Consider the following 144,179-nt stretch of genomic DNA (forward strand, 5'->3'; position numbering starts at 1 on the left):
TTCAAGGAGCTGAAAATGTATGGTCTATAAAATGATTTGTGTAATATTCCTCGAAATGTGAATTTTCAAATTCTCCTCCATGATCACACTTAATTTAACAAAGGTTGGAAAAGCATCACCCTCATGGGCTAGGAAATCTACCCATATCAACCTTGAATAGTCGTCTACCACCACTAGGGTGAAGCGCTTCCCATTTAGGCGTAAGGTTCCGATTGGTCCAACTAAGTCATGTGGATTAGTTGGAGAGGACGAGATGTTAAAACTACATTCATAGCCTTGAAAAAAGTGTGGTGCTTTCCAATTTGGAAAGCATCACAAGGTCATTGTCTTACAAATTGTTGATCCGATATTCCTTTGACTATGTTCTTTTTCACTAATTTGTTCAACGAATCTATTACTACATGTCCTAGTCTGTTATGTCATAACCAAGATTCATCAATTTTTGCACTCAAACAAATGACACTAGTTGAGGATATATTGACTATGTTAGCTATATGGAGATTCCTATTTCTATGTCCCTCTACAACTAGTTCATCATATTCATTCTATATTAAGCATTTGTCCTTTTCAAATGAAATTTTATTCCTTTTATAAAAAAAATGACTAATGCTTCAACCCTTCTACGTAATACACATTGGATACGAAAGAGCTTGAGGTACTAATTTTACCAATTCCTTTTATGGTACCTTTGCAATTGTCTCCAAAAGTTACATGACCTCCATCCTTGGGATGGAGTTCAACGAACTTCTTCTTGTCACCGGTCATGTGCCTTGAGCAACAGCTATCCAAAATCCAAACATATTTGGTGTCTTTGCTTGGAGACATACCTACACCATGAAAGATTTAACCCTTAAAGACCAATTTAAGGTTGCTTCTCTTTGGGATGGCATTTGAGGTGGTAGGTGATTTGGGCTTTCAAATTTGTTTGCCCGTTCTTTTGGGTTACCACAACCTTTTTGGTTGATTTGGGTATCCAAGTTTGTTTGATGTCATTTTCATTATTAACTTTTCCAATGTAGGCATAGTGACCCAATTCATTGCAATAGTGTCATCTAATGTGAGGAATGGAAGAGAACTTCTTGTTTTTCTTTGATTTCTTCCCAACATTCCTCTAGGATATGGATTTGAGAGATAGAATTTTGACTTGATGTTCTACATCTAAGCTCTTCTTCTCAAAATCAAGTCTATCATATGATAACTTGTTTATCAATCCGCTTTGTCTCGAGGCTTTTGTTATGTGACTTTCATTTGCCTCTTTCAAGATAGTTAGCTCTTCCTTGAGCTTCGAAATATCTTGTAGTTGAGCATTACATTTTTCTTAATACTCATTTTAACTATGAATGAAGTTTTCCAAGAGTATTTCAAGTTCATGTTCATAGTCTGAGTCACATACCTCTTTCGAAGTTGTAGACTCATTACCAATGTCTTCAACAGCCATGAGTCCAACGTCACTTTCTTCTTCTTCCGAGTAGGTAGACTCTTCCTCCATTGTATCCCAAGCTGAGATCAAGACTTTCTTCTTCTTGTTTTTGGGATCTTTGTTTGTGGATGGGGTTCATTCGTCTAATTTATGATATTTATTCCTTCTATGTCCTGTTTTGCCACACTCAAAACAAATATCAGTTTTCTTTTGAAATTTGTCATTTTGAGTTCTAAATTGGACTTTTTTTAAGAGCTTTTCTTATTTTGTAATATTTACATTTATATACATAGGTTGAACTAAGACTTTAATTTTGGATAGAAGAGCTAGCCTAATCACATGGGAGATTGTTGTGATCGTGTATTGTATACATGACTTAAAAAAGAGCCGAAATCATTTTTGTGTAAATTCCAGATAATAGAGCTAATTAGTAGAATTTCCCAAACAAGGTTTCTAGGGCGGTGAATACCACTAGGGGAACATCGATAACAAAAAAAAAATTCATTGATTGTAGTGCTTTTACATATTTTTTTTGTAGTTGCTTTAAAGTTCAAATTAGCACACTTTCCTTGAAAAAACTCAACATGCAAAAAAACCAAATAAATTTGGGACAAACGTGAAGTGACCCATGAAAGAACTACTAGAATCAATGACTCTAGAATCCATTTGTTGACAACCCAATATGATGAATTTAAGATGAAAATGGATGAATCAATTTCTAAGATGAACACTAGGTTCACTCGTATTATAAATGAATTGAACATCCTAGGAGAAGTTAGTAGGGTGTGAGAATGCAAATTTTAGAGCAATGAGCTTGGAAGAGCTACTTGGGATCTTCCTAGCATATGAAATGGAACCCGAAGAAAAAGAGGAAGAGCAACCCAAAAGGAAAACTTTTGCTCTTAAGGCAAAATCTAGTATTAATGATAAGACCAGTGTAGAAAGCTTAGGTGAGCTGGGCATTATCATTCGATGTCTTTAAAAGATGTATAGGAAAATGAAAAACTTTAGAAGAGGCCATTTAAAAACAAAAAATGACAAATCTTTAAAAAGGATTGATTTTTTTTATGAGCATGAAAACCCGGGCTTAGAAGAAACAAATGCCCAAATCGAAAAGGTAGAACCCAATCTGCAAGCAAAGATCCAAAGAATAAGAAGAAGAAGGTCTTGATATCGACTTGAGAAGCAAAGAATAAGAGTCCAACCACTCCGAGGAAGAAGAGAGTGACGTGGTTTTCATGGTTATTGAGGATGATGACTCCACTACTTCGAAAGAGGTAAGCAACTCGAACTATAAAAATCAGCTTGAACTTCTTTTAGAAAAATCAAATCATAATCTAAACAAGTATAAGAAAAAATGCAATGGTCAAAAACATGAGATTACAAATCTCAAGAGACAGTTTGTTGCCTTGAAGGAAGAAAATGAAAACCAGGTGGTCAATGCTTCAAGACGTAGTGTGATTGATATACCCTCTTGTGATAGGCTAGCTTTTGAGAAGAAGAGTATTGAGTTAGAACATTATGCTATTGCTGAAATGAATTGAGACATTATGCCCACATTTACCATATTAAAAACTCAAAAGGTATCGAGCAAAATTGGTACCCAAAGCAACCAATAGACTTGCTGTAACCCACAAATCCATGGGCAAACAAGTTTGGATGCCCAAATCACCTAACGGATCAGATGTTTTCCCAAAGGGACCCAACCTGGATGGGATATCGATGCATGATTTACTTAGTATTAGTCAATTTTGTGACAAAGGAAACAAAGTCACTTTTGTGAAGCACAAATTCTTAGTGGAGAATGAAAATGATGAACTAGTTCTAGAGGCTCATAGAAATAGAAATATCTACATATTGTGAACATAGTTGACTCACTCTCAACTAGTGCCATTTGTTTGGGTGCAAATATCAATGAATCTTGGTTATGGCAAAAAATGCTAAGATGCAAGGACATTTAGGAATAGATTCCTTAGACAAGTTAGAGAAGAAAAACCTAGTGAGAGGACTACCAAATCAAAAATTTGTAAGAGAGAAACCTCGTGATGCTTACAAACTTGGAAAGAAACATAAAAACTCTTTCAAAGCTAAGCATGTAGTTTACACCTCCCAACCTCCGCAACCAATCCACATGGATTTAGTTGGACCTTCTCAAACCCTAAGCATAAATAGAAAGCGTCTCATATTAGTGGTTGTAGATGACTGTTCAAAGTTCACATGGGTAGATTTCCTAGCACATAAGAATGATGCGTTCCTAACCTCTACAAAACTATGTGAGAAAGTTAAAAAATAACAAGGTTGTAGCGGTATCAAAATTAGGACTGAATGTAGAGGAGAATTTGAAATTCACATTTTGAGGAAAATTGCCTACGACATGCTATAGACCATATATTTTTAACTCGAACTCCTCCAAAAAATGGTGTCATTGAGAGAAGAAATAGAAACCTAATTGATATGGCAAGAGTTATGCTACATGCATACAACTTGACACATAGATTTAGGGTCAAAGCCACAAACATAGCTTGCTATATCCTAAACTGAGTTAGCATAAGGCCCCTTCTCAACAAAACTCCTTATAAATTATACGCGTACACCTTTACCAACATAACATATTTTTTAACATTAGGATGCAAATTATTTATATTAAAAGAACCAAAGGATATATTAGGAAAGTTTGACTCAACGACTGATAAAGGAATATTTCTAAGCTATTCATTTCATAGAAAGCATATAGCATATACAACAAGACATCTTTGAGAGTCTTGGAGTTGGTGCATGTTAAATTTGACGAATTTGATTCTTCAAATCCAACTCCAACTCCATTTTTTTTATTATGAAAAGGGAAACCCCTTTTGCTCATCCATGGGATCTCAGTCCCAAGACCAAAATCTTGATGAGAACCCAAATGACACAAATAACCAAGAAAAACCTCCTATAGAGCCAAAAAACTGGTGATCCTCAAGGCAAAATTGCAACTAGAAGGACAACTTATGAAGCTATGGGGAATAATGCTTTTGTTTCTCAAGAGAACCCAAGTGCTTTGTGGAAGCTAAAAAAGATGATTTTTGAATCATGGCAATACAAGAAGAATTCAATCAATTTGAAAGAAACAAAGTTTGGACCTCTAGTGTCTAGACCCCAAAACCAACAAGTAATAGGAACTAAATGGGTTTTAGGAACAAATCCAATGAAGAAAATCTAATTCTAAGAAACAAATTGTTGAATAGCAGATATGGAAGAGTATCATGTGACTCTCACAATAAAAAGTCTTACAGAGCCAAAATTATTATGGACTAAAGTCTCACAGAAGAGTTTCAGTTAAAAGGTGTTTTAGTTATGTTAGTCTTCAATTTATGTTCAATGTTTTAATTATGCTTGGACTTATCTTTCAATGTTAGACTTTGGGTGTAATTGGGCCAACGATAATTGAATTGTAATTGGACTCTACTACTCTCCTCTATTATAAATAGGGGTTCAGTACTCAAATTACACCAAGTTAGTGAAGCTTTATCTTTTCCAAAAATTCAACACAAATCTAGGTTAGTTACCAAAGGTTACAACCAATAGGAAGGTATTGACTCTAAGGAAACGTATGCACCTAAGGCAATAATATAGGGAATTAGAATCTTATTAGCATATGCATGTCACATGAAATTTAAATTGTACCAAACGGATATATAGAATCACTCTTAAATTGGTACATTCAAGAAGAAGTGTATATAGAGCAACCCAAAGGCTTTGAAGACATGAGTAAGCTTGAACCTGTATATAAATTGCACAATACTTTATATGGGTTCAAGCAAACCCCTAGAACATGGTATGAAAGACTTAACGAATTCTTACGGAAAATTGGATATAAGAGAGGTAATGTGGATAAGGTTTTATTTACTAAGAACCATGATTAAAACCTAATCATTGTCAAAATTATCTGGATGATATCATTTTTGGTTCTACAAACCCCACACTATGTCAAGAATTTTCTAGTGTAATGAAGAATGAATTCGAATTGAGTTTAAAAAGTGAACTCAAATTCTTCCTAGGACTTCAAGTTATTCAAACAAACAATGAAACTTTCATAATTCAGTCCAAGTACACCAAAAAATTGCTTAAGAGATTACACATTGAAAATCTTAAATCAATTATCACACCCATGAGTTCATCCTTAAAACTTGACTCAGACAACTCAAGTAGGGACATTGATAAAAAAAAATATAATAGTATATTGGGTCCCTACTCTATTTATCAGCTAGTAGACTGAATATCATGTTTTAGGTATGCCTAGGCACTAAATTTGAATCCGATCCTATAGAATCTCACTTAATGGTTGTGAAAAGAATTTTCCAATACCTACGTGGAACTCCAAACTTAGGACTTTGATGCTCTAACTCCTTTACCATAGATCTAGTAGGTTACTTCGATGCCGATTTTTTCGGATGGAAAATTTGGCAGAAAGAGTACAAATGGTAGTTGTCCTCCAAACCTAGGACATTGATGCTCTAACTCCTCTACCATAGATCTAGTAGGTTACTTCGATGCAAATTTTGTCGGATGCGAAATTTGGCAAAAAGAGTACAACTGGTAGTTGTCAAGTACTTGGATAGATGCTTGTTTCTTGGTTTTCCAAAAAAACAACATTCATTTGTCCTATCTACCATTGAGATTGAGTATATAGCTATTGGAAGTAGTTGTGAACAACTTCTATGAATGAGATAACAACTAGAAGACAGTGGTTTAGAGCAAAATGAAGTTTTAGACATTGTGATAACACGAGCGTCATAAGTTTAAGTAAGAACCCAATTCACCACTTGCGATCCAAACACATTGAAATAAGATATCACTAAGAATTGGTCCAAACCAAGGCAATTAGAATTACATTCGTTCCAACCAAAAACCAATTGGCTGATATTTTCTTAAAGGCATAATGACTTAATTGGTTCTCTAAGATTCGAGGAGAACTAAGCATGTGCAACCCACCATTGTCTAAATAGGCTAATAAAATCATGCTAAATGTGGCATCCCATATAATTCATGCTATGACAATGAAATGGAAGCCAAAAGATCATTACCTAGCAAAAATTGATCAACTTAAATAGCATGATCAATCAACTCACTAGTGTCATCTATCAACTTAAAATGAATAATCGATCAATCAACTTAGATTGATCAATCTATCACAATAGAACTGAGAATATGAAGGGTTTTAAGTGACATTTCAAACATTTTTCTTGTTCAGAGGGAACTTATTTCCAAACTTAAATTTCCTAAACTTTTCATGCTCCAATGCCATAGGATTTATATTTTTCAGTTTTTCCATATTCGATTTTGTCATCATAAAAAAATAGTGATTATTAAACGAGAGTTTACTCTTCTCCATATTTTGGTGATAACAAAAACTTAATTAAACAAATTATTATAAAGTTAGCATTTCATAGGATTTTCTTTCAAGCGACACAAAAATCAAGGTCTGGGCAAAAGAACCGGAATAGGAATCTCAAGACCTCGTGCTCCATCAATATGTCAGATCATCTTGAAGAAATACCCAGAAGTGAAGAAATAAAGAATGAAAGTTTAGAGTCCAATTTGTCTAAAAAATCTCAAAAACTCTATCCATGTAAGATAGCAGCCCCAAATCTTCAAAATTGAGGGGAATATAAAAAATTTAGAGTTATAGGACATTTTATATTCATAACAAGTTTTATTGATGCATACGCAACTTTCAAAAATGTTAGAATCACTTAGGACAAACTTTTATCATGCGTTGAAGCCTGGATTAGAAACTTGGCCTTGTTGAAGCCTGGATTAGAAACTTGGCCTTGGCATGATGAATCATTATCTGCCAATGATTGATCATCCACTATCTGCATTGGATGAAAATATAAAGCATGATCAATCAATCAAGGTGATTTATCAATTAGATAGAACTTGGCCGGAATGTGCAATAAAGCATGATTGATCAATCCCCTTAAACTAATTGATCAATCTTGCATGCATTGATAAATCATAAAGCATGATCAATCATACCAATTGTATTGATCAATCATACAAAAGTATGCCTATGAGGGACACAATACATGATCGATCAAACACAAGTCATTGATCGATCATACACGATTTTTCACTGCCAATGGGATCAATGCATGATTGATCACTCTAGGAGGACTAGTTGATAAACTTAAAATATCTAATCTACCAGACATGCATTGATCAATAATTGGATCAATCAATCACCCTACAGTTTGACAAAAATATATTTGTTACTCATGATTGATCAATTATTATTTTTCATTGATCAATCATGAAGTTGTCAACTTTTTACAAATGGTTAAATAATGGGTGGTTTGACTTGAGGAAGCTATAAATACCTCACCAAATGTGTCTTAGAGAAGTTACTGAGCATTTATTGGCAAACCTACCTTATTCAAAGCATTCAACACTTGAATTTTATTTCAAAGTTATTTTGAGAGAAAAAGAGCCAATCCAGCTCCTTGTTCTTCATTCAATCAAGCTCCAAATTCATTTCTATTCATACCTCAAAGTTAGAGACTTGGAGATTATAAAGGATGGAGATTACAAAGGAGAAGGTTGTCTCTCCACCTAATACAAAGGGTGTAAGCGTTTCTTCTTTTTTAATTTTACATTTATGTTCATTGGTTGATCTAGGACCTTAAATCTACAAAAGTGTTAGATAGAGCTAGAATGTAGCTAAATCTCAGGGGAGATTGTTATAATCATGTATTTGAGCATACATGTGATTGAAAAGAGAGACGGAATCTCTTTTATTTAAATTTCAGCTAGTATAGCTAATTAGTGGAATTTCCCAAGTAATAGTTCTTGGGCAGTGAAAACTTGGGGAACACCAATAACAAAACATCTTTGTGATAATTGTGGTGTGTGCATATTTTATATAATAATTTCTTTAAATTTAAAATTAGCACATTTTCTTAATAATTTTAAAAAGTCAATTCACCCTCTTGAGAAGCTGCCTAGGCCAACACAAGAGTAACTTGCTATGCTCTCTAGATATTCCAAAAGACAAGATACATAATCCTTTCTCAATACTGAATTATTGTTTAAAGCTATGAGACGGTAGAGATTTTATCAAGATGTGAGCAAGGACAGGTAACTCATTTTAAAGAGTTTTTCTTCTATGTCTTACGAAATAGGCCTTATCCCTTTAAGGCTAGTAGTTCTAGTTGGAGATGGGTGGATACATATGAACCATTAGTAGTGATTAAGATGGACATGGATTTCAAAATATGATTTTTAAATATTCATATTGACATGAATCAATCACTTAATTCAAAGAGAAGTATGGATCAAGGCTAATCACATTGCAACTAATATGCACAACCTTACTTGAGAAAAACTAATGTTATTTTCAACATATGTTAAATTCATTCAGATTGGGTTGGAAACTACAAAATATTTTCTTGACATGCCATTGGCTAATGATAATCTAATGTTCATTAAGCCAATAGTTTTTAATACGCTAGATTAAATAGGAGCAAGGATTGCTATATGAGGTTAAATGATGAAACTATTATTGAGTCAATCCTAAAAACCAATTTCTATATGAGAAATCTTTGCAATGACATGAACATCAAATTTAGAGTTCGATTTGCACAATTCATGTCGTACAAGCTACTAAGATGAACTTCATTCAGCTTTGATCTTCTAGTTGAACACTCAAATGCATAATAGCTTATAGTTCCACTTTTATAATATGAATCATTACTCTTGGATGGTTTTTGTGACCTTTGTCATATTTGTCCTATGAGAACTACTAGATTATTTTTTCTATTCTAGTCTAATGGACCTTTGGCCTAAGCTCTGCTTTTTCTCACATTATAAATATCATATTCTAATTTATCTAGAGTGACTTTTCTTAAAGTTTGTTTCTCTAAAGCATAGGATACGTCAAGTGATCTTCTTTCACCTACATATTTGTGGCATTTTAGCAATTTATTATCTTCTTGAAGTTATAAAATCCACGAGAAAAATTATCATTTTTATTTCTCAACTCATGAATGATAGAAAATTGAATTTCAAGATTCTCACATTTTGAGATGAGCCTATTATTTTTACTTTTCTAAGTTCCTCTAGTTTGGAGCAATCATCTCTCAACTAATCGATATCCTTTTATGATTTTGGAAGTTGTATTCTCAATGTTTTCTTTTTCTTTTTTCCTAAGTGAGGACATGGACTCTTTTAATGGTCTCATAATTCTTCTTTGTCTAATTCCTCATTGTCATCACTCTTTGAAGTCTTATCTCGATCTATGATGATGTTTCCTACTAAACAAGAACCCATACAATCTTCAATAGCTATGTTGTCACTATGTTTAGTGCACTCGAAGTGTGCAGAGTCACATTCCATCCAAGGAAATCACCTTCTAGTTTTTTCCATAAATCCTTGTGTGATTTACAAGATGAAAAGAAATTTAGCAGTTCATTGTTTAAGGAACTAATAAATAGTTTCATAGCCTTAGCATTGTGTTCAACTTTCAAAATGTCTTAGTTATCCCAATCACATACTTGTTTGGGAATAATCCTTCCTTTTACATTTTGGGATAGGATGAAGGGTCAACTCATGATTGCTTCCTATAATCTAAATCCCATGGATTGTAACAAAAATTCAATTCTAATTTTCCACCTGGTATTGTGAACTATCAAGCATAAGTGTGGACTAGGGATCATGACCCTCTTGGAACATAATGTAAGCTAATCTCTTAATTCTCTACGGGTTTTGGGGCCTATTTATAAGTTTCCTAGTGAAAAAAACATTTTTTTACCATTAGAAAAAAGTTTATAGACACATTGATCGATCAATAAAAAGTTATGATTGATCAATCGTGTGTAACATCTATATTTATATGACTCCTTAGGCTTGTTGTGGATCATAGTATCAATAATTTTTTATGCTTTTAAAAAAAACAAGATTGATCGATCAATCCCACTAGATTGATTGATCATCCTTTTCACCTTGGCTCTATAGAAGTCAATATTATCGATCAATCATGCTCTTTGTACCTTTGTGGCATACTTCTATTCAATAGGTCAAGCAAGTTGGTACGATGGATCGAGCTTTATAGTTCAATATGCATGGACATAGTATGATCGATTAATCTAGTTTAGATGATTGATCATGCTTTACAACTCATTCTAAAAGATATTGTATGATCAATGGAGCTAGTCAATTTGATCGATCATGTTTTATATTTCTTGCCAAAATGCATGGATGACCCATCATGACCAGTAGTATGATCGATCACACCAATTGCAAGTATTTTAAATTGGCATTGTCCTAAGGTGTTCCAGCAAGTATTAAGCATTAGTATGCATCGGCTAAACATGATTTTGAAAGCATTTATGTCATCAAGCTCCATAACATAAATGTGCTTAAAAATTGAAGTTTGGTTGGTTACCTACTTACATGCTAGAGCTCATGAGATCTTCTATATGACTTTAACTCTAGTCTTCAAATCTCGTCTTCTTCTTTTTGTAAGTTCTTTTTTCTCAACAACAACCTTCAATGTGTTTTTTATTTGAGTCTTGACTTGGCAACTTGATTGATCGTTCTTTTGTCTTGAGTTTTTCCTATAGACCTCATAATACATGTGTTGGATGGCATGTGTCTAAAATACACAGATAAAACCAATAGTAACACAATTTCAAGTTACTCATTTCGTTATCATCAAAATAATGGAGATCAACATTATTGTACCATTTGGTTTAACAATCTCCCTAGCTACTATTTTTTTATGATGACAAAATCCGTAGCTTGAACATTATATACATTAAAAGCACTTGTTGATAATTTAGAAATGGCATGATATTTCCAAAGAATCATTTTTGTATGTATATTACAAAATTCATCAACCAGTTAAGTTGATCAATCATGCTTTATATTACTTGCCAAACTACATTTTGGATGATCTATCATGACTAATAATATGATTGATCATGACTAGTAGTACGATAGATCGTGACTAATAGTATGATTGATCAAGCCAGTTGCTAGAATTTTGCATTGGTCTCTAAGCATGATAAAAATTGTCCTAAGGTGTTCTAGCAAGTTTCAAGCATTAGTATCATCAACTAAACATGATTTTCAAAACATTTATATCTTAAAGTTTCTTAACATATATATTCTAAAATTTTAAAGTTTGGTTGGCTATCTGCTTACTATTGGCCATATGGCTTCTCAAGACGGAGGTCAATTGAGATACAAAATAAAAACTTAAGCACTCTCAATCATGCAATCAAATTAACTGGATAGACATATTTATAACATGCACACACAATTGAAAGTACAAGATTTTTGCTCTTGATGTTCCCTTAGAGGTAGTCATTGCCCAATAATCCTTATTTACGAAAATTTTACTAATATAAGCTATTAGCTGAAAATACAACTGTGGAGAGATTTTGGGTTCTTTAAGCAACGCGTAATCCAATTGCATGATTTCAATCTCGGCCCTAAAGATTCAATACAAAGACTATATTTTGGCTCTAGTTGGCACTACATTTCAAGATGACGGGTTCTTAAAAACCAAAAGCTCTAGCTTTAAGGTACAAGATAACCTACAAGAAAGAAAATTTAAAAATACAAAAGAAAATATCAAAAGTACAATCTTTCTTTAGAGAGATAACCCTTCTCCAAGTGAGATCCAAGCTTCCAAATCTTTAAGCACATGATTTAAAATGAATAGAACTGGATGTGGGAAGGATTTTTGTAAAAAGCAGCTTTTCCTCTTTGTAATAGGGAAAAATAACGATTTCAAGTTGAGAACTCTCTTTGAATTCTTTTAAATACCAATATATGCTCAACAACCTATTCCCAACGAATTCGGGGCCCTATTTATAAGTTTTCAAGTTAAACTAACCATTTTTTGCCCATTACAAAAAAGTTGACAAACACATTGATCGATCAATGAAAGGTATATGACTGATTAATCATGTGTAACGGCTATATTTTATGAATCCTAAGACTTATTGATTGATCACATGATCGATCAGTGAATTTTTAGGCTCTCAAAATATTAAGTTGATTGATTAATTATGATGGATTGATCGATCATGCATTCAAGCTATGGTTGTGCAAAAATTCAGTATGATCGATCAATACATTGGGTATAATCGATCATGATTTATGTCCTTATCGGCATAATCCTATTTGATCGATCAATACTTTACGTATGATCGATCATGCCTTATTCCGGCATAGACTGGAAAGCATGTGTCTAAAATACACTTATAACACTGTTAACACATTTTTTAAGTTACCCACTTTGTTATCATCAAAACATGGAGATAAACTTAATTCTACCATTTGGTCTAACAACAAAGTTATTGGTAGCAAGAGCAAATTCACTAATGTTCAGAACACCTTTCTCTTTGAAAGCAGCAGCAGTCCATGGACCAGTGATTCTCTCCGCAATGCCCTTGAAAGCTTCATGGATCTTCTAAGATAGAACCATTTCTCGATCTAGTAAAACTTAGTCTCCTCAAAAAGAAAAGTAATTAGATTGCTTTCCACTCCTCTAGTGACCTGTAGAATGAAGAAAGGCAAATAGGATAATGCCTTGAATCTATAAAGTTAAAGCATATGCCCTTGTATGCACTAGAATTTTCACCATTGGCACTTTTTCAGCACGACTACAACACTGGTCTAGAGCAAGATGGAACTTGTATTGCTTCACAAATACCTTTTGCCACTCTTTATAACATTGGGGCAGATGGACGTATTGCAATACCTTTGGAATAATGGAGGAAGAAACATATAAGAGAGACAATTTTTATCCTTTCAGACAAAGGATATAATATTTTAATTGGTTCCTATAAGCAAACTAGGTTCATGAATCAAGATGCTGAAAATCGATAGGTCAGTGTAGAAGTCAGAGAAGAGGCTTTAGCATTCTGCAATCCGTAGACATGGCAGGTATCTTTGCTGTTCAAACAATAGGAAATACTAAGCATGTACCTAAGAAAATCAATTTTTGGTGACATGTGTGAGGCAATGCATTACCATTTCTTTTCTTTTGTTTTCTTTTCTTTTGAAAAGCATTTTCAAAGCGTCTTGTGCTTTGGGTCATTTATTGAGGAGATTGGGATTTAGAAACTCATAACAAATTTATAACTTCAAATAATATTTAAAATTATCTTCATATCCTTGCACCCTGGAAGCTTTATGAATTTATTTTTCACAGAAAAATACTTTCCTCGAACTAAGAATTTTTACCAGACCTTTTTAATTATACAAACGACAGTTAAAAAACAACCAAAAGAACACTTACAAAGGAATGAATAAAAGTTTGTTTAGATTTACGCTCTAATCAATAGTTCGTACACGTTACTATTGTTGTCTCCACTGACCCGTTTCAGCAATTCAAAGCTTCTCCTACTTCCCAAGAAATCTATCCTTTTAAACGGCACAAACCCTTGCTCTAATGACTCTTTCTTGACAAAGATGGAACGAAGCTTATCAGCATGCCTAGAATCAGTATGGATAGCCATGCTTATCTCGTTTGCTGACATGTTCTCCTGCATGACAGACAAATTGAATTAGTACATAAAAGTTAACAAACCTTTTGGTTTAAATATAAATTAGAACGCTTTTAATCACTGAGAAATCACAATTTCATGGCTTACCTGGTAGAATTCATAAATATGGTCCAAGAGCTGTATACATGAAAAACCCCTATCACTGAAGAATGTTCTAGAAGAAGGACCAAGTTCACCAAATCTATCGATGGGAAACAAAATGGTCAAAAAGTGGTTTCTGAAAATCAACTCCTGTTTCTCACTGCCAATCAACCAACAAAACAATGTAAAAACCAACTCCTGTTCCTCTCTGCCCATCAACCACAAAATAATGTAACTTGCAAATATTTTTGTGGAGAGCTAAAATATAAATTGTAGCTTCTGCTAAAGGCTCAATATAAAATGAATCCACCAGTACCTTTCTCTGAGAGGACGAGTAAAATTGTCAAATGATGCTTGTGAATCTTTCCCATCTCCTTGTGCACCAAAAAAAACTCGAGACTGTTGTTCATTCAAATCACTAATTGGAGAAGACTCAGTATAAATACAAGCAGTCGAACTGGGATCAGCAATTGACCAGCAAACTGAGTCCAAGAGTGTGTTCGGTGTAATTGGACGTAGAGGTATTTGACATGACTGCAACCTCAATAGAAAATACATGGAAGCAACGTACAAACCTTACATTAATAAAAGGGTGATGATGGGTGTTCGGAATGTCATAGCTAGTAGTTATTTCAGATTCGCAAAGTGAATACGAAATATAAACTTATTCTATTACCTACATTACCAATAGGAAAGTCAATTCCATATGGTTGACATCGGTCCTTACGAAAATGGAAATAGAATATTTGGAAACATGTGAAGTTGACATACATTACTTTCATAACCCACCACCAAGCAAACTGAATCAATCTTATATTGTACTAAATAGAGATTGACCAATCACGAATATCAGCACTCATATGTGTAGGCACGATCAATTTTAAAAATTTGCTACGAATTGCGAGACTCTCAAGTAGTTCGCGGACCATTAAAGAAAAGATGCACACAATGTCCCTAGAATATTGAGGCATACAGCTATTACACTTTACAGATTCATATCCCAAAAAATGCCCTTTAAAGTTAATTACTAATTGGTCCTTTATCCACTGATAATACAGACAGCACCAATATGTTTTATAATATTACATGCATACCTAAAAGTAATGCTTAAAAAGTGTATGACATGTGAAAGAACAGACAGTGAACATGTGAGAGAGCAGACAATGGCCAACACAAACATTTGTCAACAGATACGAATATCAATATCACTTACTTGCATATGGCGAGCACGACGGATTCGCACCCCCATTTTGGCTGAATCTATCAACTGTTGCCTTTCTTCTAGAATTCCTTTGGTTTTTTTAGACCCTAGAGACTCTCCATAAGTAGGAGCATCTATTAAGAGTCCGTCAAGTACTGGAATGTCATGTTGGGAATTCTCAAGGATTGTGCTAACCTGCCTAGCAAGGTCTGCTGACAAGTGGACAAGCCTTTGCACATTTTGCTCCTTCGCTGTTTTAAGAACCCATAGTGGCTGAAACAGTACATAGATCTTTTTTTATTAAGGAAACAGATTCCATAGAGAAACTAGGAGTACATATACCCACACATAATCATTAATATATATAGACATGCACATATGTATACATATATAAATACATACATTTTTATGTATATCCAACAAGAAATACCTTATGATAAAGATGCAGTCCCAAAGGTAATTAAGGAGCAAGAGACACTACATTAAATGTCAAGAGGAAGAGAGGTTGAACATGAACAGTTTGAAGAACTAGTATTAATGTAATGGTAATGCGTAAGAAGATAATAAAAACAAGGAATTCTTTTGATTTTTTATTTTTATTTTGAGGTTTTATTCCACAAAAGCATAAATTCTCTCTTTTCTGCTGTTGAAAGAAGGTTGCTGATTAATAATCAGGAATAGGGGTAGGAAAAAATAGCTTAGATCCGTAGAAAAGAATGAAAAGCCATTATTTGAAACTTCTGATTCTAGAACTAGGCTTATGTCATCAAAGAAATCTCCATTCTTCTTACTGCGACTTTGATTCCAATAAACTAAAGTTAGAAGAAGAATCTGAAAAGATGAGGTTACAAAAAGTAAAGCTAGAAGCTCTTGTAGTAAGGCTGAGGAAGCAGCTTCTCACGCATAGAATATTTAGATCTTTTATCTTTATATTAAGCCTGTTAAGTTAGGTCCAAGGCTCATCCCAAAATGACTAGCCTACTAAGGAAACCTCTTTCCCAACTAATAAACTCAAGATCTTTGTACTCACCAATCCATATGGAACTATTCCTTAACAATCCCCCTCACGTGTAAGCCCTTTTTTGTGGCTATACAAGTGCATAATTAATGTGTAGGCCCTCTTTTGTGGCTCGACAAGTAGATAATTTTAGGTGTATGCCGTCTTTTGTGGCTTTACAAGTGGATTATTTTAGGTGTAGGCCCTCTTTTGTGGTTCTACAAGTGGATAATTTAGGTGTAAGCTCTCTTTTATGGCTCTACAAGTGAAAATTTAGGTGCAGGCTCACATATGAGTACCCACTTTGATACCATGCAAAGGTGGGTCCAAGGCCCATCCCAAAATGACTTGCCAACTTAAGAACCCTCTTTCCTAACTAATAAACTCAAGATCTTTGTACTCACTAATCCATATGGGACTATTCCATAACACTCCCCCTCCTGTGTAGGCCCTCTTTTGAGGCTCTACAAGTGGATAATTTAGGTGTAGGCCCTCTTTTGCTCTAGAAGTGGATAATTTAGGTGCAGGCCATCTATGGCTCTACAAGTGGATAATTTAGGTGTAAGCCCACATATGAGTACTTGCTCTGATACCATGTTAAGTTGGGTCCAAGGCCGATCTCAAAATGACTAGCCTACTTAGGAAGCCTCTTTCCTAACTAATAAACTCAAGATCTTTGTACTCGCTAATCCATGTGGGACTAACACTCCCCCTCACATGTAGGCCTTCTTTTGTGGCTCTACAAGTGGATAATTTAGGTGTAGGCCCTCCTTTGTAGATCTACAAGTGGATAATTTAGGTGTAGGCCCACATATGAATACCTGCTTTGATACCATGTTAAGTTGGGTCCAAGGCCTGTCTCAAAATAACTAGCCTACTTAGGAAGCCTCTTTCCTAACTAATAAACTCAAGATCTTTGTACTCACTAATCCATCTGGCACTATTCCTTACACTCCCCCTCACATGTAGGCCCTCTTTTGTGGCTCTACAAGTGGATAATTTAGGTAAAGACCCACATATGAGTACTTGCTCTGATACCATGTGAACTTGGGTCCAAGGTCCATCCCAATAAGTGCAATGAGTAAATTTTCTCCAAAAAAGGGTATTTTGTTTATTTCTCTTTAGTTGTAGGGTTATTTATGAATTTATTTCTATTTTAAGGGCTTAGTTGATAGGTGCATTAGTTATCAAGTTAAATGGGGCATCTTCATAATTTAGGAGGGGATACTTAAGTGATGGGCAAAATTGACATTTTGTAAGGAAACAGGAGGTTGTAGGTTTTAATACCCTAATCTAAAACCTCTCTCACAAAGAAAGTTACAAATGGTGAATGATAGTTGCTACTTTTCCTCTCCAAATCTCAATTGTCTTTGAATTAAGTTGGATAAACAAACCCTAGAATAGAATTTGTTATGTTCCACTTACATGCAAAGCTTCACAAGGATAAAGAATTATCTTGGGTACCTCATAGATTAGCTGCATGAAGGATTAGGAAGAGCTTTTGCGTGAAACTTTATCAAAGAAGCCTAGACTATGCAGACTGCAGAATTAGGGTTTTTGAGTTCGCACACTTATAACTTGCTTGGGGATTCAGATTGAAAAACAGAGGCTATGGTCAGATAGATGGAAAAGTAAGGAAGATAATGATATAGGTTTGAGGAATCTGCGGAATGGCAGATACAGAACTTCACTTTGTGGTCAGTGCTCAGGAAGGACCACAATAGACTCTTTTAAGGGTTTTGGGGTTTTCCTGATTCAAAGACATGTGAAGGACTTATATAGACTCTTGCGACTCAAGGGACGTTTGAGGAAGTATCTAAAGGAACTGAAAATGCTCTAGGCACATTTTGGAAGTGTCTTGATAGGAAACAAGCTCTTCTTCAATTTTTTTGAGTGAAGTGAGGATTTTATTACACAAAGAAATGAAAATACAAGGCCAGCTAAAGGAGCACTCCCTTTATAACAAGAGATTGAAGGGAGGCTTCATGCTTGACAAAAGAGTCAGCAAAAGAATTGACTGACCTCGAAACTTGAGTCCAAAAACAATGAAAAAGAGATACGATTTCTGAAATCTGATGAAAAATGGCCCAATGCCTCCAAGGCGAGTCAATAAAAGAAGAACACCAGTTGAACACCAATTGAGAGTCACCCTAAACAATGAGAAGACCACTAAGATGGTCACAAAAGATGATGAGACCTTGGAAGAGGGCATAGAACTCCACCAAAGTAGAGTCAGCAATACCTATTGGACCAGCGTAAGTAATGAGAGGGGTACCATCAGCATCGTGGAATAAACCATCCAACCTGGCAATGCCCAGGTTGTTGTGAATGCTGCCATCAAAATTGAGCTTGAGGGTGCTTAGGCAATGTCGTTTCCAAGCAAGAATGGGAGTGGAGATGCTAGCCAACACAACCCAGCTAATAGAAAGAAGGGTGCCAATCAGGCTAGCGAATTCATTTCTGGTGTGAAGCCAAGACGAGACCTGGCTAACAATGATGCTAGACACATCCTTCAGCGTTACTGACTTTGTAATTAAATCTTCTGTTATTTCTCTCCTTCCAGAGGGTTCAAGGAATGTGGGCCAGCAGGCCGATAGTAGAATCTTCCCCATTTTTGGGATAGAGGTGCCCAAAATGAGTCTACTAGTGAGAAGATTGCTAGGAAGGCAGAAGGTGCAGTGGAGGAGGTGGGATACCGTCTCATCTTCAGCATTGCAAAAGGGGCAGAGGATGCAAGGAGTGGTATTGCCACGTTTTCTCAGGTTGTCCGTTGTTAGGATCTTATTTAGGATGGCACACCAGAAGAAAAAAAATTCAAAGGAGCCGAAAGACTCCAGGCTATAGCAGCTTCATGGGGGACTGGGGCGTTGAGCCAGCCATTAACAAGATTCACCGAGAAATGGCTGCTATCCTCAACCTCCAGATAAATTTATCATGAGCGTTTTGACGAATTGTGATTGGTTGAAGCTCCAGAATGACTCTTGCCATGAGTTGAGCTTCGTCATCAACCAAACTACACCGGAAAGTAAGATTCCAACAAGCATCTGAAGCCCATAATTCAGCAACAAAGGCGTTGCATCTTGTACAAATTTGAAGTAATGGATCATAGAAATTACAGAGAGTATCAATGTCACTTCTGCTACATATTTGGGTCCCCCCCTCTTTGATTCTCGTCCCACGGCTAGGCTTTGGGCCCCCCTTATTGAGAAATTTGAGAAGTGTCTTGCAACTTGGCGAGGCAATCTCCTATCCACAACGAGTAGACTCACTCTGCTAAAGTCTTGTTTGGTTGGCCTGCCAAATTATCTCCTATCTTTTATTAAGAATCCAGCCGTTGTGTGCTCTAAGATAGATGTTATTCATCGTCGCTTCCTTTGGAGAGGATCTAAAGACACATTTAGATATCATTTAGTCAGTTGGAAGGAAATGTGTATGCCTCAAGATAGACGTGGGTTGGGCATTCGACCCATAAAGGATATGAATAATACCCTCCTTAAGTGGATTTGGATCTTCAATGCCAACCATAGAAATTTGTGGAGAAATATGGTGTGCCGCTATCTTTAGATTCCAGGGCACTGGTGGAGAGAGGGAGGTGCTCCTCACTATCTATCCCCGATTTGGAAATTCGTTTATAAGTTGCTTCCAGCCTTCAAGGTCGCGACGTCCTTCTACCCAGGAAACGGGAGGATTCTTTTATTTTGGACTAATGAGTGGTGAAGTCCCCGGCCCCTCTCTAAGGTATACCTGGGACTGTACAAGATTGCCATGGACGTTTCATGCTCGATAGCCGAATCTTGGAGTAATCTTTCTTGGAGTCTTCTCTTCTGCTGAAGCTTGAATGATGAGGAAGTTGTTGCCTTCTGCTCGCTTCTTTCCAGTCTCAATGGTACCATCCTCCGGGAGAGTGTCAGATAAATTGATTAAGAAGCCTAGTATCAGTGGAACATTCACAGTGGCTTTAGCCTATTCCCACATCAGGGAAGTTGTCCTCAGTTAGTAAGAGCACATAGCAAACCTCGCCTAGAGACTTTCAGCGCCTAACAAAGTTAAATTCTTTATTTGGACAACCATCAGAGTGCAAATCGTCACGGCGGACAATCTCCACAAGAGAAGCTTCACCACCCCGGATGCTACCTGCCCCCTATGTGGCATTTGTGAAGAGTCAATACAACATATTCTTCTGCATTGTGGCTTCTCGTGCAGAGTTTGGATGGCAGTGTTCCAGAAAATCGGCATTCAGGTGGGCCTCCATCAAGATCTATTTGGCACTTCATAGATGAGGACTCGCCTCCCTAAAATTGGCAAGATTTTGCTCTCTGCTTGCCTTGCTCACATCCCTGGTATCTCAGGCTTGAGAGAAATAATCGAAGATTCAACTCCAACTTCAGCAAACTGGATAGTACGGTCTCTTGCACTGTGGGTATGGTTTCCAGCTGGCTCCACATCAGGAAGAAATTTGCTCCTCGGACTGGTATAACCCTTTGATGGAATTGGTGTTTTCTGGCCCACATGGCGGGCCCCAAAGGACTCCAATCACGGCTGAGAGGGAGCCTCCCCCCAAAGATTGCATTAAGTTGAATTTCGACGGTAGTGCTTTGGAATGCCCAGGTCCGGCTGGTGCAAGGGAGGTTTTCAGAAATCATAGTGGAGAAACTATCCTCTCCTATGTTGGGCATGTGGGCATTGCAAATTCTACCATTGTGGAAGAGAATGCTATTCATCTTGGGTTGAAGATTTTCAAAGACAGACTTCAGGGGAAGCTACTGATTGAGGGAGACTCTAAAGTAGACATGAGCTGGTACTCTAATTCAGCCACTCCTCCTTGGCGGCATTGGCCAATTAGTTCTTCTATTACAGATATTGTATCTTCCATTTCTTGTACTTGGAATCACATTCCTAGGTCAACCAATTTTGTGGCTAATAGGCTAGCTAAATTTGGAACCTCCCAGCAATCTCTCATTGTTTGGGACGGCTCCCCCTCCTTGTAATTTTGCCCATTTAAGCTTTTAATATAACTCAGTACTATTTCAAAAAAAAAAAATCTTATTTTGCATGTACAATATAGCAGCCATGCATGCCAAAGTTTTTTTTTCCCCTCTCCAGCCATTATTTTAAGTTTATATGTCAGAAATTCACTCCTCTAAAATTTACTTTAATAATTTTTTTTGCTAGACAAAATTAACTTGTCTCCCACATGAAACCTTAAATTATTGTTTTAGGATAGTTCATAAGCGAGACAAGGGAGAAGAAGGATCTATTTCTCATGTTTTTTTTACTAGAGTTTGTTATTTCTGTTGAAGAGCAAGTATAAGAGAGTCTTACATGACTCTCACAAAAAGAAGTCTCATAGAGCAGTAATTAATATGATAGAATCTTACAGGAATCTCATGGGAGGATGTCTTACAAAAGTGTTTCTATTAAAAGGTGTTTTAATTATTTCAGTCTTTTATTTATGATCAATTATTTAACTATGTTAGGCTTATTTTTAAGTGTTAGATTTTGGGTATAACTAGGAAAAGGGTAGTTTAGTAGTAATTGGATTCTACTTGTTTCCTCTATTATAAATAAAGACTCATTATACTTAAAACAACAAGTCAATGAAGTATTTCTCTCTCCAGAAATTCAACATGGTATCAGAACGGGTTTTGTGAATTAACTTGGTCAACCCATAGGGATGATGTGGTCCTTTTCTGATTTATCATCTCTAATAGTTTAGGTTCGTATTTTTCCTTTTCTTTTTTTCATGTCCCAATACCCGTTGTATCCTTGGTGTCCGCACCTTCAAACTAAACTTTTCATATTGCACCTTCGTACTGAACTTTTTTTCTACCTTCCTTCACAGTCTGAATATTTTCAAAGAGTGACTATCCGATCATCTTCTCATTGAAGGAGGCTCTAGTGTCGTTATTAGCTAGGGATCGAGATCGACCATTCCCCCTTGGAGCCACTGGCATACCATATACTCCATTTTTTATGTTGTAACAGTTATTTCATGTTCATGGAACCATGTAATCCATTCGGCTAATTTTTTGGACAATAGTGAGTGAGATGACAGTTTGTTGGACATTTTTTTACATAACTTTGGGCAAAGTTGAAATTCAGTAGTATCTACCAACCACAAACAGATGGGCAGACTGAGTAGCGAATCAAGAAGTGGGTAAAGTCTTAATGTAGAAATAATTAAAATCAACAGATAATTGGGACACTTTGCTGCCACTTGCAGAACTTTATTACAATAAAAGCACAAACTACCGCTACAGTAAAGCCTTTCTTAGGTTGTCAACGGTTATAACCCAACCAGTCCTCATGCACCAACCAAGCTTCCAATTTCAGGTTCATGAAGTGGATGATATGGTCAGTAGAATGAAGGTCGTTTTGTGAATAGGCCAAATTTAGGCTGAAATCTGCCAATGAGGTTTTCAACAGAAAACCTTGAAACCCTGATTAGCACAGAAAGTAAGTGTTGTTTAAAGTTGGAGACCTTTGGGCAGTGATTGGTTTCCTGCTGAAGGTCTTAGAAAGCCATTGAATAGGAATTTTGGACTATGTGTAATTCTCGAGAAATTAATGATAACGCATAATGTGTGTTTCCTTCTTAATGTTAAGGCATTAGATATCGTTAATGTCAAGCTCTTATATCCCTATCATGGGAAAAGAGCTGTTATTGATGTAACGAACTCAAGGATGAATTCTCCTCAGCCAAGGGAATCTAATGCAGTCCCAAATGCAATTAAAGGATCAAAAGATAAGGCACAAAATGTCAAAAGAAAAAGAGGTGGAATATGATTAGTTTGAAGAACTTAAAGGAGAATCTAAGAAGATGAGTTTTCAAAAAGTAAAGCTTAGAGGATCACGTCACATTACGGAGAAGGCAGCTTCTCTGGCATAGAACTTCGGATTTTTTATCTTTATATTTGGCCAATAACTGTGAGTTAATTTTCTTCAAAAAGGTTATTTGTCTTTAGTTGGTAGGATTATTTATATTTCTGTCTTTCTGTTCCAAGTTCTTAGCTTATAGGTGCATTAGTTATTAAATTAAAAGGGGCATCTTTATAATTTTAGAGGAGGTACTTAGTCATGGCCAAAGTGGCATTTTATAAGGGAATAGAAGGTATATTAGATATAATACTCTACCTCTCCCACACGAGAGTTATGAATTTTGTATGAAAGTTGCTATCCTTTTCCTCTCCAACCTCAATTTGTTTAGAGTTTGGGTTGGATTGACAAAACCTGCAACAGAATTAGAGCAATTCTTTCTCGGTAAGAGTGTAGTTTAAGTGCAAACTTACAGGAGTTCTGTTTTCACTACACATCCAAAATGCAAACTTGGTCTTTAGGGCATACTTTCATTCCATGTCAACATCAGATACGATGCTACAAGAAGACTTTGCCAAGGCCTATCTTAATGTAAACTCTATAAATACCAAAAACCTGAGTCTTTGTTACAGATCTTATACCTAAAATGCTGATGAGTTTTAATCAACATTCAAAAATCATTACATTGGTCAAGTTTAGACTGTTTTGGTTTTCTATTTATTCCATGAATACCTCTTCCCTTGAGCAAAAAATGGACCCAAAATAAAACACATTTGACAGATTTACAAATTTTATATCTTAAAGCGTTTTATATTGAATCAACTACATATATAAAACCGCATATAAAAAAGGAAATGAGGATGAGGAAGTAGCACTCACAGTAACAAGATTGCTTGTCTGTCCAATATATTTTTGAATAGAAACCCCTTCACAAACTACATAAGTTGCATTGCAACCAACAAACCAGTGATCCAAAAGAGTAGCACCTTCTCCAATAGCTGCATCAGCAATCTAATACAAAATAGTTGTAAAACTAGAATGAGTTTTATAGGGTACAAATAATTCAACTGAATCCCTCAACAAACCCCTCAAGCAGCAAATAGTTGAAGAAATTAAATGCTACAAGAGATGACATTGAGTACTTCAACATCTAATAAATGCCCCAAACTTACCAAATTCCATTCCATAACTATAATTTTTTACCTTCCTCTGCAAGTCAAGTGAAATACTTGAGTCAATATACAAGCTTTCACCCGAAAGGTTGGGCCCTTTATGCTTACTACGTTGTATTTCAGGGAGTTCCAAAAGTGATTGCCGAGTTGATAGTTTCTCTCCTTGCATCACAGTAGGAAGGCAGAAGTTCTCACTGTCTGAGAACCCGACAAGGTGATTCAAATTTGCTGATGGCAGAATATTTTCTCCCAAGCCTTTTACACTATAAAAAGATTCACTCAATCTAACTGCAACAAAGATACATCAAAAGAATTGTCTTAGAAGAAGTGTCTACAGAATTACCAAAAGATATTTCTTTAATTTTCTGCTGAATTACTTCCTGGAAACACAATAGCCAGTAGATATCGAAGATTATTTCATAATTAGTAAATTCCATCGTGTATCAGTATAAGAACATGCATGACATTTAAAGAGCAAAACATTAAAAATCACCCACCATTCCGCCTGACACTATCCACAAACCATCCCAAGGTAACAACAGATAGGCCATTTCTTGATCCGTGCTTCAAAGCATGTTTAAATTTACGTCCACAGACGCTGTAGTCAGTGTTAAGAATACATGCCAACCCCAGTAAAATGAAAAATTAACAGACACAAATGTGAAGTAACTACATTTCAGTGATTGCTAATTTGAGAGGATATCTGTACTACTAGATGAGTGCACTGAGGATGCAAATTTGTACTGTATTCACCACCTAGCCTTTCTGTTGCAGCCATTACTTGTTTCCTTGCCTCTGTCACATCATAACACAAAAAATAATGGCTGTTGGACTTTTTTTAAATTCATATGAAACTAAACTGCCAAGAAAGAATAGTGATGTATATACCAAGCTGAACCATAAGTAAAATAAAATCTCAGATCCAGCATATCGACCTCAAAAGTTTGTAGCTATACCGCAATGATCTCAAACCTACAATGCTTTACTCTCTCAACCACACTAAAAAAGTACATGCTTTCAGTTTTTTCAACTTTGAGACCTCCTTGGTCACAACACATAATAATGACTACTACTAATCTATCTGCCACAATCAGAGTCTTACACCATTCTTCAAGTCTTTCACACTTCCATTCAATGTAAATTTTGGTCTTCCTATATTTCTTGTTATTCCATTGACTGGCATCACCAGAACCCTTCTCATTACTGCACTATTAAACATCCATTAAACCTGTGGAGTCCATTCACATATTTGCATTTCCTAGTTTCATCTTTTTTTTCAAATGTTGATTATACATGCACACGACACTCATTTTTGTTGAATTTCTGGAGACGAAAATAGATCATTGACTTATTGATTAACTGAGTACAACGAGCCTCTATTTATAATAGATAAAATATGTAGAATCACATACAATTAAACTACTCATGTCCCTGTTACATCTAAAGTCTAACTCCTAAAGATAAATCCAAGAATCATTAAACAACTAAACACAAATAGAAGACCAAAATAACTAAAACTCCTTTTAATTAACTCCTTTGAGACTCCCTCCCATGAGACTCATGAAAAATTCTAGCATATTTGCTGAAAAGAAGATATAGAAGGTTCTTACATGACTCTCATAGTAAGAAGTCTCACAAAACCGGAATTAATATGTCGGAGTTTTATAGGAGTCTCACAGAATGAGGTCTCATAGAAGAGTCTCAGTTTAAAAGTGTTTTAGTTATGTTAATCTTTTATTTATGTTGAGTTGTTTAATTATGCTAGGACTTATCTTTAGGTGTTAGACTTTGGGTGTAATTGGGACAAGGATACTTTAATTGTAATTGGATTTCATTACTTTGCTTTATTATAAATAGGGGTTCATGTACTCAGATTACAACAAATTAGTGAAGTTTTTTCTCTTTACCAGAAATTCAACAATATTAATTATTGTTCTATGAAACTTCTTCTTGTGAGAATCATGTAAGACTCTTCACGCCTGCTCTTCAACAGTCCCCCTCAAATTGGAGTTTATAACTTTAGCTTGCAAGGAAAAAGAATTTTGATCTTCAATCTTCTTTAACTGAAAAATTCTTCATATTCCACAACACGTGGAATTCTTCATTGTAGATTATACTTCTTCTTCTCAAATGATTACAACACCCATACTTTAAATCAGAAAACAGCGCACAATGCAACACTAAACTTCCAAAACTGGATTCTTATACATAAAAAAAAATAAGAAGAAGACGTGCATCAAATAAATAGAGTAATGAGAGTGACAAGGTTTGATTCAGCTCATAGAATCCTTCATGATAGGTTTTGTTACCTACCTCATCCTTCATACTTCTCCTTCTATTCTCCCTTTCAAGTTGGAAGGTAATGGTAGTAATCCCAGATTGAAAGAAAAAAATGATTGTAGTAATTATCTCCTCCATTAAGGTGACTCAAGGATAAGGACTCAACCGCACACAGACTCTCAAAAATAAAAAATATGGGTGATAAAATAAAAATAGTTGAAATCAACACAAAATAGTGATAATAGTCACTCAACAAGGTAACGTATGTCACTCAAAAGACGGCGATAAAAAATACCCACTTAAGGGCACTAGTAAAAAAGTCTCGATGGACTTAAAAAAAACCATATATAGTAAAAACGAAATCAACCCAAGAAGTTTAACAAAGGATTGACCTGAAAAGGTAAACGAGATTCCAAAAATGAGATGGTAGCAAAACATAGACAAAGCAAAAAGGTCATAGGGGTATGAAAGATAGCTAAAATAAACACCACAGGTAATAAAATTAAAAGGAGACTGTAACACTAGATCTGTAAAAATAACAAACAAGTTGGACCAAGAATGACCTCAAAGAATATTTTTTGGGGGGATGAGCATTAATTTTTGGAGATAACTGCATGGAAAATATGCAACCAATGAAGACAAGTAAGCCAACACTAGAGAGGAGACCTCAGGTCAAATAGCCTTGTGCAATCTCCCCTCAAAACAAAAAAACAATTTTATTAAGACGAGCTTCGCACGACAACACATGGACCGAATCTGTTATGTAGTCTAAACAAATAAGTTTGTTGCGGATCCAACCAGACCAGAATTGCTAAAAATAAAAGGACAAATATTACTTCCAAATCCAAAAGAAAAATATTTTTCAGTCTCTGAAGTAAATTGTGAAACATGAACCTCAGTTACCTTTGAGAGGGTTTCCAAGGGTATTACCAGAATTGAGAATTTATAATGCAAATTTCCTTTTCAATCTCTTTCTTTTTTTTATGAATGGTGATTTTATTAAAAGAACCCAAAAAAGGAAGAGCTAACTCCTAACAACAAGAGATTGCAAGGAAGCTCCCTACTTGGCTAAAACATCAGCCACAGAATTTGCTAATCTCGGGATGTGAGACCAAAAACAATCAAATAAGTTTACTATTTCCATAATTTCAAAAAAGGTGTCCCAATGGCACCACGGAGGTGCTGAGTAATTCTCACACCAACCGATCACCACCTTGGAGTCTCCTCTATGAGAATGGGCCTGAAGCAGTGATCGCAAAAACGCAGAGCCCATTAAGCAGGTTGTGGAGCTCGGATCTGGTCCCCAAGAGAGTTACGAATCACTCCGCCAAAACCAGCTATGATAGGGTTGCCGAAAGAGGATCCGTCAAAGTTTAATTTAAGGACACCAGCAGGTGACAAGGTCCACCCAGAATTAACTGGGGGCTTCAAAGAAGTGTGAAGCTAGGCAAGACATCTCCAATTGTCTCTGATGGAAGACCCTGAGAAGGGGGAGAAGCCTTTTCTAGAGTATAGCCATGTAGTAATATTTCCTAAGATAGTTTCATCGACTCTATCTTGAGAGTTGAACTTGGTGAATTTCCTTTGGTTGCGCTCTAACCATAGACCCCAAGGGATGAAAGCTAAGCAAGCCAATATCATAATTTTTCCAAGACCGAGGATGGAGGTCCCAGCAAGCATTCGGCAGGCTACGAGGAGATCTACAGGGAAGCAAAGTTGGAGTCCAATTCTGCTGATAATCAACGTCCAAATCACCCAAGAGAAAGGGCAGAGGAAAAAAATCTTCGGCGACAAGGAAAAAAGCCAAATGGGGTCCACCACTAGGTGGCCACGATTTCTGAGATTATCAGCAGAGAGAATTTTGTTGAGGCAAGCGCTCCACATGAAGAATTTTACTTTAGGGAACGAGGGGGGGGTTGGGAGACAAAGAAAGAGCCACTCTTATCCGGCCACCAAATTAACTTGTCTGATTTGCTAGCCTGAATTTTGGTCGACTATAAGGTTTCCAAAAGGCGACATGTTTCATCCCCCATTATTGGTGACTTCAGCAATTGTAATTCTCTTGAATCTTGAAATTCTGAAGAGGCATATCACCCGACCACCAGTCTTCCCAGAATCTAATATTTTGGCCATATTCCACATAGAATCGGACAACCGAGGAGAAAATTGGGATAAGGAGAAAGAGAGATCTCCAGATAGGAGATAAGAGCCTTTTGTTTCCCCCCTCGGTCCATCAATTCAAAGTAATGCCGAGCTTTGATAGCACCATATCTTTCCAAAGGTTTGGTAGGAGCAAGGCATGATTCATGTCTCTGGTAAGCCGGATTCCGAGGCCTCCAAGGGTTTTTGGGAGGCAAACCTCCTCCCAACTGACCAAATGGCATTGGAATTTTGAGCTGATTCCTCTCCAAAGAAAAAGCTTCTTCATCTTATCCAACTATCGGCTAACAGAAGCAGGACAAGGCAAGAAGGATAAATAATGATTTTGGATGCCAGCAATGCTTGATTTTAGAAGGGTTAGCCTGCCTACCTTGCTAAGTAATCGACCCTTCCAAGTGGCAAGACACGTCTCCATCTTTTCAATAACTGGAGTCTAGATATCTTTGCAAATGCGATTCAAAAACAGGGGAAGACCGAGGTAGGTGCAAGGGGTGGATGAAATCGAGAAGCCAAGGGCTTCGGCCATTTCCGAGTGGGAGTTTGGGTTGATATTGAACCCAATCAAGGAGGTTTTCCCCCAATTTACCTTCTGACATGAGGAAATTTTGAAAAATCCCAGAACCGCCTTAATTCTTCTGATGTTATCCATAGTTCCTACTCCAAATATCAAAGTGTCATCTGCATATTGGAGGATAGGGATATTAAAAGCCGAGGAGTTGCTGATTGGGTTTAGCCATCCACATTCTTTGGCTGAGAAGAACATAGCAGAGAGAAATTCCATCACAATATTGAAAAGGAGAGGGGAGAGGTGGTCTCCCCGTGTCAATCCCCTCGAGCCTTTAAAACATCCGCAAGTTGTTCCATTTAGGACAAGAGAATAAGTTGCGAAGGACAGGTAGCTCTTGATCCAGTATCTCCATCGATCTCTAGAGCCCATGCGTGACATGAGGTCGTCCAAATGGGTCCGGTTTACCCAGTCGAAAAGTTTTTCTAAATCCAACTTTAGTGCAAACATTGATTTCTTCGAGCGGGTAAAATGATCAATCAGCTCATGAGCTGACATAGTGGAGTCCAAAATGTTTCTACCTTTTAAGAATGCACTTTGACCATGGTTGATAACTAGAGGGAGCACTGTCTTGAGCCGGTTTGCGAGGAGTCTGGTAATAATCTTGTATGTGCTCGAGATCAAGCTGATAGGTCGAAAGTCACCAGAGGTTTCAACATTCCTCCTCTTGGGGATCAAAAAAATGAAAGAGGCACCCATGCTACAGAAGGAGATACCATTCTTAAAGAAACCCTCAACCATCAAAGAAATATCTCCTTGAATGAGTGGCCAAGCTCGGTGGTAGAATTCGCCGTTGAATCCATCAGGACCCGATGCCCGAAACTGCCTTTTTGATTTCCATCTGGGAGAAGGGAACTTCAAGAAGAGATGAAGCAGAGCGTGGGAGACGGCCAAAGTGAAGTTGCTGGATTTCGGGCCAATTAAGATAATCATGTGTATAAATCTATGAAAATTTTGAGCAGCTCATTAGTAATTTGGATCCTATCCGACATTACCTCGTTATTGATGCATAAAGAGGTAATTCGGTTAGATCTCTTCCTCGTTGAGGCGTGGAAGTGGAAAAATTTTGTATTGGCATCTCCATCAATTAGCCATTTAAAACAAGCTCTTTGCTTCCAACTGATTCTTTCCTGGGCTAGGATAAATTGCAGCTCCTTTTGGAGCCAAAGGTGAGTCGAAAATTCAGATTGGGTTGGATACCTTTGTTCTTCTGATGAGTCCAGATCGGCAATGCGATTTTGGCGAGGCTGAGGGGGGATATTGATAGAAGTAATTGTCAGCGTTGCAACCGGCACTGTAGCAGAAGTCTGAGGGTGGAAGTGTGTATTTCGAGGGGGGTGAGTGGGTGTTTTGAGGCCTGATTTATGGGTGTCGTGTGGGAAAAGAGAAAGAAAGGGGAGGTGTATGTGGTGGTTTGTATGGATAGTGGCATTGAGGGGAGTAATTTGGGTTTCCAATGTGTCAGAAAAGGTTAGGATGTTACTGGTTGGAAGTTCGGTTTTCGAGGGGTCAGCTTTTCCAGCTGGGGGTACAGTCAAGGATTTGAAATTTGAATTTGAATTCAAATTCAAATTCAAGAAAAATTTGGCTGAATCGGGTGAAGTTGGGTTTGTGGGTTGGTCTGTTCCACTCGGTCGGGGAGGGGAAGGGAAGATGTATGGCCTACCTTTGTGTGTGGGTAGTGGGGAGGGGGGCGCGGGCTTTGACAAGTCCGCCGTGGATAATTCTCCGAACACAGCTTTGATCCAGAAAAAAAAACCTCTCCGACTGTGATTTTGAAGAAGAAATCTTCCGTCCAAGGTGACGAAGGGGCCACGAACACCATTGCGATGTCTAATTTGGCACGCTTGGTTGTTTCCTTCGCACATTTGATCGGCTCTCCAAAGTTTCTGGCCAACTGATTTAGGATCTTTTCCAACCAGAGCTCTGTTGGGATTCCGAGAAAGGAAATCCATTGACCGTAGTGACTTTCGGGAGGGGTTGAATGCCAACCACTTATCGCCGAGAAGTTGAGATAAAGAGTTGGCAAGAGGTGAAGGGCAGCCTCCATGTCCGACAGAGATTGGAAGGAGATTAGCCATTTCGAATGGCCCAAATAAGAGGTGGTCGGACGGTAGTTTAATTTAAGTTTTCCACCAACATAGTGACATAAATCTTCACTATTCCAGCCCAGGGATAGATCATCCATAATCACCGCCGATTTTAGAATTCTTCGGCCCTCCAAGAGAGAATCGGGTGGAAGGTTTATGATGTTGTTTTAGAGGGTTTGGGGGGTGGGGAGAGAAAGGGGTTTTTTTTGGGGGGGGGGGGGGGGGTGTTTAGGTAGGTTTTTTGGAATAAGGAGGAGAGGGAGTTTCGAAAAATGTTCCAATTGAAAGAGGGACCTGATTTCTTTGGGATGTAGATCCATGCCATGATCAAGCTTCCTCTACTTTGGGTGATTTTGCATTCTCTATCTCATGGTATCGGAAAACCGAAAGGGAATAGGTTACGGAGTTGCATCGAAACTCTATTTGACGAGGGGATGAGGGACCTTTGGTGGTGATAGCATCGAACCTTTGAAGAAAGTCGATTTTGGCCACCTCAGGGATCGAGATGAAGGCATGTTTCAATCCATTTCTTATTGTGATTCAGATCGAAACACCATCTTTTCCCAGAGTCGTCTCAGTGAGATCTCCGAGTCGCCAAAAGAGAGGGTGACCATCGACGAGGAGTTTCTCTTACCTTTTTGGTTTCGCTGTATCACCGTCCATCCGTCTGAGAAATCGTCTTTGGCGCCTCTTCCATTTTCTTCGTCCTTAGCACAGTCGTCGCCGATGGCAAGGAGCGTCAGGGAACACTTTTTGCCACCAAGGAGAGTTGTTTCCCTTTCTTCCTCTTCCTGTCACATAGTAGAAAAGGGGCAGCCATCAGAGCCTCCCTGGTCCTTATGCTCACCTCTTTTTTATTTCTCATGTTTGTTTCGCCAGATTATGCAGGCACACTCGTTGCAGAACCCCTTACCACGATCAACGCCCAGGAAAGCCCTTTCCTCTTCTCCATCAATTGTGCTATTCTCGTATGCATTTCATTTATTTTGTCAATGTTTTCGTTGAAGCTCGGTTCTCCTCGCTCGCCCCTTACGCTCACATCGTCGCACACCCTTTGCATTCACATCTTCACTCCCTCGTATCGTCGCATCACCACTCACGCTCGCCCATCTTTTCCCTACCTTTTCAACCTCTTTCTCTATGCTGGATATTTACCTGTTCCACATTCTAACCTTTCTCCAAAGTCGCTAGCTCTTCCTTCTCCCCCTTAGAAATCTCGGCATGTTTCCTCGTCAACAATAAAATCCTAATCCAACTCTGAGACATTTTCTTGCACCTTCTTCTTCTTAGATTTAGACTTTTTGTCTTCACAAATTTCAGTCTGAAATCATCCATATTTTTATGTCCACTTCCCTCACCCATTCTTGAGGTTGAGGAAAGAAAAACCCAGTTCTGGTTCACAATCACGGGGCACGTTAGGGATTGGCATATTGCCCAAAGGCAGGAGGAACCAAAAATACATGGTCTCAAAAGTAGAAGGCAACTTTGAGTCCTACTCGAAGTAGGACAGAAACATGGCAGGATTAGGAAATTTTTGAAGTAGTTAAATCCAACTCCAAATAGGAGCCAACTACTTACTGCCACATCAGTCTCCTTGCTATCCACTCAAACTCTCCAAATTCACACAAAATCTCTGCTTAGTGTTCTGACAGCAAACGTGATGAAGGTATTGAACATCAATCTCTCAATGATGCTCAAATTATTTCAACTCATCAACCTTAGGAGTTTGTTGAACTCTTCTACTCCGCACGACAAGAGTATGGCAAATTAGATAGAAAGGGCTGGGATGAACTTAGAATACAAGGAATGTGAAGGTGAGGGACTTGCTGAAGTTCGGATGCAAGAGCAACAAAATTTTCCTAGATTCTTGAGCTTCAAAAAAAAGGAAGATGATCTTAAACACGTGCTGCTGGAACCCTCATTATTGTTGCCATCTCATGCTTTCTAGTTGACACCTATGATAACTTGAAAGGAGAAGTGGAAAGCCACTCGACTGCAATAAGTTGATGTCTACGGATCTATATGAATCAGTTTGCCATTCATCTGATTGAATCAATGGAATTAATGTTGTTCGAATTGCCATCACAGCAAGGAGATTGGCAGCAAAATCCATTTTGGGAGACTAGGTCGGTCGAAGCTCTAATGAAGATGATGATGATGACAACACTTGAAACGTCGACACAAAGATCCATATCGTTTGTCTTCAGAACAACCAACCTAACTTCAACAATTGGCAACGAAAAACTTGAACACCAGATAAAGAAATTCTAAAATTTTGATGCACAGATAAAGCAAAGCATCAAAGCAACAACTTTCACGTAGTGAAGAACAAAGAGAATCAAATGCAAAGGATACATTCCTCATGTCAACAGTGTTAAGTTGTAGAGCCTAATCAACGCCCTACGTTGAGTCAGTCCACGATATATTAACTATTGTTTCATTAAGGGCGGTTTGGGGATTTTACACTTGTATCACGGTTGCCTTTGTTTCTTCTTTATATTTGGGGCGCCGCTATTCAGGCTTTATCATCCGAGGAGCATTAGTTGCAACCGAGAGAGGTTAGAGAAAAAATAACACTTGTAAGTGTATGCGATCTCTTATAAACTATTTTATCTTCATAGTGGATTACTGCAGCTGCAGAAGACAGGACGTAGTCTCACCTTGAGGCGAACCTGTACAAATCTTGTTGTGTTTTTTTGTGCTTGCTTTTTCCTTCTCTCGCGATTATTTTTATTGTTCTCGTTAGTTTAGAATTAGAGCATCTAATTCCTAACAAACAATAGTTACTTGGTTTGAGATAATTAATGCAAAATAGGGCATACAAAAGTAGGAATAAGCTAGCAAAGAAAAAAATAAACTAGGGCAAAAGCAAAAAGATAAACTACACTAGAACCAGATTCAAAGAAAGAAACACATCATCTCTGTAAATTGACATTGTGTCAATTTAGAAACCCTGCTCTAATACCATGTAGAAATTCTAGAGAAGATAAACAGATCATTGACTTAATAAGTTTCTATTAATAATAGAGGAAAATAAGTAAAATCATATTACAATTAACCCACCCATGTCTCAATTACACCCAATCTAACTCTTAAAGATAAGTCCTAGAATAATTAAGCAATTGAAATAAATAAAAGACTAAAATAACTAAAACTCCAGTCAATTCAAAAAGCTCCTTCATCGCATAACATGTCCCTTAATCTACAATGTGTTCCCATTTCTCTTGGATTGGCAAACAAAATTATTTTTAGTCTTAATTCATAGATCACAGTAATTAAATTCTAAGGGCCAACACTGAATTTCATGTTTCCCATTCACACCACATTAAGATCTCTCAGTTAGCATTGTATTGACTGCAAATAGCAAACACCAAGGGATCATACTTGAGTGTGGTTATTCAGTTCATTCATGAAAAGGACCAAATATATGGACTTAAAAGCTTATCCCTGACCGAAGCTCACATATAAGGGGTAGGTACTAGAGCTTATGTCTACCATTCTCAAATTAGCAATTGCACACTCATAAGTATGTCCGATGCAATAAACCTTCTTGGAACATTTTTTTCTCCTAATAACCACCAAAGCAAATAATTAGTTTCATGTCATAAAGAAAATCATTCTGATAATTTAACTCAATGTAATCATGGCATTTCTATGGATTTTAAGATATAAAATGAACCTTCTTTGAGCAATAGATTTTTTTATGTTTCTGATAGTTGCATATAAGAAAGAGAATATGCTCCACAAAATGTTTTTGTCACAAGAAAGGTTGTCAAAACCCCACACCCAGCATTTTCATTACCCAAACTAACTAATCAGAAAGATAGATAACACAGAAATCTACTTGAGATGACTCCTTGATATTTATAAACAACAAATGAACCATTAGGCGTTCAGTGATACAACAGTGTAATCAAGCAAAATATGGATTTTAATATTTAATGAAAATGACAGATCCATACTTGTAGGTAAAGTTTAGGATGTTCCATGATACTTATCCAGAAGTTCAATAAAGGCCTTTCATTTTCAGACATTATTTTTAGTCAAATGAATATTTACTTTACAAATAAAGCATCAATAATCAGCTGAGAAATGACTTTTTAGGTACTGTGCATTCAGGTGCTCACATAGAGCGCTCACATAGAGCAAACCACTTAATCAGAATCAAACAGGTCAATTAACACCAAAAAGAAGCATTTGAGTTTGCTTAGACGCCTGTCTTCAGAAATAATGCAAATGTGGCCCAATAAAATGAGAAATGGAAGAAAGAATCTTGTCCTAGGCAGTGCCTTTACAGATATATGGCCATAATACAAGTCAAAAACAGAGTGCACAAAAATTTGGACTTGGTATCCTAAACATCATTTCTCCCGCTGTAATTTTTGGTTCATCAGCAGCTAACTGATTCAGCTTAATCTAATGGTTAGACCACAAACCAAACTTCTGATTACGCCTGCTTGCTTAAATCAAAACAGAGATCAAACTTGGTTGCTCAAATCAAAACTCTGATCATGCTTGACTGCATTATGGATACGAACTATCAATATTTACTTCTCCTACTTTTTGAAATTTCGAAAATCCGTGCTAATTCAAACTTTTGATCATGCCAGGTTGCTTAAATCAAAACAGTGATCAAACGTGGTTGCTCGAATCAAAACTCTGATCATGCTTGACTGCATTGAGGATATGAACTATCATTATTTACTTACCATGAAATTTCTAAAATCCGTGCTAATCTTTACCAAAAATCTCGTATCTGGAGAACAAACAGACTGAAAAACATGGGTATTTGAAATTATACGTAAGAGAATCCAGCATAAGATGAAAAGTCCTAGTCATTTAGAATTCGTCCGAAACAGAAAAAATCAAGGAAATACACGTCGTAGAGAAAAAAAAACAAAATGCAGGCCAGGTATACCCTTGGAGAGTCCTGTCACGCATATGATGAGGCCAGTGAAAGGACCATTAGCTCGAACTGGTGAATCAGAGACAACAGAAGAAGCTGGTGATGCTAGCTCCATAAGATGGCTGCTTTCCAAAGAAGGGAAAGAAGAGGAAATCCCCACAATCAGCTTTGAACAACCTTGATTCTTAATCACCTCTACTCCACCACTGACGGCCATTAAGTTCTCTCGAGTTTGGCCCAAAAATCCAACCTCGGCGATGAAATCTCATAACCAACTGCTTTGACAACCTAATACCAATTACCAGAAATCAAAAAGGAATTCACCTACAGATTTCTACACTTTCAAGATTCATACCCCTGCCATCTATCTATAAGAAAGGAAGAAGAGGACGTTAGGAAAATGACCAGAAACGCAATCTAAATGGCGCTCTTCGCTGAAAAACCTTGGAGATTTCCAACACAATGAGATGGGAAAGAAAAGCTAACTTTTCGCAGAGGTTTGGATTCTATCATTGTTAACGTATAAAACCTATTAAACGTTTCAAGCAGGATAAAGCGAAAAAGACGAGCCCTTTTTGAAACTTACATTCGAATTTTTGCCGCTAGAAATGATATATTTAGACCTGTGTGAACTGTGTATGTGAAATATACATTTAAGGCCCTGTTAGTACCGTTTATAAGTGAAATGTACTATGTTACGTAAAAGGAGCTATAAGCCGTTAGTACCCAGCGTAACGGGAGGGAAAGTGAATTTAGAGACATGGGGAGCTCGGGTTGGGGCTGTTGGGAGGGCTCTGTCGAATGAGGGTTTTGGAGAAAAAAAAATTCTCTCTCGCTCACGATCGACCTTCAGGGATTTCAATCACCCTCTGGGTGACCTGTCTCTGCCGCTCGATTCTCTTCCTCTCACCGTCCCCAGCACCAATGACCTTTGTTGTTTCCCGTTTTATATCCATCCTATGTCTTTCACTGCTTGATAGGTAATCGCGGCGCTTCTTACTCCCCATCCCCCCTCTTTCTCTCTCAGTTTCATTCTCTTCCTCCTTTTTTACCATCCTGTGTAATTTCTGTTTTTGATTTTGGCGCTTAATAGTCTCTCTACAATATCTTTTCCCGTGCTTGTTGTTTCCTCTCCTTCTTCCTCATTTCTCTCAATTTTTCTTTCATTCTGATGGCGCTCAAACAATTTTCTGGCATGGCAGCAATTGGGTCTCTGTTGTCGTAGCCCTCAGACATCAGCAGACGAAATAGACCCCCTTGTTTCCTTGTGTGATTTGTTGGTATTATTTTCAAGGCAACCAGGTGGAATTTTCGGAGAAATCTAGCATTACCCTTGTTAATGGTAATTAACAACGAAGGGTTAATTAATATTTAATTTCTAGTAACTAACTAAAGTAGTTTATAAAGTAATTAATAACTAATTAGTGGTTGATAGTAGACATCTAAATAATTCATTAATCAAATCATGGTAATTATTGGCTAACAATTAATGATTAATGATTGGTGTAATAGTGAAATGTGTATTATAATTAATGTTGAATTTATGGTAATAAAAATATAACATAATAGTTGTAATATAAATTACTAAAATATGTTTACTGATTAATACTTAAATAGTTAATAAATTACTTGAGTAGTTAAAAATTAATAAATAACTATTATATTATGTAAACATTAACAGCTTAGATATTCCCACGTACAGCACGGGGGAGAGTGCAATTCCCTCACGCCCCCCAGCCCTGTTTGAGTTATATTTGTATTATTTTTATTTACTGAAAATCAAATATATCAAAATATTTTATTTAATAAATAATCTATTTGTACTTTACACCACACTTTCCACTGAGCATACTAACACAAACAAGTACTTTACACTGCACTTTTCATTGTGCATACTAACACAAACAAGTACTTTACATTTCATCTCACTTTCCCTAGGGAAAGTACTTCACTTTCCAATCCACTTTCCCCTTGCACTTACATTGTGCACTAACCCACCCCCCCCCCCACACACACACACACAAGTAAAGTGCATAAAAACCCATTAGTGTAGGGTTTAGGGTACTTTGTAAGTTATGAGGGAAAGTAAATTATAAATGTAATTCACTTTCCCCCGTTTTAGGCATAACCCGAGGGAAAGTGAGTTCACTCAGGTCAAGCTCTGAATTCACTTTCTCTCAGCCAATTACATTGGGTTGTCAAAAGGAAAATTTCAACCCCCCCTTGTAACCTCTCCCCAGCGCTCGCTAAACCTCTTTTCCTCTCGTCGTCCCTAGCACCGACGACCTTCGGCGACTTCTCTCCCCCCTCTGCAACCTCTCTGGCTCGATTCGAAAGAAATTGGGGTAAACCCTTCTTCTTGGACATCAAAAGTTAGTCTTCTTCTTCTTGTTTCTGAATCGTTCATTTGCCTCTCAGGGCTTACTATTTGAAACTTCGTGGTTTTCTAATTCAAATTTTTTTTCCCAAATACATTTCCTGAAAATCTTCCCTTTTCTGTTTTCCATGTTTTTCCTTTTGTTGTTTTTGCGTTTGAGGCTTTAGATGGTTTGGTATCATTTTCGATTTTTTTGGGTGAAAAATAAAGTTATTAGAGTGGTATCCTTTGTAAAAAAAAAATTTTGTTGTTGTTGTTGTTTCTCCTCCAAATTCTTCTATGTTTTCTAGCTTTTTTTTGTTTTCCAGCTTTCATCATATTATCTTTTGGTCCAATAAAATTCATCATACTACAATAAGCTCTATCAATAGTATTAAATTTTTCAACTTCCTGGGGGAGATCAAACTTGTATATTGTACCCCACTTGTTTCAATTGATTCTAGTGAGGTGGAAATCCATGCCCTCTGTCATAGTGTAAGGTTTTACTGTGGTTCCTTCTCTGCCTCCCCATTGTCGAGGGTGACTCAGTGGCTCTTGTCAGCTGGGCTGTCGATCATGCTGCCCCTCCTTGGAGGCTCTTGCATTATTACAACAAGATCATGGACATAGCCTTGTAAGTGGAGTAGTGTTGGTTATGAGTTACACAATCTTGGTTTCGTTTTCGATTTTTTTGGGTGAGAATGGTATCCTTCGTAAATTCTATTTTTGTATCTATTGAATGGCTGGTTTCGAGTTCATGATGAACTTTACCTATTACTAATTGAACATTTCCTTTTGAGTTTTTTTTTTTATTGTTAGCTAGTTCTCCTGACTATGATTTCCAGTGAGGCTGCTTAAAGAGTAAAATTTAGATTTTTACACGGATCAACTGATCTCTGTGTGCCTCAAAGGAAATGATCTCTTTCTAGTAATTGTAGGAGAAATGGAGAATTGCGTTATCATATGTTTGACTGGTGATGGACTATGTTTTTTATTTTTTTATGAATGGAAATAACCTTTTCTTTAGTTTGCTATGTTCTTTTGTTTCGGGTTTCTCCCCCTATGGCCCTTGCATCTTTTCTTTCTCTCTTTAGTTGATTTGAAAATTAACATCTAGGTGGTGACTAAGCCTATCAAGTAAGAACTTGACTAGATTTGTCTTTTATTAAATTGCACCGTCATTTAATGGTCCACACAGTACTTCCATATTCAGTAGGCAAGACCAATAAGGTCCAATCACGAGATGTTATAGATACAGTCAAGATCATGACCTCATTTTGTATCAGAGGTGATCAGTGGAGCAACAAACGAATGTTGAATTATTAAGTGCATTTCAGCATCTCCAAATGATTGTGTCCCACCATAGACCAAAAACCATTATGCATTCTTTCAGTTACAAACCACATACCATGAACCATTCCTTCCTCTCCTTTCCTTTTTCAGCACTTACAAAATATGTTTGATTCATTGTCTAATTTATATGAGCTTTAGATGGCTGGAAGGAGGAAAGGTAAAGGTAGTATAGATGAAACTTCAAATAGAACATATGACACATGGACGTGTGAGGAAGACAGTAAAATGCTTGATTTACTCATTGAGCAAGTCAATTTGGATAACAAAGGAGTCTGGAAACATAAAGTTTTCAATTATTGTGTCAATATGTTTAATTTGGAAACAATAAACCAAAAGACAAATGAATAGTTGATAAACCACATGCGGACTTGGAAAAAAACCTATCAAATCGTGGCAACATGCCTCAACACTAGTGGCTTTGGGTGGGATCCAGCAACACAAAAAATCACTGCAAGTAAGACATTGTGGCAAGATTACATAAAGGTTTGTAAATGTGACATAATAAAATATTATGTTTCTTGCATTATTAATCAGGATTTTAAGTATTTTAAGCGATAACTTTTCATGTAGGAGCATAGAGAAGCCAATAAGTATAGGCGGGAAGGTTGTCCACTATATTAAAAAATTGTTGTAGTTGTTAGAAATTCTATTGCCTTGGGGACAACAAATCAAACAAACATTGAGTCAAAAGAAAACCTTCCAAATACTTCAGAAAGGACAGTGATAGAGGACAAAGATGAAGATGATGTAATTAGGGAGATCCCAATACCTAATAGTATAGAGTCTCTAATTGAGGCTCCTCCGAGAAGCAAAACACCAAGAAATGTTGAGATTAGAATTTTTGCTACCCAGCGTCGGACGAGATCTGAACCATTTGCTAACAATGCTAAAATGGTGATTGATGCAATTAACAATATGTCGTTAACCCTTTCGAGGATCTTTAGTCCCATACATGTCGATGCACAACTTCCATGGTTCGAAGCTATCATGGCATTACCTAACTTGCCAAGATAAGTCAAATTTCGTACCCCACAGTTGCTCGACACCAAAGATAAGAAGGATATGTTTGTCAAGATGACACAAGAATATCAGTATGACTGGTTGATGTGTAACTTCAATGCAAAGTAATAGACTTACAAAGATGTTGATAGTTTTAACATATATTAACGAGACACATTTGATTTTGTATGAATGACGTTGATTATTGAGTATTTGTGGTAAATAGTGAATGTGTATGTAGTATGACAAAATGTGGGTAAAAATTGAATGTGTTTTTTGTATGACAAAATGGTTGAAAATTATTTATTGTTTGTGTTCAATACGTAGATATTGAGACTTCTTTAATGGTACATGTTGTGTTAACACGTTCAAACATAGATAATTAAATGTGTTTTAACCATGTTTTCATTATTAAATGTTTAGTATTGCAGGTACCCATTTATAATCTACTAGATAGGGAAAAAATATGTATTTGTATTGCAGCTTACACAACTGTACTTTCCCTTTTCAGATTATACTTAAATGATCATAATAGGCGAGTATAACGTTCTTATCATATGAGTGGTCCACGATATTTAAAGAAAACATTAGAAAGATCGCCTATTAAATTTTGAAAAGTGTATAGGATGAATCAAACTTATTTTCTCAAGTGGGCAGGAATTTTGAAAAATAATTGATTCTTATTTGATACAAGGACAATATTTGTGAAAGAACAACTTGCACATTTTGGTCTCACTATTGGTCAACAGCAATCATGCAGTATTACCTCGAAGATGTTTGAAAAATCAAATTGGACCATTAGTACGTATTTTAATATGGTGTTAGATGCTATTATCAAACTATAATCTAATTACATCAAGCGATCATCAAGAAGTATTCATTCAAATATCTTGAACAATTATATATATTATCCTTACTTTAAGGTAGATGTAAAGTCATTTGATGAATAATTTTTAGTTAATATCAAATATATATTTGTATTAATGATTTTGTATTAGGATTGTATTGGTGCTATCGATGGTACTCATATTAAAACACATATCCCATTTGATCAACAAGCAAGATTCTGGAACAGGAAGGGTTTTCTCTTACAGAATGTAATGACAGCATGTACATTTGACATGCAATTCACTTATGTACTTATTGGATGGGAGGGATCAGCAGCTGATTCACGTGTATCGAAGTCAACATTAACCAAACGAGATAAACTTTGTGTTCCTGAAGGTAAATGTCACTTCTCTCTATAGTCTATTTAAATTTATTATTATTTTATTAGTTTATGATAGATATATATTTTATTATAGGCCAATATTATTTGGTAGATGCTGGATATGCAAATCTTCCAGGGTTTTTGGCTTCCTATTGAGGGACTCATTATCACTTGCAAGAATTTGGAGATAATACTCCTATAGATGAAAGAGAATTATTTAACTGAAGATACTCATCTTTACAAAATACTGTTGAGCATACATTTGGGGCTTTAAAAGCTCATTTCAAAATATTAAAATATGCTCCTCTTTTTATTTTGATGTCCAGGTAAAAGTTGTGATTGCTTGCTAAATATTACATAATTATATATGCATGAAGGATTACATAAATTTATTTGAAGACGAAGAACATGATTCAAGTGATGATTTTGGTGGAGAACATTATGAAGATAACAATACAAATGAAAATGAAGACGATGATATTGGTGATGATTTTGAGGATGATGTGGGCACTCAAATAAATACTAAGAGGGAGTCTGCAGTACAATTTGCAAGAACATCGTATTTTTTAGATGTATTAGCAATTCAGATGTGATAAAATTATTGATTATTATGTTTTAATAGCATTAAATTTTTTTTGTTGTATTTTGTATGTACAATTGTAGGGTTTTTGAGTTATATTTATGTCATTTTTATTTTTATTATTAAGTTGTTTGCGTAGTACGTTGGGTAATGAATTTAAACAAATATAATTGCTTATATAAGTTAGTTTAAGAGTGAGAATTTAAACACTTTTAATATAATAATTGCATTAAGTTTTATGATATTATAAAAGTAAGTATTTATGTGACTATTTTACTTTTTATATATTAAGTTAATAAATTAATATTATTTTGATATTACTAATAGATATTAAGATAATAAATATTTTATAATATCCTTTTTATATAATTATTTTATATTTAGATATTACAAAATTATAATTTTAATAGCAAAAAAGTAAGAATTTATTTAATCATATATTAATATATTTAATTTATTAACTAATATTAATTTAATTTTTTGAAAGTCAGATATATCAAAATATTTTATTAATAAATAATTTTTCTGCCCTTTACACCGCATTTTCCATTATGCACACTAACACAAACAAGTATTTTACACTGCACTTTATATCGTGTACACTAACACAAACAAATACTTTATAGTGCACCTTCCATTGTGTACACTAACACAAACAAATGATTCAATTTTACTCCCTCTCACTTTTCCTAGCACTTACTAAGTGCACTAACCCTTCCCCACCCCCCTTAGGGGGGATTGTGCATTTTTTAGGGGTTGTTAATGCACTTGGAAAACAGATGGTCCAAGAAAAGAGAAAGTAAAAGCGGGGTGATTTAGTTTTCTTTGAGAATGTATTTTTTTTAGGTTAGACAATGTAATGAAAAGTGCAGTGAATTTTTTTTTTCTGTGTTAATGTATTTGTAGAAAGTACAATAGAAAATGCAAAACAAATTTATTAATAAAATACTTTATACTAACATAGATTATATCCTTCAAACTTAATAATACTAAAAAAATTAAACAAAGGTTTTATATTTAAATATAAAATAAATTTATATATTAAAAATACCAAAAAACCTCTATAATCAAATGTTTACTTTTATAATATCTAAATTCACTGTCATAAGTTATTAATTAAATATAATATTAAAAATCATCAAATCATATACATACAAATATAAATCACATTCTAATTTATAAAAATACCCTTACTAAAAATAACCATATGTTGAAATTTTAACTTTCTAATTTACCAAAATACCCTTCCTAAAATAATGTTGTGTTGAAAATCCAAATTCATTATTCTCTTTTATACCATAAATAATCCTTTTTTTTATTTTATTACTCTAATTTACCAAAATATCCTTACTATCATTATGAATATATTGACTACTTGTCTTAAAAACCTAACACACTCTAATATTAAGAAATGTTTAATTTCTTTAAAATACAAGAATCAATAATTTTGCCACATTTGAACATCTGCAAATCTCAAAAATATGATATTCTTGCAAATTGTGTTGCACGCTCCGTTTGAGTATTTCTTAGTTGATCTTCATCACATCTTAATCTCCACTTGCATTGTTATCCTGATTACCCTTGCCGCTTAACTCATCACTCGAATCATCTTCATTTGCAAGTATATCCTGAAATAGTAATAAGCAACGAAAATAAAAATACACAATAGCTCATAATTTTGTAACCAGCTTGAACAAAATCAACCAAATCATATAAAATACACAAAAGCCCTCACGAACAACCGACACAATTTATAAGAATCCTCTTTTTAATAACTATCAATCTACCCTTCATAGAAACATGGAATATAATGTTATTTCAATATAATAACCTGAATTTAGAATGTGTTAATAACATGATTACCATTGCAAAATAATTAAAATACCCTAAAAGTGCTAAAGTAAGACTAACAAAATGGTTCTTAGTGTATTTGAATCAAACACCGGGGGGGGGGGGTTAGTTGACATTGAAGTTGAAGTTGAAGTTAGACTTCAAATTCAAGGCAATGATTTGATTTAACTTCAACTTTTCCTTAGGTGTTAGTGTAGACGAGTTTAAGTGTACAATAAAACAGATTCCAGTGATAGTGCTCTAAAATGAAAAGTATGATGTAAACAAGAGAATGAGTAACTTTTTATAATATACTTAAATAGAATATATACCTAAACAAATAATTAACAAAAATAAACATGGGTACTACGCTAATAAGCGATTTAATGAGTATTAAAATAATTTAAAATATTAATTAATAAAATACTATATTATATTAATTAATGATTACAATTTATTATAAAACAATATAATAATCACGTGTGACTGTAATAAATTATAAAAATAAAATAAAATAAAGTAAAAAATAACAAAAGCAAATATAATAAATAAAGTAATTAATTTATTAAAAACATGAAAAATTAATATAGTAATAAAAAATATAGATTATTTTAACAATCACACAATATATATTTTTACGTATTATTAATTAATAATATATTGCCAAAAAATTTAAAACCATTGGTTTAATTAATTATAACAATGAGATAATTAAACCAAAATAATTGATCAAATGTTTACTTTAACAATATTTTAATTACGACTATTAAATCGCTAATTTAATAAAGTAATTACAAACTAAATATAGACATTGAGACACTTGTAATTTCTAACCCTCCCTTAATGAAAAGCTATGTTGGCTTAAGCAACCAATAGAAAGAATTTAAATACTTAGTATCGTGTTAAGTACCAAATATGAGTACCTCGTGACATAATGGCTCTAGATTAAGGTTTTCGTCCGTAATTATTCTGTAGGAGTTATTTTTTGACTTAGACTTATTACCAACACTCTTTGTTCCTGCTTGTCCATAAGCATGAAAATTAAAAGTATTTATCTCAACAAGGGAATTTTATAATTTTAATTTTCTTAGAGATATCTCCATAAAACTATCTTCAATAATACACACAAATTTAATGTCACATGGCCTCTGCATTCACATTTAACTCTAAAGCATGACCACATACCCAAGTCTCTAAAGTAGACAAAACAAAACAATTAACCAACAATTCAATGAATGAAATTCAGAAGGCAAGGGTTCTCTCTGTTTCTCCCTCTCCTATACATCTTCACTGATAAATAGAGAAAAATTTCTTTCCTTTGAGTCTCCACTTGCACACTGTTTTAGAGGATATTATATCAACAACTATAAAAGGAAATGTTGATGCCCAAATTAAAACAAAGAACAAAAATGTATCTAAACAATCATTATTTGTATTACAGATGCCAAGATGAAATTTGAAAATGCTTTCTCAGTGACATGCAAGTCAACATAGAGCACAAATGCACAAGATGTATGATAAAGATACTTCTTAAGTGTCTCGAACAGAGAATATGAGCAAATAAAATGAGATAGTATCAGTCAATTACTGAGCTTAAACCAAATAGATGCAAGAAGTCAACCAAGAGAACAGTAGAAAATGTTACTGTTGAACAAAACATTTAAATTACAAAGTGTTAGGAATTAAATACCCTAATTCCAAATTAAAGAGAGCAATAATAATAATAACGGGAGAAGGACAATGTTGGCATGAGAACAAACAAGCTTTATATAGGTTCGCCTCAAGGTGAGACTACGTCCTGTCTTCCGCCGCTGTAGTAATCCATTATGAAGATGAAATAGTTTTCAAGAGAAATCATATACACTTACAAGTGTTTTTCTCTAACCTCTCTTGGGCCGCAACAGATAATTCTCCACGATGATGATAAACTCTAATAGCGGCACCCCCCAATTATAAAAAGAAAACTATGGCAATTGCAATACAATAGTGAAGTCTCCAAACTACCCTTAATGAAACAACAATCAATATATCGTTGACCTTTTCGGGGTCTCCCTGCCCCCCTTCCAACCCCCACAGTGGCCTTACCGTGAAGGTCGATCCACTTACCGACTAAGTGTAAGATATTAATTAGACTCCACAACTTAACACAAAGGAGTAGCAGAAACCTGAGGGCACAACATGTGATCGTACTGTCCAGGCTTGCAAGTGCCACAACTTATTTCTTCGACCTCTAACCTCTTTTTCAATACAACAAGGAGTTTAGTTGACTATTCTCTTACATAACATAACTAGAGTACTTTCTACGATGGGACTAGTCTTCAAATCTTCAAATTTTTTCTTTATGTAAGTTATTTTTCACAACAATAATCTTTAATAAGTTTTTGCTTCAAATTTTGACTTGACAACTTATTGATTATTGTCTTGTCTTGACCTTTTACCATAGACCATATAAATTTGCTGGGAGGTATATATCTATCTATATATACTAATAATACCACTAGTAGTAAAAATAATAAAAAATAACACGATTTTACCAAAATATGAAGTTAGATAGGAGAGTATTTGCTAACCTTGCGTACCAATCACTATGTAAACACCTAGCGTACCAAACCGACTGCCCTCTCTGAAGTTATAACACGGGAAGCCGGAAAAATTCCCCGAGTTCCCACCGGCTGCAGTCGTGTCATAAATTCAGAATACTTATTGGACAAGGGGATGCGTTGTTCAAAATTCCCGATTCCGAGTTTCTGCAGATCGCTCTCTCAGAATTCCCGTGTCTTTTGAATGCTGCCATCGAAACAGGAATTTCTCGTCGATTCGAGCCATACAGGTTAATAAATTACTCTTGTTTTCGTCTTCCGCGTGCTACTCCCCCCTCCCCCATTCTTATTATTTTTTGCTGTACGATTGATCCGAGTCATGCGTGTTGTTTGTGATTCATTAACAACCTACTGTTATTTCGTTTCATGACATTCAGATCTCCTGTATTCGACCATGTTGTTCATTAGATAGTTTTGAAGTTGGGGCTCAATAAGGAATATCTTTGAAACCACTCTGTATTGCTCCCTCTCAATTAAGATGATTGGTTTTTTATTTTGCTTGGCGGAAGGGTTTAGTTTGAGTTGCACTCGGACTAGAGTTAAGTAAGGTCCTTTTCAGGATGGAACTCTTCGCTGTCTAGGTTGATAATGTCCTCAATTTTTTGGTTATTCGAAATTTCTGAAACTTCGTAGTCTTTCTTTTGTCTACCTCATCTTCTACAGAGAAAATTTTAATTTCTAAAGAGTATAATTTATACAGTCCTCATTTTTTGTCTTTCTGTTATCTTATGATGACACGGGAAATGGGCTCTTCCTGGAGTCGTAATTCTTTTGGGAAGTTTTTAATCGACAACATGAGATTTTTAAGACTTGTTACTACTGCACCCTGATTTCGCTTCTTATTTTGCTTCTGCTTGCTCTAAAGGCAACGTTTTCATTTTTTTCTAATGTTGTTGATGCTATTACTTATGGTAATAATAAAAAATAGTAAAAATGATATTTCTAATGTTGTTGATGCTATTACTTATGGTAATAATAAAAAATAGTAAAAATGATATTTCTAATGTTGTTGATGCTATTATTTATGGTAATATTAATAAATTAGTAAAAGTTATAGTTATAAATAGCAATTATTATTATGTTACTATTTTTTATTTTTTTGAGAATCAATTATTTTTGGAGACTGATTCTTTTGAAACACATATCAACTCTTATTTTTTAATCATTTCTGTCAATATCTGTCTATCTAAACATAATGCACAAACCTGAGCCCTATGTATCTATTTTCTAGTATTTAGGATTTGACTATACAAGATACAATGGCAACGGCGACCATGGCTACTGCAGCTGGTGCTGCTGCTCTTCTCTACTATACATTGAACCGAAAATTACTGTCTACACTTACACAAGATGGAGGAGAAGTTGGTGATGAATCACTTCCTATATCATCTCAATCAAGAAGGATTTTTGTTACTCGTGGGCCCACCCAAGCTCCTGCAACATGGTTAGAGACAATTTCAACCTTGTCAGAGACATTGAGATTTACTTACTCTGAGACCCTGGGGAAATGGCCAATTGGAGATCTTGCTTTTGGCATCAACTTTCTTCTCAAGAGGCAGGTAGGTTTGTTCACAATGTATTTATTTATTTTTTTGAGTAAGTTTTGTTCACAGTGTATTGTTACCTGTGATGGTTATTATTCAATTCTCACTGGGTGTATGTAACTTCTTCTAGTATTATTTCACCTTAGTTTCTGTTAAGAAGACCTTGCTCCTATAAGCAGTCTATTGAGAATCAAATAAGTCCATTTTCAGTATTTTCCTCTCAATTCATCATAAATGATCAATAAAATCTGTACCTCAAAAGCTGCAATGCTTCTGCAGAGTACAAGTACGTTATCTCATATGTAGCAAAGGGGAGTGAAATCTTTGATATGATTTCCCAGAGACTCTGATTTTAAATTAATGTATTATAAGAATGAGCCTAAAATTTTCAAACTGCAGAAGGATGCCTGTGCAGACTAAAGACTGACCCTAACCATGGTTTGATTAGGAAGCATCATGTTAGAATAGTCCCCTCATTTTGTCTTTTGTTCTTTTTCTTATTCTTCTTTTTAAAACCAAAAAAAAAAAGAAAGAGTTGCTGCAAATTTTCTGACTATTCTATCCAGACAAGTAATCTGGTTGGACATCTTAATTGTCATCTCAAATGCCTTTACATCCTGCCCTTCCTTTTTATGCATTTGGATGTTTCTGAGTGGCAATCTTTATTCAGTTAGCCGGAATATCATTATGAAAATGGACCCAAGATGGGATTTATCTGTAGGTATGAAGGTGAGGAGATGGTGAGTACATCATCTGAATTGTTCCTGTTCAGTTGTGGCATAAAACAATTGTCTTTGCACGTAATGTTTATATTTATATGATTTACTTGAAGCTATCACGTCTAGAAGGCTGCAAACTTTCTTCTCTACAGTGCTTAGCTTTATGGAAAATTAAATTTTAGGTCTTAATACTTTTTCCTTTGCAGATAATGTCCATTTATATTATGTTCTGTATGAGGCACTGTAATTTTCTCAGCATTATTTCTCAGAAGCTGACCTTGATTATCTCTCTTCCCAGGGTAATCTTCGTGTTGCCAGTATATATGCCGGTGAAGAAAGTGTACAGCTTAAAGGAGCTGAAATTATTGGTGAGCTAAAACATCTCTTGGCCTTGTTGACTCTTTGCTGGCATTTCTCCAAGAAACCATTTCCATTGTTTTTGGAAGAAACTGGTTACTCTGAAGAAGATGTCCTTCTTCAGGAACCTAAAGCTGGAGTAAGTAATGTCATCTTAATGTATTTGTGTGACTTCCAGTTTTGCTTCAAGAATTTAAGATGGCATTACATTGACTTTGACTTTTATTATTACACCATATTTTTCATTGCAGATCTTGAAACCAGCTTTCACAATTTTGATCGACAGAAAATTGAAGTCATTTCTTCTGTTAATTCGTGGAACTCACAGTATCAGAGACACCTTGACAGCTGCAACTGGTGCAGTTGTACCATTCCATCACACAGTTGTACATGAAGGTGGAGTCAGCAATTTAGTTCTAGGCTATGCACACTGTGGAATGGTTGCAGCAGCTCGTTGGATTGCAAAACATGCTACTCCTCATCTTATTGAGGCACTTTGTGAATATACAGATTACAAAATTAAGGTTAATTTCATCCTCAGATTATTTTTATTTTTATTCTTTTTTCTATGGCATTCTTAGATCTATATGGAGACAGTCATACATGTGTTTGAAGTTTTATTCGTGTCTGGCTCGAAGCCTTTGAGATCAATATACTTGAGTTTGGCAGCCTGAGCTAATGTTGTGAGAATGGACTGGGCTGCCAAGGATGTATCTTGGCCTGAATCTTTTCCAGATTGTACAACCTTGAGACCTGTTTTTCTTGGTAAATTGCTTGTGTAGTTTGATTAAACTGGTTGGAGTAAACCAGTCTTCTTTAATCTGGTTGATCTGCTTATACATCACTTGTTTTCTTCTGAACTTTTAAGTTTTAAATCGAAAAGTTACCTTGTTAGTGCACAAGGAAATTTGAGAGATAGTGTGGATTCTCTCAAAAAAGTACTTAAAATGTGTTATCACAAATGGGAAGTTTAGGTGGAGTTATGCTTTCTATGTGAATTACGCTTTCTATGAACAAAAAGAGAGAGTGAAAGTCTATATTCAATATTTTTTTTTTTTTTGAGAAAAATGTGTAAATGTATTACTAAGAAGAGAAGATACAAGACATTGTTAGCTAGAAAGGCTTTCCTCAACAACAAGATTTTGGAGGGAAACGCCCTTTTTCGCTAGAGCGTTTGCTAAATGATTTGCCGATCTTGGAACATGATTCCACTTACACTGTAATTCATAAATTAACTTACAAACTTCATCAAATAACTCCCAATGACGCCAAGGAGGTTTGGAAAGCTTCGTGCACCAGCTGATAATGACTTTAGAATCACCCTCAACTAAGAGAACACCCTCCTTTTTTTGCTTGAATAGTTTCAGCCCGCTGTACAGCCCATGTAGCTCAGCACTTGTAGAATCAGAAATACCAATTGGGCCCGCATATGTGAAAAGATGGTCTGCATTTTCATCATGAATTACTCCACCATATCCAGCCGGTCCTGGACATCCTAGAGCACTTCCATCAAAATTTAATTTAAAGTGGCCAGCAGGGGGTTTAGTGCATTCAACCATTTTTGGATTTTTTGCCGGAGATGACATTTCTGCAATAGTTTGCCAGTTTCCACGCAAGTTTGCCCCTTGTAAATTGCAGAATTCCTTTCGTAAGAGAACCCAAGAGGATACTTGCCCAACAATTCGGTCACACAGAATTTTCCAAGGGAGAGACTTCTGATTAAATTTTCTATTGTTCCTTTCTTTCCATAAATTTCACGCCATGTGCCCAACACAACAAGATATTAATATTTTCCCCAATTTAGGGAGACGAGCGCTGACCAAAATGAGGATTGTGTTATGTAAGTTTTGCAATGGGCAATATAGAATTCCTATTTTGTTCATCAGTTCGGTCCAGATCAAATGTGCATATTCACAATGCAAAAGGGTGTGATATGCGGTTTCAGGAGACGTATTGCAGAACGGGCACAAAAGATTTGAAACATTAGTCTCTCATCTTTGTAAAGCGTTTGAAGTTAGCATTTTCTTACGACAGATAGTCCAGATAAAGAACTTTACGCTCGGAGGAATATGCAAGGACCATGCAAAGGCTGCTGGATGTGTTGCTTGGGATGTCTGGCAGGAGATCATATGGTGATATGCAGAAGCAATAGAAAACATTCCTTGCTTGTTCGGTGTCCAAATGAGTGTATTGGATGAACTTTTTATTTTTACTGCTGAGAGCTTTTTGACCAAGTCAGTTGCTTCCAGAGCTTCGCCGTCATTCAACGCTCCCCTGAGATGTAAGTTCCAATCGCCCGAGGCCTGCTTATGATCTGAAACCATCGTATTATGAGTTCTTGACAGTTGATGAATACGTTCATGGCTATCTTTGAAGCAGCTTGAGCCAAGCCACCAGTCCGTCCAAAACAATGTTTTCCTGCCGCAACCGATATAGCATTTGACCGCGGACTTGAAGATAGGAAGGAGTTGGGCTATTTTCTTCCATATGGGAGATAACTTGTAAAGTCTCCCCCCATCCATCCACCACCCATGGTCTTTCCTAGATTTAATTTTTACCATTTCGCGCCATAACAAATTGGCTTGCATGTTGTATTTCCATATCCACTTCAAGAGCAAGGCCTTGTTCGTTGTAGCAATGTCCCGAATCCCGAGCCCCCCATAATAATAGGTTTACAAACATCACCCCATTTTACCAGATTATACTTTTTTTCCCCATTTGGCCCATCCCATAAGAATTTTCTTTTTAAAAGCTCTATTCTATCCCGAATAGGGCAGGACAATGGTATAAGGATAAAAAGTAAGACGGAATAATACCATGTAGGCAGGACTTGATAAGAATCAACTTACCAGCTTTGGATTAATATTTCCCTTTCCAAGATGCAAGACACTTTTCGAGACGTTCAAGAACTGGGAACCAGGCGTTCTTTGTAGGCAATAGCGGAGTCAAAGGTAGGCCCAGATAAGTGCTCGGAAGAGACGCAACCTTACACCCCAAATAACTCGCCATCAAATTTAGAAAAGAAGATTCAATATTAAATCCGAAGATTGAAGTTTTCGCCCAACTTACCTTTTGACCAGTGGTTAATTCAAAAATGTTCAACACTGCTTTCATGTGGGAAACTTGTCTCATGGACCCTTCTCCAAAAAGTATTGTATCATCAGCATACTGTAAAATATGAATGTTTTGGTTCGGATCTTCAGAGATAGGATTTAACCAACCCGAACGTTTTAAAAAATGGAGCATTGAGACAAGGTACTCACCAATGAGAGTAAATATGAATGGAGATAATGGGTCTCCTTGTCTAATCCCCCTTGAAGCTTTGAAATAGCCATGTGGTTTTCCATTTACAAGGATGGAATAAGAAGGAGAAGAAATACAACTCCTCATCCAAAATTTCCACCTTGTGCCAAAACCCATTCGGTCAAAAAGATAATCAACAAGTTTCCAGTCAACCCGGTCAAAAGCTTTCTCAAAATCAATTTTCAGAACAAACCTTGGCAGGGATGATTTTTTGAAAAATCAAGGAGTTCAATAGCAGTCAGAGAAGAGTCCAGGATATTCCTATCTCGGATAAAAGCACTTTGACAAGGATTAATTACCTTGGAAGGGATGGCTTTGAGCCGATTTGCCAAGAGACGCCCAATGATTTTATATGAACTGGAGGTGAGGCTAATGGGACGAAAGTCTTGGGGTAACTCAGTGTTTGACTCTTTTGGAACAAGAGCGATAAAAGACGCACCGATTCCACTATGAGTTATTCCCACTTGGTGAAAATTGTGAATGAAAGCGTTGATATCATTTTTTAACAGGTCCCAAAAAACAATGGTAAAACTCACCATTAAAGCCATCTGGTCCCGGGGCTTTTTATCTTTAGGCAAGCCGAGGACAGCCCGTTCAATTTTTTCTGATGAGAAAGGCTTTTCCAGTTCTACAACATTGTTGGAAGAGATACACTAGAATTCGAGTTGCTGGAGTTTCGGTCTTCTGAAACAATCTTTTGAGTACAGTTTTGTGAAGTAAATTCGAGCTGCTGGAGTTTCGGTCTTCTGAAACAATCTTTTGAGTACAGTTTTGTGAAGTACTTCACCAAAAGGTTAGAAATGGAGACACTATCCGTTATCACTTGGTCTCCATGACAAAGAGAAGTGATACGATTAGTCCTCCTCCTGGCCGAAGCGATGGAATGGAAAAACTTTGTGTTTCCATCAACTTCGGCTTTCCATCGAAATCTGGAACGTTGTTTCCAACGAAGATACTTTGAGCAAAGAAAACTCAAATATTCTAAATTTAAATGATTTCTAACAAGTAAATCAGAAGGAGAGATTGACCTTTTTTTTTTTTTTGAAATGATGCTGAATTTTATTATGAGAGCTCAAACGAGTTGATTACACGAGGGGAAGCCTTCCCAAACAATGAGAGATTGCTGGGAGGTTCCAAATTTTGCCAATTTATCAGCCAAAGAATTGGCTGATCTAGGAACGAGGTTCCAATTACAATAAATGGATGACACAATGTCAGCAATACAATCAATGATTGACTAGTGGCGCCAATGAGGGGAACTTTCTTTTGAACACCAGCTGATGACAGTCTTTGAATTGCCTTCAATAATCAGCTTGCCATGGAGCCGCTCTTTAAAAATTTGGAGGCCGAACAGAAGAGCACTCACTTCAACAGTATTTGAATCAACGATACCCACCGACCCTGCATAGGATAAAATAGGGTCTCCATTGCTATCTCTGAAAACACCACCAACTCCAGCCGGCCTAGGACAGCCTAAAGCAATGCCATCAAAATTGAGTTTGATGCAGTCGTAAGGGGGAAGATCCCAAGTGGCCATAACCGGATTCCTACTAGGGCCTGCCATGTGCGCTATCAAACCCCAATTTTCTCGAAGGGAGATGCTCTATAGAGAAGCAAACTCCTTCCTAGAATGTAGCCAACTCGAAATAAGGCCCACTGCCTGAGACGCTATATTATCCGGGTTGCTAGCCTTGGAATTGAATCTCCGGTTGTTTCACTCTAGCCATATACACCATGGGACATGCGCTAGACATGCCAAAAGAATTATCTTGCCCAGCTTAGGAAGGCGCATCCCCATAACCATCTCAAAGGTGCCAACAAGGTCCTGATGTAGCCCCATTTGGAGACTAATCTTCTAAAATATCTCCGTCCAGACTTGCCATGTAAAGTTGCAATGTAAGTGAACATGCTGGACTATCTCATTGCACACACCACGAAGGGGACAAGTGCGATCGGGGGCGGTGTAACCTCTTTTATGGAGGTTGTCAGAGGTGAGAATTTGTTCCCTGATGGCCGTCCACACGAAGAATTTGATTTTATTAGGCGTTGAGAGCTTCCATGTCAGGTTTGCCTTGTGCTCATGCATGCTGTAATCTTGTTTTCTAATGTGGGAGTAGGCGGATGCAACTGTGAATCGGCCATTAATGTTGGGCTTCCATATTAGTTTATCAATTGCATGCTCACGAATAGTAGTGCTGCTGAGCCTTGAGAGGAGAGAGCAAAAAGCAGTAGTTTTCTCGTCATTTAATCCCCGGCGAAATGTAAGACTCCATGAGCGATCTCTCCAAGAATCCACCACTGAGCAAGAGAGATCTCTCGCCACCCTTGAGAGCCCCGGGAAATCCTCAGAGAGGGGTCGGGGGCCACACCATTCATTTGACCAAAAGAGGAGGGTCCTTCCATTTCCTGTGTGAAAGGAAGTTGCATCTCTAAATATTGGGAGGAGCTTTTGAATTGATTTCCATATCGGGGATAGGAGCCGAGTAGCGCCATCCTCCCTCCACCAGGCACGGAAAGGTTGAAGATAGAACCTGACCATATTACCCCATAGGTTGTTATGCTTGATGTTGAAGTTCCAGATCCATTTGAGCAAAAGGGTATTGTTCATCTCCTTCGTAGGCCGTATGCCTAAACCACCCCGATTTTGGGGCATGCAAATATCCTTCCAACTCACCAAATGGTATCTGAAGGTGTCCTCTGATCCTCTCCAGAGAAAGCGTTGACGGATGACATCAATCCTGTTGCAAACTGAGGTTGGACAGTGCATGAATGATAATAAATAGTTTGGCAGTCCTGCCAAACAAGACTTGAGAAGAGTGAGCCGCCCAGTTGTAGATAAAAGCTTGCCCCTCCAAGTAGCTAGTCTCTTCTCAAATTTCTCAATAAGTGAGGACCACATTGTCGCCGAAGGCCGATAGTCAAAAAGTGGTAGTCCAAGATATGTAGCTGGCAAATTTCCCACTGAGCACCCCAAATATTCAGCCATTCCCTGAAGCACAGGAGAGTCAATATGATAGCCAAGGAGGGTGGTTTTCTTCTAGTTAATGCTCTGCCCAGAAGCCAATTCAAATAGTCCCAATACAACACGCATTTTTCGAATCTGATCCATTGTACCAACCCCAAAGCAAATTGTATCGTCTGCAAACTGAAGGATTGACACATCAAAGGCTGCACAGTCCGTTGTGGGGAGGATCCAACTCAGATTTTTGGCCGAATAGATCAAAGATGATAGGTATTCCGCTACCACATTGAAGAGTAGTGCGAACGACACCCTCCCCCTGAATGGGAGAGGTGGACCCATTAGCTAAAGTGACTCGACAATATGAATGAGATGGACTAATGGATTGAAATAGAGAAGGCATACCTGACATATGTATAGAGGCTCCTGAATCAATGATCCAAGAGGGGGAATGAGACACATTTAGTGCATTCATACCTGTACTAGCTATCGTGGCACTCGCTGAGGAAGAAGGAGGAGTCTCGGTAGTCTGAGAAGTAGTAGATGAAGCAGTCAGTTGACCCAGTCGCTGTAATAACTGCTGAATTTCCTCATACGATCCAGTGTGTGAGGAGGTGTCGTTATCTATGACTATAGAATTGGCCCAGGTAGGTTTACCAAATTTGTCCCAGCATTTCTCAGAAATATGATTAGTCCTACCACAATAAACACATTTTCGATCCCCCCGACCATTTTGACCACGACCATGGGTTGTATAAGAGCGACCTCTACCTCTATTATTACCACCATGAAACTGACCGCCGGGCTTACCAGTAGAAGATTGAAGGTTAAGAGCAGCTGCTTCTGAGAGCGCTCCACTTGACTCATCCTTATTTTCAACTGCACTTTCTGCTCGAAGAACTCTGTTAAAAGCTTGCTCAAGAGTGGTCACATCCTCATTAATCAACAATTGGGCTCTAATAGCATCATACTCATGCCCCAAACCATCCAAAAACCGGGCTAGTTGAATCTGATTTTCTTTCTTATGGATGTCTTCAACATTCGTAGTAAAAGGATGTAATGTACTAATCTCCTGTAGTACTTCCCTCATCTCAGTGAAATAATCTGTCACTGATCTACCTCCACGCTTCATATTAAAGAACTTCACATATAACTCATAGATCCTTGATAAATTACTTTCTTGAGACAAAATGGAAGCCAATGTAGTCCACATTGCCTTAGCAGTATTGCAACTCAAAATCTGATTACTAAATCTAGATTCCATACTATTTACCAACCAGGTCATTACGAAATTATCTTCTACCACCCAATCTTCAGTAATAGGTACTGGGGGATCATCATTTATATATTTTGCCATTCTTCTGGCCCTCAAATATATCAAAACTGATCTAGACCAGTTTACATAATTCGATCCATTCAACCGGATCGTAGTTATCTGAATAGACTGAGAGAATTTCACATCTGAGTTCTCAGCAGTCCTTTGGACAGCAACCTGTGTGCTGGAATCAGCTATTAAATATCACCAAACACCACACTTCAGTACACTAGAGCGTCAATTAATCAAAGGGAAACACTTTCCCCAAATTTCAATATTTGCGTAGTCAAGTGGGCCCCACACCAAATTTAATTAGGGCAATACAACATCCAATTCATTCAATTTAGAACCAATAGTGATCAATTCCAGCAATTGAGACCATTCATCAATAAAAGAATGACCTAATTGCAAGAAATCAAGATGGTGTAGGCTATATGGATGATGACGCAAGCATTAGGTTGACGACGCAGGCAGATTTGAGAAATTTCCTCAAATTGGGATCATTAAACACTTCTAAATCCCAACATTCAGTTAAATAGAAGCAGTAATCATTAGCCAATAGGCTAAGATAGGCACAAAAAGGAAAAAAACGAAAACTTTACCCTACCAGTCCAGAAATGTGGGAAAAACCTTCAAGGATATTGCTAAAAATGGAGAGAAGATCCACAAAATCCAAAGAAACTTGCCCAAGACTTGCGTTATTGCCCTGATACCATGAAAATTAGGTGATTTGGGGAGAAAATAGAAGAGAAAATGAATTTCTGGAAGAGAGGCAGCTTTGCTGCCTTGGAATCCGAGCCAGAAAGGCCCTTCTTGCTTCTTTATAATCAGGGCTTAAGTGAAAATTTACAATAAGACAAAAATGCCCCTCAATACTCAAAATTACATATCTCCTAAAATACATGTCTAAATTGAATGAAAATTTAACTAAAGATAAAATAAGACATTCTCTATCTAATAGTCATATTGTAAGAGAAAAATGTAATATTGAAAATATAAGAAATGACCAAAATACCCTTGAACTTGTATTTTAACAAGATTCTTGGAGGATAACAATAGAAGGGTGACTTATGGAAAGAAGATTCCGAATAGTAGCACGCATTCTAGGAGATCCAATCCCACGAACATTCCAAGAGAGAATAATCATTTCTTGACATTTCTGCAAACTCTTGATGTGGTCTTGCCACCCGAGAGGTTCTCATTGTAAACCACTACCATTCTTCAAGCCAGCTCAGAGATATGACTCCATGGTTCTTCATCAAACTGGTAGCGCTCATTCTGCAGAGCCAAGTGGAGTTGCCGATTTCTATCATCCAGTGGGGGGAGGCAAAGGTCCCCATGAGCCGTTTCCCCTGGCTGGCGGGGAGTAACAGGGCGCCTGGGCTGACTGGTCACAAATGAAGGTGATGATGAGGATTCATTGCCGGAAATGGGGGGGGGGGTTATAAAGGAGTGGGAGTGGGGGAATCGGGTTGCTCTAGGTATGTGAGGTGCTGGCAGCCGGCCCGAGTGGGGGAGCCACAGGGTGGGAAAGGTGGGGGCCAAATGTCAGGGGGAGAGGGGGATCCTGGTATCGATGTGATGCCAGGTAAGGGGTAGGGGTGTCAGTGCGGTGGGGGGATCTCTGTGGGGGGTCAGGTGTTGATGGAGATGGTGAGGTAGGCAATCTGGGACATAGGAGCAGAAGGCTGTCCGAGGGGTCGACGGCGGTAGGGGGGGTGGGGGCGTCAACTGACCAGGTACAAGGTCACTGCTGATGGTGCTGGGAAAGGAGATGGTCTCCCACAAGTTCTCCAAAGGAGATATCTCGCCTGAGGTGGGTTTGACCAGCACCAAGACGCAAGAAGGTCATCCTAGAGTGAATGCGGTTGGGGTTGATGAAGAGTCTGGCTCGGGCAAGTTGCTAATGATCAGCCGTGTTGCTGTCCAGTCTGACCAATGTACCAAAGCGGCTGGCAATGAGGCTGAAGATGGTGGTCTCTCAGAGTTTTGGCGGAAGGCTTGTAATTTGAACTCACTGACTGAGGCCTCGGTGATGCGCTTCAGTCACGAACCGAAGCAGTGGGGGTAGAGATTTCAATCCAAGTTGCCATCTAGCGGTCATCAGTTGAGTGGAAGGTGACTATCCACTCGCCCGGGCATAGGTATGATGCCAGAGGGCTGTAGGTCAGGTGCAGGTGGCCCTAAAACCAATCCAATATGAGCTGACCCTCAGCTGTGGCATGCTGGAGGAGAGACCAAGGCAGCTCAGAGAAGGTGATCAAAACCATGGCGAATCAATTTTGGAGGTATTGAAATGGTTTCATGATTTTGGGGGGGGGAGTTTCTGGGTTGTCGGGTTTGGGAGTAAAGGGGGGTAGTCTGTTCGAGAAGGGTATGTGCTGGTTGATGGATAACAAGTTAACTAGACATTTTGGGACAAAGAAAAAGAATCAAGGGTAAAGATGAAGGAGGCTGAACTTTGCTCACTCTACTAACAAGGAGGATACATCAATAAAGTTGACAGGCCTAAATAGTGATGACTAAAAGAAGGAAAACATACTTGACATATGCAAAGATGCACCAGAATCAATCAAATGACATGGTATGAGATGTATGGAAAGCATACATACATGAACTAGCCATAGTGGATGTGAACATTTAATCCTAAGCACCATGGATGTGGTGGATGAGGTCAATTGTGCTATCCTCTAAGCCAATTGCTAAAGTTCATCTGGGAGGACAAAGAATATTAGATATTATATGGCTCGTTGAAGTCTCATCACCTTTTGAAACACTAGAAATGGAAACCAGGTTTTCCAATACAGTTGAAAAGTAATTATTGCACCCGCAATGGACACACCTATCACTTCTAACATTATCGCAACCTTTGCTACAACTAGAATTATCTTAGCCTCAGCCCTACTACCTCCTCGATGTCCATGGGGTGCCTCTGAATGACTCGACGCGGATTGGATATTGAGGGCAACAGCTTTTGCCCCTTATATTTTCCTTGCTTCCCTATGGAGCCACAACTGTCTTGGTTGTTTTAATTTGTTGAAAGCCTTCTTCAATGAGGGTATATTATCAGAAGCAAGCAGTTGGACCCAAATCGCATCATATTTGGGACCAAATTGCTCGGCTACATGAATTTGTCCGAATTGCTTCCGTAGCTTTTTCTCATCTGTTGTTAAAGGATGGTATATGTCAATCTCGGCTAGCACACTTTGCAAGTCAGTAAAATAATCAATCACAATACTATCCCTAGTTTCAACGTAAACAACTTTTCATTGAGTTTGGTAACCCTTGACAAATTATTTTCTTAATCATAGAGATTCTCAACATCCAAATGTCCTTTGTTGTCTCACAATCCATGACTTCATAAATCAAAATTCATGCTGTTAATAAGCCTCATAATATCTTGGTTATCCTTAGCCTCCCCGTCATCCATCATGGGAGTGGGAGGGTTATCCCTAAGATACTTTTTTTATGGGGGCTTTAAGACACATTCAGACAGATTTGGACCAACTTAGAAATTTCTGCCAATTCAAGTTTTCAGTAGCAATCACAATAGTATCCTTACCTTCAGAATTTTCAGACACTTTGGCAGGAGTAATAACTTCACCAAATCAACCATAATTTACCACAAAAACGTGTCAGTCCACACACCAATCAATCTAAAACAAGTTAACACACCAACTAGCACCAAAAAATTCACCAAAAACAAAGTAAAGTGCCTCTGCAAACTAGGTGGGTCCCACAATAGATAAAGGCACCCAAATTTCAAAGCAAACCACCTCCTAAGGGTAGTAATTCAACACAACATAGCAAAAATCATCAAGAACATAAAAGATGTGAGCATCCTAGAGGATGAGCAAGCAATGGGATAGAGCAGGAGACTTGTGCTTATCAGGGTTGCAAAATCCCAAAATACAACTCTCTTGGGGCACAAATAATTCATAGAATTGCTCAGCTAGTAGTACAAGCTATCAACCCTAGGGTTATGGTACAAAAAAGAGAAGTAAAAATCCAACCTTGAACTTCAGCTGAGAATTATGAAAATCCTCTTTATTGGAGTTGTTGCAGACTTGGGTTGAGGAGAAAATATAACAGGAAACTCTTTACAACTGGATCTTAGTGCTCTGATACCATGCAAAAGTGAATCATTGAGAAGAAAAAGAGAGAAGAAAAGAAAAAAAGAACATGAGTGAGAGAGAGAGAGAGAGAGAGATTACACAGCTTCTAGCACTTGTTGAGGGTTCTGAAATTAGTCACCTGCTTCTTATTAACCCTCAACTCATAATGTGTTAAAAGTACGTAAATGCCCCTCTATATCCAACTCACCATAACTCGTTAATTACAACTCAGAATTAACTAAATATTGAACCATATGACGTGCAATCTGGCAAATTTGAACCCACTAAACTACCCTTTTTCATATAATTCATACTTATTCTATCCACTTAAATCTTTTCAGATTGTTGGTCATTCTTTGGGGGGAGGTACTGCTGCTATTCTAACGTACATGTTGCGAGAGCAACCTGAATTCTCAAATGCTACTTGTGTTACTTTTGCTCCAGGTTGGTGATTTTTGTTGTTTGTTTCTCCATGCTTTTGCTTGCTGGTTGTTTCAGCTTCAGAGCTGGAACATTTTTATATCTGACACAAATTTGGTATCACATGCAGCCGCTTGTATGACTTGGGAATTGGCAGAGTCAGGTGTTTCATTTATAACTTCAGTGATTAATGGGGCAGATTTGGTGCCAACATTTTCAGCTGCTTCGGTAGATGATCTGCGGGCTGAGGTTCATTACTTGGAATTGGTTATAATTTTTATATTTAAAAGACATTTTCTATATACTACTTTATCTTTCCAAAATTCAAAAAATACAACCGTTGCCAATATTTTTAATTTTAGATTAGTTGCCTGTTGGGGTGGGAATGAGGAGGAATTTTTTTCTGTATGAGTGAGTTTTTGTTCTATTTGATTGCATGTCATTCTTCATTTCTTTTTTATCTATTTGATTGAGTTATTGTTCGTCAATCTTCCTTAACTGTTATTGTCATCCTTGACAGGTGACAGCATCTGCATGGCTAAATGATTTGCGTAATCAGATAGAGCAAACCAGAATATTGAGCACGGTTTATCGGTCTGCGTCTGCCTTGGGATCTCGGCTTCCCTCTATAGCTAGTGCCAAAGCTAAAGTTGCTGGGGCTGGTGCAATTTTGCGACCAGTGTCCAGTGGTACGCAGGTAAACCGTCTCCTCTATGCCTAGAGCATTGACAACATTCTTTTTGCCCTTCTCCTTTTTCTTTACGATATCATTGAGAGTCAATGTTCTATTTTTTCTTAATCAAAAGCCAAAAATACTTCCATCAATTTGAAGCTGGATTCATAATAGAAAAATGGGGAACCCAGGTCTGGCTTGATTTGGGGAATTTTCTGCTTGAGCTCTGTTGCTGGCTTGCTATCTTTTGCTGCCCCCCTCAGTCTGGCTGTTGCTATTACCACCAAACTTATTGCACTGGTTCAGGGACTAGAATATTCAGACACTGTTCTCGTGGCAACCTAGTTGTGGAGGGCAACTGGCTTACTGTAATTAACTGGTGTAGCACCCATTCTCCTTTCCTTGGCACTGCATCATCTTTTCTCTGAAATTATGGACCTTATGGGATCATGTATTGTGATCAGCCAACTCTTGGGCTGACTCTCTTGCCAGAGAAGGAATGCCTCACCAATCTTCTCAGGTCTTGTACACTTCTGGGCCCTTGGCCTGTTAATCCATCTCATTTCTCACAAAAAGGTCTTATTTTTTACTGGGGTCAACTATCAACCTATAGAGGGTTAGTGAGATTGGAATTTTAAAAGTCCGTGAATTTTTTCAGTTCATCACATTTTCTGAAATAAGAATTAACTTCATGGATTTATAGAATTCCATGGACTATTATGGATTTTAAAAGTTGGTTGTTTGTGATCTTGGACTAATTGCAAGGACATCTGAAGTTAGTTGTTAGTGAGATTGATGTGTTGGATATTTAAATAATAAAAAGATTAAAGTAAATTAATTTAAATCATAACTATTTAAATGAAGAAATAAAGTACATGATAGTTTAAAATATGGATTAAATGATTACAGCATTACACAATAATTTCTGGATTAAATAACATAAGTTATAAATATGTATACTTATTATAGATGAGGTTCACTATTATATTGTTTAATTGAAATAATTCATTGATAAAATGTTAAAGTACATTGTTTATTAATTGTTTCTATAAATAACATGTCATTTTAAAAATGAAAGACATAATTATTTGCTTATATTTGCTTTAGCTAATTATTGTATTTCAGTTAAATAAATAAAATTAAAATAACTATATAATGTATGCTTGAAAGTGACATATTATAATTTCCAAAATAATTTTTAAAAATTTGGAAGGGGGAGGGGTGTTACTCCAATTGGAGGGAGATAGGAAGGGGGAAGGGGAGGCCTGGCCCTCCCTCTACTCCCTTTCCGTTAGAGGGAAGGGTGGGAGGGCAGGGGGGGTTGGTGGACTTCCCGCCTCCCTAAAATTGGAGGAGATGAAATGGGGGAATTCACTCCTGTTGCCTCTTTTTAGCAGTAAAACCACATTGGTGAAATTTTTGGTGGTAAAAAAATGGTCAGGGTGAAATCTACCTCCATTGACCTCCAACTTTTGTTAATCCAAACAATGTGTAGCGATTTCCAAATTTCAGACTTTCCACTAACTACCCTTTAATGTGGGACCCACTGTTTTCACGCCTTCAGCTTCTTAATGAGCTTGACAAATTTTTAGCTTCCAAACTGTAGATTACTTTGTTGACGTTTTGGCTTCTCTACTTAAATTTGCTTGCAAACTTCTTATTGGTTAAATTTGATGGAGTTCAAGAGCTAACCCTTTACCTTTGAGCTGCGGTGGTGTTTTCCACTCTCATGAAGGAATATTCTTCTCTTAGTCAATACTTTTTGGTTCCATTGAAGCTGACCTTGGATCCCTTCTTTGTGGTATATATATTTCAAGGAAAAGCTTATGGGACCTCTTGAAATTAGGGGGGGGGGAGGGGTTCCTTGGTTTTGACTAATTTGCACTTTACAGGCTTTTGACCATCCTTGGCACCTTTGGAGTACCTTTGCTGAAATTCAAGATGTGTTACCAAACTGTTACTGTCCTGAATTCTTCAAGAGAGAATCGGGGCTTAAGAAAATCTTGGCTTGAATTGTCGAAGGAAAAGAGAAGTTAAGTGAAGAGACAAGGAATAGAGAGGGAGATCATAGAAGAGAGGCAGAGAAGTACTCGTTGAGAAAGAGGAGAGAAAGGCTAGGCTTTGGGAGAAGAGAGACTTAGAAAAGAGAGTAGGATTTGCATGCATCCCCCTTGCCAGTACTGCACTGCTTACATAAGGATTACATATAATTCCCATTAAAGAAGATACTCTCTACTCAGAACATAGAAGAGGAATCTCGAAAACAGGAATGTTCAAAGGAGCCAACTTCTATCCTAGTCAACATCAATGTTGACCACTTCTACCCAACCAACACCTCTCTATTTTCTGTAGCTACTATTTTTACTTTACCAGAATAAACTTACACCCCTCTATTTTATCATGATACTATTTCTACTTTACCATGACCCTCTTCATTCTTCTCTTTGTACTTTTTCTACTTTGCTGTAACCCTCTTTTTACTATTTTACTGCTACATTTATCAAGTTATTATTTACTATATTACCATTAAATTATTCAAATACTAACCGTGTTACAACATGCAAGATTCTTAGTTTCATGCTCTTTTCTTTGCAAACAACCTTGTCAACATCTCGTTGAGCCGATTGGATCTCCCTCGGCCTCATTTTGTATTTTAACCTTTTTTTCTTCTAATTTTTTCTGTTGTATTTCCTTGTCTATGTTTTAATAGGATTTCTCAATTCTCTCCAAAGAAAAAAGACTTCTAAATTGTTATTATTATTTTTTTGTTAGAACTAGTTATTTTGAGTTAGTTGAATTTTTTAAGAAAGTGTGTTCCTGTAGAAAGTAGATTCTTAGAGTTTAAGCAGAGCAGTGATCTGATTGTTTTGCAATATTATTTAAGGTATAAATAGGGGAGATGAGTTTCAAAAACCTTAATTTCTTCGAAAGATTTTCTCAAGCAAATTCTTCATGGTATCAGAACATACTGTCTAGGGTATGTGGGTTGTCCTATTCAACTCACAGAGATGATGCTCATTCTTTACTCTTCAATCATTTTTGCCTTTTTTTTGTCTTCCTGTTAGATTAATAATGTCCTTGTTTACTCCTGCCCCTGTTTACAAATCTAAATAGTTCATTCATCCAAGAGATTTCCACCACCAAGCCGTGGTCTTTCTTTTTTGAATGAAGTTGTATAAGCTATTTAAAAAAGATGAAGATTACAATACCTTGCTAAACAGGGCCTACCTCCACAACAAGGTGAGGGAGTGAGACGCCTAATTTAGCCTGTGCATCAGCTAAATAATTAACTGATCTAGGAATATATTTTCATTTACACTTTAAAACAAAAGTTAAATTACATATATCATAGAACATGTTCCAATGCCGCCAGGGGGGACGTTCTTTGTGCACCAATTAATGACTATTTTCGAATCTCCTTCAATGCAAAGGGGTTTAGAAAGACGACTTTTGAAGATCCGTAATCCATTTAGTAATCCAGATAATTCAGCAGTAGTTGAATCTGAAATTCCAATAGGCCCGACAAAGGAAAAAAGAAGAGCACCATTTTTCGTCATGAACAACACCACCAAAGCCCGGTGGGCCCAGACATCCAAAAGCGCTTCCGTCAAAATTCAGTTTATAATGGCCCATTGGGGGAGGAGTCCAAATTGCCATAGTCGGGGGTTGGGGTGGATATGACATGCTAGCAATTGTTCGCCAATTTTCCCGAAAGTTAGATCCTTTTAGATTTCTGAATTCCTTGTGCAGAAGGATCCACACAGTGACTTGACCAATAATTTTTTCAACCAATGTATGTCTAGGAATAGATTTTAGATTAAATTTGTGGTTATTCCTTTCTTTCCATAATGCCCAAATGAGATGCCCAACACAGCAAGATATCAATATTTTTCCGAGCTTTGGGAGGTTGGTATTTATAACTGAGAGAATGGTAGATGAGAGGTTTTGAGAGAGACAATACTGGAGACCGATCTTGTTAAGGAGGCTGGTCCATATAAAATAGGCATAATTGCAATGTAAAAGGATATGGGTGGCATGGGTACCTCACCGGATTTCTGAAGTAATTTGGCAGAATGGGCAAAGAGGATCTGGGACATTGGTACCTCTCCGGATTGGGGAATCTGATGTAAGAATTTTGTTCCTACATGCGGACCAAATAAAAAATTTAGAACGTGGGGGAGCATGCAAGGTTCATGCAATATCAACAGGATGTTTAGTTTGTGAAATGTTGGGGCAGCTCAGGAAGTTGTAAGCAGAAGAAGTTGAGCAATTACCTTTCGTGCACGATGTTCAAATAAGAGTATTAGACACATTTTTTAGACTTGCCGAAGAGAGAGTGGTGATGAGGTCGGATGCAACCAAGGCCTCAGATCCGAAAGTGACCTTCATAGATTTAGATTCCATCCTCCAGAACCAGTTTGCTGGTCCGAGATAGATGCTTCAATATTTCTTGCCAAGTTAGAGATCATGTTGTGGCTGGTGTTCATTCTATGAGATCCGGTCCACCACTCGGTCCAAAATCGTGTTACGAAACCCGAGCCAGCTTAACATTTTACAATATTTTTGAAAGCAGGTAACAATATTACAATTTTTTTCCATAGAGAGGACAACCTATTACATCACCCACCCTCAGTCCACCAACCCACAAATTTATTTGCTTTTGCATCAACCAATTTTCTTCAAATCAATTCTAGATATAAGTTAAACTTCCAAATCCATTTAAGTAACAGAGTAGAATTTGTGGTAGCTGTATCACGGATCCTGAGTCCACCAAGAGTTTTTGATTTACATACCTCTGACCTTTTCACCAGACAATATTTCCTTTCGCCGCCAGGCAGCCCTCCAAACGCTCAATAATAGGATGCCAAGAGCTTTTGGAAGGCAACGGAGGTGACAAAGGCAGACCCATATATGTACAGGGAGGCGTAACAATTTTACATTCCAAGTAATGCACCATGGAATTTAATACATTAGGATCGATATTAAAGCCAGCAATTGAAGATTTTGTCCAACTTACAGGGAGTCCCTTTCTTCCCCTGATCTATTTCTCATAAACAACTTAAATATTGATAAAATGTTAAAGTACAAGAAATAGTGGATAAAAATATTAAGAAAAATCTGCCAATGACGCCATGGGGGGAAAGATGAGGTGGAGCACCATACGATGACAATCTTGGAGTCTCCCTCCATGATAAGGGGACCACTGAAGCAGTTCTGAAAAATTCGCAAGCCGTGAAGGAGACCGTAGAGCTCAGCAGTGGTCGAGTCAGCAATTCCGAGAGGGCCAGAGGAAGAGAGGATGGCAGTGCCCCCTGATAAAAAATCACCCTACCTAACTCTGCCAAACCCAGGATCCCAAAGGAGCTACCATCAAAGTTTAGCTTATAATATCTGGAGGGAGGAGGCTCCCAAACAGCAACTTGGAGAGGGGCAGTGGGGATAGACATCTGAGCGATAATCTTCCAATTGATGCTGATCGGGGCACAAGAGAGGCGGGCAAACTCTTTCTGGGTGCGGATCCAAATAAATATGAACCCAGTGGCAGTGAAGGAAACCTCAGCAACAAAGCGAAAAGTATAGTCAAACCGTCTGGAGTTCCTTTCCTTCCAGAGGTACCAAGGAACAAATGCAATGCAGCCAGCCAATTGGAGCTTGCCCAGGCTGGGCAGGCGGGTGTCACAAGAGAAACGACGCATGATGCTTAGGTCAAGCAGGATGCAGAAGCTCAGTCCCATGCTGTCAATCTTGTAGGTCCAGACCTTCCAGGCGAAGTCACAGTGAAGAAGGAGGTGATTCATAGTTTTAGCCACCGTCCTGCAGAAGGGGCAGAGAGGATTGGGAGTGGTGTTGCCACGCCTAATAAGGTTGTTTACAGTAAGGATCTTGTTGTGGCAGGCACTCCAAAGGAAAAACTTAACCTTGGGCGGGCCGAGAGGCGCAAGGCAAGAGCAGCTGGATGTGGGGCAGGAGGCCGGGTCCATCCCATAAGATGAAGGTAGGTCGAGGAGATCGAGAATCGCCCACTGTCATTAGGGAGCCAAATCATCCGGTCAGCCGTCTGAGGGCGAACCATAACACTACTGAGACTATCAATCAAGCCACAAACAAAAATGGTTTCCTCATTAGTAAGGCTGCGTCTAAGGCAGAGATTCCATGAGCCATTTCGCCAAGCGTTAGAGACAAATAAATCGCGGCTGGTGGTAAGCTGAAGCAGTGGTGGGTAAGACGAGGCAAGAGAGCCATCACCTGACCACCAATCCATCCAGAAATGCGGACTGGAGCCATCTCCAACAAAGAACCAAATGGCAGTGCGGGGAAAGGAGTACAAATGAAACATGGCCTTCCAAATGGGGGAGAGATAACGATAGTTGCCGTCAGTGATCCATTTGTCACCAAGACACCGAAGCTTGAAGGCAACCATTGGCTTCCACGAAGCTCCCGAGGAAGAGTTGAACTTCCGAAACCACTTGAGCAATAGAGCATGTTCCATGTCCATGGTGTGCTTGATCCTGAGCCCACCCAAAGATTTTGGCTTACACACTTCATCCCAACTGACAAGGTGATAGTGAAACTCATTTCCAGTGCCACGCCACAGAAAACGTCTCTTGATCATGTCAATGCGCCAACTAATAGAGGCGGGGCAAGCCAGGAAAGAGAGGAAGTAGTTGGGAATACCCGTGAGGCATGACTTTAAGAGGATCAATCTACCACTACCCTTCCAAGAGAAGAGGCATCACTCAAGTTGCTCAATCACAGGAGCCCAAAGACCCATCCGGGGTCTACAATCAATAAGAGGAAGACCCAGGTAGTATGTGGGAGTAATCGCAATGGGACATCCTAGAGTCTCTGCCATAATCTGAAGCAAGGGGATATCGATGTGATAACCCATGATGGTTGGCTTTCCCCAGTTAACTTTTTGACTAGAAGTGATCTCAAAAAGGCCAAGAAGGGCCTTAATGTTGCGAACCTGGTCAAGTGTGCCGACGTAAAAGCAAATGGTGTCATCTGCAAACTGGAGTAGGGGGATGTCAAAGCAACTCTGTTTGGAGACGACCTCTAACTAACCAATGCTGCGGGCATAGTAGAGCATAGAGGATAAGTACTCAACAATGATGTTGAAGAGGAGTGGAGAGAGGGGGTCTCCTTGACGGATGCCTCAAGTGCCTTGGAAGAAGCCACTGACCGTGCCATTGAGGAGCAAGGAGTAAGAGGCTGAAGAGATACAACTGTGGATCCAAAATCTCCATTTGTCTTCGAACCCCATACGTTGCATAATGTCGTCCAACAGGGACCAACTAACTCGGTCGAAAGCCTTCTCGAGGTCCAACTTAAGGACAAACCGTGGCCGGCCCATCTTGGCAAAATGATCCATAATTTCATGCGTGGCCATAGCTGAGTCAAATATATCTCGGCCTTTGATAAAAGCACTCTGGCCCCGGTGGATGATGGTATGTAGAACAACCTTGAGACAATGAGCCAGGATGCAGATGATGATCTTTTAGGGACTTGAAACGAGACTGATCGACTGATAATCTTGAGGGCGCTCTACACTAGTTTTCTTGGGGACTAGAGCAATAAGAGAAACACCCACGCTCTTAAAGGTGATTCCACGATTATAGAAGCTTCGGACCATGGAAATGATGTCTGACCTCACAGCGGGCTAGCAAGCCTTGTAGAATTCCCCGTTGAATCTGTCAGGCCCCGGGGCCTTATCTCGAGGGAGTCCTAGTACAACATCCCCAACCTCCAAGGCAGAGAAAGGAAGCTCAATGAAACTCGCCAGAATTGGGGAAATCGCGGAGAAGTGAAGGTTGGAGAGCTTGGGCCGGTGGTGGTGCTCCTCTCTGTAAAGATCTGCAAAGAAGTTGAGAAAAACATTAGTAATGGAGGTCCTATCCAAGGTAACCTCGTTGTCAATAGACAAGGAGGTGACCCGGTTAGTCCTCCTGTGGGTTGAGGTGATGGCATGGAAGAACTTTGTGTTAGCATCCCCCTCAGCTAACCACTTGAAGCGGGCCTTTTGCTTCCATTGAACCCTTTCGGAGTGCATAATAGATTGAAAGTTGCATTGAAGAGAGATGTAGTTAGAAAACTCAGTATGAGTAAGACATCTTTGCTCCTCAACCATATCAAGAGCAACAATTTGAGACTGGATAGGATTTCTAAGAGGAGGCAGCAAGGCAACGCTCCGGGGACCATGATTTGAGCTTTACTTTGAGACGCTTCAACTTGCTGGGGAGAGACCTGCCACCATGAGGCGACGTTGCCGGCGAAGTGGTTATCCAACAGCCAAGAACTATCAAACCTGAAATGGGCAGGCCCCCATTTATCAACTTTGGTATCAATCTGAATAGGCCAGTGGTCGGAGCCAGTACGGCTCAAAACTGACCCACAGGTGTTGCTGTAAAGTCTGAGCCAGTCACCAGTGGCAAGGAACCAATCAAGCTTGGAAAGGATGGGAGGCCTCTGACCATTGGACCAAGTAAACGTCTTGCTAGAGGTTGATTTCTTTCAGCTCAAAACTGTTGATAAAGTCAGCAAATTTGCCTCATGGTTGAGGTAGTCCGGGAGGTAGGGGGAGACTTCTCATTACAAAAACGGGTTGCATTGAAATCTCTGGCAAGGAGCCAAGGAATGGGCCAAAGAGGCAGAAGGCCAGAAATGTCATCCCAAAAAGAGCGATGATCCCGGTACCTGGTAGGGCCATAAATTCCGAGAAGCTCCCAAGAGAAACCAGTGCATCTGTCACGTAACTTAACTCCAATAGAGAAAGAACCAGTTATGTGATCTAAGACTTCAACTGCAGAGGAGTTCCCGGGGAGAAAGAGGCCATTGGAAAACCCAGTAGCATTGATGGCAAGCCATTCCAAATTATTACAACCCCAGAGGTCATGCATAATGGAGTTGAAAGGGTCTGACATTTAGATTCTTGGAGGATTACAATAGATGGGTTACTTCTGGAAAGAAAATTTCGTACAGTAACACGCATTCTGGAGGATCCAATCCCACGAACATTCCAAGAAAGAATTAACCATTTCTTGACTTCTTTGCAAACTCTTGATGTGGTCTTGCCACCTGAAATGTTATCATTGTAAACCAATCCCATTCTTCGAGCCAACTCGGAGATACGACCCCAAGTTTCATCATCAAACTGGTGGCGCTCATTCTGCAAAGCCAAGTCGAGTTGCCGGTTTCTGTCATCTGGCGGGGGAAAACAAAGGTCTCCATGAATCATTTCCCTTGACTTGGGGGGGGGGGGGGGGGGGGGTGGGCTAGAAGTGCGGCAACAACGCTGGTAGGTCACCTGGGCTGATTGGTCCCAGACGAGGAAGATGAGGACTCACACCGCTCTCCCAGAGTTCAGGCGGAAGGCCTGTAATCTGAATCCACTAACCGAGGCCACTGATGCAAGTAGGGGCTCCAATCACGGACTGAAGCAACGGGGGTAGAAATTGCAAGCCGAGTTGCCATCCAGCGGAAGGTGACTATCCACTCGTCCGAGAAGAGAGATGATGCCAAAGGGCTGTAGTCCAGGCGTAGGTGGCATTGGAACCAGTCTGATATGAACTGGTCCTTAGCCGGTGGTGTGCTGGAGGAGACCAAGGCAGCACAGAGGAGGCAGTTAAAATCATGGCGAATCAGGTTTGGAGGGATTGAAATGGTGTCATGGTTTTGTTCCAGGGGGGAAGGGTTTGAGCTTTGTGCAGCTGGGGATGAAGGGAGGGGAGTAAGAATTGGAACTGATTTCTGGGCCTAGGGGTCTGCCAGGTCAGGAGCGGGGCATGTGGAAGCAGTTTTCTGGATTGTCGGGTTTGGGAGCAAAGGGGGCAAAGGGGGGTAGTCTGGTCGGGGAAGGTCAGTGCTGGACGGTGATGGGGGTGGAAGAAAGTGGCGGATGGCACAGGCTAGCTGACTCTAGCCAAAGCCGGAGTTGGTTGTTTCTGGGATAGTGACACGGGTCATGGTTGTGGTGCCCTTGTGCTGCAAAATTTTGCATTCAACGCGGTTCCCACAAAGGATCGTATGAAAATAATATCGCCAAGATCCGGACCAGAGTTCTTTGGTTTTGGGCGACGTGCTCATATCCTCAACAGTTGCTGCCGAGAAGGTAGTGAGGAAAGAAACATCGACCAACAGAGGAACAGTGATGAAGGCATGGCGTTCCCCTATTTTAACTGTAATACAGACATTTTTTGCACTTCGAAGGGTCACCTGAGTGATTGTGACTGCTGTAGGACCAAAAGCGAAGTGAAAAGGTGGTTCTCGAGGTCATCTTCTCTGGTTCCGGCGGTGAACAGTGGTCCAGCTGGTGGCGCCGCCATCATCACAGGTCGCATGACCACTGTTCAAGCTCTCCTCACTACTGTTGCTCTCTAAATCACCAGAGAAGTGATATTGAGAGTGTTGAATAGCATCTGGAGGCCATCGGGCGTCACCAACGGAAGTTGCAGGTCTTTGTTGTCGTAGAGGAGAGTGAGGGGGGAAAGTTTTCCCCCCCTGGATCACCGTCGGAGGTGGGGGTCCTGATCGGAAGGAGTTTCAGATCGGGAATGATGAGTATTTTTTATCTTCTGTCTCCCTGAAAAATCATGACCAGATCTGGTTCGATGAGCAGCTGGACTGCTCGTTGATTTTTCGTGAGGACTCGTCGGCCATCGTCGTGACGGTTTGTTTGCACATCGAGCTGTTGTTCCTTGAGCCCTATCGTCTTCCTGTCGAATCTCCCTCCGATTTGGTCTCTCACTTCTCTCTTCTCTCTTGTCGCGACATTCTTAGGCACACGTTAGCACTTTCGAGCTCTCGGCGCATGTTACGATGCTCTTGGCGTGTGTTTTTTTTGTCCCTCAATGCTCAAAAAGGGGTACAATGTGTAGTAGACTTTATAGCAAGCTTAAGTTGTATGCTCCAGTTTGAGGGGGGGATGGGGGAAGGAGTGTTTTCTCTGACGATGTTGTCTTGTAAAAAGCAGATTATTAGGGTTCAAGGGGAGCAGATATATGATTATAGTTATAAGGAGATAGGTTTCAATATGCAGGTATCAAAATGCTGATCTCTTCCTAGAAGATATATGATTGTAATTTTTAATATTATTTATGTTATAAATAGGGGAGATAGGTTTCAACATGTTGATCTTTTTCATTAATTTTCTCATGCAAATTCCAGATTTTGGGAATAAAGTGTTGTCCGTAATATGAGTTTTCCTGTTCTGTCACAATTCTTTTTGTTTAATTTGGTTCCTTTTAAAAATTTTCCATGACCTTATTAGATTATTGTTGTCTAGAAAAGAGTGTGGTGTAAGTATTATAATTAAGTTTTTGTTACTAAGTGTGTTGGCTGAGTTTGTCTATTACCTTCTCAACTCATTGAAGGTGAAAATGTGACATATTTATGTTCACTTGATTGAGAACAGTTTCCTATGCCTAATTTTGACCAACAAAATTTGTCTGATATCTGAAAAACGTGCAGGTCGTCATGCAGGGAGCTCGGTATGTGGCTCAGGCAGCTCTAAGTCGTCCTTCCTTCAGACTCTCCTCTTGGTCTTGCATTGGGCCTCGCAATCGCAAACACACTGACTTAACTTCAGAAAACACTGATAAACTTACTGGACCTTCTACTATGATGACTGAAGCTTCTGAGTCCTTCATGACTGAATCTACCTCCACGGGAACAGCAGGATCGCCGGTATCTACTAGGTCTGAGGGTCTTGCATGGATCTCTGAACTAGACTATTCTTCAGATAATTCAAGTCATTACCATGGTGATGCACATGAAGATGATGTTGATAGCGATGAGCTTGAGGGACTAACAAGAAACGAGGATGGCATGACTGAGTACGAACTCTGGCAGCAGCTTCGGCATGAAATATATAGCCGTTCTGAAGATGGTGTAGATAACTCGGTGCAAGAAATAAGAGAAGAGGAGGAAGAGGCCGCTGCTGAGATGGGTGGAATTACAACATCAAGTTCATTACCTGAGACAGATGAAGCTCGTCGATTTTTTCCTCCGGGTAAAATCATGCATATAGTGACCTTGGATTGTGGGGGCTCAGCTAATGATGGTAGTGAGCCTTTGGTTCGACGGGCTAATAATGATGGAGAGAGCCATCAGGAAAGGCCAAAAGTTGGAATTTTTCTAACGCCAAGGGCACTCTATGGTAAGCTGCGGCTTTCACAGACCATGATTAGTGATCATTTTATGCCGGTTTATAGAAGAGAGATTGAACAGCTAATTAGTGAACTTGAAAAAGAGGATTCTCCTGTTGGTGAATCTTCAAGCAATTTAGTGTCGTAGGGGCGACTTGTCGAAAGATGCAATTGTATAGTCTTCTGTTTTATTAACGGTGATGATGTATATCACAATGAGCAAAATGATCCAAGTATAGCAAAGGAATTTTTGATCCATACTAACTGAAACCATGGTAGGTTTGTCGTAGATATACTAAATCTATATCTTTACATGTTCGATTGTCTTTTGGATTATAGGTTTTACATGTCTCGTGTTTACCATTTAAATTTTGGTATGGACAATAAAGATTGCAGGACCAATTTGATAATTCTTTATTTTATGCAGGGACTCACTTGATTCAATTAGACTATATCTTATTTTACATAAAGAGATTTCGGTTCTCTTTAAACCACGTGTATAGTTCAATACATGTTTTTTAAAAACTCAATCTTCCCAAAAGATTAGTTAGATTCTAGCTCTAGTTAGGTTTTTCTATCTAGATCGAATAATTTCTAAATAAATATTTCTCAAAATAAAAACAAAGAAAAGGAAAAAGCTTACACCCAATATTTGGAGAATACCTTCTCCTTGAGAGATCCAAACTTCCACTTTTGTTTAACATAATGTAGAGTGTATGAGGGTTTGACTAATGTAAAATGTAAAAATAAGTGGAGGAAAGAGTGAGGAAAATGCAAGTGTGTAACTCTCTTTTGTTCAAAAGCACTTTAGAGAAGAATTTCAAGACTTTGAGTATAAAGGCTTGTGGATTTGCCAAGACATGCTTATTAACTTTTCTAATATGATGTTTGGTGGGGGTATCTATAATATCCTCAAGCCAAATTAGTTATTTTTTGTCCGTTTTCAAAAGTAGGTACTTTGATTGATCAAATGACTGTGTATTTCAACTCTTTTTTGTCAGGATGTGATTTATTGATCGATGGACTGACCGAATAATATGTTACTATTTCACTTAAAAAGTTAAATTGATCAATCATTACTAGGGGTGATCGATCAATCATAATTCCCTTTGGCTTTGCAATACAAATATGATCGATCAATTAAATTCCTATGATCGATCATGCTTTATGTATCTAACTGGCAAAATTTCATCTGATCAATCAATCATGTGGGATGATCAATCATTCCATGTAATTTTTGCTTGCTTGGACAATATTCATCAATCAGCCAAATAGGATGATCTATCATGCTTTATAGCATGAAATGGCCTTGTTTCGGATGATCAATCAATCGACTATGGTTTATCGATTATGTTTTATAAACTTGGCATGCACATGTCTAGATGATCAATCATTTGTAGATGCCAATTGATCATTTCAGTGCCAGTTTAACTAAGTTGACTTTTAAAGCAAGAGAATGATTGAATCTAAGTGCTCTAACATATTTTAGAAGATGTGTATGATGTTTCTAAGCATGTGTATATACAACGTATGTCTTAAAGCTCCATGTTTAACATAGTACTTTAAATAAATGAGTTAGGAAAACTCTTTTACATTTTTTACTGAGTTTTGATATACATCAAAGACACTTAAAATCTATTCTTCATAGTGTATTCTTCTTCATGCACACTTCCTCAAAAGTCATCTTTCAATGAAGCTTGAGGTCTTGAGTAGGTGCTGAAGTGCATATACGGAAGAGTCTTACATGACTCTCAAATAAGAATTTCACAATAAGAAGTCTTATAGAGAGATAATTACATAGAAAGAGGTCTCATAGAAGAGTTTAAGTTAAAAGGTGCTTTAGTTATGTTAGTTTTCTATTTATGTTCAATTATTTAATTATGCTAGGACTTATTTTAAGTGTTAGAGTTTGAGTGTAATTGGGGTAAGGGTAGTTTAATTGTAATTGGACTTTATCACTTTCCTCTATTATAAATAGGGACTCATGTACTCAGATTACAATAAGTTAGTGAAATTTTTCTCTTTTCAAGAAATTCAACATGGTATCAGAGCAAGTTCTGTGAGTTTACTCAATCAACCCACAGAGATAATGTGATCCTTTTCTGATCTATCATCTCTAGTAGTTTAGGTTCGTATTCTATCATTTTTCTCTCTTTCATGTCCCTGTACCTGTTGTTTTCTTGGCGTTCTCACCTCCATAATGAGATTTTCATATTTCATTTGATGGAACGATCTTCGAGTCTACTTTCCAACACAAAAATAATTATGACAATCAGAGTTTTTTGCAAAGTGAAATTGATATTTGAAACAGTAAAGGTTAGACTACAACAAAGGTTTGAGCAGTAGTAGAAATTTGTAACTTTCAAGCCATTTTATGCAATCAAGAACTAGAATTTATAAGGAGAATTAAATATCAAAATAAATATTTGTAAGTTTATTTTCTTACCTATTGAACTAATTATGAATCTGAGTTTTCTAAAGGGAGATATTGATATCGGAAGAGTCAATGGTCATGCTAGACAACAAAGAAAGATTACTCAGTTCGGTCAGAGTACAGAGTCCGAAATCTATCAGATTCTTTATCTAAAAAAAAGAACATTTTATGAAGATAATTATAAATGAATGAAATTTTTTTAAGTCTAGTTTCAAAAGGAGAAAATTTCATATTAATCTGATTTATATTTAAGGAGATATTCGCCTTGGAGTCGGGAAAGGTCAAACTACATAACAAAGAGAATCAAGAGGTAATAAAAGATTCAATAATGAATCTTTTTGTGTCAATTTTGGTATCAAATTAAATCTATTTGAGTCTAGTTTCTTGAGCAACAATTTATGATTCTGAGTTATATTTTGGGAGATATTGATAGCAAAAGTACCAAATGTCAGTTTTGCCGATTCCCTCCCCCCCTATTTTCTCTCCTATTATCTCTCTGGACATTGATATAAATTGAGTTTCATTTTCTCATAAAATTTGAGCTTTTTAAGCCAAATTTGTCTTTTAATCAGATATTTTTGGTCTGATTTCAGCACTATTTTCTTTTTTTGAAGCATTTTTATCCTAGAAATCTCTTATCTTTGGAAAGTCTAATTTAGGAAAGTGCTGCTAATTCAGGAAAGTCTATCATTGGATAGTTTCAGTTTTTTATTTTGCTGGAAAGTATTCAAGATAAGAATTCGTTGGGTATTTGATTAGAAATTTTCCTCATAGGGACTAATCAATTTGGAAACAAACACTTGTAAGTTAGGTTTTGCTATTATCAAAGTTTTCATAGTCAATGTTGTTTTCAAGTTGTGTTTTTGTTACTTGGTTGTTTATCTTCTGCATTGTCAACTTTGAAAATTTTTGCTCACCCTTATGAAATTATCTTGAAGTCATACTTGGTAAAATTTGTTAAGTTAATTTTCTATCATTACAGTCTTCTTCTTATTATCGAGGTGGTTATTTTTCCTTCGTTACATTCCCACATACCCCTTTTTATCGGTTACCTTTCTACTAACATCTTTTTTTGACTCTCGCATACCCCTTTTGGTCAACCTCTTGTGCATTGCTTTGTTTGGTTTCTCTTTCTATATACATATGGGTGCTCTAAGTCCATTGAGACTTTTTATGAGTACTTTAAGTGGGTTTTTATCGTCGTCCTTTGAGTGACAGGCATTATCATTTTTAGTGATTATTGTCACTACTTTTATTTGAAATCCTATGAGGTTGTTTCAAACTTTTTTATACTTACATCACCCATCTTATTTTTTGAGAGTTTGTGGCAGATTGAGTTCTTATCCTTGGGACACCTTGATGGAGGAGATAATAAATACAATTATGTTTTTGTTTCAAGGTGGGATTACACCGATACCTTCCAGCTTGAGGGGGAGAAGTAGAAGAAGAAGTACGAGAAAATGATATTTTATTCCACATGTTGTGGTAATTTTTATGTGACCAAAATATTCAAGAAAGGGGAACACAAAAGATGAAGCTTTTACATCTGTGAAGAATTTTTTAAGCAAAAGAAAATTGAAGACCAAGAATCTTTTTCCTTGCAAGCTAAAGTTATAAATTCCAGCTTAAGGGGGAGTGTTGAAGAGCAGATATGGAAGAGTCTTACATGAATCTAACAATAAAAAGTCTTACAAAGCTAAAATTATTATTGAAGGAGGTCTCACAGAAGAGTCTCAGTTAAAAGGTGCTTTAGTTATGTTAGTATTTTATTTATGTTCAATTGTTTAATTATGCTAGGACTTACCTTTAAGTGTTAGGCTTTGGGTGTAATTGGGACAAGGGTAGTTTTATTGTAATTGGACTTTACAATTTTTCTCTTTTTATAAATAGAGGCTCATGTATTCAGATAAAACAAGTTAGTGAAGTTCTTTCCTTTTCCAGAATTTTAATAGTAGGCATTATCATTTTGAAGCTTTATACCTTGAGATGCATTTCTCTAGATGGTAAAGTATTTGAAATACTGGGTTTGAAAATTGTGAGATCGATTAAGTTTTTTTATCATATAAAATAATTAGGGAGACAACCAATGGTCAATACATCTTCTTCCACTAACCGACTATCAACACATGAGGACTCAGTGGACGATGTTCGGGGTAGTCAGGAAGCGATTTTGCTATGCAAGAACAGTTGAAAGCTGAATAGATTGAGCTTCGTGAGAGCCAGCAGAGGATTGAGAGCTTGCTCAAGACCATCCTCAACCATCTACTGCCTCCCGCCTAGATCTCTCTCTAGTCCTTAGGAGTATCCTCTTTTTGCCTCCCTTGTACTTTACACGTGCTCATATACTTGTATTTTTTGTTTGAAGCATTTGTAATTAAGTACAATTTTTGTAAAGACTTGCATATCCATATATGAAATGACCTTGAGCCAATAATTTTTGTTTACTCTTGTAACTACTTTAAATCTTTTTGAGTATGACAAAAAAAGGGGGAAAAAGATGGAAAAAATGGACTTAAACTCATTAGGCACTCTAGAAATCAAAAATTGAAAACCAAATGATTAAAAAGAACTATGCAACGATTAAGAGGGAGCCTATTCAAATATTGCATAATTTACTTAGCTTCGAACCTTAGGGATTGTGTGTATTTTAATTTTTCCAAGATAGGTTTTGCCATCATAAAAAAAGGGTATTTTTTTTTTACCATAGGTTGACTTCCTTCTTGCTTTTGATGATAACAAAACTTAATAGGGCTGATAATTTTCAAACTAAGTATTTCAGATTGTTTACCTTCAAGAGAGACTTGCATCTCAATCAAAAGGATCGAGCCTACTCAAGACCTCAAACATCATTGAAAGACTACTCTTGAAGAAGCATCCTTGAAGACGAAGACAAAGCGATGACTAGAGTTTAGGATTCATAATGTATATCAAAATGTAGCCAATATGTAAGAGAGCTTCCAAAATCCTTCTCTTCAGGTACAATGCTAAACAAGGAGCTTTAGGGCATACATTGCATTCACACACGTTTCAAAACATCATATTCATCTCTTTAAAATATGTTAGAGCACTTTGATTAAGTCATTCCCATGCTTTAAAGGTCAACTTAGTTGAACTAGCATTGGAATGATCGATCAACATATGCTAATGATCGATCATCCAGAAGTGCATATGCCAAAGTTATAATGCATGATCGATCAACCATCGTCAATTTATCGATCATCCAGAACATAGCCATTTCATCCTATAAAGCATGATCGATCATCCCACTAGGATTGATCAATAAATAATATCGAGGCAAGTAAAATTTACATGGAATGATCAATCATTCCACATGATTGATTGATCACACAAAAATCTTGCCAGTACATAATGCATGATTGATCACACAAAAATCTTGCCAGTACATAATGCATGATTGATCATAAAAAGCTCACTAATCAATCATACTTGTATTGTACTACTAGAGGAAACTCTAACTAATTGATCATCCCCTGGTAATGATCGATATACTTAACATGTCAGGTCCAATGAAAATATTTTGATCGATCAGTCCATCAATCAATAAGTCACATCTTCACAAAAGAAGAGTCGTTATACACGATTGATTGATCAACCACTCAATCTACTTATTTGTGCAAACAAGGAAAAAATGGCTAGTTTGGCTTGGGAAGTTATAAATACCCCACAAACCTTACATAGAGAAGTTAATGAGCATTAATTGGCAAATCTATAAGCCTTTACTCTCAAACTTTTTCAATTCTTCTCTAAAGTGCTTTTGAGTGAAAGAGAGTTAACACCTTGCATATTCTCTACTCTTTCCTCCACATATTCTTTGCATTGAATATAGATAAGCTCCCATACTCTCATTGTGCTGAAAAGAAGTAGATGCTTGGATCTTTCAAGGTGAAGGTACTCTCCAAGTGAAAGGGGGTAAGTGGATTTTTCCTTTTTTTTATTTTTATCTTGTGTAAGGTTCATCTAGAACCTATTTTAATCTTGATAGAAAAGGCCAACTAGAGCTAGAATCTAGCCAATCTCTTGGGGAGATTGTAATTGTAAACATGTGTACTTGAGCTACATGTAGCTTAAGAGAGCCAAAATCTTTTTGTGTAAATTCTAGCTATTAGAGCTTTGAATAGTGGAATTTTCTAAGCAAGAGTTCTTCAGTGGTGAATACCTATAGGAGAACATCGATAACCAAAATTCTTTTGTCCCCTATAGTGTGTGATTATTTATTTACATTGAATTCAATATATTATATGATTTTTATCACACGCCTAAGTTAAGCTTTTTAATTTGAAAATCTCAATTCACCCCCCTCTTGAGAAGCCACTTGGGGCAAGACTTCAAATGCAAATCGGACTGAGTCACCTGATGATGGGAAATATAACTTCGACTATTGCACACTGGTAGGTGGAAAATTAGTCACATGGAGAACCAAAAAATAAAGTCTAGTGGCAAGATCAAGTGCTGAAGCAGAATATCATGGAATATCACAAAGGAAGCAAGTACTTGATTTATTGAAGGAGAATGGGATGCTTGGATACAAGCCTAGAGACACACCTATGGAACCTAATATTAAGTTGTGTTCATGAACTGGTAGTGATGTTGATGTTGGTTAGTTTCAATGGTTAGTTGGGAAGCTGACCTATCTCACAATTACAAGACTAGATATTTCCTATTTGGTCACTGCTATCAGCCAATATATGCATCAACCACAACAATCACATTGGGAAGCGTTAGAAAGAATCCTTCGGTATCTCAAGAAAGGTCCAAGTCAAGGGCTGCTATATAAATGTCATGGTCTTACAAAAAATGAAGGCTTTACTGATGTTGACTAGGCTAGGTCCCTTGATGACAAAAAAATCTATCGTTGGTTACTTCATAACTATTGAGGGCAATCTAGTCACCTGGAGAAGCAAAAAAAATTTAAAAAATGTAGTGGCTAGATTGAGTGAGGAAGCGGAATATCAAGCTATGACACTTGCAGTAAGTGAAGTTTTATGGTTAAAATATTCATGATTGAGCTAGGGTTATAGATAACCAAGCCTTACTCTACTGTGACAATCAGGCAACTATCCATATTGTGACCAATCCAGACTTTCATGAGAAAACCAAAGACATTGAGATAGACTGTCATTTCATACAAGAAAAACTTCAAGTCGGAATAATACCTATGCAATATATGGCTTCAAAGAATCAATTGGCAGACATCTTTTCAAAGGCTATTGTTGCAAAGTCACTCATCGATACCTGCTTCAAGTTGGGAATAATCAATATTTTCTCCCCATCTTATTGGGTTGGGGGGGGGGGGGGGGGGGGGGGGGGGTGGGTGTTGAAGTAGTTTGAGTATTATGAGAGTGAGTGGCATAAATTGTAATTAATATTTAGTTTAAGTATTCGTTTATATTCTTATGTATTAGGACATCCATGCCCCACCTATATAAATAAGAAAGAGAGGGGGAGGAGCTCAAACTTGTGCTCTCTCTTAACCCCTAAAGTTTCTCTCCTCAACTTGTGCTCTTGCCTTATCCTTCTAATCTTCTCTTCTCTTCTTCCTTCTTTCTTCTTTTTCTTCTTCTTTCTTCTTCTTCTTTTCAGACCAAGTTATACATGGATTCAATCCTAGGATTCAATAGGTACACATTCCTTTCTCTCATGCTCTAGCAATTCTCCTTGGATAATTGATTCAAGAGCCTTTGAGCACCTCAGAGGTAATATTGAAAAATTGTTCATTGTGATACCATGCACTTTAGATTGCTTCGTCTCCATTGTATATGGATCACAAACTAAGATTCAGGGTACCAGTACATGCACCATTTCGCCATTGTTTTCACTTTCTAATGTGTTTATTGTCCCTCAATTTCGATTGACTCTTATGTCCGTGAGTCAATTGACCAAAAAGACCAAATTGTTTTGTTACCTTTTTTCCATCTCATTGTGTATTTTAGGATATCAAGAAGAAATAGGTGATCGGTGACGGCCTTGAGAGAGGGGAACCTTTACTATATAGACCCTATGACATTGACAACAGTAGCACCTACCACAATAGAAGAGGCTTCCAAATGGCATTTGGCTCTCACTCGAAGAAGATTTGTTCTCCCATTCAAAAAATTATAAGTTTTTCCTTTTTGTTTTGTATCTCTAATTGATTTTTTTGGAGGTGTTCTAGAACCTCAATATAAAAGCGAAAGGCTAAATTCAAGGCCAAAAGACTAAATTTTTTTGTTGCCTTTTTTCCGTCTGATTGTGTGTTTCAGGACATCAAGAAGAAATAGGTGATTGGTGGCGGCTTTGAGAGAGGGGGCTTTTAATATATGGACCCTACGACGTTGATAGAATTAGTACTACCACAATAGAAGAGGCTTCCAAATGACATTAAGGCTTGGTCATTCAAATGGTACTTGACTCTCACTCAAAGAAGATTTGTTCTCCCTTTCAAAAAATTATAAGTTTTTCCTTTTTCTTTTGTATCTCTTATTGACTTTTGTGGAGGTGTTCTAGAACCTCAATATAAAAGGGAAAGGCCCATTGGAACTATAATCTAGTTACATAATATCTTTTTCGAGAGATTTATCATAGTATAATATGGTATTAAATTTGGCTTAAAGAGTCCAAAATCTCTTCGAAGTTGTAAATTTCAGCTAATAGAGCTTATTAGTGGAATTTTCCCCAGCAAGGTTTCTTGGGTAGTGATTAAAAATAGGGGAACAACCAAAACCTTTTTTTTTTTTTTTAATCTTTGTGGTGTTTGTTTGTCTATTCTATTGATTACTTCATTTTTTGTAATTAAACATAAAATTTTAATTTAATATCTCACTTTTAAAATGTTTGGAGACAAGTCAACACTTTCTATGTTTGGGTTTGTTGATGTAGTTTGAGTATGTAATTATAAAAGTGAGTGTCATAAGCTATAATTAGTAGTTAGTTTAAGTATGTTTTATTCTTTTGTATTTGGGCATTGATGTCCCACCTATATAAATAAGAAAGAGAGTGGGAAGAGCCCATTCACATGCTCTCTCTTAACCCCTAAAGTTTCTTATCTAAATTGTTTCTCTCGTCTTCTCCTTCTCATCTTCTCTTCTCTTCTTCTTTCTTTCTTCTTCTTCTCAAACCAAGTTATGAATTAAACCCTAGAATTCAACAGGGTTGATGAGCATTGATCCATCAATCATCTCCAACATTTTTATTTTTTTTCATAGTCTATAAATCAATCATGCCTATTACATTGATCAATCAATTGATGCCTATGACTTTATTTTTTTGAATTCTTTGTGCCAATTGATCGATCATTCCATCAATCATGCTTTATAAGGTTTGCCTACAACATTGTGGTTGATCTATTATTTTGATTGGGCTAATCGATTATACTTTTTTACAACTCAGCTTTTGCATTATAGTCGATCATTGCTTATAGAGGCTGATTGATCATACTTTGCGCAATGAGCTTTGTTATTCTTTGTATGATCCATTATATTTAAACCAATGATCGATCATAGAGTTTAGCAATGTTCTAAAATTGAATATTCAAGCATGAAATAACAAAGTATTTTTTTTCTAAAACATTTTCAAGATGAAATCAATATGGTTTTGGAAAAACACTTTTATCCTAAAGCTCTAATCGTGCTTTTACCAAATTACAAGAATTTGGATTGTTTTTACCTTTTAATGCTATGAAAACTAGACTTTTATTGCAACTATAGTCTTTAAGTTCTTTATGCTTGAGTCTTATCAAGTGTATCTTTTTCAAATGACTTGTTGTTCCTTTGATCTTGAGTTCTTTTTGAAGTATTTTTTATGGTTCTTCCTCATAGAGCTCGAAAGATATCTGTTGAAAGTATGTGCATTTCCCTTTTTTTCTTGAAATGCTTTATCTACTATTAGTACATGTGCTTGAGTTTTGTTAACATCAAAAGTAAAGTGAGGGTCAACCTGAGTCAAGACAAGCTTGGCTTGCCCCAATTGATGCTTGGGCCCGATATGATTTCATACAAATCTAGCAAAGCTTGTAAGTTGAGGCTTCCTTCAAATTGCAAAAGTGGTACCTAAAGTTGTTAGTCACTGCTGCTTAGCCCTGAAATCCAGCCTCTTTGTTGCCTAGGGTAAATTAGGGAGCAAAAGGCCTAATTAACTATATTGAAAATAATTAAAAAAACTTATTCTAGGATTATACAATTTTTTTTGAATGACAATTTGATAAAACACCTAAACAAATAGCTTGACATACAAAATTAGGTACCATAGTAGGTGTCTAAACACACAATTCTCCTTAGCAAGTGCAGGAGAGTTTGTATATGTTGTTGTACCTGTGACGCTTAGAGAGTTAATCATACCAATTTGTTACCTGCTTTTAGCAAATCGTGGTGAGTCAACTGTAGTTGTGAAGTATAAATACCTAAAAATATAATAGACTAGAGAAGGAACTGTTGAAAATGCTAGAAAGTACATGGCAAACTTTTAGTATTACAAATTGATCTTTATACAATATGTTGCAAAAAGCCAAAAAGAAAGGCCCTTATGATTCTACAAAGAGTTTACCGATATTAAACTCCAAGGTATATGTTAAACCTCTAACTTGGTCTAATTTTGTTTTTGTTCTATTTGCAAGCTTTCTAGATATTTCTGTTGGTTGGATAATAGGGTAGTCAAACCATTTGGAATCTTTCATATTGGTGAATGGAGTTGGAGGTTTAGGCTATTCAATGTTCTGCCTTCTCTCCCTCCAGTGGTTTCTCATCCTAACTATTTTCTATGAGGTATACCTTCTCTCATCCCATTTCCTCTCTAATAGAGTTTGGGGATTTTGAACCATCTATTCATTTTTTTTTTTTCTGCTTTTTCTTCTTATGTGTTTTCAAATTTCTCTTACAACATATTTCATGTTTATTGCTTCAATATGGTGATTGGCTTGCTTTATCATAGACTTGGTTGTTGTTCTCATGGTAGGGTTGCATTAAACAAAAGAAGTAGAAGGACATGACAAATTGGACTTGATTCTTCTTGGACGAAAACAAAGTTTCATCACTTGCATTGCCAAAGATGCAAAGTAGTCGATCTTTAACATTTATTGTTCTTTTCAAATTTCTTAATATGCTTCTCGGTACTATCAAACTAAATAAGTTGTTTCCAATTTTCTAACATGTTGGGATGTGACTTTTTATTACACATCGAGTAGGTCCTGATACACAAATTGCAATAAATATGGTACATGTAGTAAAGCATGGGAAGAGTCAAATGACAATGTATCCTCACCCTCTAATTTACATAGCTAAGGGAAACAATAGAGAGAAGAAAAACATATAGAGGGGGCAGAAAACTACACTACTTAAAGAGTAATGGTCTATTGTTAACTTATAAAATGGCAATGTTGTAAAAAGCAAAAATGGGCTAAAGCCCCCTACCCCTCATATAGTCCAACTCCACCAGTTGAACCCGGCCTAACCTGCTTAGAGATTACAGGCCACCCTGACCGGTTTGATTTTAATAACTGCAACTGTACAGGATTGGGGCCCAGCTCATGGCCCATTGTACGTTGTAGTGGGCCTTTTATGTTAATGGGATACCATTAAATGCTTTCAGGCAGCGACCATCCGCTGGGCTGTTTCTGGAAACTGGATGATCGTCACGTCTCATCTTATATATAAATAACCTGGCGTTTAGCAACTCACTCTCCTACGCGAGGCGTGACTTTCGTTTCTCTTCTGTCCTTTTTTTTTTTTCCCTCGCCTTCGAGGGTTTTTCTTTTCTTTTTTTTTTTCTTCTCTTTTTAAATCTTACAGTCTCAGCCTTTCGATCGCATTATTGTTCTTCAAACCGAAGAAATCTTCGAGAAAATGCAGCAGCAGAGGCTGAAACAGCAGGCGTTGATGCAGCAAGCTCTTCTTCAGCAGCAGCAACAGTCGCTTTATCATCCTGGCCTCTTGGCTGCTCCCCAGGTTTTTATTTCTTTATTTTCTCGTTTTAGTTCCTTATGTTCGTGTTTGATTGCGGGCAGTCCATGGGACTAGGGTTTTATCTCCGGTGCGTGGTCCGATAGTGGAGGTTAGGGCTTAGTCGTGGTGGTCCGATGTCGCTTAGTTTGTTAATCATCTTCCAGAATTGGGTTTTCAGGCTAGATCTACGGAAAGGTTGATGTTACACGAATCCATTATACCTGTTTATTAGAAATATTCCGTGCTTTTGCTTTCCTTATACTTGTTTTTATTTTACTGGTGTTGCCAATATGGCCCCTCCCCCTCCTGAATCTGTGGGCCTTTTATCGAACTCCTGGCTCATTCAAAATCTCTGCATGTTATAAGCTGATGTGAGGTTTTGAAACTTGTATTACCAATTTTTAGTCTGTATGTTACTTTTACATTAAGTTCCGGAATATGTCATTAATTCGGGTTTCTTTGTAAATATCATATCGAAATTGCGAAAGCATTCTTTTTCCACGTATGATACACTTAGCGTAATTATACCCATTGTTCAAGTCGTTGTTTTCTCTATTTGTTAAGTCTTCTGTTTGGCTGTTTTGTAGATGGGGATTTGTTCATATCTATGTATTTTTGCGTTTAATCCTTGTGCATTTTTTTTTTTTTTTTCAGGGATTGTCTTAAAATATCTTATTCATGTCTACAAGCACTATGTTAATATCATTATCTATCTCAACTGGTTTCAAGTCACTAAAATTTCATTTTCCCAGACGTACCTAGAGCACATCAGAAGTGTAACTTTTCTTATTACGTAGATAAAGTCCTCTACCTTGACTATTATCCTATCGTCCTGATGTGCAGCTCAGAAAGAGGATGATGGTGTCTCTGTACACAAGGCTACTATAATATTTAAACACATCGTCTGCACAAATAGTTATTTTGTTCCTTAGGAGCTGCATATCTTTTTCGTTTTGCAGATAGTAGGTATTAATGTTTGTTATGAGAGTTAATAGCTTGTCTCAGACATTTTAAGAAAAAAAATTGCTTGTCTTAGATTGCTTCTTTTTGATAGGCTTTATTTTTTCCCCTTCCGTAAGTATAGTTTCATAATTTGCATGTCTTTTTAAAAAATTATTTAGTTTTTTATTTTTTATTTTGCAGATAGAACCAATCCCAAGCGGAAATCTGCCTCCTGGTTTTGATTCAAGTTCCTGCCGCAGTGTGTTAGTAACATCTCGATTTTGTTTGTTTCTTTAATTTCTTTTCCATTGGTTTTCTGTAACTGTTTCCTCAGGTGTAATCCAAGAGTGTGAGTGTCCTTGTTTTTCTTGGTCATATTTTCCTATGAATTTGGCTCTGAATATTCGAATTTTTTTATACTATTTTTTTCAGTTTTTATACTATTCAGGAGGTTATTTTAGTTTTTCTTCGTTTTCTACATTGCAGATAAATGTTGGTTCATCTTAAACTTTACTTGAAATGCAGGTATGTTGGTAATATCCATACACAAGTAACTGAAGCACTAATACAGGAGGTCTTTCAGAGTACAGGTCCCCTGGAAGGATGCAAGCTCATTAGGAAAGAGAAGGTTAGTCTTTGTGTTTCAACACATTTATTTTTTTGTTGCATTGTCGGTTCTGCAAAGAAATTACATGTGGTTTGAAGTGCTAAAATATGAATTGAGGGTTCTTTCTTTTGAAATTTTAATAAGGGCTTAGAAGAGTCTATTTAAAGGAAGCTGGAAATTCTTTTGGCTTTGTTGTTGTCACCTTTACATTTTGTCAAATGTAACGTACAAATGACATGAGCACTTGTTGTCTAGTCGTAGAGTGGTACACTCTATGGTATAGACTCAGTGTTTGCTTCCTGGATGTTGCATTTTAGTACTGGGATGGGTACCTGGGAAGTCCTCATGCTGCATCCCTTCTAAAACCATTTAATGAAATGTTCAAATTACAGTTGTTCGAATTTTGTTTTAAGGACTTTACAGGGCCTACAGTATTTTGATATCCTCTGTGTTTTTCTCATATATGCAGTCGTCCTATGGTTTTCTGGACTATTTTGATCGCCGATCAGCCGCTCTTGCTATTATGACTCTTAATGGACGGCACTTGTAAGTGACGATGAGAAGAAATTGTGTAAATATTTGATTAATTTTATCTCTAAGTGTATTTCCTCTTTGTTTACAATGTACAATCATTCAGGTTTGGTCAGCCTATTAAAGTTAATTGGGCATATGCCAGTGGGCAGAGGGAGGATACATCAGGTTTATTGAATTGCCTGAAACCTTTTTTACCTCTTACTTTATTGAAAAGTATGAATAATAGTTGGTATTAACAATGCAATTCTATTTTTTTTAATTGCCCAGGTCACTACAATATTTTTGTTGGTGATTTAAGTCCAGAGGTTACTGATGCTACTTTATTTGCTTGTTTCTCTGTTTATCCCAGTTGCTCGTAAGTCAGTATCCAGCATTTTCTTCTCTTTTCAATTCTTTATAAGTTCCGACTGCTTGCGTTTTACTCACTAAATCATATTCAAGGGGACCCTTTTTTCTTTATAAAATATGTGAGTTAGTAGTCTTTACTTAGTGGTAAATTCCTTATGCTGCAGAGATGCTAGGGTGATGTGGGACCAAAAGACTGGGCGTTCAAGAGGCTTTGGATTTGTTTCTTTCCGCAATCAGCAGGTTAAACTATGAAAATCTTAAAATTTTGATTGGTTTTCTCTCTTTTGAGTCATATCTCTGTAATGCTAAAAATTATTGGTATTATTTTTTAACAGGATGCTCAAAGTGCCATAAATGACTTGACCGGTAAGAAACCTTGTTGTTTACTTCTTGTTGCATTGTTGCTTTCTTTTTCTTAAAAAGAGTACATACCAGTTTCTTTCAGTATGTTTGATGTCAATGTACTGTTGAAATGATATGCTTTGTTGTTTTCCTGTTGAAGTTCAACCTGCATGCATGTTTTTTATTACATCTTGAGTTCAAGAAATGCAAACTAGGTTGTTGATGTCCTTTAGGCCTGTAGATGGCTCAACAATTTTCCAGCGAATAACCTATAGACAAAATTGGCTATGTTGAGTTCTCAGAGGTTGAACTTGAATATCATATGCTCTTCATGACAACCTTATACCTATAAGTTGTGAGGTGGTGGTAGTTTCTCTATTAGGTGGAGTAGAAATCAAGAATTATGTACTTGAGCAGTAAAAAATTCAGGTGGTTTACTCTTATAGGGCAAACATCCATTCCTGAGGTAGCATATTTGCATTCTTAAAAGCTGCTGCTACCTGGAATTGGCGGGTCCCCCTCTTTGGATTGCCCATGGGTAAACACCTTATATAAACTCACAGCTAATAATGAAGGTTCTGCATTCACGATAGTTACTGTTTTTAATGGCTTAACTATGAACTCATGTATCAGTTTCTCAATAGGGGGGATTATTGAACAAAGCATATTGATTTTCTGATCCTGTGGAATCTGATTAATGTTGTGCTGTTAATCTTTGTCGTCAAGGTAAATGGCTGGGAAGCAGACAGATCCGTTGTAACTGGGCAGCAAAAGGTGCTGGTTCCACTGAAGAAAAACAAAACTCTGATACCAAAAGTGTTGTGGAATTAACAAATGGAGCATCAGGTGGGTATTCTTGTTGAGTTGTCTCTATGATAATGAAATATCTGAATGATTCTGCAATTATGTTTCAGATGGTGAATGACGTGCTTTAATTTATTGTAGTATAGTAACTTAATACAATCTTATTACTTCTTCAGAAGATGGTCACGAGATTACCAATGAAGATGCACCAGAAAACAATCCTCAATTTACTACTGTTTATGTTGGTAATCTCGCCCCTGAGGTAAAGCAACCTTGGCGCTCTTTCATTATTTTTGTTCTTGCTATTGTTCTTAGTGACCTCTTGCTTATGGTTACCATTTATGCTTTGAAGAAGAAAATCATTAGGTGGTGGAATAGCAAAATTTGGTTTTGGATGCTGCAAATGCTAGTTCTTTCAATTCACAGGACAATTTCCAAGAAGGAGACTTTCCAAACGCTTGGAAATTGACCCACTTTTTGAGATTACTAATGAGGAAATGCCACATTTTTTTTTACTTTTTTTTATAGCACATCTCTGAATGGTTCAGGAAAAATTGGAATGCATTTGATATCCTCTAATTTTTCTAATATTCAGTATAATTCCACATGCAGTGCTTCATAGATGGAGAGGTGTTTTTCTCCTTGTACTTTAATAGTTATCTAAAGTCAAATATTTATTTATAATATTTAAACGAAAATTTGCCATTATTTTATTTGTTTCATTAGTTGTCTGATAATTGATCTACCTGTCTATTGTTTTTATAATCATCCCTTATTTGGCTTCAGGTATCTCAGCTTGAGCTCCACCGGCATTTCCATACACTAGGAGCTGGAGTAATAGAAGAGGTTCGTGTACAACGAGACAAGGGTTTTGGTTTTGTTAGGTATAGCACTCATGCGGAAGCAGCCCTGGCTATTCAGATGGGCATGGGTAGATATATTTGTGGAAAGCCTATCAAGGTAAAGATTATTTGTTACTTTTTAGCATCTATTTTTTTTAGGTCTATCCCTCTTCTAAAATTTTGTTGCATCCTAAAAAAGAGCAGAGCATGTTCAATTAGGGTTAAAGGCTCCGAGTCCCTTGTACTCATAGGTTTGTTTTTAGTAAAATTGAATTCTCAGTCTAGTAGAATTAAAGGCTCTTTGTGTGTGTTGTACTCGTAGACCTGTTGTTCATGAAATACAAGCTAGTTGAATCTTATTTTTATTTTTTGGCAAAATTGGACTGTGCTGCATTGTCTGCCTCTAGTATGATTATTTCTCATCAGATGTATAGTTTTACTGAGATGCACTGATATTTAATAAAAGCTTGAGAGCTCAGCTTTGATGAAGTTTTTTGCCTGTAGTGCTCTTGGGGTAGCAAACCCACTCCTCCAGGGACAAGCTCGACGCCACTTCCTCCTCCTACGGCCACTCCTTTTCCTTCACTCTCGGCAACTGATCTGCTGGCCTATGAGCGACAGCTAGCATTAAACAAGATGAACTCAGGGCAGGCTGCAGCTCTCTTGCATTCTCAAGGCCTGAAGCAGGCGGCTGCTATGGGAATGGGTGCCGCAGGGGCCAGTCAGGCTATCTACGACGGTGGGTTCCAGAATGCTGCCACAGCTCAACAGCTTATGTATTACCAGTAACAAGTCGAATTATGTCATATATTATGATTTTATTACCCATACCCCCCACTTTACAGAGTACTGGTTCTGTTTGAAGAACAAAGACAGTTATAGACTTTTTCATTTTACTTTCTTTTCCCCATTTTTCTTTCCAGTGTAGCGTTTTCTCTTTCCTCTTTTTCTGTATTTGATGTATCTGAATCGACTGGTTATACGTGCTTACGTTGTAGTGTGTTTGTGGGATGGGTTTTGACACAGTTTTTTCCAGTAATTTTTGCTTGATTCTGAACTTGGTATTTTTGAAAAGTTGTAGTAAATTGATCATCCCCGGTGTGTTGGCTAATCACAGAAACATCCAGAATGTCTTTTATTTACCAACTTGGGAGCAGTTCTTAGGCTATTCTTGTGCTGTATGGGTTAAGAATGGTGCGGATACGTTAATTGTTGAACAATTTATCTTTGAAGCAGTGTTTGGATATAAAAGAATATGAGGTGGTTGTTTTTCGAAGATCACAATGAGGAAGTTGCTATAGCTACTGGAGTTTTAAATATTTGAAAACAATTTAGACCACAGAACCACAGAGATAAATTGCACCTCAACTCAGTGTGCTATTTTGATTACGAGTTGGCAAAGCAAATTAGTGTGCTTTTTCTTTTCTGAGGAACTGTAAGAGAAGAACAACGCTCAAAAGAATTTAATGAACTTGTTAAACAATCAGGGGAGAAACTTAAACAAGATAAGTCAATCACCAGTGTTAAAGATTATGATGAAATATATTTTTGAAAATAGTAGAAGAAGAGGAGTTTAACAGTGAGGAGAGAGAGAGAGAGAGAAAAGATAGAGAAGAGAAAAGAGAAGAACTCGTGGGGAGAGCTTGTGTCTTAGCTAGGGAGAGAGAAAAGAAAAAGATAGAAACGAGAGAAGAGAAGAACTCGTGGAGAGGGCTTGTGTCTTAGCTAGGGTTAGCTCTCCCCTTATAATTTATAATTGAAACTCTTTACAGAATTAGAATCCAAACAAACTTATATGGTACAAAAGCGGGAAATTCTAGGGTTTAAATTCAAGCTGCTCCAATTTTTTATGCATAATAAAGGAGGGATGCATTCATGTCATGTAAGCAATCCAAAGAGATTTCCAAGTTTACCTTACACAAGTTGGTTGGTGATTTCATCTACCTTCAACCAGATTACAAAATTCAGTTTTTCTTATCCTACTTTGGTTTATTATGAATCAATGTAGGGCAACTCTCCTGAAAAGTTTGGCAATGCGATTCTTATGCACATTGACTAGAATTTGATGCCCATAAAGTCTTTTTTTTTTTTTTTGCTTCTTAGTCAAATATACTCAATTCAGCCTTAAAATACGTGTTTCTATGACCTTAGAAATTTCAAAAACTCCTGCTGAACAGCTCTTCAAGTCGACCTTTAATTTGAATTTTTTTTTTTTTTTTGTGCTGAAATTGTGGGTAGAAACCCTAGATTATGGTTTGATTAATTTCCAACCTTCATGTAGGCTATCTATGCATGTAAGAGACTTTCCTTCTTTACCTTATTAATTGAAGTTAAGGCCCTGTTAGTGCCCTGGTTGAAAATTTAAACCCAGAAAAAACTAGAAATGCTTTACCTAGGATACACATTTTCAAGAAATCTTCAGATAAAATCCTATTAGTGTTTTACAAGAAAATACATGGAATATTTTAAAAGATTCCTAGGAAAATTAAATACACCTGTTAGGGCATTTTCTAAGGATATAACTGGAAATTAATAATCAATCTCATACATTAACATACTTATTCGATAAAGTTTTAGTAAAATAAAATATCAAACACGAAATTTTAAAAAGTGTGTAAAAAAATGGTCATGTTCTATCAACTATTGTTCTCTACATAATTGTCCCACATTTGAGCTGCTATATTGTTATGAAAAATGGTTAGCTAATTCAGTTTGTTCCTTTCTCCTTCTTCTCCCCGATATTGAGACTGTAAGTTGGCTAATTAGTTCCTCCAAATCATCTTCAACTTCTTCTTGGTCTTGTCCAAATGTGTTAAAAGACACTTACGCGTGTAGGAGTGACATGACTAGTAAATAAGGAGAGCTTTCATAAAGATAACATATAATTATAATTATGCAAGTTGGTATATGCCCTCTTTTGTCTTTTTTCTTTTGAAGTTTATAGCCCTAAGAGCATTGTAGTCATTGTAAACACCCTCACAAAACTATAAATACAACCCCAAGGCATGGGGTAGAGCATTCAAACCTCTTCCTCTTGTCTCAAATTCGTCTTTACACATCTTTTTTTCTCTCTCTTCTTTCTCTCCTTTGGTTTCTTCTCTCTTCTCTTCCAAGAGTTAAAGTTCCTCTCTTCTTTCCTTCCCTCGAAATATTTCGTTTTTATGTGTTGGCCCTAGAAATAAAAAAAAAATGCTACATTATCCCCAATAACTTCTACTGGTTCTTCTCCTTCAATCGCTTCATCATTGCAATGTGATATACGTATAAAACTGTGAATGCTACAACATACAATGACAATTTTCACTTGTGTCTTAAATGGGTATGGTAGTGCTCAAGCCAAAATTGCAAATTGTTGTTTCCACATACCAAAAGTCCACTCGTTTGTGCTTCTTAATGATGAGTGTTGATGGTTGAATAACTCTACTATAGTCTAAGGGAGATGATTTTCATCATATTCATTTAAATGATATCTAGTTGAATGATAAGGTGCTAAAAAACTAGGCAAGTTAGTATATCTAACATCTACCAAGTAGTACTTTCCTACAATATGAAACAACAATAATGATTAATATGAATAAAGGTAACATATACAAAAATAAATAAATGAAATAAGCATATTACCTCTTGGGACGACAAGCCTGTTCAGTGCATCTAATGTATGCATCAAAATGCGAGCATGAAATGCTGATTCTTTATTTATTGTTTTTATAACAATGGGAAAGAACTGAAAAGAGATTTTATTTATTGAATCAGTAGGGAGAGATTTTTTTCCTTTGGTATTATGAATAAGGATTGTATGACGGAAACGATCTCATATCCTAAACCAATTTCAAATATCATATTAATATATTTTTCATACACCATTTAGCACTATTTCATCTCATTTTCTATCACATTATTTGCTAACATAAATTTTTTAACAGGACGGATATAGGATGTGCTAGTCAAATGACTCCCTCTATAGTCATCACCATCTCATCAAGATTTCTCCTTCCCATATGACACTTCATCACCATCTTATCAAGATTTTCTCCTTCCCATATGACACTTCATCGCACCATCAATGACACCAAGCACAAAGAAAGTTCCCTTCACAAGATGAAGGTTCTATCCTGCAAGAGAGTAAGTTGTATTTCCTCTTACCCCAAATATAACTTGAGGGGGAATGTTAAGAGATAAATTAAATTAATTTCAAAATTAAAAATTCGAAATTAAATTATGTAATAATTTAGGAAATTAATGACAAATCAATCAAGAGATTGATTTGTCAAGATTTCCTAAAATAAAGAGAAAAACTTTATTGATTTTTTATTTCTTAACTTAAGGAAATTTGAATACTTAATTAAGAAATTAAATAATTCTTCTTTAGCCTATAAATAGGATTATATTGATTGTAAAAGTTCATTATGATTCAGTAAAATTTCTCCCTCTCCTTTTGTCCGTGGATTAGACTCCTAGGGTTGAACCACGTAAAATTGGTTTATGTATTTTGTTCATTTCATCTGCAATTTCATTTTTACATAGAAATTTCTCAGAATCAAGTCTTTTATTTTTTACTCAAGAGGTGATTTGTGTTTGAACTACCTTTACAAAGTGAACAGTCTCTTTGTTGTGCCCTAAGGTTGGGCAATTTTTCGACCATTGAAATTTAGCAGAGTGTGTTTTAGACGATGACCGTTTTGACTATGGAGCTTTTTCATATGGCTAGGAGTGATTTCTCTTCTCTCACCATTACGTTGTGCAAACTAGGTCTCTTGGTGAAGAACAAAGAGATCCTTAGCTTGAGGGGGAGAAATAGGAGAAGAAGTACAATAAAGAGGTAACCAATAATGAAGAATTCCATGTGTTGTGGAAATCAAATTTTATGTGACTAGAATATCCAAGTAAGTGGGAGAACAAGATGAAGATTACAAGTGAGATGTGAACAAGAACAAGATGAGTTAAAACAAGATATTCAAAATTTCTTTTTCAAGCATACAAGTTTCTTGACCAAGATTATTTGCAAGTGAAGTCACAAACACTAACTCGTGGAGGAGTGTTAAAAGACACCCACATGTGTAGGGGTGGCATGGCTAGTAGATAAGGAAATCTTTCATAGAGATGACATATAATTGTAATTATGCAAGCCGATGTATGCCCTCTTTCATCTTTTTCCTTTTGAAGCATGTAGCCCTAATCGATTGTAGTCATTGTAAACACCTTCACAAAACAATAAATACCCTCAAGGCATGGGGTAGAGCATTCAAGTTTCTTCCTCTTGTCTCAAATTCGTTCTTACACCTCTCTCTCTCTCTCTCTCTCTCTCTCTCTCTTGTTCTTCTTTCTCTCCCTTGGTTTCTTCTCTCTTCCAAGAGCTAGAGTTACTCTTTTCTTTGTTCCCTTAAGATATTTTGTGTTTATAGGTTGGCCCTAGAAATCAACAAAATGTTATATCATCCCCAATAACTTCTACCGGTTCCTCTCCTTCAATCCCTTCATCATTGCGATCTGATATCCATATAAAATTGTGAATGATACATCATGCAACGATAATTTTCATTTGAGTCTTGTATGGGTGTAAAAGTGCTCAAGCCAAAATTGCAAACCGTTGCTTTGACATACCAAAAGTCCTCTCATTTGTGCTTCTTCACGATGAGTGTTGATGGTTGAATAACTCTACTATAGCCTAAGGGCAATGAATTTAATCATATTCATTTAAATGATATCTAATTGAATGATAAAGTGCCAAAAAACCAGGCAAGTTAGTATATCCAACATCTACCAAGTAGTACTTTCCTATAATATAAAACAACAATAATGAATAATATGAATAAAAGTAACATATACAAAAATAAATAAATAAAATAAGTATATTACTTCTTGGGACGATAAGCCCGTTCGGTGCATTTAATGCATTCATCAAAATGCGAGCATGAGCTGTTGATCCTTCCAACCAACTACTACAAAAGTGAATTCCATATGAAAATTACAAGTTGCCATCACATTTTGTGATTATTATTTCTAATTCAAAATCCTAGCAATGTCTTTGCCAACAATCTGGACCTTTATGTAAGTCCCTATAATTGCTCCAATGCAATTAAGAAATTTTCACATTGAAAGCTAATATAATTATTCTTTTAAATGAATAAATACATAAATAATAGTTACAATGGTTGTTTACCTTGAAATAGGGATAATACTTATCATTACTTGCTATTTATGGATGAACATTTTTAGTTAAAGGAGGATGTAAGTAATCATTTTTCAATTTGAGCATCGCCATTAGTACTCTATTGAAATATGTACTAATAGTTCCATTAATGCTGGATACCCCTTGCCCTGACCTATGGTAACCATGAATATAGTTCTTCAACTTTAATGCTCTTGGTGTCCACAAGAAGTCTCCTACTTAGCAAATTACAAAGGTTTGTAAAAAGATACAGTCCCATCCCATACACATGTCTAAAATATGTTCATTATACTCCAATATTAAGCGTGTATGAAGCCCTCCATCCAATCTAATTTTTTGAGGTGCAAATAAGTTTTCAAGATAAATTGATATGATACCTAGGGAAGTTGTTATTGCTCCTAAAGCAACAACATCACTCATTTGTAATAATCATGGTAATCTTGACATCTGTATAATGATAAAATAAGATCTCATTGATACCAACATAAAAAATCACATATATTACTAAAAATCATTTATAACATTAAAACAACCATTCTCATTGTCAACAAGAGAAATCAAAACATAAAAGTCAACTAAAAAAATCCATAATATAATGAGTATAACACGAACAAATTAACATCATTTCTTTCTATTACATCCTTTTATTATTCCTATTTCTGCTTTCTTCATAGAAGAACTTAAAAAACTCCTTCCATTTCCCAATATCATATTGAACAAATAACACTTTCTTTTCATTTGTATCCAACAAAGAAGGAGCATGGTGGCAAAGATTTGTGCCCAAATCAAGAATATCTTGAATAGCATTAATTCATTTATTTGTTTTAGAACTATTCCCAACTTTTGCTAAATTTTGAATTGCAACACAAAGTTGTTTAATGCAAGCCACCATTGCTTCGTCCCTCTCCCCCATTACTCAAGCTTCATGTTTAAGCTTACTTAGAAAAGGAGTTCAACGGCCTCGCTTATGGCTACTAGTTGGCTACCTCCATCACTTGATCCAGGTTTTTGTTCAGTCCTTGAATCGATTACAGCGTCATATCCTATTTTCACTTCATCTTACTCATTATGACTAACTTCCGTAACTTCATTTGTTTCACTTTTACCACCTGCCATAACAACAAAACTTTTAGTTGTTAAAATTTCTCCAACCACGGTATAAAGAAGTTTATAGTTGCAATGAATTTGATGCCTAAAGTGCTCATCATCTTTGTTTTTTAACAAAAAAATAAAGTACAAAAATAAAATTTGTTAAAAGATAGCCATGTGCAAGGGTGAAATGACTAGTAAATAAGGAGAACTATGTCTTTTTCCTTTTAAAGCAAGAAGTCCTAAGGGTATTGTAGTCATTGTAAACACCTTCACACAACTATAAATACAACCTTAATGCATGAGATAGAACATTCAACCTTTTTCTTCTTTGCTCAAATTCGTTCATACACTTCTCTCTCTTTTTCACTTTTTTCTCTCCATTGGTTTCTTCTCTTATCTCTTCCAGGAGTTAGAGTTCCTCTCACATCTCCTTCCCTTGAGATCTCTTGTGTAATATGTGTTTGCCCTAGAAATCAACATGGTATCAGAGCAGGCAAAGATATGAGATGAAAAAGGAAAAAAGTATGGAGAGAAAAGGGCGAAAGAAGAATGAAAAAAAAAGAAAAAGAAAAAAGAGGAGTTTCTCATTTCCTTTAGTCTTCTTTCCTATATCCTATTTTTTTTTGGATTTTTCACTCTCTCACCATATGTTCATATAGAAAATTATATAATGTTGGAAAGGTCTATGACTCTAGTTTCAAGATAAAAAAATCATTGAAATCAAATTTTTCTAGAAAGATAAATCGACATCTGAAGCAGCAAAGGTCAAACGGTAGAAAATTTTCGTGTAGCAAACATCAAGCCTCAAATTTATGTTAGATTTTTACTAACATGATAGAGAATTTATATTGAGATTATATCTAAAATAAAGCTATGTGAGTCTACTTTCAATCTCAATAAACCGTTTCTCAATCTGATCTTTCTAGAGAGAGATATTCACATTGGAAGAATCAAAGATCACGCTAGTATCTTTTTGGATGCGAAAATCCGAATTTAAGCCATTTTTTTTTTTTTTGCTTCATTTTTTGATTTGCCAATGTTGGTTAATTTTCCTATTTATTTTAAAAATATATTCAAGATTTTACCAACTAGGGTATCATTCCTTCCTTAAAAGTATCTCATATTACAATAGTTTTCTTAAGAGAAATCTTTCCTATTATGGGTTTAGTTTTCTTTTTTGACACAATCTGATTTTTTTTGAATGAGAACGTCTTGTTTACAATGAACACTAATATTTAGAATGAGAAATAATATTTTGACTTTATAATGAATAGGAAACTCAACCAAAATTAATAACTAAAAAAGTGAAGCAAAAAATTCTGCTTAAATTCTGATCTTCGCATGCAACAAGATACCAGCAAGACCTTTGATTCTTCCAATGTGGATATCTCTTTCTAAAAATATCATATTGAAAAATGGTTTATTGAGATAGGAAGTAGACTCACATATATTTCTTTCGAGAAATATTTATGAATATAAATCCTTGGTAATATTGGTACAAACCGTTCAGGAAGTTGAGGCTTTCTACTGGTACACGAAACATTTCTCCTGTTTGACCTTTGCTGCTTCAGATATTGATTTCTCTTTATAGAATAATCTTATTGTTGGATTTAGGTTCCTTTTTTTATAATTCCGAGCAAGAGAAAGAAGAAAGAAAAAAAGAGAAAAGGGAAGAAGAGCACTCGGGTAGAGAGAAGAAAAAATAAAAAAGCAAAGAGAGGATGCACCAAGCAAAGGGAGAGAGTGAGAGAGTATCTGGAGAATGAGATGTGTAACTTGATTAATTCTGAATTACAATACCTCTATTTATAGTAGACAAAGAGGTAAAGTCCTTATACAATTAGCCTTTCAATCCTAATTACATGTCAACTCTAACTCTCTAAGATAGGTCTATATAAACCAAACTACTAAAAGCATAATATGAGTTGAACTAGAACTCTTGCTTTCTTCACGGGACTATAGGGAGAAGGCCAGCTTGTAGCCTTATCCTTGTGGGTCCCTCGTGATCCTCCAACTCATCTTGATAAGGTTGACAGCTCGTGAGATATTTGTGGGTCCCATTTAATCTTCAAGTCTTCTAACTCAATTTTTCTTGTGCTTCTTGATTTCTTAACTCGTGCTTGCTTGGGTGAGGACTCTTCTTGGTGTCCCACGTCCTCTAGGACTCTTCTTGGTGTCTCATGTCCTCATGGTGGGTCCCACCAACTCGAGCACCATGGTGGGTCCCACATTGTAACACTCCCCTCAAGCTGGGGGTGAGAAGACATCATAATTGCCCAACTTATTGCATATGGTAGACATAATCTTGTGAGTGACTGGCTTGGTGAGAATGATTGCAACTTGATTTTGTGATGATATATGCTTTAGAGATAAGAAACCAACTTGAAACTTTTCTCGTATAAAATGGCAATCCACTTCAATAGGCTTTGTCCTTTCATGGAAGACTGGATTCAATGTACTGTGTATTTCTGATTGATTGTCAGAGTATAGATCTATTAGAACTTCTTTGTAGAATACCAACTCAGTGAGAAGATATTTTATCCATATGAGTTCACTAAAAGTGTGTGCCATGGCTCTGTATTGTGCTTCTGCACTCGACCGTGCTACTACATTTTGCTTTTTGTTTTTTCATGTAACCAGATTTTCTCCAACCATCGTACAAAATCCCGAAGTAGATTTTCTGTCATCTGGGGATCCAGCCTAGTCTGCATCTGAGAACCCTTCGATGTTGAATTGACCATGAATTTTATATAGAAGCCCCCTTCCAGGAGCTTTTTTCAGATATCGTAGTATTCTTTCAAGTGCTTGCCAATGAGTAAGTTGTGGCTTGTGCATGTATTGACTTACGACACTTACTGCGTATGAAATATCCGGCCTTGTTACACACAGGTAAATAAGTCGTCCCACTAGTCTTTAATATTTTCCAAAATCTACATCTCTAATCACTCCACATAATTTTGTATTTGCATCCATAGGACTGTCTACTGGTTTGCATCCCATCATTCCTGTTTCTTCTAGTAGATCAAGAGCATACTTCCTTTGGGATAGGACAGTCCCATGTTTGGATTGTAACACTTTAATACCCAAGAAATATTTGAGTAATCTAAGATCCTTCGTCTTGAATTCTGCACATATTTTCTCCTTTATTTTTTGAATGCCCTCGGAATCGCTTCCAGTTAAAATAATATCATCAACATATACAGCTAGAATCACCTTACCTCTCGCTGTATTTTCAATAAATACTTTGTGATCTGCAGAGCATCTGTGAAAACCGGCTCGTCTGATGGCTTGACTAAATTTCTCAAACCATGCCCGAGGGGATTGCTTCAGACCATATAGAATTTTTTTAAGGCAGCATACGGACTCCCCCTCAACCACATACCCAAGTAGTTGTTGCATGTAAATTTATTCTTTAATATCACCATTTAGAAATGCATTTTTTACATCCTGTTGATATATTGGCCATGATGAATTGGATGCTAGAGATAATAAGATACGTACCGAGTTCATTTTTGCCACTCGAGAGAAAGTTTCTTCATAATCAATTCCATAACACTGAGTATAACTTTTGCAACCAGTCGAGCCTTCAGTCGTGCAATGGACCCATTCGGATTGTGTTTGATAGTATAAACCCACTTGCAACCAACGGGTTTTTTATCTGTGGGAAGAGGAACCAATGACCATGTATGATTGTCATTAAGTGCCTTCATTTCTTCATCCATTGCTGCCTTCCACCCTGGATGTTTTAGAGCCTCTTGATATGACTGTGAAATTGATATGAAGGAAATAGAAGAAAGAAACCGACAACATAAAGCTGAGAGGCGATGATGAGACACAAAATTAGAAATACGATGAGAAGTAGAAGGTTGAGTGCATGATCGAGGTTCTTTCCATATAGCAATAGGATGAGTATCATATTGAGGACCAAAAATAACTGGTGATGAAGGATTTACCTCTGGTGGATCTGTTAACTCGGCAGGTGTGGTGTCGGCCACTTGCTCTGGGGGTTGATTGATCTCTGTATCACGAGGCACAACCAATCTAGGGGAACTTGGTACTGAGGATAGACCAGGAGGAACGCTATCAGAATAATATGAGGAGTCTTCAAAAAATATTACATCCTTGGACACAAATGAACGTTGAAGAGTAGGACTATAACAAACATAACCCTTTGTGTGCGAGGGTATCCCAAAAAAATACACTTGATAGATTTAAGATCAAGTTTGCTGTGTCTAGGTAATGAGTTATGAACAAAACATTGACATCCCAATACTTTCAATGGTAATGAAAACGGATCATCATTCGGTAATAATATAGAGTAGCGAGATTTATTACCAAGAACAGTAGATGGTAGACGATTAATAAGAAAGCAAGCCGTAAGGACGGCATGAGGCCAATAAAAGTATGGAACTTTCATGGTATATAACAAACCTCAAGCTACCTCAAGAATATGACAATTTTTTCGTTCGGCTACACCGTTTTGTTGAGGAGTGTAGGCTCATGATGTTTTATGGATAATGCCATTTTCTTGACAAAAAGAGTCAATGTCTTTGGAAATGTATTCTTTGGCATTATCAGACTGGAGAATTTTTATTTTCTGACCATATTGTGTGAGTACGATAACATGAAATGACTTAAAAATGTATGGTATCTCAGAACGCTCCTTAAAGACAAAAAACCAAGTTGTGCAAGTGAAATCATCAATAAAAGTAATAAAATATTTTGCTTGAGAAATATTAGAGAAACTCAAGGGCCCCCAAACATCAGTATGAATTAACGAAAATGGATTGTCACTTTTGACTTCTGGACAAGGAGAGTATGTACTCCTTTGATGTTTACTCAATTGATAGACCTCACAACGAAATCTTGACTTGACTTTAAGAGATGGAAACATATAATGAAGAGACTGTGCAGAAGGATGTCCCAACCGATTGTGCCATAAACATGTCTCATTTTTAGTAGTGGAAACCATATTGATTTTTAGCATGTCCAAGTAGTAAAATCCTCCTTGTTCATGGCCTCCACCAATCACCTGCTTCGTTACAAGATCCTGAAAGACAAATGAAGTGGAAGAGAAGGTAACTGAGCAATTAAAATATTTTGTAAGCTGACTAACAGATAATAGGTTCAATGAAAAAGTAGGAACAAAAAGAATATCAGTGAGCGGAAGTGATGGGGTGACATAAGTGGAAACTTTCCCTTGGACTTTGGTTTGAGAACTGTCAGCTATGGTAACAAACTTGTGTGAAAGACTCGGAGATAGAGAATGTAATAAATTTTTGTTACCTGTAAGATGCTCGGAAGCTCCTGAATCAATTATCCAAGATGAAGATGAGGCAGATAGCATACCTGAAGCGGTAGTGGCAGCCATAGTTGTGGAGGAACTAGGAGAAGAACCTAGCATTGTCTTCATTTTCTGAAATAGCTCATACTCTTCGTCAGTAATATTTTTCTGTGCAACTGTTGTTGTGGGTTGTTCTTGTTTTGCATCACTCATAAAGGCTTGATTAGCCCTTGTCAATTCTGACTTTTCATTTGGTTTATTGCATATTTCTTTATAATGGCCATATTTTCCATAGTAAGTGCATGCCCTGTAACGACACTGATCTTTAGTGTGACAAAAAAAATTATAATGAGTACATTTGGTATCATTTGTTATGCCAGCACTAGTCCTTCCACCTCTTCCTTTGCCCCCTCTATAACCTCTACCTCTGCCTCGGCCACGGTCAGATGATGATCCTTTATGGTTAGAATACATAGCGGATGATACATCAGTAGTGGAGGAAGAAGTGTCTGGAATACGAAGTAGTGTTGAACACACATCATCAAACTTTGGGACAACAGAAGCACTCAAAAGTTGACTCTTGGCAATCTCAAGATGAGGTTTAACATTTGCAAGATAAATAGCAGTAAGGCTTCCTTCTGTTTGTCTTGGATAGAAATATCAGTGGTTGAGGGCTGAGGAACTTTCACTCTTGAAGAAAGCTTCTAAAGCGGGCCAAGTACTCATGAATATTTTCTCCTTGTGTAGTATTCAACATTCTTTGGAGAATATCATAGGGTCTATGTAGTGTATCCGGGCATGAGTATAGTTTATCACATGTCTCCCAAATTTTTTTAGCAGTATCAAGATGAATAACATTACTAGAGACATGTTCTTCCATGCTATTTATTAGCCAACCAATTACCAAAGTATCATTCTTCAACCATTTCAGATAAAAAATATCATCTTCATCTACAAGTGGTCCTCGGGTAGTGAGGTGACCAAGTAGGTCTTTTGTTATAAGAAACCTTTGAACCGATGTGGACCAACTCATAAAATTTGATACCCCACGTAAGAGTATGGTGGTGATTCTCAATATATCACCTTTGATATTCATATTTTCGTCAGCCATGATAGATCTTTCTTCAAAAAAAAATTCTAATAATAACACCAAGTAGCACTTCTTCAATCAACTCGATGTATGAGAAATTTTAGAATCAATGCTAAATTATTATTCTTATTTTTTTTTCTTCAAAAATCACTCATAAGAGGCTCAATAACATTCTTCTATATCAGGGAACTCTTATCCCACAAATTTTTTTCCCAATAATCTGATTATAGACTGGTCTCGGTAAACAAAATTTTCAAATCGGTAAAACTGTTTTGATAGCTCCTTCTAGATAGAGAGGCATGCATATCCATAACATAATAAGATGAAAGCATTCACATATTCATCCTTGAATTAACTTCTAAATTCGAAAACCAGTAGCATAAAAAAAAAATTTAAACACTTATCTCTCGGCTTGTGTTCTTCCTTCATAAAAGAGCCTTCTTTGAGTGGTGTTGATCATCACTTCTCTAGAGCATTCCTTTGATGAGGGATCCTAAATATAATGCTCTGATACCATATTGGATTTAGGATCCCTTTTCCATAATTCCGAGCAAGAGAAAGAAGAAAAAAAAAAAGAGAAAATGGAAGAAGAGCTCTAGGGTAGAGAGAAGAAAAAATAAAAGAGCAAAGAAAGGTTGCACCAAGCAAAGAGAGAGAGAGAGAGAGAGAGAGAGAGAGTAACTCGAGAATGAGATGTGTAACTTGATTAATTCCAAATTACAACACCTCTATTTATAGTAGAGGAGGAGGTAGAGTCCTTATTCAATTAGCCTTTCAATCCTAATTACATTCCAACTCTAACTCTCTAAGATAAGTCTATTTAAGCCAAACTACTTGAAACATAATATGAGTTGAAATAGAACTCTTATTTTCTTCACGTGACTATAGGGGAAAAGGCTGACTCGTAGCCTTATCCTTGTGGGTCCCTCTTGATCCTCTAGCTCATCTTAATAAGGTTGACAACTCGTGAGATATTTGTGGGTCCCACTTGCTCTTCAAGTCTTCTAACTCAATTCTGTTTGTGCTTCTTGATTCTTTAACTTGTGCTTGCTTGGGTGAGGACTCTTCTTGGCGTCCCACATCCTCTAGGACTCTTCTTGGTGTCCTACGTCCTTATGGTGGGTCCCACCAGCTCGAGCGTCATGGTGGGTCGCACATTATAACACTTATTTCAATGCTTATTTTTTAGTTTAAAATTAGACTCAAAGATATTTCCAAAGGTATATTATTTTCTATTTGAAACATACGGTAAGAGAGTGAAACATCCAATGAAAAATAGAAATTGAGAAAGAAGACTAAAGAAAAATTGAGAAACTCCTCTTTTTTTTTCTTCTTTTTCTTCTTCTTCTTCCTCCCTTTCTTTTCCTTCTTCTTCTCCTCTTCTATGTCAAATCTTTTCCCACTCTGATACCATGTTGATTTCTAGAACCAACACATAAATCCAAAAAATCTCAATGGAAGGAGAGAAAAGAGGAAATCTAGCTCTTGGGAGAGAGGAGAGAAGCAACCAAGGGAGTCAAAGGAGTAGAAAAACATGAGAGGTATATGGATAAATTTGAGCCCAGAGAAGCTTGGATGCTCTACCCCATACCTTGAGGTTGTATTTATAGGTGTTTGAAGGTGTTTACAATGGCTGCAATGCCATTAAGGCTACATGCAAAATTGAAAAGACATAAGAGGACATATACAAAGTTGCATAAATATAATTTTATGCCATCTCTATGGAAGTACTCCTTATTTACTACCCATGCTACCCCTACACATGTGGGTGTCTCTTAAGAATATGCACTTATGTTTATATTGGAAACATCATCTCAGATCTAGATAAAACTTAAAAAAGTGATAGTTGTGTGGAATTGGACAAGGAAGATTTGATGAGAAAACTTGATGACTCCATTTCCTCCCCTAGAAGAAGAGACAGAAAGTAAGAAACTAACAGGCAACATTCCAAACTAGAAAAGAAAATCAATTCATTGAAAGCTGACTTTTCCTCAAAGCTAGAAGAGCTTAAAAAGGAAAACATAAATCTCATATCAAAATGTGAAAAACTAAATGACTATTCTTCAAACATTCTTAAATTGAGAAAAAAATGATAATTATTGCTCTAGGATTTTAGAATTACAAGACCAAAAAAATTGCTAAAATCCAACAACTTTATAGCTGAAAGAAGAAGCCACGACTTATCTCAAAGCTACTCGTATGATTAGATTAGAAAATCAAGTGAGAAATCTGGAATTTAGAGTTATGGTCCGTGAGACTAGGATAGAAAGAAAATCTAGCAGTTCTCAAGGACAAATATGACAAAGGTCACAACCCCACCAATGCATAACAATGATGTTACACTTGTGGAATCATTAGACATTATGTAGTTGACTGTTCAGTTAGAAGATCAAAGCTGAATGTAGTGAAACAAATTTGGATTCCAAAGGGATGTCTAAATTTGTCTTCCAAAGTTGACATACCCAAGCAAATTTGGGTACCCAAGGTTACTTGATCTTTATAGCAAGGATATCAAGGAGTGAAATCTCCAAGCCAAACTACATATGTAATCAAGACATCATAATTTGATGCTCCTGTCAACTTAGAGATTCATCGTATAGGATTTGGTTTTGAAGATTGACTCAACGATAATTCTATCTTTTAACCTCAAACACCAATCCTTATCTAGTTTATGTAGACTTGGAATTTCTATGAAAATCAAATTCCTATATAAACTAGTACTCTTGAATCCATTGTCTTAAGAATAAAGATTATCATTAACCAATGACATATTAAGGAAGGATCATGTTAGTTTCCAACCCAATCAGAATTTAATAGACATATGTTGGAAATAACATTAGTTGTTCATAAGTAAGATAGTAATTGTAAAATTGATTGTGATTATGGACCAAGAAATTGGCTCATGTTAACTTGGACATTATAAATTCATACTTTGAAAGCCATGGTATCACATGAATCCACCCATACCTAACTAGAACAACTAGACTTAAAAGGATAAGGCCTACTCGCTAAGGACTTAGATCAAGAGTCAAATAATTAAGACCTTGATGTTAGGTGTCTCCAACCTCAAATTAAGAGTTGAAAATTCAAAACCTTGTAGTTTGAGAGACTTGAGCTAAATTGATGATTCAACAAAGCTTTGGAGACAAGCCAATGCAAGTTGGTTATGAGAATTAAAAAGGTTAAAATCAACTTTACCACATTAACCAATCTTGTGACTTGTTATCGTGGAATTAAGCCATCTTAGAAAATTAAGTTTTCCACATTAACAAAACTCTGATTAGCACTTTGTTTTAACCTAATTGAAGATTGAGAAATTAGACAAAACTGAAACCTTAAGCTTAGATTGGTGAATCTAGTACTATTAGTGCTACCAATGTAGAGTTATACCCACAACAAAGTGAACTTCAATGACTATATCAAAATTTGGAAATTTGACCACCTTGTTGATATGACCTACATTAACAATCATCGATTTTCTACTTGTGCAAGTCATGATATTTGACACACTCGGCTAAAATATAAGCATACATTAGGTATTTCCCGAAAAAGAAAATTAGTTGCAATCTAAGGGAAAAATTATTTTGTTGAAGAAATGAAATTCAAATTATGTGCCTCCACACAAATTAATCATGTCTAATGTGATAAGAATGGATTAGGACCCAAATTAGAAGAAAATTAGAAAATATTTATGTCCTATTGCCATTAGAGCCTGTGTAGTCTAAAATAGAATTCAACATAACATCTTAGATATTTGGCTACATTGGATACTTTTTGCCTATAAAGCATATTAAAAATCTCTTGGTTTAGCAAAATAGTCTCATATTGACATTAGCCTTACTCATTCCGTCAGAGCGAACGAGTTGGGTGAGTTAAAAAGAACAATATTTGAGTAAATGCATACTAAGCATTATTACTTAGGAAGCTTTATTATGGAATAAATGTATTGTGTTGTTTGGATCTCTACCAAGGTCTTGAAAATCTCATCTCATGGCTATGAATCATTTCTCACTTGAGAAGTTGATTCTTTGCATGACTCATATACTAAGCAATTCAAATTTAGTTGGCTACAATTAAAGAGTATTTTGAACTTGCTCAATGCAATTCAAATTTGCCTACCTGGCTCTAAATTAGATTTTGATATCCACCCTTTCTAGAGTCATGAAGATCTCAATTGTAAATAATATTGATAAATTAAATTGATCTTTACAAAGCACATAGGTCTACAGGTAGATGAAGAATTTCATCATTTTAATTAGACCAAGTTAACATTGTAAATCATATTAATGTGCTTAGAGCGGTGAGACTCTACATTTAGTCTCAACCAATCTCATTCTTTGAGTATGAGGTTAGACTCGTTAATCTTTTACTACTCAAAGACACATTGAGACTTCCAAACCATATATGCAAATTGCATAAAATTTTTGTATGGCTTGAAGCAAGCTTTTAGAGCTCATGATTAAGAGAATTCTTAGAAAAGAATGGCGATAACAAAGGAAGTGTAGATAAGACACTAATCACTAAGAAGCATGATCAAGATTTGATTATCATTCAAATTTATGTGGATGATATTATATTTGGTTTTATAAACCCTTCTCAGTGCCAAGAATTTGCTAGAGTAATGAAGAATGAGTATAAAATGAGTTTAATGGGTGCACTCACATTCTTCCTTAGACTTCAAGTAATACAAACTGAAATTGACACATTTATAATTGAGTCCAAATACACTAAGGGATTGCTTAAGCGATTCAACATTGAAAATCTTAAGTCTTTGCAAAAGATTATACTCAGTTCTATGGTATTGACTATGATAAGACATTCTCTCCAATGGCAAAGATGAATTTAATTCGGGTTCTTATCTCTCTTGCGGCTAATTTTAAATGGACTATATATCAATTGGATGTTAAGAACACCTTATGAAATAATTACCTCTCAGAGGAGGTCTATATGATGCAACCACCTGGTTATGTGGTTGAGGGGAGAAAATTTGTATGTTAAAAAAGGTCATTTAAGGGCTCAAACAATCTATGTGGCCTTCATTTGATAAGTTTACCACAGTTATTACTCGACATGGGTTCAAGAGGTGTGAGAGTGATCACTCTGTATTCACCAAAACCACCATCCGAGGGAAGATTTTCATGGCAATATATGTTAATGACTTTGTTATCACTGGTAGTGATCATACTAGTATTTAACAAGTCAAGAAATATTTGAATAAAGAGTTCCAAACAAAGGACTTAGGCCTTCTAAAATACTTCCTCGGTATAGAAGTCCTCCAATCCAGTCATGGTATAGTTTTGTTTATAAGAAATATGTTCTTGATTTATTATAAGAAATAAGAATGCTTGGATATAAGCCAATTGATACACTTATGGGATCAAATGTTAAACTTTGCTCTAAAACAGGTAGTGATGATGATGTTTAGCGGTTCCAACGGTTAGTTGGATGATCGATCTATCTTACGACTACAAGACCTAATGTAACTTATTCAGTAAGTGTTATTAGTCAGTTCATGAATCGACCGCAACAATCTCATTAGGTGGCATTGGAGAGGATTCTCTGATACTTAAAGAAATACCCTTGTCAAAGGTTATTTTTCAAGAACCATAGACACACTGATATAAAGGATTTTGCATATACAGATTGGGCAGGTTCTCCGGAAGATTGAAAATTCGCCTCTAGTAATTGTAGAACAATTGGAAGCAATCTAGTTATATATAGAACAAAGTAGCAGAGTGTAGTAACAAAATTAAGTACAGAAACAAAATACAAGTCAATAGTTTGGAAATCAACTAACATACATCTTCACAAAAGCCATTGCTTCAAAGTTTCTCTCTCAAAGACATGTTCCAAACTAGAAATCTTTTATGTTTTATCACCACTTTGAGGGTGCTCCCAAGGGGGAGTATTGAAAGAAATAGTTGTATTATATGTAATTAAGTGAGTAAATGGGTTTGTTATTTTTACTATGTATTAAGGTGACAAACCCTCGTCTATAAATAAGAAGTAACGGGAGGGGGCAAAGGACGTGCCTACTTCTCTCTTTTTTCTCAATTGTCGTTGCATCACAGGAATTGCTTCTTCTCTCTTAATTTTTCACTTCTCTCTTCTTTTTCTTCCACTCTCTTCTCGCAAACCTTAAACCTTGAATCTAACATCCTTCATACTTCTCCCAGAGAACAACAGGAAGATTCATTGAAATGAAATCCTTCTTGAAGGACTCTAACCAAGAAGAGAAACGATTGTATCCTTGTTGCTGCAGCCTCTTGAAATCCCTCATCAAGTTCTTTCAGCATCTTGAACAGAGTTCCACTTCCCTAATGTTTCCCAAGTTCTGTGCAGACAAAGCCATCATCTATCCCAAAATTTCAACTTCTGCTTTGATGGTGATCATGGGCAGAGTATCCATTGGCATAAGGAGAGTCATCACGTCCACGGTGATAAACACGCAGAAGTTTGTCACCTCGATCTCGTGGTTGCAGCTATAACAGGTGACCTGTTATAGCTGCAACCACGAGGTCGAGGTGACAAACTTCTGCGTCTGGGTTAACAACCACATGGGCTCTAGCTCCTCCAAATTTCTTGATGCTGAACTCTGGTGGAATTCAATCACTGCTAAGGAGGAAAACCCTTAGTCTCGGTCCAGTTTGCCAAAGCCCTTCATTGCTTTAATGAGCTTCATCTGCTAAACTCAGCAATATAACGACCAAAATCCCGCTCCAGCAGTAGCATCTCAATCTTTATGCTTTGGTTCGTCCCAGCCACCTGCTTTATCAGGAAGTGATAGCTCATCATCACAGAAGATACCTTTCTTGAAGATGCTGAAGAAAGGATGTGTTGGTAGCATGAGGTGGGTGCCATTGCTGCTCTACATGACAGATGTAGTCAAGTGTTTGACAAATGACTTTAATCTTCTTTATGGAAACGCATTGGGCAATCTCCAAAAATCAGATTTCCTCGGATGGTGGCTTGCATGATCCAAACAGTCTGTTGAGAATATAATATCGACCGGGCCGATCCCTCTTCTATTAATGTTGCGCCTTCACTAAAGCCTCGAGGTTTTAGCGCAGCTGGTTTCAATTTGGTATCAGAGCAAGGTAGGTCCCGAGTTCGAGTCTCGCACCCACCTGTTTCCATGAGCCACAAATGGCAACGTGCGGGGGAGTGTTGATAATTTAATATCGATCGGGCCGATCCCTCTTCTATTCATGTTGTGCCTTGACTAAAGCCTCGAGGTTTTTAGCGCAACTGGTTTCAATATGGTATCAGAGTAAGGTAGGTCCCAAGTTCGAGTCTCGCTCCCACCTGCTTCCACGAGCCACAAATGGCAACATGTGGGGGAGTATTGAGAATTTAATATCGACTGGGCCGATCCCTCTTATATTCATGTTGTGCCTTCACTATTGGCTCGAGGTTTAGCGCAACTGGTTTCAATATGGTATCAGAGCAAGGTAGGTCCCGAGTTCGAGTCTCGCTCCCACCTGTTTCCACGAGCCACAAATGGCAACTTGCAGGGGAGTATTGAGAATTTAATATCGACTGGGCCGATCCCTCTTCTATTTATGTTGCGCCTTCACTAAAGCCTCGAGGTTTTTAGCGCAACTGGTTTCAATATGGTATCAGAGCAAGGAAGGTTCCGAGTTCGAGTCTCGCTCCCACCTGTTTCCACGAGCCACAAATGGCAACGTGCAGGGGAGTGTTGAAAATTTAATATCGACTGGGCCGATCCCTCTTATATTCATATTGCGCATTCACTATTGCCTCGAGGTTTTAGCGCAACTGGTTTCAATTTGGTATCAGAGTAAACAAATGGCAACGTACGGGGGAGTGTTGAGAATTTAATATCGATCAGGCCGATCCCTCTTATATTCATGTTGCGCCTTCACTATTGCCTCGAGGTTTTAGCACAACTGGTTTCAATATGGTATCAGAGCAAGGTAGGTCCTGAGTTCGAGTCTCGCTCCCACCTGTTTCCATGAGCCACAAAATGGCAATGTGCGGGGGAGTGTTGAGAATATAATATCGATTGGGCCGATCCCTCTTCTATTCATGTTGCGTCTTCACTAAAGCCTCGAGGTTTTAGCGCAACTGGTTTCAATTTGGTATTAGAGCAAGGTAGGTCTCGAGTTCGAGTCTCGCTCCCACCTGTTTCCACGAGCCACAAATGGCAACGTGCGGGGGAGTGTTGAGAATTTAATATCGACCGGGCCGATCCCTCTTATATTCATGTTGCGCCTTCACTATTGCCTCGAGGTTTTAGCGCAACTGGTTTCAATTATGTTGATAATTTAATATCGACCGGGCCGATCCCTCTCATGTTGCGCCTTCACTATTGCATCGAGGTTTTAGCGCAACTGGTTTCAATATGGTATTAGAGCAAGGTAGGTCTCGAGTTCGAGTCTTGCTCCCACCTGTTTCCACGAGCCACAAATGGCAATGTGCGGGGGAGTGTTGAGAATTTAATATCGACCGGGCCGATCCCTCTTATATTCATGTTGCGCGTTTACTATTGCCTCGAGGTTTTAGCGCAACTGGTTTCAATTATGTTGATAATTTAATATCGACCGGGCCGATCCCTCTCATGTTGCGCCTTCACTATTGCATAACGCAACTGGTTTCAATATGGTATCAGAGCAAGGTAGGTCCCGGGTTCGAGTCTCGCTCCTACCTGTTTCCACGAGCCACAAATGGCAACGTGCGGGGGAATGTTGAGAATTTAATATCGACCGGGCCGATCCCTCTTCTATTCATGTTGCGCCTTCAATAAAGCCTCGAGGTTTTAGCGCAACTGGTTTCAATACAGTCTCTTGATCTTAGTGGCATGTGCAATTACTACCGGTTAATGCAGTTGTTATTGTTTGAATTTTTAAACGATTGCTGGTACGAGAATGAAGCTTATGAACCCTGATGGAGTACAAAGAGGATTGACTTCAGAAATTATCTCCTCGACGATGCCAATGCTCGTGTGATGCCACAAGAAGAAAACTAGTCCTGAGAAGCAAGTAACCAACTAAGGTATTCAGATCCTTTATCCAAAACAAAGCTCTGGCGAGGAGGTACAACTCCCTTTTTCTTCAATGCTTTAAGAATTATAGGTGGGCATAAGAGAAGTGGACCTAGAATTGATTTTCTACCCATATTTTGATGATAAGAAAACTTAATAGTGCTAACAATTATAAATTTAGTATTTTGTATGATTTTTCTTCAAGAAGCACCAAAATCAAGGACTTTACAAAAAAAAAAAAAACTAGCAAATGCATCTCAAGACCTTAAACTCGATTCATGTGTGAGTCATCTTGAAGAAGTGCCCACATGTGAAGGAATGAACACTTTAAGATTAGAGTCTAAGTTGTCTAGAATAGTCTCAAAAACTCTAATCATATAAGAGGATAGCTTCAAAACTTCAAATTTGATGTACAAATGAGTTTTAGGATATATTTCCTTCAAAACATGTTTTTCTGATCCATATCAATGTTTTAAACTTGTTAGAAACCCTTTGGATCACATTTACCATGCTTAGAAGCTTAATTTGGAGAACTAGCTATGGCATGATCAATCATGGTCGATCATTATCTAGTAATGATCGATCATTGAAAGTGCAAACTAGAAAAAAACATCAAGCATGATCAATCAACCAAGTGGATTGATCGATTAGACAGAACTATGCTAGAATGAGCTATTAAGCATGATCAGTCATTCCCATTGCACTGATGGATTATAAATATCTAGGCTTTCACGATCAATCAATCGAGATCGATTGATCAATCAACTTAAGTTTTCTAAAGGCTTGATTAGTGCATTGATCGATCAACATGCCTAAGGATCATAACATATAACCATCACACGTGATTAATCGATCATACTTTTCTATTGATCGATCATTGAGTTCTCAACTCTTTGCACACGACTTCATAACAACTAGCTTGGCTCAGGTAAGCAATAAAATACCTCTCCAAACGTGCCTTAAAGAAACTATTGAGCATTTATTTTCAAACACAATGCATTCAAAGCAATCTTTACTTGAAATTCTTTGGAAACCCACTTTTGAAAGAAAAAAATAGAAAGATACAAATTCCAACCTTTCTCAGAAATTTTCTCCTTACATCATCTTAGTTCAAGTTCCAGAATCATTCTCAATTGTGTTTCAAAGGTTGGAGGTTTGGATATTTCAAAGGATAAGGTTCTCTCCATCAATTCAAGGGTGTGATCTTTTCTTCTTTGGTATTTTCACTTCTTTACTTCGTAGGTTGATCTAGGACCTTTTTTTTTTTATAGAAGAGATTGCTAGAGCTAGAATCTAGCCAATTAATCTCTTGGGAGCTCTTTGTAACTTGAATATTTGAGCAAAGACGTGGATTAAAAGAGAGCTAGAATCTTTTTTTTTTTTTTTTTTTTGTAAACTCTAACTAATAAAGCTAATTAGTGGAATTTTCTAAGCTAGAATTCTTGGGTGGTGAATACCAATAGGAGAACATCGATGACAATATATCTTTATGTTCAATTTGTGGCTTGTATATGCTTTTACTTTAGACTTGCTTTAATTTTAATTTGGTACACTAAATTTTATTTTGAAATATCTCAATTCGCCAACCTTTTGAGAAGCCACTTGGGCCAACAGGAAGCTTTTCCTTTCCTTAGAACAAATATATGTTATGCCACATATTCTTGCTGAACTCAAGCTATTAACAACAAAAGTGGGTTGGGCTGCATGGCATGTTAATTGTTATAGCTAATGATGTGACTACATGGGTTCTACTCGCTCTTGCCATTTCACTTTTTGGCTCAAACAATTATCATTATAGTTTTTGGTAATTAGAAACTTTGGGAAAACTTTTTTTTAGTATGATTCAAATTGTATTCCTTTTAAAAAAAAAGATATGGATGTAAGAAACTATAACACACCTCTCATATTTTCCTTGACATATCAATCTACACATGCTCTCTTGGTTGTCATTTTTTTCACCTATCCTTTTAACATTTTTTTCTTCTTCTCTCTCTTCCATGCTTCTCCTTGAAAGTCAGCATATGTTTTGTTCATGATGTTCTTCATACAAAAAAAAAATGACCCCTCATGCCATCTAATGTATGTTCTTGAGTTACTCTAAAACTAAAAAATGTTATGTTTATTGTAGTACTCTTTGGAAAGATTGTTTGTATCAGTTGATGTGACTTATATTGAAGATCAATCATTCTATACAACTAACTATGCTCCTTTAGGTTTTACAGGAATGCCTAAGCCTATGGTACCACTGGAAGATCCTCCTCAACGTATGTCATGCTTCTTGCCACACAATCCACTTGAGACTCTTGCCACATTGGCCAATCACTCTCCTATGGACTCAATAGAATTTGTTGAGGATAATACTGCTATTTCTGATTCTCTTCCTGTTATACTTGGTCCTTTTTAACTCAAGGACCTATAGCTATTTGTAAGGAACCCTGGAGTTTCACTCAATAGTCTTTCTTCTACTTCTCATCCAACAGTAAATTTTATGTCCACTAGTCGATTATATCCTATTTGTTCCACCTTCCTTGCAGCAATTCCCTATTGGTCAGTTCCTCAACCATATCAAGAGGCTCTTAAACATACAAGATATAGAGCAGCTTTGGAAGAGGAGATAGTAGCCTTGCTTACAAATCAGACTTTGGAGATGGTTCCCTTACCAAACCACAAGAAAACTGTAGGATGCAAGAGGGTGTTTGCAATCAAACACAATGCAATTGAAGGTCAAGTTAGTAGCAAAAAGATATACACATTGTTATGATAATGATTATGAAAAAACATTCTCTAGTAACTAAACTTAATTCGATACAAATTCTTATCTCACTTGTTGCTAACTTTCAGTAGTCTCTTCATTAGCTTGATGTAAAAAAATATATTTCTTAATAGAGACCTCCAAGAAGAGTTCTATATGACCAACCATTTGGTTTTGTGGTTGAGAGAGAGTTAACGTGCAAGTAAAAAAAACATCTTTATAAGGATTGAACTAATCACCTAGAGCATGGTTTGATAAATTCAGCAAGGTGATGGATAAATTTGGATGTAAAAGGTTTGATATGGATCATTCTGTGTTTGCAAAACACATGTAATGGAGTCATACTTCTTGTGGTGTGTAGAGATGATATTGTTTTGATAGGAAGTGGTTTGAATGGTATTAAATAAATAAAAGATGGATTATGCAGAGAATTCTAGACAAAAAAAAAATTGGAATTTGTCAAATATTATCTTGAGATTGAAGGGCTTATAAAAGATATAACACCATCTTATCTCGAAACAAGTACATAATTGATTTATTCGAATAGACAAGCATATTGGGATGTTGACCTATAGTTACTCCTAATGTGAAGCTATGTGATGGCTCTGGAGAGGATATAGATGTTGGAAGGTTCCAAATGTAGGTAGGCAAGTTGATCATCTGACTTTTACTAGACCCAACGTTTATGTTGTTGAGAGTGTTATAAGTCAATATATGCACATATCGTAAGTTTTCCACTAGCAAGTAGTAGAGAGAATACTTAAAAATTTAAAAAAACTTCCTAAAGGACTTTTATTCAAGTGCCATGGACATGTCAACTTGAAGGGTTTGTAGACGATAATTGGGTCAGGTCAGTAGATGATAGAAAATCTATTTTGGGCTATGGCTATGATACTCTTGTTAGAGCTAATCTAGTAACTGAAGAAGCAAGGAGCATAATATAGTTATGAAATCTAGTGCACAAGTTGAATGTTGGGCAATAGCACATGCAGTCAGTGAGATGTTATGGGTTAGATCTTTACTCTATGAGCATTAGATTCTATCAAGACACTTTAATGAAGTTTCACTATAACAAACAAGTTGTTACACATATTGCTTCAAATTCAGTCTTATGTTAAATAGCAGGTATAAAATATCTTACATAATTATCACAGAAATAAGTCTCATAAAGAAATAATTAATATGACGGAGTCTAACATGAGTCCCATAGACAGGAAGTCTCACAAAAGAATCTTAGTTAAAAATATTTCAGTTATGATAGTCTTCTATTTATATTCAATTATACTTTTCCTTCGTTCATTTCCACTTGTGCTTCTCTTTTATATGAAATAATTTATTCTATTCCATTGATTTACTTCACAACTCCCTAAACGTTCCTTGGCCAATCAAACGAACACGCTACAAAAAAACATTTATTTGAAGTTGCTTTTGTTATCGATACATACTTAATACATATTATTAATTACTTAAGGGTATGTTCGGAACCCATTAAAAAAATTATTTTTTATTATTTGGTAATAGAAAATCAGTGAGAGAAAGAAGAGACTTTGGTGGATGTGATGAAAATGCAGAAGAAATTCCTAATTTTTTATTTATTTTTACTTGAAGAGGAAAAGAATAGGAAAGCACTACCGCTTAAAACCAAATGTGCATTAGAAATTGCTGGTTCCCCGGAGTGTCAGCTTCCAGCTGATTCTGAAGCCGAGATGGTCCTAGTGTCAGTTCAACGCTGCCCTGCCTGGCTGAGACCATATCCTACTACGAGAGAGCTCATTCGATCTATAATGTTCAATCCGACTGAGTAGCCAAACCAAGCCACGAATTGCTTTCTTCTGGCTTTGCCTGAGCTGCAGCTGCTTGATTCACCGGATAGGGGGCTTTGGAGTTGATCCTGCACATCGGTCAAAACAAATGTTAGATTCAAATAGTGCAATTTACTAGAGGCACTTCTCGGAATTCCAGTTTAGATTCAAATATATCCACCTGTCTTTTCTCTTCGCCAGGAAACGATGAAGTGAGACCTTCCTTGCAATTGGGAGATCTGGTTGCAGGATCCGAGGAGGATAAATTAGTTTTCTATATACTGAATCACTGAAAGTTGGACAGCCAATACACCAATAAAAGGAACCTACTCGACTTAGGAGTGAAATTACCGGAGCCATCAGCAGGTCGGTGAATGTTATCTTGTAGTGGATTAGTGCCAGACGAGGAAGCAACATCTGGATTATGCTGCTCAAATGGTGGAGGGGGCTCGTTTAAATTATGTTGCTGTGATGGGGTCACACGCTCATGGACCAAGGACGAAGAAGATCCAACATTATGGGAGCTTCCAACTCCCATGCTTGGGAAAGAAACGGGTCCTAGATTCTGCGAGTTCCCCAAGCTCGGTTGAGAGATGGATCCTCCGTGCCCTTTGTTCTGAACTGAAACCGGTGGCCCAATACTCTGAGAGTTTGTCCTGGTAGGAACAGATGGGGGTGGACCCATGCTCTTAGAGCTTCCCCTGGTCGGAAGAAGAGAAGTTGCAGGTTCAACGTTCTGTGAGCATCCTTTTCTGGCAAGGAGCTCGAGTTCCCCAGCCTTGTCTGCTGGAAAATTGTCAAATACCAGAACCCTTCCGGCATAAAATATGGTCATCTGTGCACTTTCCGTCGCACCACCAGGCCTGCAACAAGAAATGGCAATTGTTAACAACAGATACAACCCATCTGCAATCACGCACAGTGGCCAATTGGCATCTGAGCATAGAAATGCCTGCAAAAGGAAAACGAATGGAAGAACCGTTATCTGTTTTAGGCTTTTGGCTCTTATTAGAAGTTCACAACAGAAACTGGTGTAAACACTGCACAATCTATACACCTCTTGTAATCACTGCCTTGCGTTATAAAAGTAAAATCGAAAACGAATATCATTCCCCTATGGTTCAGTGAGATTTTTCCACGATAATCCGGAGCAGGGTTCCGTTTGTATCACGATATTTTTTCGTTTCCATAATCATCTTACTGTCCATTTGCCATAGTACTCAGCAATATAGTCATGCCTATGGGAAATGGTGAGAGAATCGTGGCGCTTGAATCTTACCTCCCTTCACACTGTCTCTGGTCGTCTTTGTCCGAAGGGGATGCACCCACACCGGCAGGTTGAGTAAACATGAGCAACGGTGCCTGATTTCGCTCCGAAGCACTTTCGTTTCTCTCCGGTTCCTCCCTTGCCGCGCTCATCTTCGGCAGCAAATCCATTGTAGCCGACGGAAGGTATGGTTCTGATTTGCCTAAAACGGGAAACAGATAAACATAAAAAAAATAGAAATGTCTCCTGAATTATGACAGCCCCTTGTATGACTAGAAATGTTTCGATAAATCGTGAAATGCTTCCTCAAGGAAACACAATTTTGAACCCCAATTGCCTAGATCATTAAAAAAAAAAAAATAATAATAATAATAAAAAATGTTTCTTCTTTACCTTTATCATCTTTACTGCAAGTCATGCCAAAGCTCACATCTCCAAAACTCCCTTTCTCCTTCAAGTACTGGCTCAAAAGACTACAAGTCTGTGAGAACGTGGATTTCTCCGGCGCGTTAATCATTTTCCGGCCCGAAAACCCTGAAAAATCCTCCGGACCTGACATAATCCTCTCATAAACTTGGATCTGGCTCTCGCCTATCGAGTATCGATGCCAGACAAAAAATAGCCGACCTTCAGTTCCTCCTCCAGCTGCTTTACTTGTCTCCCTTCTCTATCCTCGTTAGGTCTTGAACGGGTGTGTTTTCCTTGTGTCTTCGCTTCTGCAACAGAGCGGTGGTCTGAAACTTCTTGCGGTAATTTGGCCCCTTTAAATCAGTGACGGCCCCTTTCCCTGCTAGACTTTTAAAGCACGTGATTTGTTTCCGATGCCAGACAAAAAATAGCCGACCTTCAGTTCCTCCTCCAGCTGCTTTACTTGTCTCCCTTCTCTATCCTCGTTAGGTCTTGAACGGGTGTGTTTTCCTTGTGTCTTCGCTTCTGCAACAGAGCGGTGGTCTGAAACTTCTTGCGGTAATTTGGCCCCTTTAAATCAGTGACGGCCCCTTTCCCTGCTAGACTTTTAAAGCACGTGATTTGTTTCTCTTCTTCAGACTTGAGGGCTCTGAAAAGTTCTTCGCCTGAAAAGCTCCATGAGAATATTAAAGAAAGAGGCACCTGAGACGACGGTCGGTCGCGGTCTCCGTCAACTCGAACGGCTATTTGACGGTGGAATTCATTCCTTCTCATCCGAGTCAATACACATCTTCATTCATATTAAAAAAATAATCTGAATGAGGCAAGTGTGTGTTTATTTTAAATTATTAATTTATTTTTTAAAATTTAATAAATATATAAATTATGTAAAAAAAAAAAAATTATATTAACTAAAATTTATATAAAACCTAAGTTTTTGAAGTATTTTCCTATGTTATTTTATGTTCTAAATAGTTTTCATAATTTTACCTTCATTTCATTACATTTCCTTGTGCATCCATGATTGGTTTCCATTTTCATAGAGATTGAGAGTTTATGTTTCTCCGATATTTTGACCCGTAGAGAAGATACGCTTAAGCTCAATTTATATTAAACAAACTCCTGGTTACCATGTTACGTCTTTTTTCTAGTTTCTTCAAACTTCAGTCATTCTGGTGAAAGGATGCCAGTCAAGGGATCGAGATAATCTCAGTTAGATCTAGCTAAAAAATTTGTGATCTTCTCCCAAGGTAGAGGAGGAGGAAGAAGTGATAGGTCAAATGGTAGGGGCTAGAGGAATAAGACTGTCTCTTTATCAATTTTAAAACCGGGGTATTTATATTTAAAAATAAAAAAATAATTATAATATCTTTAATATATGCATTATAGATTTAATATAATTAAATATAAAAATCTTGACGCCGTCAATCCGAACGGTGAAGCGGAGGGAACAGCACAGACTGGAGGTTTATTTATCGCTGTGGAACCCACACGGAAAGAAGAGAGGACGATTAATCGAAGCCGTGATTCCGGTGAGCAACGTGGCTGGATCGGAGCGTCAAGAGTGGCTGGCGCTAAGTAATGACTGTAATAAAAGACAGACTTGGGGGTTTGGGAGAAAGAGGGAAAGGAATAAAAATCTTAAAATGTTTTTCTCGTGTGGAAAACGTCGACGCGGTGACAGATGAGGGCGGCTGCCCTGTCTCTGCCACTTGTTTCGATGAAAGAGGAAGCTGGACCCATCTGTTTTTCCTCGCGTGAAAAACCTGATTAAAATATCACATTTTCCGCACGGTGGCCCCCGCGGTTGGACGGAAATCATTAACGAACCTGGTTTCACACTTGGTCTATGCATACAAAAGTATCTTTTCTTTTGATTTGAGAATTGGATAACTTTAATAAATTAATATAATAAATAGTATTTTTATAAATAGGTGGTTGAGAAGCCTTCTTGTTTTATTACATTCTTAAAAAAAAAAAAAAAAAATCTGCTGCAGCATTTTTAGTATTAATAGTTGGCCATGTCCAATGCATAATGGGATGCTTGTGAGAGGAGATATGAGTAACCCAAAGAGTGTCACTCTAAATTTGTTTTCGAATGAAGTGGTAATCCAAAGTGACATGTTTTATGCTCGAGTAAAAGACTGGATTGGAGCATAGATTTATAGCTGGCTATGTCCAATGCATAATGGGATGCTCGTGAGAGGAGATATGAGTAACCCAAAGAGTGTCACTCTAAATTTGTTCTCGAATGAAGTGCTAATCCAAAGTGACATATTTTATGCTCGAGTGAAATATTGGATTGGAGCATAGATTTATAGCACTGACATTGTCATAATAAAACACCGGTTATTGTGAAAGAAAACACCGTGTTCAGTGAGAAGAGAGCAAATCCAACAGATCTCAGTTGCAGTGGTTGCAACAGATTTATATTCCGCCTCAGTGGAGGATCGAGCTACAATCCGTTGGTTCTTAGAACTCTAAGAGATAGGAATTGCGACCTAGGTAAACAAGATAGACACCTGTAGAAGTGAAATTATCCTTATTTCCTGTCTAGTCATCATTAGAGAGCGCATAGAGAGGCAAAAAAGATTATTGATGTAGTACAATACCATGATCCAGAGTCCCACAAAGATAGCAACAATTGCTTGACAGTATCCCAGTGGCCAGTAGTAGGGCAATGGATGAATTGAGACAACTTATTTATCGCATAGGCAATGTTAGGGCATGTGTTACAATGTGGGACCCACCATGGTTGCATGAGCAGTGGGACCCACCATGAGAACGTGAGATGACATGATGAGTCATCACACGAGCTGGTATCCTTATCACATGAGTTGGAAGATCAAGTGGGATCCACCATGATAACCATGAGCTGACATCCTTATCATAGGATCACGTGCATCATAGAAGAGTTTGAGTTATGGTAGTCTTCTAATTATGTTGAGTTATTTAATTATGATAGACTTATCTTTAATAGTTATAGTTTGAGTGTAATTAGGAGAATGATAGTTTAATTATACTTGGACTCTAGTACTTTCCTATACTATAAATAGAGGTGTTTGTACTCAAATTATAATAAGAAAGAAGTAGTTCTCCACTCCTCATCTCGTGAAGCCTTCTTCTCTAGCCTAAACTCTTATCCTTTTTTTCCTTATCTTCTCTATACTCGATAGCTCTCTCTCTCTCTCTCTTCTTTTTTCTTTCTCCCTCTCTCACCTTGCTTGAGATTTCAGTAAAGGGGTCCTAAATTCAACAGCATGTAAGAGACAAGTATTGAAGATTACCAACAACAATCTGATATTCAGATGAATCATAGAGTATCGTACCAGAATGAAGTGTGAGTGTAGATATCATGGCAAGAGATGTAGGTATAGGCTTTGCATTTGTCATGCATGTGCGAGCAAGGAAATCAGAAATATACCGACATTGAGACAAAAATAAGCCTTGAGAATGAGGAACAACCACTATGTCGAGAAAGTAAGTCAAGCGGCAAGAGATCTTCAGCAAGGGGAAGATGAATTGTTGATTGAGTGCTTTGATACCATATAAAATAATCAGAAGGAAGAAGAAATTTCACAGTATGTTTTATTGATGAGGTATGAAATCTTTATGGATTTATAACAAGTGTCGTAGTGTTTACAACTCTTCATCTACATGTCGTAGCTGGATACAAATTAAAATTTGAGTCTATCTCTATCTTGTATTTCGATTATCCTTTATCCTTTATCTCTACCACTTAACACTACGATGCTTTGGTTTCTTATCTTTGGAATCATTTGTAAGGCCATAGGAAAATAAATAATAGAAAATTATTTTCCTTTTGAAATTGATGGTGCTACTATAGAAAAATAAAATGGTTGAAAAATTATTTTCTCTTTGACTTGAGCGGGGTTAGTGGCTGGTCCTTCTCTTTCTTTTTTATATAGGTGAGGCATGGATGCCCTAATATATAAAAATTAAAAAGAACACTTAAACTAACTACTAATTATAGCCTATACTACACACTCTCATAATTACATAGAATACCACTCAAACTACTTCAACACACTCAAGTTATTTTGCTACAAACCATCCACACTTGAAGTGAAGAAAAAAAACAAAGTTGATTTTATTCTTGAGACACAACAAAGGTTATGGAAGCTCGTGACAAAGAGCGACATTCGATAATCAGGGTCGAGTTGTAGCTAGGAGGAAGAATAAAAACTAGACAAGGGTATAATAAAATATAAAGTAAAGAATAAAAATCTAACTAGAGTTTCATCGTTTCTATGGTTGATTAAGTCAACTCAAACAACATGTTTTCAAGAGAAGAGAAATAATTCATTGAATTGAATTATAATAAAGTATAATGAGCCTCTATTTATGATAAAAGAAACAAGTAGAATCAAATTACAATTAAACTAGCTATGTCCCAATTACACCTAAAGTCAAACATTAAAAGATAAATCCTAGAACGACTAAACAACTGAATATAAATAGAAGAGTAACATATGTAAAACTCCTTTAAATCGAGGCTCTTCTATGAGACATCTTTCTGTGAGACTCCTATTAGACTCCACCACATTAAATTTTTGCTTCGTGAGACGTCTTGCAATGAGAGTCATGTAAGGCTCTTCATACTTGTTCTTCAACAAATACTCATGTGCCTATGATATTTATGTATTAGACATTGACCCAAAATTTTCTTTAAATAACAAAGGATTCTTTTTAATGTGAGTCAATGAGACTGTTTAGGTTGATGCGTAAACTGATTGATAACATTAACCACGTAAAATATACTGTCTTATGACTCTGAGATATATAAGTCTCCTAAACAATGGTTGGAACATGCCAACATCAATATTATCTCCAAATTTAACACATAATTTTATGTTTGGTTCCAAAGGTGTATCTGCAGGTTTACGTCCAAACATTCTAGTTTCTAGTAGCAGATCGAGTACATACTTTCTTTGAGATAGGATTATGCCATAATTGGATTGAAGGACTTTTGTACCCAAAAAATATTTTGGTAAATTAAGATCTTTTGTTTGAAACACATTATTCAAGTTTTTCTTGACTTGTTGAATCCATATAGTGTCACTACAGGTATGATAATGTCATCTCCATATACAATCAATAAGATTCATACCCAGTACAATTTTTTTTGGTGAAAACTGAGTGATCACTTTCACATATCTTAAAATCGAGTCGTATAACTACCAAAGTGAGCTTATCAAACCATGCATGAGGTTATTGTTTTAGCCCATAAGTTACCTTATTTAATTGGCATGTTTTCTCCCACTCAACCATATAACCTGGTGGTTGAATCATGTAAAGCTCTTTGTATAAGTCAACGTTAAGAATCATGTGAATTTCTACGCTTTACTTTGCATGATTTTTTATTCCACACCCTAAAGCTTTTAAAATTGTAATTCTCAATTCACCACCAATTAAGAAACCATCTTGGCCAATAGTAACCACCTAAGAATGAGTGCAAACAATCTTCAATGTCTATAATATCTCTATGTATAGTGCACTTGGACTGTGAAGAGCCATATTCTGTGTTCCTAGTAAATTTAAATTCCTCTGAGTTATAAGATGAAAAATAATCTAGCAATTCATCACTTAAGGAACTAGGAAGGAATTCTATAGCCTTAACATTTCCATCTATTTTTGCAATGTCTAAGTCATCCCAATCACATACTTGTTTAGGAAGGATCCTTCCTTTTAGATTTTGGGAAGAGACAAATGGTCCATTGATGATAACTTTCCATAATTCAAGTCCAATGGATAGTAAGAAAAATTTCATTCTAATTTATCACCATTGGTATTGTGAACTGTCAAACAAAGGTATGTAATATAGATCATGACCCTCTTGGAGCATAAAATCTTCTTGAGATGTCATTGAAATCTTTCAAGGAAATCAATTAGGATTTTGATTTTAAAGTTAAGTCTACTCTGATACCAATTGTTGACCCTGGTGGCTTCTCAAGAGGGAAGTAAATTGAAATTCTAAATTAAAATTTTAAGCACAAGAAGTGCATACTAAAGTATTACAAATAATTAACTAGCACACACTATAAGGAGAATGATTTTTTTCTCAATATTCCCCTAATGGTAGACGCCTCCCTAAAGCCCTTTCTTAGGAACACCACTAATATGCTCTAGTACCTAAAAATTACAAAGAGATTTCAGGTTCTCTTTAAGATAAGTGTAATCCCTAATTACACAAATTGATCTTCCCCCAAGAGATTCAATACTAATTAGATTTCGGCTCTAGTGCGAAGTCCCTTTCTAGATTTCAGGCTCTAGATGCTAATTGATCTAGCTTTAATGTGCTAGAGAACCTCTAACAAAGAAACTTAAACTTACAACTTTCTCTTAGAGAGATAGCCCTTCTCAAAGTAAGATCCAAGCCTCCAAATCTTTAAGCACGTGAACTGAATTGTATAAGAGTTTGATGGAACTTTGAATGTAAAGAGAGTGAAAAAACTGGAGGGTTTAGGCAAATTTAGAGTTTTTCTTTTCAAAAGGGTAAAATCAAAATATGAGCCTAAAAAAAATCTTTTAGAGGTTTGGTATGCCAATGTAAGCTCAACTCTTCGTCCTCTATGAGTTTGGGGGCATATTTATAAGTTTCCTAGCCAACTTAGCCCTTTTTTTTTACCGTTTTCAAAAAACTACAAAATGTGTGATCAATCAACCATGAACCAAGAGGATACCAATTTGGGACAAACCAATGAAATAGTTTCTCTTCACAACCAAACATTCAACACTTTAGACTTGAATGTAAAATGATTTTGGAGCCATGGAGGAACTAGAAATGCCAAGAGAATGTAAGAGATTTGAAGGATTTGGTTGAAATCAAAGTTTTCTCTTAGAAATGGGTAAGACTGAAAATTTGCATTTGAAACATTTTGAGTGAGTAGGTTTGCCAATAAATGCTCAATAATGACTAAGGGGCGAATGGTCCCCCTATTTATAAGTTTCTTGGCGAAATTAACCATTTTGGGCTATTGTTAAAAAAACTGCTTAGGAGCCTATTGTTCAAAAGTTACTTAGGAGGTTAATCGATCATACGATTCCATTGATCAATTAATTAACCTCCAATGACAAAATTTTAGAGTTTGTGTGGCCCCTATTTATTAGTTTTTTTGGTGAAACTAGTGATTTTGGGCTATTGTTCAAAAGCTACCTAGGAGCTTATTGTTAAAATAGTTGCTGAGGAGATTGATCGATCTAACCTTTTCATTGATCAATTAATTGACTATAAATGTATGGCTTTATGATCGATGATACGATCAATTATTGGGAGTTTAATGCTCTTGTAGTAGATTGATTGATTATCCTACTAAGGTTGATCAATCAAGCCTTTATACACTGGCCTGGTAGGAGTTCACTGAATAAATCATGCCTTTCGATTATGCTTTTGTATGCTCGATCATGCCTAAGAGGTTGACCGATCAAACCTTTGTACTAAATGTTTGCTGCCTTTGTATGATAGATCAAACCTTTATACTAAATGTTTGTTGTCTTGGTATGATCTATCAAGCCTTGTATAGGTTGATTGATTATGTTGTTTTGCAATGTATAAAATTAATTGCAAAGCAAGATTTAGGCCAATTATAAATGAGTGAAAGTCTCTAAAACATTTGAATGAACTTTGAAAACATGGTTTTGACAATATTTTACATGCCCTATGCTCCAAAAACAAATTCATACCTAAAGTTTAAAAACTCGATAATTAATCTCTTTACATTGCTAGAGTTTTTGAGATTTTATTTTTCTAAACTATAGGACTTCAAAACTTCATTCCTCTCCAAGGTGCCTTTTCAATGTGATTGAGTTTTCATTTTAGCTCAAGTTCTTGTATCATATTTGTTGGTTCTTCCTCATAGACCTTGTAAGTAAGTCATTTGAAGGAAATGCATCTGAAATACTATAAATTCAAATTTGTTAATTTAATTTGAGTTTTATTATCATCAAAATCCGAAAATGAATCAACCTAGGTCAACAACTTGCTCATCCTATATTCGTTGGTTTTTATGGTTAAGACTTCACGATAGATTATGGGTCTGCATCAAGTAAAATTAAGCGAGGAACCCAACTTGATCAAATCTGAAAAACTCGGGTTTGACATTTCGTTCTCACCTCATGGGGTAGAAATGTGATAGGTTAGGGGGAAAACTCATGAAGTTTCGAGTTTCGTCAAACTTGACCTGAATTCTTTATTCACCCGTTTTTAAACATCAAAATATCAATCAGCAATAAAAAGATAGAATTTATTTATTTTCTTAGAGCTTGATTAATATTTACTTTTATATTATAAAATTGATTATATCCATTATAACTATTTTTGATATTTTTTAATTTTAGGATTTTTATAAAGTTAAATAGATGGGATGAACAACTGATGACTTTGATGAACCGAACATGAAAGCTAATGAACCAAGCAAGAAGCGTCATGAAAGCAGGTATGAAAATGAACAAATTGGTACAGGACACACACAACCGGACCTGAACCAAACAATATAGTGAGTAGCTCGCTCAAAATAATGAGAACCATTCACTTATTTTGCAATGGCATGGGAACTCTCTCTCTCTCTCTCTCTCTATTGAATACTTACAAAATTCGCCATATTCGCCATATAGAGATGCCTACCTCAATAAGAACGTTGCAAGCCTAAGGCATCAACAAACTCCACCCCTCATAAATAAATCTACGACCCAACAACAAATACAAAAGAGAGGACCCTCTTCAGCAAAAGACCGCAAATGTTCTCTATTCATTCAACAAATATAAACATTGAAAAACTGGCCTACATATTAAAGCCCTTAGAGCAAAAAGATAATAATACAAGAAGCAAGTTCCCAGCCATTGTTGCAACTCTGTTCTAGTAAAATAAGCACACCAATGCCGACAGCAGCTGCAAAGAGTTTAAAGACCTCAAAAGTCATAGTCAATGTCTGTGATATTGGGTGATGGAGCACGCTTAATCAATCTCCCATGCTCATCGTACCTGTCAAGATTCTCGCATGGTGCCGGAAAAACGGTTCCAATCACCCGCCCTTGCACATAAGAGCACTGAAATATGTGCTTCTTCTTGTATGAAATCCCCACAGACATGTCACGAAAAGTAACATTTTTAACAAAGATCTCTTCACTTCCATGGATTCGTACTGGAACCCGAACACCTTGTCCATGAACCCCCTGAAAGGTCAAGTCTTCTAGAATTGGAAGTGCTTTGGGATCAAATCCCTCGTCAGGGTGCTCGTTGTAATTAGTCATGATAACAATGCCGACCCGCACATTGTCAAAAGTAAGGTTGCGGTAGGAGATTTGCCGGACATAGCCTCCTCTACCTGCTGCTGTTTTGATCCTTACAGCACGCCTAGAACCCCATACATAAAGGTTTTCGACTGTTACATTTGATACCCCACCCGACATCTCACTGCCTATTGATACTCCTGCACTGTTAAATAAAAAACAGAAGAAAATGTTATCATTGTGAGCAGAGGTGTGGGAAGGAGACAGAATTCCCTGCTTTGGAAGTACTGGTGGGAGGGCCAGTAGGAAATGCCTAGTAACGTTCCAGGTTGGTTTCTCATAGTAATAGCATCCAGCAATGGAAAGGAAAATGTGATCATAAAGTTCTATTGAGAAGCAATTTCTCGCCAACGCATGGAAGATTTTGCCAGTTGAGTCAAAGATTTAAGCTACATAAGCTAAAAAGTTAAATACAAAAACTTGGCCTAAATGGCCCTTTGATATTCATATTCTAAAAAGTTAGGAAGAGCACACACCTGACCATAGATTGCACAACAAGATTTTTAATAAGTATGTTGGATGAAGGCCGGCCATAGGCAATGCCATACTGATCCCAACCACTTTTTATTGCAATTCCATCATCACCCACACTTATGTAGCAGTCCTCTATTACCATATTCTCGCATGAGTCTGCATGAATGTATGAACAAATTGTTCAAACGTTCAAAGCCATTAAGCTAAATAATTGAGGTAAATATGTATTAAGACAAGAAGAAGGCTTAGATAAATTCAAACGAAAACAGATAATAGTAAAAATTAGTTAAATTTTTACAATTCTATAATAAATAAAAAGGATAAAAGGCACAGAAAGAAGATAAACATGAGAAGGCAATGGTCACGCAGTTGGGTAAAATATCACTCAATCCCCTCAAAACTAATCCTCAGCAAACATAATTTTGTATAATTCATAGTTCAGTGAATAACAAAACAAACTTTTGGATCATACAGGAACACTTGCTTTTCTTTATTCTTTTAATTTCTAGTGATAAGGGAAACAGTATTAGAAACAGCTTACCAGGATCTATCCCATCTGTGTTCGGAGCTCCATAAATTGGGGCCAGAATAGTAACATTTGATATTCTAATATTTTTGCAGTCATATGGGTGGAGTGTCCAGAAGGGTGAATTACGAAGAGTAATATTAGATATTTCGATATCTGATGACCACATGATCTGCACAAGAGGGCCCCGTGTGTGATTGAGAAGTTTCTGGCGATATTTTGTCCACCATGACCGACCTTGTCCATCTATTGTACCATTATGCCCTGTCAACACAAACACGAAATTATAACCAGGATCCAATTTTTTAAAAGGAAAATTATTTCCTAATTATGGAAGGTGCCCACAACGATTATCACCAAAAGAAAATATAGTTAACAGTCAGGAAAACATCACAGTATCCAGTAAATCCAGCGTATAAGAAACAGGAAGAACTCAATACAGGAATTTGTCATAAACAATATTCATCTATTTTTAATTATATAGTGAGAATATGTTGAGGAAACAACATAAATTTCTAATAAAAAAATTAACAAGATCAATAACTGAAATGAAAGTGGAACGACTGAATCAAAGAAGGATTGTAGATTCTTTAGCTAATTGATAACTCTGTCGAAGTACAATCTAGAAAAACACCTTAGTTCCCTGTAAAGATTGGTAACTCAAGGACAAAGAGATTTTCCAGAATAAGGATATACTAAGACTTTTGATGGATATATTGAAAAGAAGAGTTTTTTTTTCTTTATATGCTATTTGGAAAGAAGAGTAGGTGAACTTTTAAAAAAGATGTTATGAATTACATATAGGGAGGGCACTATCCCCATAAAAGAAAAAAAAGAAAGAGACCACAGGCTTAAATATCTACCATTCAGGAGAAGATTCTCATATATTTTTCTACAATAGTAACTAAACAGACCATTCTTTGATGATCTCATCCAAATTTGAAAAACCAACAGCACAATGTTCTACTAAAGAACTTGACTGACTTGAAGAATATGAAATCAACCTGTTATAATAACATCCTTGAGATTCTGACCATGAATGAGACTTCCATAGCGTGGCCCTGGATGCTCTCGCCCAAGCCCATATGAAGGCAACGGAGGCATCAGTGGCCAGTATTTCTCATCCTGTTAAGAGACACATGATAAGAAGCATTTCAGACAACATAATTACACACACACACACACACACACACACACACACACACACACACACACACACAATTTAACAAAACGTTAATCACACCTCAATCTGAAAATGTCCCCTACTTATTTGAGCAATCAGCTCAACAATTACTATTGACACAGTGGTTATGCACATACATCCAAGTTTCTTCCAACACCCCTAGGCCTTGGGGCTTTAAAGCAAGACTGCGGAATACAAAATCCCTTGGTTGGGGATGTTGAGCCAAAGGCCTCATCCAGCTAATGTGCAGATCTAAAGCCAACTACTACCAAATATTTGATATCCAGCTAATGTAAAAATTTTAGTAAACAATAACGACAATCATCTACTATGTAATTTGTTTTTTTTTTTAAATCTACTATGTAATGATGTTGATATATTAAAATGTTCTTGTAAGCAAGTTTTATCAAGAGGTATTCCAATTTTGGCTAATAAAATGATCCCCCTCTACGAACCAAAAAAAAAGGCTGAAATAACTCTCACTACTAATTTCTAAGTTTCTTTACCTCATTCTCTTTTCTTCCCTTATTCTGAAGAAAAGGGAATAATTGTCATTAAATTTTCTAATTTTTTAAAACTTTTAGAATGTGGTCTTCCCTATCAGAGGGTTGGGCATAGTGTATCTCCATCCCTTGCACTTAGCAAGGGAAGGGGCACTCACCCTTCTCCCTGCCCGTAGCATGGGGATGTTGGAACCAGTTTGTGCTGGGGGCAAGAGAAGAATAGGGGGAGTGGTCCTGGACATTTAAAATCTAATATACTAATAATCAATCCTTTCTAAGCCAAAAGGTGGGGGGAGGGAACACATTATGATCCTCTGCGATGGGTCCATGGGTTAGCCCAGATGGTCTAGGTCTTTTGGACTTGTTACATGTAAGAGAGGGGCAAGAAGTTACGTGAGTTACGACAGGAACAAAGAGGCAGTGATAGAGGGATAGAGAAGCTAGGGCTTTGGCTGAGATAAGGGACGTGGGAGGGATGTTTAGCTAGGATTGTGAGGCTCGGGTAGAGTATGTCTGGGACAAGGGTAGGAACATAAAAAAAGTAAAGGCAGTTTTGGGGCTCTTCGAAATCTGCTCAGGTCAGAAAGTCAATTGGAGAAAAATTTCCTTGATTGGGTTCAATATCAACCAAACTCCCTCTCAGAAATAGCGGAAGCGCTTGGTTGCGTAATCTCATCTACCCCCTGTACCTATCTCGGCATTTCTCTGTTCACTGGGCGTATTTGCAAAGATCTTTGGACTCCAGTTATTGAGAAGATGGAATTGCGACTTGCTTCATGGAAGGGTCGGTTGCTTAGCAAGGTAGGAAGGTTGACTCTTTCGAAATCATGTATCGCTGGCATTCCAAACCATTATTTATCCTTCATGCATTGTCCAACCATTGTTTGTCAGCAACTGGATAAAATGAAGAAGAGCTTTTTTTGGAGAGGAAACATCCCTGATTTCAAGTACCATTTGGTCAATTGGGAGGAAGTCTGCCTCCCAAAGAGCTTCGGAGGTCTCGGAATCTGGCTCTCCAAAGATATGAACCAGACCTTGCTCCTTAAATGGATTTGGAGACTCAACTCATTTGCTCTAAACCTCTGGAAAAATATGGTGCTTTCAAAGCTTAGCATTTCCTCAAATTGGTGGATTGAAGGGGGAAACAAAAGGAATTTATCTCCTATATGGAGGTCTCTCTATCTCCTTACCCCAACTTTTTCATCGATAGTTCAATTTTCTGTGAGTGATGGCCATCATATCAGATTTTGGGAAGACTGGTGGTTGGGTGATATGCCACTTCAGAACACGTTCCCTAGCCTCTTCAGAATTTCAAGATTAAGGAACTCGGAGTTGACCCCAACTGCTCTTTCTGCCATGCAAATGAAGAAACTGTCAGCCAATTGCTTCTATTGTGCCCTTTCTCTTGGGGGATATGGACGTCGATACTTAGCTGAATTGGGCTCCATCTCTGCTTCCCTATGGATTTGGCTGCCACCTGCCGAATGCTTGCAGGGACTCCTATCCCCGGTCTTGGGAAATTAATGATCTCTGCTTTATCTGCATTCATCCCCTGGGGTCTCTGGCTTGAGCGCAATCAAAGAAGATTCAATGCCAAATTTAGCACTTAAGATAGAGTCATTGAAACCATCCCAAACAATATTGCTACTTGGCTTCACTTTCGAAAAACCTTCTCCCGCTTCTCGGGATCATCCATTAGAAATAATTGGAGGTGCCTTGCCCAGCTCCACATTTTTCGAAGTCCCCTGTCATTTGCGAGTGGACCCCGCCTCCTGTTGGAGTCCTTAAGTTGAATTTTGACGGATCCTCTCTCGGTAACCCTAGCTTAGCCGGTTTCAGTGGCGTGATTTGTGATTCTCTTGGGAACCAGATCGTCTCCTTTTTTTTTTTTTTTTTTTTTTTGAAAAAGGTGTATTAATAAAACGAGAGAAATTAAAAATTTTGGGGGAGCATGCCCCTTATAACCAGCGATTGTAGGGTAGCTCCCTGCCTAGCAAGCACATCTGTCGCCGAATTTGCGGATCTCGGAATGTGAGTCAAAATACAAGAAACATTTGAGGTAATTTCTATGCCTCCACGAGGGAGAGGATGCACACTCACACTATCCTATAACCACTGTTGAGTCACCTTCGATATGAAGAGGCCCACTGCATTTATCTTTGAAGACGCAGAGACCGGAGAGGAGGCCATGTAACTCTACAGATGTAGAGTCAGATATACCTAGATGGCCAGCATAAGTGAAGAGTTAATTGCCGGAATGATCTGAAATAACTCCTTCGAAACCAGAAATCCCAGGGTTACCAAAAGACGAGCCATCAAAATTTATCTTGAGATAACCAAGATCAGGAGGAGTCAATTCTTGCAGGATCGGGAGCTTTTTCCCAGAGTGCATCATAGCCAGATCGACTCTTTCTCCGGGCCTCTCGGTATTGTGGACTCCACGACAGCTGAGCTTCAATGTCTTCTTAATGGGCTTCGAGTTTTTCGTGATCATTTCTCCAGGCCGATCCTAATCGAGGGAAACTCTAAGGTGGTGATTGGCTGGGGCAAGAATGCCTCCTCACCTCCGTGGCGCCATTGGGATGCCTTTTTTGAAATTTTGGATGTTGTCAATTTTTTATTGTTTTTGGTCTCTCATTCCGAGATTAGCAAATTCTGTGGCTGATGCTTTAGCCAAGCAAGGAGCCTCCTTGCAATCTCTTGTTGTCAAGAGTTAGCTCCTTTTTTGTTCTCTTAATAAAATCACATTTCATAAAAAAAAAAAAAAAATGGGAGACAAGTAGAAATGACTACTCAAACAATATGAAAACTTATGGGAGGATCAATACCATGAGTGCAAAAAATTGACTACCCAAAGGGCATAACCAATATTAAGACATCAAACTCTTACCAAAAAAGCACCCACTGAATTGGCTAGAAAATCAACCATGGAAATTAAAACACAGGCAGTTCAACAAGAAAAAACCTTCATTTGTAATATGCAGATCTCAATGTCGAAGAGAACAACACACATGTACTCAATAGAAGATGCAGCTCTGAATGGGAATGAACCAAAGCTCTTCATCTATTTCTGTAAGTATTGTGGCTCCCACATTCAGAGAACACCAAAAAGAAAAACCCATGAAGCTCTTCTCAGAAAAATAGGACATGATTTCAAAGTCTTGTAATCATCAATGCAGAACAACATAATTATTCAACAGCATATGTATTTTTTATTTTATTTTTTTGAAATGATGGTGAGTTTTATTAAGAGAAAGCTCAAACGAGCAGATTACAAGGAGGGGAAGCCTTCCCAAACAATTTGAGATTACTGGGAGGTTCCCAAACAGAATATGTATTTTAAAAGAGAGGTAGATGAAAGGAAGTCAGAGGGTGAGGTTGCTTGGCATGGAGAGAGGAGAGAGGAAAGTATACGCTGGAAGGACTCTAGGACTTAGGGTTGGCTAGTAGAGGAGGATTGGAACTAGTGGAAGAAGTATAAAGAAAGTGTGACCCAAAAGTATGAGAGATAAACATATGGAGATGGGGCACATCTAAGGGAGGGAAGAGAGTCCTAGGTGATTGGAACTCCAAGGTTGCAAGGCAATGGAGGGAGATGCAATGTGGGACTTGAGTAATGGAATAGATGGTGACTCCTAGAGAGACTGGAACTTTTCTAAGGCGTAAACTTGGGAGCTGAACCCTCATAGAGGTAGGGTTTGGATAGTTGAGTGGACGAGTGGATGAGTGAATGATGCTAGCACAGGCTGGTGGAGCTCAAAAACTGTCGCAGGATAGTAACCCTTGTATAGGGGTTAGTCACCTATGACCAATTATTGGCGATCAAGTGTCTCGAGTGGCATAAGTCGAAAGGATTGTATTTGATTTGATGATTCAAAAGGCTCTGAGAGCATACATATAAAGACTTCCCACTTCAGCTATATTTGCTCACTAACCTATGGGAGACTAATGCTAAATTTCTCCACAGAGGTTCTACTCGATCTTTAACTTGTTCCTTACTCAAGCTCCTTGCCCTCTTCTACAAGACTTCTGTCTACTTATTCATTTGGACTAATGGACTCGAACTCTTACTGAGGCTATGCCCCTTAACTCTAGCATTGATCTACTTATCACTAGGCCTTTGGAGGGGCTTCTCTCCTGGTCAGGTACCCTATCCCATGTGGGCAACATGACCTGGCCCTAGACAAAACTGGGGTTGGCAACAGAATGTTAGGGGGAATAGGGCCCATATCCATTTCAGGAACAAGTTTATATATTTCAGGACTAACTTTGTCCTTTCTTAAAAAAATTCTAAAAAGATAAAAAAAAAAAAAAGAAGAGAGGAGGCAAGAACGATATTTGGGAAAAACTTGTTCTTTTATAGAAAAAAACAGAGGGGGATGTGAAAAGGATATTACAAATTAAGGAGGTGAGAGTAATTTACCATTTCTCAAGGGAGTGAGAGTAATTTAAGCATTGATGAAGAGAGTGAGTCAAATATACCCTAGGTTTAATTGCCTTGTGGGTGAGAAAATCTATTCGCAAGTCAGATAAAAGTTGTGAGGAGTTGTCAAATACATTATACTTGCTTGCTGGAGAAAAGGACGAATGCATCATAACAACTGAGAGAAACTGAGAATATGACACCTCTCATGGCGTTTTCAAGAGGCAATTTTTTTTTAAATAAATAGTTGCTTCACTATACAATGTGACAGAAATTCCTGAAATGCCATGTGATAGTGGAATCACCTAGTAGATATTCTACTCCTATAAGAACAATATCCTCCAAGTACAGAGCATATTTTGAAAGTACTTACCTGTTCCAACTACAACCAATTTGTTTTTTCACTGATAAATGGCATGAGAATTAAGGTTGTACAGTTTCTTATATATCAGATACAGAAGTGCAGCTGATACAATTGCTTTTACAAATGATTATTATCAACAATAAGATGATCTTCTTAAACATTTTGCGAATTCAAAGGAGTTAGGGTGATTGTGACAAAGAAGGAATGCTTCACATAATGTTCACAACATTTAAATGATTAGAAATCACATTTACTTGGAAAGGAGAAGCAGGAAGCAGGATTTTTTAAAGCACATGAAATTAAAGTATCAGAGACAGAAGTGCAGCTGTTACAATTGCTTTTACCAATGATTGTTAGCAACAATAGTATGATCTTCTTAAGCATTCTGCAAAATTTAAAGGAGTCGGGGTGAACGTGACAAACAAAGAACAATTCCCATAATGCTTTACAACATTGAAGTTATTAGGAATCACATTTACTTGGAAAGGATAAGCAGGTTTTTTTAGCACATGAATTAAAGCTACATACTTTCAACTGAGGTTTGAGAAATATGTTAACGCGCTTGAGACTGTAACTCAATATAGTATGGATAAATTGCAGACACCCATAGTTGATGATATAACTCAATAACATTCCCAGATAGTAGAAGCAATAAACATCACAATATGCTCATTCTGAGCTTTGCTATTAGTGTTCTTAGCTTTGGAAGCACTAACTTGGTGTTTGTCTTTGTTTACAAGAGGTTTTTAGGTAGTTTCTTTGGGGCAGGACCACTTACATATTTCCGATATCACAATTTTTTTTGTTTTTTTTTTTGAAAAAAGCTGATATAACAATCCTCCAACTGATAAAATGAGTTGCACTGCTGAAGTCAAGTGGAACATCACCCACTGCTGAAGTCAAGTGAAACAATCACTCCACCTATTATACAGTTTAAGACTGGCACCATAGTGCATTTCCTACTCAACCTATAACAGAAACACCTGAATCTTCATTGTCATATCAAATCAGTGTATAACCTATATAGAATCACCAGAATGATACTCAAAGTGGTACATTGCTATCCATTCCCCCCCCCCCCCCCCCCCCCCCCCCCCCCCCCCCAACATGTAGAAGACAAGAAAGCACAGGTGGATATAGATCTAGTGCACACTAATGTTTACCCCAGTTTTCTGACCCAAAGGTTTGGACAAAATGATTCCTCCCTCCATGAGAGGAAGTAGAGGGCATACAAAATGTGACTGAAATGTAAGTTAGAAATTTACAAACAAAGGAAGAGTGAATACCAGCAAGTTACCACCAGATGGCTTTCATATTACTTAATTTCTCTAAGGAACTGTAACATCAAAATTTTCATTGCTTTCTACCGTAAAGTTGAGGTTTTCAAGATTTTTACAGACCACTGACATTCTTCCCCAGGAAGGCACAGGGTTCCAGGTCAACGAGAAAAACTGGCATGTGTGAAAGAAAGAAATACAGATCTACTTGCTTTAAACACAAAACTAAAATCTAAACTTAGTACAGAGAGACCTCTTCAGATCTCAGATATCATGGAAAAAAACAAATCCATCCCTTCAATCCAAGTTGGATAGCTTTAGGTTTACACAGAATAACACTTAAACAATATAAGCATTTATATATTAAAAAGTTGATGTGAACATGCAACAAGGATTCTGTTTTTTTCCAATTGCAACATAGTGATGAGGCTATGATGCTGCTGATGATGAGAATTTATAAAATGAACTAAATTACAACAAGAAATGGAGACATAGATGGTCGAGTCTCTGGTTTTTTAAAAAAAAATGATCTGATAAATACAAAAGATGTCTTGTCAGCAAACAGAGGATTCATCCTCAGCACAAAGAACCATATACATCACTCCTAATAAATATTCACAAAACATTAAATAAGATACATAAACAAAATGTAGCAGTGCAGTGAGTTTGACCCACAATTAGAGATTGGTCTCCTTCAATTCAAGACCTTTTATTTTCATACAGTAAAAGGGATATCTCAGGATCTGCTGCCGATGAGTCAATCAGGACTAGAGGTGTTGATAAAGGTGGAAAATGGAGACAACTTGAGCTCATTCAGTCACCTCCACACTAACTTTTTTAACACAACAATAGAATATTGCTGCCTGCTCTTAACCTGCATTTCTTAGTGAATGTTACTCTTAAATCATATAAGCTTTGGATAGATTCAATTATTCAGATCCACAAACATCATGTAGTAATTATTAACAGATGGTTATAATGGCTCACCGCACTAATGACAAAATACAAGCTCTACAGTTAAGTAATTTCTTATTAATGCCACCCTCAAATGATTTAAGAAGTAAAGTCGTATTAAAAAAATACAGGAAACAGAAACAACAAACTGATGATAGAGTAGTAAAGATTAGTGATAAAGGAAATGACGGACACAGCAAACCAACCTCAATTCCAAGTATAACGGCATCTTCAGCAAGAAACAATGTCATGTGACTGGTAAGGTTAAATGGCGCCGTAAGCCAATTTCCCGCCTGCACATTAAGCTGTCCACCACCTTTCTTCCCCAATTTCGCAATTGCCAAGACAGCTCTTTCAAACGCCTCAGTGTTCATGGTAACCCCATCGCCCACCCCACCGAAATCTGTTAAATTGAACGCTACTGGCCTCAGCCTGGGAATGGGCCTCTGAGGGGTGCGTCGAAAAATGTTAAGCCCGTCAACAATGTTCTTCTGCCATAAGAATACCGAAGCGAACGTGACAATCCAAAGAACCGTAAAAAGAGTTTTATGGGATGAAACTACTCCTTGAATCCAACGTTTCAGATCGAGCCGATGCTGATTACTGAACCGGTTGAACCCGAAGGTTTCAACCATGATTAAACGCTCAGAAAGCAAATCCTCAAATTGCCGCAAATTCAACTGGAACTGATCAACCAGGGAAAAATTTCGGCACTGGCCACAACAACTGAGACCTTACAAGTGAGGGATAAAAACAAAAGAAGAAGTAACAGAGTACTCCCAAGACAGATTCGATTTCCTTCACAGAGATCGTTCATTCAGAGGGTGGAAAAAAATGCGATCTCGAAGGGGAATGCAAGCCTAAGCGGGAGAGAAACGAATAGTAAGGAAATGAGGGATCCGAACAATAACACAGGGTTCTTGAAGCTAGGTACATGAGCATCGTCCGTTTTCTCAGTTAGGTGGCGAGTTGTATCAGAGTAGGGTTTTGTTAAGGAGTAAATTGAAAGACAAGTATTACGATGGAAATTCTGCTGGTATATCTCTTCAACAGACCGAAATCTGAAAAAAGGGAGAAAAGGAAAAATGGCAGAAACGAGAGTGGTTAGCATTGAAGAGCAGCTTCAACGAATCCACAAATGCCCTCGACCCGTTCAAGTACCCCGATCATCGTTTCAGTTGCTTTGTTGTTCAAGTTTTTTCAAAAGGAGTGCAATACTTAAACTCCTCGTCTACACCCTAATTAATCAAGATTTAACAGACAATTACGTAATTTCGCATTATCCAGTAGTTAAACTAGCATCAACAGACCCTCCATTATAATTGATATCCTACCGAAAAACCTAAAACGAGTTATAATAGAGTTGAAACGTCTCAGCAGTCGTTCAACTACCAAGTTCCATCCCATCTTCTGGTGCAGGTCGATCTTATTCTCTGGCCCGGGCCGATCTTGGGCTACTCCATACTTCCCATTGGGCTACGTGTCGTTAAGATATTAGATGAGTTTTCCACGTCAGCTTATCTCTCCACCCTCTGCATCACTACCATCCTATATTCTTAATTACGAATATAAAGAAGACCTCCACCGGAAGCTTGGGAGAAGTTATAGAGATCAGGTACACCTTATCCATGGCGCAGGCGCTTGCTGTTGCTTCCACCGCCATTTGTAACGCTTGGCCGAGGTTACTCTTCTGAATTATTTTGCTCCAATTTTACTTTAAGCTTGTTCCTAATCATCTATTGATTACGAATCTGTTCTTGAATTTTGGTACATTTTCTGCGGGAAAAGTAAGACCATCTGTGATACGGTACAAAAATCCCTGTCGAGAAAGATCTTCAAGAGTCGGTTTCTGCAAAGCAGTCGTGTCCAGGCCACGGAAGGAGGTGTCTCTGCTGTCTGCGAGCCCCTTCCTCCAGACAGACCTTTGTGGTTTCCTGGAAGTTCACCGCCAGAGTGGTTAGATGGCAGGTGAATCAGTATAACCTTTTGATGATCTCTTTCTCCTTCTCTCTTTTGGAGAGCCTGCTGCAGATTTTAGTTATTTACTCGATTCATGATCTCGTTTATAAGTAATATTGACTTGATCTGTATAATTTATAGCCTTCCAGGAGACTACGGATTCGATCCTCTTGGGCTCGGTAAGCTGTAATCATCTTTCCAAAGCTATTTTCATATTTGATTGGATTAATTAATTGGACGCTGGCGCGCGTATTTGTTTAATTACTCAGGGTCTGACCCGGAGCTTCTCCGGTGGTTCGCTCAGGCGGAGCTAATGCACTGCCGATGGGCTATGCTTGCCGTCGCCGGCATTCTCATCCCGGAATATCTCGAGAGTCTGGGACTCCTCGAGAACTTCTCCTGGTACGATGCCGGCTCCCGCGAGTACTTCACGGACCACACAACTCTCTTCCTCGTCCAAATGATCCTAATGGGTTGGGTTGAGGGCCGGAGATGGGCGGACTTCATCCGACCCGGTTGTGTCGACATTGAACCCAAATACCCCACGAAGAAGAACCCCAAACCCGACGTGGGGTACCCAGGTGGGCTATGGTTCGACTTCATGATGTGGGGCCGAGGATCTCCCGAGCCTGTCATGGTTTTGAGGACTAAAGAGATAAAGAATGGAAGGCTTGCGATGCTGGCTTTCGTGGGTTTTTGGTTCCAAGCTATTTATACCGGAGAGGGCCCGCTTGAAAACCTGAGGGCCCATATTGCTGACCCGGGTCATTGTAACATCTTCCAGGTAAGAATTTATTTTCCAATTCTTACTTCCATTGACTACTGCAATTGGAACGCAATGAAAACGTTTCGTGTGCATTATAATTTGTAGGCTTTTACGTCTCAGTAACAACAACAACAACTGCAAAACGAGGGAATTATGAAATAGCCTATGCACTGAGATTCGTCTGCACCAGTCATTTTTCCAGGTTTTCCTTTTCTATGCTTTTACTGATCCTTAAAATATTCTACCAATTGTTTCCTTGAGGGGATTTCGATTTTTAGCCTGGAAAATGTGAGATCAACTGTGGTCTGATATAAATGCTGATCGAATTATACTAACATCTTAGATATCTCAATCTTATTTCAGAGTTATCGGAAACTCATTTCTTTGTTAAGTTTTAAGCTCTGTACATTTTTCTTTTTTTTTCTTGATAAATATGATCAATGAACACGAATTCTTTTAAAGAGTTCGACATTAATTAAAGAGGAAATAGAAAGGGGAAGGTTGAGGTCTGAAGTTCATCAATGGAGTTGTTATTTTCCCACTGACTAGGTCAAACAACACAACGAATCAATGACAAACCATCCCTCTCTCCGCTTTCTATTCTTAGTTTCCCTTCTTCTTCCTATTCTTAGCTTCTCTTCTTTGTACCCACGCTCCTGTTTCACCGTCCTTTCAAACACACCCTTCACAGATGAAGATAACAAAACAACGAATCAAAGACAAACCCTCAAAAAACAGCGAATACCCAAAAACCAATGATAAACAATACGTGATCTCTTGTTTCCCTACGTAGAAAAACAGCCTCTGCCCGAGCCGGAGGTGATCATCGGTTGTCCCACTAAGGAATGGCCATTTTTCCCATCCCTTCGTCATTGTCACTTTCTTTATCTTCGCTTCCCTTGGTCTTCTTTGTTTCTCTCCTCCTATCGCCCCTATGTTCAGCATTGACAGAAACTGAAGCACTCCTTAATTTAAAGAACAAATTCACCAACACCGGGGCACTCGACTCGTGGGACCCCAATTCAGTGCCTTGCGATGCAGAAAGGAGCCAATGGGCGGGCATTGTCTGCAACCGTGGTGTTGTCACTGCACTCCACCTTGGCCATATGAACCTCTCAGGTGAGGTCGACGTTGACGCATTGATGCACTTGCCCGGATTACGTTCTGTAAGTTTGTTTAACAACTCATTAGACGGGACCATGCCGGAATTCAATCGCTTGGGGGCTCTCAAGTCTCTCTTTTTGACCGCCAACCATTTTAGCGGTGAAATACCGGATGATTTCTTTGCAAAGATGGAGTCGCTCAAGAAAGTGTGGTTGGCCCACAACGCCTTCACCGGAGCCATCCCTAAGTCCCTGTCAAGTCTGGACCACCTAATGGAACTTCGATTGGAGCACAATCAGTTCTCTGGGCCGCTTCTGGAATTCACACAATCAACATTAAAGTCTTTCAACATATCAGACAATCCCAGGTTACAAGGGGTGATTCCCGCGAGTTTGGAGAGGTTTGACAAAAGCTCTTTCTCCACCAACCCGGGTCTATGCGGCCCAAAAGTCGGTAAGGTTTGTGATACAGAGGAAGCCGTTACAAGCAGTTTGGAGGAGGTAAAGGGTTCCAGCAAGTTAAAGGTGATCTCTATGTCCTTGATCTTCGTTTTGTGTGTCATTTTGGTGGTAGTGTTCACTACGAGGAAGCAAAAAAACCAAGATTTCGACACTTTAAGACGGGAAGATGGAGAAGATGTGGTGGAAGTATGTGTCTCCTTACATAACAACCGAAAAGGTTCAAAGCATTCCTCTCGGCGGGCTGTAGATCAGTTGGGTCACCCAAAGGACTCTTACTCGGGAGGGAAGAAGTCAGGCCGTCCGGACATAATTATGGTGAACAACGAGAAGGGCGTCTTCAGGTTACAGGATCTGCTGAAGGCAGCTGCCGAGGAGATAGGAAACAACAAAGGAGAAACCTGGCACTATGCTTACAAGGCGGAGATGAGCAACGGAATTTCTGTAGTGGTGAAACGGATGAGTGAAATGAATCGGGTAGGCCAGGACGGTTTTGAGGCG

At 37.3% G+C, this 144,179-nt stretch overlaps 7 protein-coding genes across 9 annotated transcripts in view; 4 read left to right on the forward strand and 3 right to left on the reverse strand.

The window, feature by feature from the left end:
* Positions 1-13,601: 13,601 nt before the first annotated feature.
* On the reverse strand, positions 13,602-36,615 carry LOC137956878 (uncharacterized). The gene is made up of 9 exons (XM_068804535.1): positions 36,261-36,615; positions 24,949-25,042; positions 24,745-24,854; positions 24,279-24,535; positions 23,955-24,086; positions 15,275-15,535; positions 14,378-14,595; positions 14,068-14,221; positions 13,602-13,959 (listed from the first exon to the last, which is right to left on the reverse strand). Exons 1-9 carry the CDS (start codon positions 36,463-36,465, stop codon positions 13,741-13,743), a joined length of 1,650 nt encoding a protein of 549 aa, XP_068660636.1. The 5' UTR covers positions 36,466-36,615; the 3' UTR covers positions 13,602-13,740.
* A 10,576-nt stretch (positions 36,616-47,191) lies between these two features.
* On the forward strand, positions 47,192-75,008 carry LOC137956442 (uncharacterized). Its single transcript, XM_068803941.1, has 8 exons — positions 47,192-47,406; positions 48,408-48,735; positions 49,738-49,935; positions 50,048-50,320; positions 61,830-61,932; positions 62,039-62,157; positions 62,429-62,605; positions 74,048-75,008. Exons 2-8 carry the CDS (start codon positions 48,436-48,438, stop codon positions 74,870-74,872), a joined length of 1,995 nt encoding a protein of 664 aa, XP_068660042.1. The 5' UTR covers positions 47,192-47,406; positions 48,408-48,435; the 3' UTR covers positions 74,873-75,008.
* Positions 75,009-86,844: 11,836 nt separating this feature from the next.
* LOC137955851 (oligouridylate-binding protein 1-like) lies at positions 86,845-92,601 on the forward strand. Of its 2 annotated transcripts, none has more exons than XM_068803026.1 (12): positions 86,845-87,093; positions 88,234-88,295; positions 88,558-88,660; positions 89,109-89,185; positions 89,277-89,338; positions 89,441-89,528; positions 89,686-89,761; positions 89,857-89,887; positions 90,590-90,709; positions 90,844-90,929; positions 91,454-91,627; positions 92,014-92,601. In XM_068803026.1, exons 1-12 carry the CDS (start codon positions 86,992-86,994, stop codon positions 92,296-92,298), a joined length of 1,266 nt encoding a protein of 421 aa, XP_068659127.1. In that variant the 5' UTR covers positions 86,845-86,991; the 3' UTR covers positions 92,299-92,601. The 2 variants fall into 2 exon arrangements, with proteins under 2 accessions (XP_068659127.1, XP_068659128.1); XM_068803027.1 differs by having other exon boundaries at positions 90,847-90,929.
* A 25,865-nt stretch (positions 92,602-118,466) lies between these two features.
* Positions 118,467-120,997, reverse strand: LOC137956298 (protein TIFY 10B-like). Of its 2 annotated transcripts, none has more exons than XM_068803738.1 (5): positions 120,363-120,997; positions 119,982-120,171; positions 119,054-119,565; positions 118,884-118,941; positions 118,467-118,791 (listed from the first exon to the last, which is right to left on the reverse strand). In XM_068803738.1, exons 1-5 carry the CDS (start codon positions 120,526-120,528, stop codon positions 118,689-118,691), a joined length of 1,029 nt encoding a protein of 342 aa, XP_068659839.1. In that variant the 5' UTR covers positions 120,529-120,997; the 3' UTR covers positions 118,467-118,688. The 2 variants fall into 2 exon arrangements, with proteins under 2 accessions (XP_068659839.1, XP_068659838.1); XM_068803737.1 differs by having other exon boundaries at positions 119,033-119,565.
* Positions 120,998-129,116: 8,119 nt separating this feature from the next.
* Positions 129,117-140,577, reverse strand: LOC137955515 (probable polygalacturonase). Its single transcript, XM_068802489.1, has 5 exons — positions 139,598-140,577; positions 131,692-131,812; positions 130,703-130,951; positions 130,164-130,317; positions 129,117-129,832 (listed from the first exon to the last, which is right to left on the reverse strand). The coding sequence occupies exons 1-5, from the start codon at positions 140,024-140,026 to the stop codon at positions 129,307-129,309; spliced, it is 1,479 nt and encodes a 492-aa protein (XP_068658590.1). The 5' UTR covers positions 140,027-140,577; the 3' UTR covers positions 129,117-129,306.
* Positions 140,578-140,978: 401 nt separating this feature from the next.
* On the forward strand, positions 140,979-142,491 carry LOC137956402 (photosystem I chlorophyll a/b-binding protein 6, chloroplastic). Its single transcript, XM_068803887.1, has 5 exons — positions 140,979-141,072; positions 141,180-141,359; positions 141,492-141,529; positions 141,620-142,134; positions 142,222-142,491. The coding sequence occupies exons 1-5, from the start codon at positions 141,020-141,022 to the stop codon at positions 142,237-142,239; spliced, it is 804 nt and encodes a 267-aa protein (XP_068659988.1). The 5' UTR covers positions 140,979-141,019; the 3' UTR covers positions 142,240-142,491.
* Positions 142,492-142,558: 67 nt separating this feature from the next.
* LOC137956400 (pollen receptor-like kinase 3) overlaps positions 142,559-144,179 on the forward strand; it is a 2,819-nt gene continuing 1,198 nt past the window's right edge. The window contains exon 1 of the mRNA XM_068803886.1: positions 142,559-144,179. This exon is cut by the window's right edge and continues 127 nt beyond it. Coding sequence (XP_068659987.1) covers positions 142,962-144,179 — 1,218 coding nt within the window. The 5' untranslated portion in view covers positions 142,559-142,961.

This window comes from Aristolochia californica, unplaced genomic scaffold, assembly GCF_029961685.1.
Source record: "Aristolochia californica isolate CCGP_79_NKW_82.1479 unplaced genomic scaffold, dmAriCali1.0.hap1 SCAF_2, whole genome shotgun sequence".
Lineage (NCBI taxonomy): Eukaryota > Viridiplantae > Streptophyta > Magnoliopsida > Piperales > Aristolochiaceae > Aristolochia > Aristolochia californica.

Coding starts and splice junctions, on each gene's coding strand:
- LOC137956878 (XM_068804535.1), bottom strand. CDS start 36,465: ATGGCCGTCAGTGGTGGAGTAGAGGTGATTAAGAATCAAGGTTGTTCA. Junction 14,596..15,274: donor GTCGTGCTCGCCATATGCAA/GTAAGTGATATT, acceptor TTGAGGTTGCAG/TCATGTCAAATACCTCTACG. Junction 13,960..14,067: donor ATATTTATGAATTCTACCAG/GTAAGCCATGAA, acceptor TCTGTCATGCAG/GAGAACATGTCAGCAAACGA.
- LOC137956442 (XM_068803941.1), top strand. CDS start 48,436: ATGGCAACGGCGACCATGGCTACTGCAGCTGGTGCTGCTGCTCTTCTC. Junction 49,936..50,047: donor TTCAGGAACCTAAAGCTGGA/GTAAGTAATGTC, acceptor TTTTCATTGCAG/ATCTTGAAACCAGCTTTCAC. Junction 62,158..62,428: donor TAGATGATCTGCGGGCTGAG/GTTCATTACTTG, acceptor CATCCTTGACAG/GTGACAGCATCTGCATGGCT.
- LOC137955851 (XM_068803026.1), top strand. CDS start 86,992: ATGCAGCAGCAGAGGCTGAAACAGCAGGCGTTGATGCAGCAAGCTCTT. Junction 88,661..89,108: donor AGCTCATTAGGAAAGAGAAG/GTTAGTCTTTGT, acceptor TCATATATGCAG/TCGTCCTATGGTTTTCTGGA. Junction 90,930..91,453: donor TTGGTAATCTCGCCCCTGAG/GTAAAGCAACCT, acceptor ATTTGGCTTCAG/GTATCTCAGCTTGAGCTCCA.
- LOC137956298 (XM_068803737.1), bottom strand. CDS start 120,528: ATGTCAGGTCCGGAGGATTTTTCAGGGTTTTCGGGCCGGAAAATGATT. Junction 119,566..119,981: donor CAGAGACAGTGTGAAGGGAG/GTAAGATTCAAG, acceptor TTCTTGTTGCAG/GCCTGGTGGTGCGACGGAAA. Junction 118,942..119,032: donor TAATTTCACTCCTAAGTCGA/GTAGGTTCCTTT, acceptor TCCTGCAACCAG/ATCTCCCAATTGCAAGGAAG.
- LOC137955515 (XM_068802489.1), bottom strand. CDS start 140,026: ATGGTTGAAACCTTCGGGTTCAACCGGTTCAGTAATCAGCATCGGCTC. Junction 130,952..131,691: donor CAAGGATGTTATTATAACAG/GTTGATTTCATA, acceptor TTGTGTTGACAG/GGCATAATGGTACAATAGAT. Junction 129,833..130,163: donor GTTGTGCAATCTATGGTCAG/GTGTGTGCTCTT, acceptor TTTATTTAACAG/TGCAGGAGTATCAATAGGCA.
- LOC137956402 (XM_068803887.1), top strand. CDS start 141,020: ATGGCGCAGGCGCTTGCTGTTGCTTCCACCGCCATTTGTAACGCTTGG. Junction 141,360..141,491: donor CCAGAGTGGTTAGATGGCAG/GTGAATCAGTAT, acceptor TATAATTTATAG/CCTTCCAGGAGACTACGGAT. Junction 141,530..141,619: donor ATTCGATCCTCTTGGGCTCG/GTAAGCTGTAAT, acceptor TTAATTACTCAG/GGTCTGACCCGGAGCTTCTC.